This window comes from Polypterus senegalus, chromosome 10 (assembly GCF_016835505.1).
Source record: "Polypterus senegalus isolate Bchr_013 chromosome 10, ASM1683550v1, whole genome shotgun sequence".
NCBI classification, from domain to species: Eukaryota; Metazoa; Chordata; class Cladistia; order Polypteriformes; family Polypteridae; genus Polypterus; species Polypterus senegalus.
In genome coordinates, this window is record NC_053163.1 from 1,382,077 (window position 1) to 1,526,255 (window position 144,179).

General features: G+C 40.2%; 1 protein-coding gene across 3 annotated transcripts; it reads left to right on the plus strand.

The window, feature by feature from the left end:
- Positions 1 to 15,692: 15,692 nt before the first annotated feature.
- tmcc2 (transmembrane and coiled-coil domain family 2) lies at positions 15,693 to 92,778 on the plus strand. Of its 3 annotated transcripts, XM_039764792.1 has the most exons (6): positions 15,693 to 16,422; positions 23,270 to 23,815; positions 83,159 to 83,512; positions 84,046 to 84,632; positions 85,784 to 85,919; positions 89,737 to 92,778. In XM_039764792.1, exons 1-6 carry the CDS (start codon positions 16,255 to 16,257, stop codon positions 90,046 to 90,048), a joined length of 2,103 nt encoding a protein of 700 aa, XP_039620726.1. In that variant the 5' UTR covers positions 15,693 to 16,254; the 3' UTR covers positions 90,049 to 92,778. The 3 variants fall into 3 exon arrangements, with proteins under 3 accessions (XP_039620726.1, XP_039620727.1, XP_039620728.1); XM_039764793.1 differs by lacking the exons at positions 15,693 to 16,422; positions 23,270 to 23,815 and adding an exon at positions 64,477 to 64,843; XM_039764794.1 differs by lacking the exons at positions 15,693 to 16,422; positions 23,270 to 23,815 and adding an exon at positions 74,512 to 74,828.
- Positions 92,779 to 144,179: the final 51,401 nt, after the last annotated feature.

Genomic DNA, 144,179 nt, shown 5'->3' on the forward strand with positions numbered 1-144,179 from the left:
TAAACTGTGCCGACAACAATGAAAATGAGAGCACCATTCAGAATTTTCTGGGCCACAACGAAACAATATTTCTTACACTTTTTCTTTTTTATTTCAAATATATTTTAGTAAAACAGATTTTGCATGATGGACACATACTGTAGGGCTCAAGTAACTTGGTCATCTCTTGGCTCTCTTTGATTGCCATTATTGTCTGGCTGCTGGTTATTGTTCTGAATCTTAATGCAAAAGGAGTAGGTTCCATTAGGGAAGTAATTGGTTCCTAATTTTAAAAATTGCTGAAATCAAAACCTACAACCACTACGGCCCTCCTGAATTCTAGTTTGACAGGCCTGCATAGGCTTTTGCTACCATGCCACTGTGTTTCTGACACATTATTATGCTTGACAATAATACTATTGTCCTTCAGTCAGGAAATCAGACATATAAACAGAATAATTACTTAAAATGATAAAAAGCATCATAAATTATCTCACATAGATTACAATGTACTTCTCAATTGGCAGGACAAGATGCTTAAAACATCTTACTTATCAAAATGTCTGCAATCTTGACTTCACTGTTATCTTTTCATATTTTTTTTATTTTATAAAGTGCCTCTCATGGTTTTTTATTAAAGGACACAACATATGAGATTAAGCATCCATTTTGAACTAAAAGGAAAAGTGAGCCGCAGAGGGATACAATACATGTGTCATCCATCCATCCAGCCCACCGCAGATACATGTGACAAGCTAATATAAAAATTGTTTAGCACAAGCAGCACAACTGACTTTAAGCTTACTGACTCTGATCAGGATTATATGAAAGGCAGGACCTTTTAGCTTTTGCAGGAGTTCTGAGTGTCTCTGAAGCTGGAAGGTGAAAGTAAGAACTTCAATTTGGAATCAGATCTTTTTAACATGGATAATAGTGTATTGTCAGTGTTCAACCTGTAAGTGAAGTATTTCATATGACCACAACAGTTCAACCTGTAATTGAAGTATTTCATATGACCACAATAATAGGTCATTCAAACTTCTCTAATATCGGAGGAACAGAAGAGGAGTAAGCCACAACACAAACATAAAACTTCATGTCTCAGACATTGAAGAAGTAACAATTGGTAGGCAGCGTAGATAACAAAAAATTTAAAAATGCATCAGGCACATCAATGTTGGCATTATTGGTGTAATGCATGCCAGATAATCTCTGACACAAACTAAACACTGTACATGAATTATTCATTTTCTGCACAGTGGCTATGTCAGCTTGTCAGAACGTGCCACAGTGAGGTTCTTTTAATTATTCATAAGCTCCTAGTGTCACATTCAACCATTTGTGCAGTTTCAATATCCTGCTGGTGACAAAGAATCCTTGAGATAAATAACCTAATGCTGAGGTCATCTAGACCAGGGTGTGGTAGAGCTGCACTTGAATTACAGTACTTCCTGTGAATAATAAGCCACATCCATAACACTAAGAAAGAGCAAATTGTAATGCAATGACGCTCAACTGTTATTAACTGTTAGAAGAACTAAAATTAACTTGCATGTCTATGCTTAACTCTCTGGCTGTCAATTCTAGGGCCTAGATCTTGCAACTCACCTTTGCACTGGTGACTCAGCAGTTTAAACTGGCACTTAACTGTCTATGGTTCTACTGAAGCTTTGCAGTTTTAGCTCCTCTAATTTTTTGTCAGAAATGAAGTTAGGAATGTGTGCCCTTCTACATGTGACTCTCTTCTGTTTTTATTCTGTAACATCTAAACCTTAGCATCTTGTAGATGTGTACACTTTACTGAGCTTTGTCCTGTTGTGGGCTGGTATACATCTGCATTTGACTGACTTGCCTGTTTATTCTATTAGAACTAGAAATTTTCCACATATCAGCTTCCACAGATTATTCTGTTGGGGATAAAAATCAGCATCTTGTGCTGGGCCTGTTTATTCTATTAGAACAAAAATGTTTCCACATATCAGTTTCCACAGATTATTCTGCATCTTGTGCACATCTGAATTAAGATATCTGTACTGGCATTGTACTTGGGCAGAAGTTCCATGTACATCTGTGCTCAACTCATAGGGCCTGTAACTTAAACACATGAATAATTAACATTTTGCTCTAACCAATCTATCATTTTTTCAATTTAGCACACTGGAAACTACCTATTTGTCCTACCTGTAATATTGTGGATAAAATCTGAATATACTTCTGCCTTTCACTCCCTTCTGTGTATCATTCCAAAGCTGAAATTAGCATCTTGTGTACTTCTCCTAAAACCTGACTCTCTGCCCAGTTGGTTCTGTCAGTTTTGAATTAACAGGGTATGTTCACTGGGCTGTCTTCCCTGTTTGTTAGGGCTAAAAACAAACATGTAAATCTACATGCTGTTTATGTTGTCAGAGCTGAAAGCAGCATCTTTTTTTTCAAGCCTGTTCATTTTTTTATTGCATAGCACAAGCCCAAACTGCTGCATACTTAAAATATTATAAAAGCACAAAAATCACTAGCTTAAAACAGAAGTATTTAAATTGCAATATGCAATTTCTAAATAAAAAATAAATAAGGTTGCAAATCTCTGTATATTTGGGGAACATGTAGTGCTTAGAGTTTTGTCTTAAGGATAATAAAATTCCAGTCATGGTCTGTGTGGAATTTCAACATTCTCCTTAAATCTCTGGGGACTTTCATCTGCAGGTTGGCTGTTTTATGCCCCACGCTCTGAACTGACTGTTAAAAAACCTTCAGATATTTACACTTAGCTGACTTTCTCTACCCTTTCTTAAACAGAGCTGATGTGTGTGTTAGGTTTATTTGGTGGCTCAAAGTTGGCCATCCAGGAGTGCAGAGGTCAGCATATGATGTCCTAACATGAACTGGTGCCCTATCCAAGACTGGTTCATGATTTGAATCCGATGCTGCTCAGTTAGACTCTTGCCCTGGCAAGCCTTGGAATGGATTAAACAAGCTTCAGTAAAGTATATATCTAGATCAGCATTTTCTAAATATCTGTGATCGACAGTTTGCTCTGCCTGCTCTATATTGACTATATCTGCACTCATCTCTCTACCCTGCCTTATATGTCAGGACTGAATCATGATATCTGCATTCAACACTTTATCCCTGAAATATTAAGAGTTCAACTCTATACTCATTGTATCTCTAATGAACAGAGGAAATAACAAAGCAACTGCTCACACATATTTCAGGTAACAATTTTCTTTTCTTTAATATTTAGCACAGATGTGCAAGGAAAAATGAAACAAATCAACATTTCAACATTTCTTTCATAGTCCTTTACTGTCATTATAGCCATTAATAGAGAATACATATGTTTATCATTACAGACAATGTTATTAGAATAACTGTGATGGCCTAACCTGGGCATAAACAATTTCTAAAGTATATCTTGTCTACAATAATAAATCACCCCAGAGTCAGTTAGATGTCCCAGATAGTAGACTATCCTTTATTACCATTGTACTATTGTTATGTGAGCAAAACTGACCATTTATTTTTAGCATGATGCATTCCTCTGATTTACATCCAAACTTTAACACAGTGAAAAGGAAATTCTGATTTGGTTAAAGGTAAAAACAGTGGGCAGATTTCTATATACAGAGGTTAAGTAAAAGTCTCAATGAACAGTATATCAGTGAGAGTTTCTGTTTGCCCTCCCAAGAAAAGGGCACTTCCTTACATAACAAAGGAAGTGTTGTGACATTAAATGCTGGTCAGCAGGCTGTTTTTCTGATAAATTCAGTTTTGTCACTCTTCATCTCTGTTAATCTATTAGCTGAATCAGATTACTGATCTCCAGGGTATAACTAATTACAGATGACCACCTTGCCTTGTTGATGAGCCTGTCAAGAAAAGTAGATTGTGAGCTTGTTCATGTCTTTGCTCTCAGTTATCATTAAATGATAGACTTGAGCCATCACATTTTAAGTCTGTTAATGGGGTCTATGTAGGAAGGAAAAGATTAGGAGGAAGAAGACACAATTCCTTCAGGACATTGTGCAGATTTAACACCCAGGATCTAACTTGTAATGTAGATATACTTCCTGGTATGTTAGACAGCAACCCACAAAACTTTTAGCTGATGTTACTCCATCTAGCAGACCACAGAATATAACTAAGTACTGTGACGTTTTGGGCTGGCTCCATTGTCCCTGGCAGATCTTAACCCTGGAGGCGGTGATAATGAAGCTGAGGATGAGTTGGGATAAAGAGGACACACACACAGTCAGTAAGAGGTGGTGCAAAATGTTCAATGCTTTTATTCACAAACAAAAACAATAGAGTGTCCAAAGTACAGTGCTTCTTTTTATTAAATATATAATCCATAAAAATAGTGAAAGTCCGTGAGTTGAAATACTTCAATGTTGAAACTAGAATAAAACCAAAAAGACACTGGATCTGTTCTCTTGCCCTCCCTGAGTCCAGCGCATCTTTCACTCCCTGACTCCTCAACTCACCCAACAGGTCACCCAGCCGGTAGAGACATCTGCAGCTACAATTCCCACTTCTGGCTCCCATCGTGGCTGCCTCCCTTGACATTGGCTGGATCACTCAGGGGCAACTGTCCTTCTGTCTAACATCATGCTTTCTTAGTATCTTTGGGATCCCTAGAATGGACACCACAATCGCCCCCTACAGCCCTCTCACTTCGATCTTTTTTCATTCTTCTATTGTCTCCTTTCAATTTCACTGTACAAGTTCCTTTTAAAACTGCATCTGGGCACAGGTGTCAGAATCACCTGCCCCAAGGTGTGAATGAAGCACTTGACTGATTTGCCCACATTTACACATGAATGCACAATCAGCCAGGCACCCTAAACAACCCCGAAACGGAATTCCAAAGTGCACCTGCACCTGCATGGTGCCTGCATGCTCTGGGACATCATTTATTTATTTCAAATGTGCAGCCTAGCAAACCTCTCCCCCCACACCTCTCCGCCCCCCATAAGTTGCCAGTGGCATGGGAAGGCTCCATACTCAAACCAACTCAGTGCAACTGGTGGCCAAGGTTCATGGCATGGCCTATCTGCACTACACTAAAACCACTGATAAAATCAACAATAAACCAAACCCATGGCCTCTTGTAAAATCAGGACATTAAAAAAACAAGAACTTTTAAAACTATACAATAAACAAAAATATAGTCCAAAAAGTTAAAAGTTCAGATTCAAGTAAGTTCCTTCTTCAGGCTTGGGTGCACAGGTTCGTAAAACAGTTAGACACCAACATCCTTGCTGTGTTCTTTTCAGGTTGAGACATAAAACTGAGGTCCTGAATCAATGAGGTCAATGGCAATCTTTATAAAGAGTAAAGTATATCCCGATGTCTAAGCTAAATTGCCCATCACAGCCTCATTCATTCTGGCCCTCTAATCATCCTCTGTCTCTAATTGTCTATTTCTCTCACACCACTTCACCTCCCAACAGCTGTGTGGTAAAGTGTACTGGTGCAATAATGGCTGCCATTACATCATCCAGGAGGATAATACATATAAGTCGTGGTTGAAGTGGCTCCCCACTCACTATGAAAAGCGCTTTGAGAAGTGAGAAAAGCGCTATATAAATGTAAATTATTATTATTATTACTGGCCAAATCAATCAATCAATCAATCAACATTTATTTATATAGCACATTTTCATAGAAAAAAATGTAGCTCAAAGTGCTTTACAAAATGAATAGAAAAATAGAAGACACAATAAAAAAAATAAACATAAGTCAACATTAATTAACATAGAATAAGTAAGGTCCGATGGCCAGGGTGGACAGAAAAACAAAAAACTCCAAAGCTGGAGAAAAAATAAAATCTGTAGGGGTTCCAGACCACGAGACCGCCCAGTCCCCTCTGGGCAATCTACCTAACATAAATCAAACAGTCCTCTTTGTATTTAGGGTTTTCATGGAAGGACCTGATGATGATGGTCACGTAGACTTCTGGCTTTCAGTCCATCAATGTTGGTGCATCATGATGCTTTGAGTAGGTGGTGGTGGCACAGGCCGCCACCACAAAGAAACCGGAAAAAGAAACAGAAGAGAGAGTAGGGGTCAGTATGGATTTTGGAGCCACTGTGAATAGTTATTATGAAGAATTGAACATACAGAGTATCAGTATTAAGTTAAAGTGAAGTTATAAAAAGGCCATGTTAAAGTAATGTGTTTTCAGCAGTGTTTTAAAGTGCTCTACTGTATTAGCCTGGTGAATTCCTATTGGCAGGCTATTCCAGATTTTAGGTGCATAACAGCAGAAGGCCGCCTCACCACTTCTTTTAAGTTTAGCTTTTGGAATTATAAGGAGACACTCATTTGAAGATCTAAGGTTACGATTTGGAATATAACATGTCAGGCATTCCGATATATAAGATGGGGTGAGATTATTTAAGGCTTTATAAACCATAAGCAGTATTTTAAAGTCAATCCTGAATGACACAGGCAACCAGTGTAGTGACATCAAAACTGGAGAAATGTGTTCGGATTTTCTTTTCCTAGTTAGGATTCTAGCAGCTGCATTCTGCACTCGTTGCAAGTGATTTATGTCTTTTTGGGTAGTCCTGAGAGGAGTGCGTTACAGTAATCTAGTCTACTGAAAACAAAAGCGTGAATTAATTTCTCAGCATCTTTCAATGATATAAGAGGTCTAACTTTTGCTATGTTTCTTAAGTGAAAAATGCTGTCCTAGTGGTCTGATGAATATGCGATTTAAAATTCAGATTACAGTCAACAGTTACCCCTAAGTTTTTTACTTCCGTCTTAACTTTTAATCCTAATGCATCAAGTTTATTTCTGATAACCTCATTGAATCCATTATTGCCAATTACTAAAATTTCAGTTTTCTCTTTATTTAGTTTGAGAAAATTACTATTCATCCATTCAGAAATACCAGTAAGACATTGTGTTAGTGTATCAAAAGAGTCGGAGTCATCAGGTGCTATTGATAAGTACAGCTGTGTGTCATCAGCATAGCTGTGGTAGCTCACATTGTAACCTGAGATAATCTGACCTAACGGAAGCATGTAGATTGAGAAGAGCAGCGGACCCAGGATAGAGCCTTGTGGAACACCATATCGGATATCATGTGTCTTTGAGATTTGATTACCACAACTCACAAAGAATTTTCTCCTGCCAGGTAGGATTCAAACCAATTTAAGACACTGCCAGAGAGGCCCACCCATTGACTAAGGCGATTTCTAAGAATATTGTGATCAATGGTGTCAAATGCAGCACTCAGATCTAAGAGAATGAGAACAGATAAATGGCCTCTGTCTGCATTTACCACAAGTCATTTACTACTTTAACGAGTGCAGTTTCTGTGCTGTGATTTGTTCTGAAGCCTGACTGAAATTTATCAAGAATAGCATGTTTATTGAGGTGGTCATTTAACTGCAAAATGACTGCCTTCTCTAGAATTTTACTTAAGAAGGGCAGGTTAGAGATGGGTCTAAAATTTTCAAAGGCAGAGGGGTCAAGATTATTTTTCTTGAGCAGGGGTTTAACTACAGCAGTCTTAAGACAGTCTGGAAAGACCCCTATATCTAATGACGAATTAACTATGTCCAGAATATTGTCAATTAGCACGCCTGATATTTCTTTGAAAAACCTTGTTGGGTCAAGGACGCAGGTGGAGGGTTTCAGTTGAGAGATTATACTATGTAATTCAGGTAAATCTATCCTGGTGAAAGCATTTAATTTGTTTATAATGGAGTACCGGGGCTTTGGAGGTTCTGCAGTGTTGGGGAGATATACTATGTTATCTCTAATATCATTAATTTTTTGATTGAAAAATACAGCAATGTTCTCACAGGTTTCACTGGAAGTATTCTGGGGGCATTCCTTTGTGTTACCTGGGTTTAACAGACCTAGAATTGTCAATTGTAGAAAATAAGACTCTGGGATTACTAGCATTGTTATTTATAATATTAGAGAAATAGCAGCGCCTCTCAAGGTGGACTGTGTTATTGTATTCTGTTATTTTAGCCTTCAATATCTCATAATGGATAGTTAGTTTAGTTTTCCTCCATTTACGCTCAGCTCTATGACATGTTCTTTTTAAATCAGACACTCTTTGGGTCTTCCATGGAATAACAATACTAGAAGATTTTTTAACTGTCTTTTCAGGTGCAACTATGTCAACAGCAGTTCTTACTTTAGAATTAAAGTTTTCCACTTTAATATTTACATTATCCTCGCTATTATAGTTGGCATTATAAACGGACTGATTGCTTAGAATAGTTGTAAGCTTTAAAGCTGCTGATGAGTCAAAGAAGCATTTTTTAACAAAATGCTTCTCATGAGTGTTATCTATCTTTATTTCTATATTAAATAGTAGAAGGAAATGGTCTGATAGACCAATATCAATGACCTGCTTTAAGTCAGCTTTAAGTCCTTTAGCAATCACTAAGTCTAACGTATGACCTGCTTTATGTGTAGGGTGATTAACGAGCTGTCTCAAATCAAAAGAGTCCAGGAGGTTCATGAATTCCTTTACCTTTTGGTCACACTGATACATCCCACAGAATATAACTACTGTATATACTCGCGTTTATGTTCTCCCAGGACTTGATTTTACTGTATAATTTCTGGTATTTTATAATGTCGGTCATATAAGTTGAATTCAGAAAACTCACGCTATTGATCCAAGGGATTATGATATGCCCGATGAAGGGGCCTTAGCTACCACGAAAGCTTGCATTTGTAATCTATTTAGTTAGCCAACAAAAGGTGTAATTTCACCCTACTTTCTCCTGTATGAAATCAGCAGACAGAATGGGAGAGCATAGGGGGTTATGAGGTTGCCGGAAAGGGGTGTGTGGTGCTTCTGATATATCTGCAAAAGGACAAAGGTCCAAGTCTTTAGAGTCCTGGTGCTCTCTGTTTTGCTATACAGTATGGCTGCAAGACATGGACACTATCCAGTGACCTGAGAGGAAGACTGGACTCCTTTGGTACTGTGTCTCTTCAGAGACTCCTTGGGTACTTATGGTCTGACTTTGTATTGAATGAGTGGTTGTTCATGGAGCCCTGAATGTGGCACATTACCTGTATTGTGAGACAGAGTCAGTTACATTACTACAATCATATGGCGTGATCCCCGAAGGGTGATCCGGCTCGCAGGATCCTCATTATTGAGGACCCGAGCAGCAGGACCAGGCCAAGGGGATGCCCACATAACACCCGGCTGGAGCAAATAGATGGCCATTTCAGGAGGGTGGGACTGGACCTCGTGTCTGCCCGGGGGCTTGCCAACTGGGATCCTGAGCTATTTTGTTGTGTGGTAGTGTTGCAGTGTGCTGTACCAGTGCATGCTCCCCATCTTGACCTTATACAGTGTGACAGATAGGGGGCGCTGTCGTCCCCTTGAACCTTCTGATCAGACACCAGGTAAAAGTCCAATAAGCTGACTTTTTATTAATTAACAGTGCACAAAGCACCCTCCTCTCCACAATACTCATACAACAATACAGTTCTCACTAATAAACAATAATCCTCCACTTCCAGACGCGTTGCCACCCTTCCACCAAGCTCAGCTCAACGTCTGGGATTTCCCATGGTCCTTTTATAGTCCTTGACCTGGAGGTGCTTCTGACCCTTCAGTTCATGTGACTATCCAGCATTTCCGGGTCAGGTGAAAACTCCTTTTCTTCATCAGCCTGGAAGCACTTTATTTCTTTTAACCATGTGACTGGGATGTACTTCTGGGCTGTATGGAAAATAAACGTCTCTGTGCCTCCCTGCAGCGTTCCCTGGTGGCCCCAACGTTATCCAGCAGGGCTGTGTATTAAAACTCCAAAGTCCATGATGCCCTGCTGGAATTCGGGGCATCTCCACATTGCAGGGAGGGCTCCATCTGGTGGCTTGGGGGTCTTGGCCGGGATAAACTGCCGGCCATAGACCACAACAGGTATACACAAGTAACGCCTCCTTCCTGTAATGATTTATTTGGAAATTTGTCCTGTATCTTGTGTCTCTTTTCTTTGATACATTCTTTCCTTGCTCTTTCTTCGTTAACTATTTTCACCTCAACTTAACATTCAGCACAAGCAGGTGGGAGCACCAAAAACTGTTAATTCCTCAGGTAAATTGTTGCCATCTGAGGTGTTATAATATAGGAGAAGCAGCTGCAACCTCGATTCCCTGGTAAGGCTGGGTTAGGCTTGTTTAGGATTTTTAAGTCCAGCTATTTGTTATCAAACTTTACTTAGCGTTTAGGATTGAGGTTTTTAGTAATTGATACCTTTGTTCTTTGCTAGTTAGCTTCATTTTGAGGGGTCTTCTTGTATTTAATACCCATTGACTTTATTTCTTTTATTATTACTAGGGGGCTCCACCCCCTGCTCGCTTCGTTAGCCCACCCCCGTGTTTGGTTTACCGGATATACAGTACAATTTAAAGAGATTGTTATTTTCATGGAAATTGTTACATATGCATTATTTTTACTTTTACTTTAAAACCTTTTGTAAAAACAATACTTGTCCTTTATTTCCGGCCCCGAGCGTGGTCACATCTCTTTCTCGCAGGACGTATAATGATGCTCGCGTTGTGAAGGGGGGGGCGGCTGAATGCACGCTAAGGAGATGCTGTCGGATCAACTGCTGTCTTTCTGCTGCTGGCGAGCTGCCTGTTCTGCTTGTCACATGTCATTGTTTTAAGAGCTGGGAGCACATGATACGTGTCTGCCAAAAGCAATCCAACAACTGCTAGGTTAGATATTAATGGACTTGTTTTAAATGATGGCCCACTGCCTTGTCTCGTGTGACGTTGTAAAAACAATACTTGTCCTTTATTTCCGGCCCCGGGCATGGTTAAATCTGTTTCTCGCAGGACGTATAACGCTGCTCGCGTTGTGAAGGGAGGGCAGCTGCTGTTGTGCTGCCTGTCGATCATTTTAAAGCCTGTACAACTACTGTCCTTTTTGCCACTTCGTGTCTCTGCTGTTTTGAAGGGGGTTATGGTGGCTGAACACATGCAAGGAGAAGTGATCTGCTGTGAGCTGTGTGTTTTACTTGTCGCTTGTCATTGTTTTAAGAGCTGGGAGCTGGTTAAAGTGTCTCTCGTGGGACTTCAAATTGTCTTCTGAGAAGATCATGTCTTGTCTCCCTAGTCTGCCTCCCCAAGATTTTTTTTTTTATAACAGAGAGATTATTATTATTATTATTAATTCATTCATTATCTTTTTGCCCCTCTGGTTTTGTTTAATTGTAGTTTTAATTTATTAATAAAAATTAATTAAATGATTGTTTTTGGTATTGTTATTTAACAATTTCTTACTTACTACTCTGATCAGTCCTTTTGGCAAATAGTGTCCCAATGATAACTCTCTTTACAACCTCTTTTTAATAGTAATAAATAATAATACATTTTATTTATTGTAGACACCTTTCTAAACACTCAAGGACACCAAACAATAGATAAAACACACATTATAAACAAAACTAAAAATACAAAATTTTAAATCAGACAGTGTAAATGTGATCAAAGAGAAAAAACAGTCTTAAACAGCTGAGTTTTAAGTTTAGATTTGAATAATGAGAATGATTCAGTATTTCTAAGCTCAGATGGTAATGATTTCCAGAGCTGGGGAGCAGAGCAACTGAATCCTCTGCTCCCCATGGCGGAAAGACGGACCAAGGGGACAGTCAAATGGATGGAAGAAGAGGATCTAAGGGTGCGGGAGGGAATGGTAACATGGAGGAGGTCGGACAAATATGGAGGGGAAAGGCTGTGGATAGCCTTAAATGTTAACATGAGAATTTTGAAATCAATGCGGTACTTAACCAGGAGCCAATGAAGCTGCTGGACGACAGGAGTTATGTGGTGAGTAGAGGTGGTTCTAGTAATGATGTGGGCAGCTGAATTCTGGACCAGTTGAAGATTATAAAGAGATCTGTGAGAAAGTCCAAAGAAAAGGGAATTGCAATAATCCAGACAAGAAGTGACGAGGCTATGAACTAGTATAGCAGTTGTATGGGGAGTGAGGGAGGGGCAACTATGATTAATGTTACACAGGTGGAAATATGCAGGCTGGGAGATGTTATTGATGTGAGTCTGAAAAGACAGAGTACTATCAAGGATAACACCCAGACTCTTAACCAGTGGGGAGGGGGAAATAGAGGAATTATTAAAAACAAATGAAAAATGTTGATTTTTATTTTTCATGTTTGTTATCGCCAAACTTAAAGCCAGTGGAGCCCTCATATGGAACTCCATGCAAGACATCTGCAAGACCTTCTCTTTTATTTTCAGGCTGGCACCATGACCTCCCTTTTCTCTCCATCTCTTTAAAAGCTTTCATTCATATCTCTACATTCTTTTAAAACCCAAATTATCAATGGAGCTTGTGCATTACCCCTTGCACATGTTTATGCTATGCATTGGTGTCTGTTGACACTATTTTCCCTTAAAAACCTTTTGGGATTGTCAACCTGTCTCTGCTTTTTGGCCTGCCACATATAACTGCCTGTATCCCATTCTTTCTGGTAACATTTTACGTTTACCTCCTGAATTACTTCTCCTTCACCTCTCATTTCTTACTATTACTTTTAACCAGCAGAAATTAGTTTTGCCAAATTAATCCTTGCGTCTTTATTGAAATTCAGTGTTTTGCAGTAATGTTTTTCTCTACCAACTTTTTTTCTTTATCCTACCCATACTTTACACATTGTTCTGCACTGACAGTTCATCTGGCTCCAAAATGGAGAAGTGGTAGTCTACTGTGAGATTGAGAAGTAGCTGGCTGTGACTGGCCTCACATTTCCAATCTTAATTTCTACTGTGTCCCTTTTCCTGTATGTGTTCTGTTTTCTACCTTTCTGTATCTGCTACTGTATACTTCTATTCCTGCTCTGCAAAGGCATCAATGACTTTTGATGCTCTAGAAGCCTTTTTAGTTGGTGGTTAGTGTGAGAAGGGTGATATGGTGGGGTGTTGTTTTACTCCTTTTACTATTCATCTTCATTTAATTTTTGAGTTGTATCAGTTTTAAGGGGGTCCTTTTCTTATTTACGGTAATTACAATAAATAATTGATCAGAAAAAATTGTTATGAGAATCCAGTTTAAAAAGAAAATGCCCAAAAACTTTGTTTGTTTAATATGTTACTTACCCCGTGTAGTTTGTAGTGATGGTTGAGAAAAAACTTTAATCTCATGTTTTCATACAAAACAGTGAGGATAAAGATGATGATATAACAGAACCCAATGGTGACTGATGTTGTACAATGATAAACAAAGTGAAAAACATCCATGGAAATTAGAAAATAGAATAAAAAGAAAACAACACGTTACTTGTGTTACATAATCCACATGTTCATTACCCAGTTGAAGGCTGAAAATGTGCTAAATTCACGCATTTTCTTTCTGAAATGTAATTAAATAGTTACTTCTGAAAAAAAAAAACCAGTTCACATCATAAACAGGAAAGACATTTCCATAATACTGTGGTTTTGAACTGTGTGAAGCGCCTTTGTTACACACTGGCGTAGTGTAACAAAGGCGCTATATAGGCGCCTGACCTGACACAGATAGACACGGAGGCACGTATAAAAAGTAAAAAGACTTTATTTTTCTTCAGCTGTGTGACACGTCTTCCCCGTGCCACACAGCCCAAACACAGTCCCAAAGCACAAGCACAAATACACAACACTGCTCTTCCTTTACCACCACTCCTTCTCAAGCTTCGTCTCCTTCCTCCCAACTCTGGCTCCTCGAGTGGTGGTGGCTGGGCCCTTTTATAGCCCAAACGGAAGCGTTGCAGGTGATTAACCACCTGGTCCTAATTGTACTTCCGGGTGGGGCTGAAGACTCATCCAGCCGGGCTGTTGGAAGCAAACAGCCCCGCCTAGCGGCCACCCCGGGCCCCGACCAAGCTTTGGAGGATTCCATCTCCAATGGGGCCCTGCAGGTGGTTGGAGAATCACCGTCGGCCAGGGAGACTGCCACCAAGCATCCCGGAGGAGGTATTGGACTGCCCATGGCAGCTTCCCTGGAACATAAGCAGCAGGGGCGTCCCTGCCGGGCATGGGACCCAGCTGTCTTTCACAACTGAAACAGGAGTCTTGAATAATGAATGAGGAGGAGAGGCAGATCTTCATTATTAGGTGGATTTTTCTTTTAATATATTCATGTTCTTTGATGTAGTGAAAACATGCCTCAAACCAGGGTATCTCTCTTGTACTGGTACTTAATTTTTGTGGTCAGTAGAGATAAGAGAGTCATTGTACATTAAATAATGCCTAGTCACAAGAAAGTTGGTGGTATTTGGAATTTTGCATGAAATTATAAAGTATTACAGCCAGCCACTTTAACATTTAGCATTTTATTTTGACCAGTAATAATTATATTCTAGTCAGTCAATTTTAAAGCTTAGTCAAAACTCAAATTTGAGACGTACAATATATTTCTTATCGGTCCAAAGAAGAATTACAGATATCTATGATATACTCCACTTCAAACATATTTGAGGGAACATTCCCATTCAGTACTGAGAAATTAAAAATTCAAAAATATCTGCAAGCACGTAGTTTGCATGTTCTCTCCATGTCTCCATAGGTTTCCCCCGGGTGCTCAAGTTCCCTCCCACAGTCCAAAGTAGTTGGCGATACTAAATAGGCCCTAGTGTGTGGTTGGGGTGTGTGTGTATATGGATGTTCACCCTGCAATGGACTGGTGCTCTGTCTAGGGTTTGTTCTTGCTCCAGCACCTCTGACAGCCCTGTTCATGACAAAGCAGGTTAAGAAAATGACTGACTGACATTTTGGCTAGTCAAAACGCTAATTACCGATACCATCAACAACATTTTGAATAGTTAAAATGGCATTTTATACATTGTAGCTTTAATTCAAACATTAATATATTACATAATTTAATTAGATCTGAATTACAGATATGCCTAAGCATATAAAACATCAATAGAAATCAATATGGAAAAATCTGCAAATTCTAACTAGTCAAAATTGAATTTCAGATATCTGTAAATTTGAATTCATAAAAGTCTCTCTAATTCGAACTGTGACTAGTGACATTTAATTGCACAGAAGATATCTAAAACTAGAATTTGTGCATGAAAAGTGTTAACAAGGCATTGTCTTGAATAAGAAGGCATATTCATTAGTGTGCACACAGTCACAGTGGTGTCCTCTTTTCTTGGTCAAGAAATATGGCAAAATTACTTAATTTTGAGGAGTTTTAGAAGTCTTTAAAAACAAATATTTTATTATCACAAACCTAAATTTGAAAGTAAAACTGTACCTTATTCGAAGATTAAAAAATAATACATGAACTCATTCTGGTTTCGTACTTTGGACCCATGGGCTTGCGAGATTACATGTTTTTACAGTTGCTAACTTCAGCTGGACTACAAATAAAGGCGTACGAATTCCTGCATTGTCGTGCTTAAACGGCAAACACGAGATGCAAGACAAAGCTGCACAGACGCTACACAATTGTTGAACTTAATTGGCTAGTGTTAAAAAACTAACCAATAGACGTCCACGGCTGCACAAGTCACTCCCGGCACTTCGTGTATCTAGGAACGCATCCCGCTACTTTACAAGACGGATTGACTTAATGCGCATTTTCAGTGGCAGCCAAAAAAAACCGTTATTGGGATGGGCCTGCAGATCATTGGCCTCTAAACCCCGCCCCTTTGCCTATCATCCAATCCCAGATAGCTAGTCTGACTATGAAGGTGGAGCCGCCTTTCGTCCCTTTTTCCTAGGGTATGCGGTCTAAATTACACAACAACGCCGAGAGGCGAACAGAAAGAGGAATTAAAACCTTTTGTGCGGGCCGGAAAGAAGGGACCAGAGGACAAAAAATCCACTTTTTATAATATAAAGGAGACGAGGACTCGACTTGTCTGAGTCGACTTGTGATGCGCTCCTCTGTTTGGGCGAATGCGGATGTAGTAGTGAGGAGGGGGCAGACGGCTCGCCTAACCCTGCAGAGTAAGGGTTCCTTCCTTTCCCGGGCCGCACACACCTGCTTCCTGCTGTGCCTTTTCACCCATGAACATCTCCGGATTTCTGGACACTTCGGATTTGTGAAAGAACCTGCAAACATGTGCATAATGGATTTCTATTTCATTCTCAGAGCAGGTGTGCGCACGTGAGTGACGTTCCGACCTGGGCCACATTTGCCCGCTGAGCCCTCGGCTCGTTCTTATGATGAGTATGGCTTTCCTAAAGAGCTCCTTCTGTGCACCGGCAACCAAGCAAAGTGCCCTGCAGATGTGTATCTAGTTACGCCTCTGTCGTGCCTTCAACATGAAACGCTGCAAATCGGACGATTTCGCCCCTGATGAGGACGGAGGCAAGGCTGTCGGTGAGGACGCCCCAAGTGTGGTGGTTGTAGAGGTGAAGCCCGGAGATGTTGGCGAGACTGGCACAACAGCACCGATTCCACACGGCCGTAGCAAGCCGCCGGACTTAAAGGTACCGCGCCCCCGAAACATGGTTGTGGGAGGATCCGTGTGGTGGTGCAGGCAAAGACGCGCCATTTGTTCTACTTATTGTTATTCTTGGTCCTGTGAAACGCATACGCTGACAGTCGCAGTCTGTTTGTCGCAGCCTCTGTAACACACTTAGTTACTGGCGGAGTTATTCGCTATTGTCACACCCTCACTTATGAAAACACTCGATTAAAGCAGCAGAATTACTTACAGCCACACACTCTTATTCATAGTTACTGCCTAGTGAAACTCCCATGGCTGCAGTCACTTTATTACTGTGTCAGATGGAGGATCATCATAACTGCATTTTGTCAGCTACAGTGACACTGCCACTTAAGTGCACTTGCTTAGTGAGGCATATTCACTCATAAACTCATTGGTCTGTTTACATTGGCAAGTGCACTTGTAGCGGCAATGAGTTCATTAGAATGACACACTTCTTGATGAACAGCCACAGGTAGTAGTCTTAGGTTTTCACTTACAGTGCTCAAGTACGGTGCTGTTCACACTCATTCATGGCCACATTTGTATAGCTAAAGTAAACCATCCATCCATCCATTATCCAACCCGCTATATCCTAATTACAGGGTCACGGGGGTCTACTGGAGCCAATCCCAGCCAACACAGGGCGCAACGCAAGACAGGGTACTTTTATATTAAAACAATGGCTCTTGATGTATACCCAATCCTTTGAAGCCGAGATACTTAAATATGTGTTTTTTTAGTTGTAATCTTTGAGCTGTACCTTTACTTCAGTGTCCCACATGGGCAAAGTATACCTCTTAAGAATAATATGCTAAAAATGGAAGGGGGCAGAACAAATTCCACCAGGCACAAAGAATTAGCCCTCGACAGGATGCTGGACCATTACGGAGCCCACTCATGCACTCACCCACACAGGGCCAATTTAAAGTCATAAATTCTCTTTGGGGATATGAGTGGAAAGGTGAGATACCTGAGGAAAATCTCACCCAGATACAGTGAGAACATGCAAACTCCACACAGATAACAACCACGGCTCAGGATCCATGATGCAGCAACTACCTTAAAATATGTTGCCTTAAAATATGCTGTACTACACTATGTTACATTAAAGAGCATCCTAGGATGTGCACTTTATGAAGCTTTTAAAGCTGTGACGGAGGACCTTCCCAAACTGTATGTTCAATGTAACCAAGCACACACTTCATCCATTTTGACAAACAACACACTCATTAAAGTATGTGATCACTAGTTTACACAGAATACAATTTCTGATAAGAATGATTGTCAGTCTTATGTCATGTATTTTTGAGCCACTCAGCAATACTCTGAAATTACAGAAATGTAAGCTGGTGTTATGCAGTAGCTACACTGTAAATGCTGTGCACCCCAGGCTATGACTGAGGGGAAGCAAGAGATGGATATTTGTTTCTGTGTTTCTTCAGAGAGGGGAAAGCAAAAAGATTCTTAAAATGGATTGAGACACAAACAATCTGCATGACATATACCTAGTCCCACACAAACTGGCGAAGCTCAGTGGCAATTATAGTCTGAGTCACACATGCAGTAGTTTTCTGTTGCACAATCACACCTACTTGCATAGCTGTGCATTGTTGAACTTGGACACTACAATTACACACTGTATTTAAGGACAGAATTCACATTTTCTGTTCCAAGGTACCTTTTATGGTTAGCTGTGTTCATTGTGATTCCATCATAATCACAGGTATGACATCTAGAACTGTGTTTAAAATTCCAATTTTTATGAATTCCTATTTTATCTGAACTTTTCAGATCAGATAAGTGTTAATTCTCCTGATTAGCATCAAATATTTCTTTTGAAGATTGTGGCAGAAGTATAATTCAGGTTGGACTGCTCACATTTCATCTCACTTAGACTTTTGTGTAAGAGAACCTAACAGCAAATTGTCTAGGTTCATTTATTATGTGCCCTAATTCAGCACACTGCTCATGTTTAAGCAGTCTTGAGCAGGTTTTATAAGAAATCTAGTTTACCCAACAGTATTTGTGATGGACTGAAACATAGCTTGAACAAGTCAGCAATTTCACTTGCTCCCAGTTTTGTCACAGACACAAACTCAGAGTTACACATATATACATTACTTCCACAAGTGCATTTTACTAATTAAAAAGCAAAGCCTTCATCAATCCATATATCCACACTGGATAGTCAACTTGGTCTTCCTACATAAGTCAAATACAATACATATTCATAGTTAGGCTCATAACTGTCACAACAGAATGGTTACAAACAGTCATATTTTTGCAGTTCTGTCCCATGCATTTCAGTATTGTCACAATAAGAACGTTACTGTCACAGGTCATATGTATGCATTGTTTGTAAAACATTCAATTGTTTCATACCCATGCCCCCATCATACACAACAAATTAGTTTTCTTATCCACAACTCTCCATTGAAACCCACTGTTTAGTTTCATGCACGTTCGTAATCACTTCTCTAGTGTGGCATGGATAGAGTCGCAACCATGGTCACACACATTCTTACTCATGCATATACAGTTGTCTCATTTGTGAAAGTCTGTGATTATTTGAGTTTATATTCACGCTTACTTTTAATCACACACACTTGTTCATAGTAGTAGTGATGGTAGTAATGATGCTGAACTTAATCACATTCACAGGTTACTTCCATACTCACTTCAGCTTGAGAAAACAAGTGAGCTTCTCGATCACTCTTTCAAACATGTGCATACACACGGCAGTCATTTAGAAAAACATGTCATCGCTCACACAGCCGTTCTCATTCATGCTGTTCAGCTGCTGAAGAATTTGTTCATGCACTCTCTGAATGATGTTGGCATTTATAATTTCTTATGGGAATAAACCAGGTTTGTGGTTGGATTCACAATCTCTGGTCTTGTACCTTTAGTTGGAATAATGGTGACACTCTCACTAATTTTAGTTACACAAACATATTTTCATTGTTCTGTCACACATTTCCTTATTTACTGTATTGGTATACATACACATATTATCACATATTGACTCAAAATACTAATGACAATGAGATTCAGACAATCATAGCAATACTCATACTTGGGCACTTGCACAGATTCCTGTAACAGACATTTTATGTTTAGTTTCACATAAACAATTTTGTGCTGTACATACACACTCATAGCAATAGTGTCAGAATAACTGTGACACTTTCATATAGTCATTGCTATACTCACACAACCTCATGCTGACATTATTTAGATCTGTTCCAAGTCAAAAATCTGTGTTCCATTATTGTCTCGGCTTGGTCCCAAGGCCTGTGGGAATAATGCATTGCTTCCTGCTTTTTTGTCTTTTTCTCTGGTGGATACTTCAAAGGATGGGTATCATTCAAACGAGAAGAAACAGTAATGGTTGCACTGTAATTACGCATTTTTCCTAGGAGTGTGCACTTGCAGGCAAGTTGTCACATTTCAGAGTTTTCACAATAATTCATTGTGAGAGCTGGCCTACCAGTTCTATTTTTATGTCTGCAGAAGTTAAGGTGTTGCTGCCACGGCCATCTATTAACTCAGAACCTACTGTGGTGTGTCAGTCCTCAGTGAATAAATAGACATAAGCTGCATTTGCCATACTTTACTGCCATGCATTTTTGGGCCACTGGCTATCTGGGAAGTGTTTTTGTTCAGTTAATATTTCATCTTATTTTTTTTTTTTTTAAAAAAACGTACATAAAGTAGTCACTACTCTATTCTCACGGCCTTTGCCTTTTTTAAAGAAGTGACAGACACGCAGTCATTATTACTGGAAACAGAAGTTGAAGGGTGAAGCTGTCATCTTCACATCTGCAATTGTCTGGCCTTTTAACTTTAATTATAATGGCCTTAGGTTTCAGCTTTCTGAAATTAAATGAAGAATTATCTTTAATATTCTGCACATGTTGTGCATTGGGTTTGGTTTGTTATGCCAGAACTGATTTGGCAGAAAAGAATAGCGGCAAAGCAGGCCCTGTTCCCAGTCAAAATTGTTCTTTGGGAGAATATTAATACTTAATATTTTTAGCCAATTGGGCCATTTTTGTATCTTTGCCATTGGGGATGGAGAGATGATGTTTGCCTTATTGTGGTCCAAATTTTTAAACTTTTCTTCAATACTTTATGTTCTTGGCATATTTGCTTACAGCTCCACCAGTGTTTAGTGAAAATTTGTGAACACATATTATTCCCTTTTTTTGCAGCTCCATAAACGTAAACTTGAGTTTGAATTTTAAAAACTTAAAAAGAGGGAAAACAACCAACTTACAGAGAGAGAAAGAGAAATAGAGATGGTTTAATGAAACATGCCAAAGTGTCATGGCTTTCTGACCATTTGTTAAAATTTTTAATGAGCTTTGAGTTATTTGGAGCGTAACAAATCTGGCAACCCAACTGCCAGCCATTTCACCAAGTCATCAGTCAGCCTGCTTTATATGGTGTACCCAGTTGCAGATTTGTCCTTTTAGTAATGAGAATTCTTTCATGCAGATGATAGCACAGGTTGCTTGCTCTGGTGCACCAGAAGAGAATCTCTGGCCCATTTGCATTGTCAGCATTTTTGCTTCCACAGGCTGTCTTCAATTTAATGCACTGTGAGAGTTGGCTTCTTTTATATTGCCCAAGCAAATCACAAAGGTCAAACTGCTTTTAACAAAACCCAGTTTGAAACAGGGAGCTTCCAGTTTTCCTACATTTATGTTCTTTATCAGAGAGTCGTGTGTCCAGTGTGTGCAACAGAAATACAATTTTCCATCCATTTCACACAGATCTGCAGTAGTGCACATATTGTAGAGGCTAATGAAAAAATCGGTTTCATTATGTGATATTGAAAGTACATTGATAATAATGCAAATTATACGACTTTTATGTAGATTAATATGCTCTGTGAGTGTTAAAATACAAGAAAAAAATAAAAATCACTTAATTAAGAGTTCTTACAGTAATCCTGAGGATTTTTCCATTTAAGTTTCTTCAGATCTTTCTGCGTCAGGTCTGCTGATCTAGTGCCCACTGATTGCTGCCTACCTCTGTTGCTAAGGCAAACGTTGAAGGATGTCTCACAAAAGTGAGGATCAAGTAAAAGACATAGTGAAAATATTTCTCAAAGGAAGCATAAAAAAAGCTAATCCCACTTTGGCAAAAATATTGAAAAAATATACATTACCTCTAAAACATTTATATTGCTCATCCATCTATCAATTTCTAAACATGCTATGTCCAGCTCAGGGTTGCCGTGAGCTGGAGCCTTATCTAGTCTAAGGCAGGCTTTATATTCTTATTCAGTGTAGAAGATGGTATCATTTAGAATATGTAAACCGATGCATACATTTATCGTTACTGATAATTTTAGGAAACCAAGAAGTATAAAGGAATGCAACCATTGTAATCATTTTTTATTCCCATTTGTTCATGTTCCGATTGCCTTTTGTTAAATCCTAACAGTTGTAATTTATCTGACACAAGCAACAGGTGTTAACCGGAGATGAACATCTATCATACCTGCCAAACAGAATATTTAAAGCTGCAGATAGATATTTCTGAGGAGCAACTTTAATGTGTGGGTGTTGGCTACAATGCCAGTACATAAATACTCATTATTTGCATAGCATGGCACACATAAATCCATTAGATATGACAGTCACTTCTGTGTATATAATGGCAATACTCATTATTTGCATAGCATGGCACACATAAATCCATTAGATATGACAGTCGCTTCTGTGTATATAATGGCAATTTCTTTTTTCCGTTCGCCACCTTAAAGTTTTGAGCAAAGTACACTTAAGATGTACTAACATTACAGTTGGGTTGTCTGTCTGTGAATAGATTGCTCATTCAAAAGGCAATCAAATAAACAAATGGAATTATAGACTGTACCATGAATTTGCTGTCTTGAGCAGTTACAGAGAGGAAAAAATGTTAAATTAAATGGTCTGTTGTTAGTTGCAAGTAATGTCTAAAAAGATTTGTGATTAGTTGATGTGATTAACGTGTTGCAGTGCCTTTATATCAACACTACTCGACATGAATGTATTAGTGTCTACTAACTGGTTGTGGGAGAGGCTTTATTTACCAATTTTCTTGTATAGCCAGACAAGAAAACATCTCATTTTCAACATCATTTTAACCCATGTCTCAATTGCCTGTGCCTTATTCAGTTTTCTTTGTTTGCCTAAGTGAATCTTTTGTGGTAGAAGCACATGAGGATTGAATCTCTACAACCATTTTGAATTCTGGCTCCAGTTTAAGTGACAGTTTTGAGTATAAAAGTCGGTTGTAATTATTCATCAGGTAGCAAGATGTATTTACCAGACTGCAAAGTATGACAGAGTTTTTGTTACTGGATATCATTAAATATATCTCTACATTTATCTATGTATTTGTATTCCTAAAACTAGCTTGTGTTTGTCCTGCAGTGGGTGGATACGCCCTTTGCTTGCTGGAACTGGCTCCAGCTTTCTCACAAACCTGCCCTGGATAAGTGAGTTATGAAAATGGATGGATCAATTGTTTCATAAATTATAGCTCAGTCTTTAAAACAGAGTAAATGCCAGACCGCCACAAACCCAAGGATAATTTCATTATGGACATCACATTCATCTACTTGAGAGTCAGGTCAGTCATTTTAGTTTTGTAAGTTTAGAGATTCTCTCCATGTGCATTGGCAGCAAATTTGCCTCTTAAACAGCCAGTTGGGTTTTAAAGCTAGGCCAGGTCTTTGATAGTCATTTTAACTCAGTGTTCATAGGGTGCTACATTAGAATGTTAGTTTTGTTTATGCTGTTTTAAATAGACATTCTTTTTTTTCTATTTTTTTGTCCTTGCCTATGCAGAAAATTCAACAACTCTCTGAAGGCTCTATGTTTGGCCATGGGCTGAAGCACTTGTTCCACAGCCGCCGGCGTTCCAGGGAGCGTGATCACCAGAGTTCCCAGGACTCTCCCCAGTTCCAGCAGCTAGCCGGCACCCTTGGCACCCCAGTTGGTGCCACTGGCCACTCAGATCATGACTCTGCTGATGAGAAAGAGCGTTCCCCAGAGATGCAAAGGGTGTCGTATGCAGTCTCTCTGCATGACCTGCCGGCACGTCCCACTGCTTTTAATCGAGTGCTTCAGCAAATTCGGGCAAGGCCATCCATCAAGAGAGGAACAAGCCTCCATAGCAGCAGCCGGCGGACCAAGAGTGGAACCTCTGCTGACTCTCAGAAGGGCAGCAGTCCCCACTTAGGCCGTAAGGGTCCCCAGGATAGCTCACTGACAGCTCTGCTCCACCATCACCAGGGCAGACCAAGATCATCTTCTACTACAGACACTGCTCTTCTCGCAGGCGAACCCAGCTTGTACTGGAGCGTGGAGGATTCTGAGCGCACTGCAGAAAAGGTATGATTTCAAGGGACTCTTAGAGGGCACAGATTTTTATGGTACTACAATGTGTATTGCTAATTGAATGAAAGGATTTAAAAAATCCAAAATTAGTACATATTGGATTTGAGCAGAGAAAAATATTGGAGTAATGGGGATTTCTTTCCGTTTGTTTCTAGGAGTACCCTTGCTGTACATTTTAATATCAGTCAAAGACACCATTATTTTTTATCTTGATGGTATTTTTATTAAATTAATTTAGGGAAGAGCAAATATGGAGTGTAAGCTAAAGCACATATTCCCACTGCAAAAACAGTAAATCACTTGAACATATTGTATAGGTCCAGTTTACAGTATGGGAATACTTGTGTATGGGAAAGCATCTGATCTGCGTTTCCTCTTGCTCGTCCATTTCCTCTGACCTCTAGAATCTGGCCTTAGTGCCAGAGAGCCATTGTTTCCACTTAAGTATAGACTTATTGTGTTCGGTTACAGGGCAGGCTTTAACCCTCTGCCACCCTTGCTGGAATTTACAATTAAGACCAAACTGTGGCACTGTACCATTGAAAGCATATCCTTAATTAGCCATTTTAAATGCTATCTGGTTATTAGAGAAACCTCTGTAATTGTGTTAGCACTGCTGAAACATGTTGTTCTGTTTACTTGGGTTGCTAGGAATGCTGGCCTTAGAGGTGTAGTTTCAAAGGAATATCCATATCTGAAACTCACAAATTAAAAGAAAAGGTTAAAATGAGCAAATGAACACATACATTAAACAGAAGATAACTGGAAAAAGCATATTAAGATCAGCATCCTGGTATCATCTTTTATGTGTTGCAGACCACACCAGTATTTGGCATGTATATAATGAAGAAGCTATCTGAGAAAGTATACAACGTTTTGTTACTCAAAATAAGATTCTGATGTCTTTATCCTCTTAGGCAGTTGTGCATCTGGGCCTTCCCCTTCTTTTTCTGCCCTTTGTTAAGTCCAATTTGCCTTCTCTCACGACAGTTATAGACACCTTTGTTTGAAATCTTCATTTTCTTTGGAATCTGTCACATGGAGAACCTTCATACTGCAACAAACAGTAGATGGACATGTTTCTTGAGAAAGCTGTTCCATTTTGGCCATTTTTGAATCCAGGACTGAACATTAGAAATGCCAGTACCTTGCAAGCCAAGTGTACAGAATATCAGGTTTCTGCTTGACTTTTGCAATTACAAAGGTTTCTCTAATGACAAATTATCATTTATACATAACCAATTAAGGATAAGCTAAGGGAGTTGACCATTGGGACACTGAAGGAATGGCTTCTGAAAATGGGGCTTTGCAGTCATATGTAAGTAATAAAGTAAAAATCTGTCATTTCAGGCAGCACCAGCCATTCATGACATTAGTAATGTATTGGCTGTATTTTTACATCAATTTAATGGTATCTCATTCTCATATATATAAATGTCTACATGTGGAAGTGTGTCTGTCTGTCTGTCCGGCCTGAAAGTGAGAGGTGGAGTCGGGGTAAGGGCTCTGCCATTGATGAATCAGAAACTCGCTTAGCTGCTAATAACACAAGCGAGGGCAGCGCATCGGCAAAATGAAACCTTCAAAGAAAGAGACACTCCCTTAGCTGCTAATGCACAAGCAATGCGAACACGTCGGCAAAACGAAACCTCCTGGGGTAAAGATGCCCAGAATAGTTCCTTCCAATTACCTGGCATCTCTACATTTCATTTTTTTTCTGATGATTTCAATAGTTTCTAGGACCCAGCATGGGCTTACACAGCTATGTATATGAGAGAATCTCATAAGGCTATTTGATAAAAGAGGAGAGAAAATTAAAAAAAAAAAATCATCCAGAGGTTTTACCAAGTTGCCATTTAGTGGTTTGTGGATTGTAGTTTAGCCTTCCAGTAGCTACTCCATTGTGCAGTGGCCTCTAAGCTATTAAAACTTAAGCAAAATGCCTGGAAGACACGGTGCAAAAAAAATACAAGTCTATCCAGGAAAGTGGTCACATATCAGTAGCTGGTTTCTTTTCATTTAACTTTTTATGTAAGTATGATATACATTTTTTTGGAAACTCATGGGTTACAGTCAGACATCTTTGATGAATCTAAATAAAAATGAAAGAGGTTGCATGCTATTTAGCCCTTCTGCAGTGTATTTCTCACTTAAGTGAACTAAGGAACCATTTTATACCCTACACCCCCCTTAATTTAAAGATAAGCAACAGCTGCAGAAAATATTATTCTCTGAATTTTAAGTGAGAACCAACAACTTCACTCAGCGTTGATTAGTAAACCACAATGCAGAACAGAAAGTCTACTTCTAATTGAAAGGTTGTAAAGGTGATTTTTTTAAGTGGATGCTCCAGTGGGGGTGGATGTACGGAGTATAAATGTGTTGGGGTGTAAGGCATACCTATGTAATTTTTCTGACTTTTAGATATGTCCCAAAATGCTTTTGAGAGACATACATTTGGAGACTTAAGGACTGTTTTTTTGTGATATCAGATTTAGGTTCAGCCCATTCCGAGTACATAGTTGCCTTTCCCCTGTAGGAACTCATTTCACCACTTGCATCCTAAGTCTTTGAAGTAATTCTTTCTTTACACTACTGCCCTTCCTGGTTATAAGACTTAAGGCAAAAATAAACAATGGCCGGAAGAAAACATAAGAACTGTTTGAGGAAGAGGTTGTAACTTAAACAACCATGCCTGTGTTATATATCTGTGTTAGCTTGTTTGTTGGCCTCTTCCTGACAACTGCTATAATCCATAAAATGATGGTTGTTGCTGATAGTCAAGGGCATATTTACTGTAAACTGCAATGTTCTGCATTGGCTAGTGGAATCTTAGATTGACTCTATTAATAACTTCCCTATCTGGGAAATGGAGGAGAAGTACCCTGATCACTAGTGTCCATTTTGTTTAACTGATAGATATTTTCCCAGTTGACTCTGGATCTCACTTTGGAGATGATGTCTCATTTGCATACCTTGATGAGAAAATTAATTGCATTTACCACCCGGATGCAATCATAGCACTCCCCTCCACATGCCTTCTTTACCCCCAGCAGCTGTTTTTTTCTGAGGAATCATTTTCACGCTAGTGTGGTTTGTGAAACAGCCGGGTTATGTAGGCGTTTTCATCACAGGGATGTCTTTGTCCTCCCAGAAGCTTAGTCTGGAATTAGCACTGGTGCGGCCTACTAGTTCATACACTGAAAAGAAGAGACTCCTCCGCAGCTGTACACAAAAACCACTCTGATCTTGAGAGATTTTTGACCACTTCCAGGGACTCCTACTGGAAGTTTTTTTTTTGGATCAAAATCAGTGCTAGATATTTTTTTCACTCATTTTCCAGTATATTTCCAGTGTCACTATTCTGCCACCCCTGCTTCCAATGAATGGTATATGCACCACCTGAACTCTGTAGCCAGCCCACTTGTTTGGGGGAATCCAGAGGAATGCCCATCATTTAACACTGAATACTAGTCACAAAATCAATATTGATTTTTTTTTCTTCTTCATAATACGAGTATATAAAATGTATTCTCAAAATCTCATTACAACACACCATTTGCTTTGTTTGGTAATGTGCATCAACAGGTGGATGGAAATAAATAGAAGTAATTCTCACTGTAATATTACCAGCCCAAACTCACTTGTTACATAATCGTTTTCACCTGCTGAAATTAGAAAACCCAAACAAAGGTAAAGAGTTGGGGCACTGAATGGTGTCCCTATTTATTATGAAGTCTGGCAAGAAAAACTTTCATGGAAAGGAAATCTTTACAGATGAGAGTCTCCGACCAGACTGGGAAGAGATGGTGGTGGTACCGGTTATGAAGTTAATGAGGCAGAAGGGGCTGGTTCAGGCTTCCAAACCCCAGAAGTTACATCATGTCTTATCTACCTGTGATTTCCTGGATATGCAGAGGGAAGGAGAAGAGAGGTATTAGGAGGCACCACCAACCCATGGCTCGTGGTGGAATGGCAGTTGAAGTCGTCTTCCAGGCATACATGTGTGACACTGCATATTTTAATACAAGGTTGAAGTGGACTGCAGCCTGTCCCTTTAGCACCTGGTGAACATTGTGAGGCAACCCTTTACAGGGTGCTAGTCCATCATATGGCACAGTCATGCACATATCCACCCACACACATACAATTTTGATTCAGTCAGTCATTTTCCAACCCACTATAACCTAACACTGGGTCACGGGTGTCTGCTGGTGCCAATCCCAGCCAACACAGTGAGCAGGGTGCCAGCCCACCGCAGGACACACACACCAAGCACACACTAGAGACAATTAGGATTGCCAATGCACATAACCTGCATGTCTTTGGAATGTGGGAGGAAACCCATGCAGACACGGGGAGAACATGCAAACTCCACGCAGGGAGGATCCGGGAAGCAAACCCAGGTCTCCTTAGTGCGAGGCAGCAGCGCTACCACTGCTCCACTGTGCCGCCCAATTTTGATTTACCGAACAACATATAATACAAAGCTTTAGGATGTAAAAAGAAACATGAGTACATAAAGATAATTAACTTAGACACAGGTAAACCGTTCATCCTTCATGCAAGTAATTGTCAGGCTGCCTTGTAACCACAGGTCCCTGGAGCTGTTAGGCAACAGTGTTAACCACTGTACCTTTTAAACATTTGCATTTGTTTACCTTGCATACTTATCCAAAGTAATATACAAATCAAAACTAAATTATACAAAATTATACAATTGTATCTTTTCTACAGTATGAATACTGTCTTTTGAAGTGATGCACACAGGGTCATGCATTTAGTTAGTATTAGACATTGAACCAGGTGGCGTGGAGTCCAGTGCTTTAAGTGCAAGGTTACACTGTCGGACTTAAACATCCCAATGCCAAGCCCTTCTCTAATGTTTAGTCTGTCTTTTAAGCTAAAGTAAACTGCCTTTCTAAAAGGATAGATTTGGGGGTGGGGAGGAGTGACCTCTTGACTGTGTCTAAAGTGACTTAAGACTGGGAGCCATTCCATCTCTTCAACTGAGAAACATTTACTCAATGGAGCCTTTCAGCAAGCAAAATGTTTTTTCTTGGCTTATGTCCTGGAAGCCTAAGGAGAAGGCGAGGTGGGGGTGATGTTAGAGTTGGGTTGTAAGGGCATAAACAGAGCTGTGGCATGAAGTCTTTAGAACAGTAGCATTCCTGTTGGAAATCTTTTTGGGAGTTTGTGAGTGAGTATTGGGTGACAGTGCTGTTGTGAAGATCAACTAAACATCACTGGACGAGTGGCATTGACTCTTAAGATAACACCACTTCCTTCCAGGCAACGGTGCCTCCTTGGTTTAGGATGGATAGCCCATTTGTCCACAAATTCCAAGCAACAGCTGCAATTCAGAATGAATCTATATTTTTGATATTTTTTATGTGAAGAAGCAGTTGGTCCTAACACTGTGAGAGAGCACTAGCAGTAACGTGATACCAGGGCCTTTTGTTAGGGCAGTGATGTAATGGAAACGCAAATGAACTCACTCCTTAGTTGAATGAGTTCAAAAGCTGGGAGAGCCACCCCTCTTACACAGCACTGCATTTTTGTATCCATTCAATGTGACCAGAGGCAGAAAGCTAGGTCTTGGTCCTTGACATGAGCATTTATGGTGTGATGACTTCAAGGAAGTGGTTAACTTCAACCTGCAATGTACAGACAGTTAATGCCTTTCACTTGGTGGGGAACATTTTTTGGTATGAATTCTAATTTTAGCAGGCAAACAACTTACTGCATAGCTGTTTTTTCTCCCAAATTACAAGATCAGTTGATTGCTGCAATTAGTTTGAACCTGTAGTTGCAGTTCACTATAGGAAATGTTTTCATTTGCACATTTATCAAAAACAACTTAGAATTATTAGCATAGGACCATAGATGTGACAGCTTAGAATGGCTTGGTGTTTATTATCATGTATGGAGTTTAGGACCTGGTGGTCACAGGAGTATGATATGTTGGTTTCTTTGTACATATTTTATATACTGCATTGTCAAAATTCTGTACAATAGGTGACATTTTTGGCATTTATCAATACAGCTAAATAACCATACACCCCTCCCCTCTTCAACTTATCTTTAGGGTTATGGTCCTCGTGAACCATCTGATCAGGTGGGTGAAAATGTAGGTGTGTTTTGCTTCCTGGATAATCTAATTAGTTTGTTCTTTCACTACTCACAATTGCTGTAGTATCCAAATTTTGACAAGAAACTTAATGTTGTATCCAGCTGAAACCATTGTTTGCTCCCCAGTTAATTTTGTACCTGGGTAGATAGTTAATAACTAGGTAAACCGTTTTACTTGCATGAGTATTTTAAGAAAGGGTAGTGTGACCTCAGATTGACTGATTATTTGGCCTCAGAACAGACCAATCTAAATACATTTCAAATGTTGTTTTGCAGACTAATTAAAGAATTTCTTTACTAGTTGAAGTGCACAGAGCCTGGGTATATATATAGAATGTGTTAAGGCAAAGGTTTATGTGTTGCTTTTTTTTTTAAATGGTAACCCTGTTGTTATTGTTAGCTGTCCCATTAGTCATCAACACTGCCTCTCTAACAATGTCTCTGTTCTTGTGAGTGAAGAATGTTAGTTTTGGATGCTATTGGATTCCAAAATTGTAGTAACTCCTTGCCGGGTTATAACCTTAAGCGCTGTCAGGTCTGACTGGTCCTCTTAGTTCAAGGTGGACAGTTTGTATTGCTTAACTTGAAGAAAAGCTGACAACAGCAAACTTGTTATTCTTCTTTGTGTTGTGCTGCACTTCCACTCACGATCAGGCCTTACCCAATAGCCCTGGCCCCTCCCCACCCTGCAAAAGTGCACAATACTTCTTTTATATTACAGTAGACAGAAGCCGCACACGGCATTGCCCGGGTAAGTAATATTATGCTTCGGTCATTTTGTCTGCTTGTCTAGCTACAGTCTATTCAGATGTTTCACTTGCTCTGAATTAGCAGATGGCAAGGGTGTGAAAGCTGTAATGCACAGTGGCAAAAAAAAAAACACAATGGAACCCCCAGGTCAAACTTTTGGGTTCAGAATTAGTCTATCTTGTCTGTATGGTCCTAGAGGGCAACTACTGTACTTGTATGCAACATTTGGTCCAGATCGGTCACAAGGTTTATGATTGTATAGGTGACATACAGAAACACATTCTGTTTTATTTATATATACTAGGGGGCTTACCCCCTGCTCGCTTTGCTCGCCAATCCCCCTGGCCTACGCAATGTTCTAGCCACTTCGCGTCTCTGCCGCTCGCGTTGTGAAGAGGGGGGCTGAACGCACCCCAAGGAGACGCGGTCGTTCCTCCAAAACCCCGTCTTATATGGTGATACAATGGGAAGCAAATGCAGTTTTTTTTTTTACCTCCTCTTTGCTCAAACACCTGCTGGCTTGGTGCTGCTGCCGTGCTGTGTGATCTGCATCTCATTTGAACATTTAAAAGCCTGTATCGTAGCTGTCCTACTGCTTTTGTTTTGTTTCCGGCCCTCGGGTGTGGTTAAATCTCTTGGCACAAAGTCTTGTCTCACGGGGGACGTGAATTCTTGATATTTTTTAGTTTATAATTTAAAACGGAATAAGAATCAGAAAATCTAACAACATCACATTTAAAGTTTGATAAATTCTAAAAAGAATGATACCAAACATATATATGTAGGTTTTAAAATAAGCCCAATTTAAAGCATGACAAAAAACATGCACTTTTAGTCTGATTATATATATATATATATATATATATATATATATATATATATATATATATATATATATATATATATATATATATATATATATATATATATAGAGAGAGAGAGAGAGAGAGAGAGAGAGAGAGAGAGAGAGAGAGAGAGAGAGAGAGAGAGAGAGAGAGAGAGAGAGAGAGAGAGAGAGAGAGAGAGAGAGAGAGAGACTAGATATTTAAACAAATGGTAGGGTTATGTTAAGATTTCCTGTCCTTGGAAGTTGCTGTATAAAATATTTATAGTTTGTCTTACAGTATTGTGTAAATTGTGCCATTATCACTCAGTGCTTAGTACCCTGTTTCAATACCCCACCACAACGCCTTTCTTGTAAAGTTTAGCTGTTTTACCAGTGCTAGTGGTGACATCCTCCCACATTTCAAAAACATGTAATGGTGCTTGATAAATGTAAACTCATATGATTTTAAAGAGTATGGATGATTATTTTGGGGGGAAAGACATTTTGCTTTAATTAAGGTTAATTCCTGCTTTGCTCCACATGCTTTCAGGGCAGGCTGCAGCACATAAAACGGTGTTTATTTATCAGTGTCCTTAATTACAGGTTGAACAGAATTTGAAAAACTAAATTCATTGTACAATATTATAACTAAAGTATCATTATATGTTAGTATATAAAATTATATTTGATTAATGATGCTGATTCCTTAAAGAAAGACATAATATCAGTACTCTCATTGACTAGCTGTGTAGATAGACAGATACTTTATTGATTCAAAGGAGAAATCATAGTATTATAGCAGCCTAACCGCCACAAGTGAACAGAATACACCCAAGTATAAACAGTCAAAAGTAAATTTAATTTAAATGTAATATATTAAAATATCAGAAAAACGTTAGTCCAGTCATGATTGGTAATATGCACAATGAAGGATGTTAAATATAAACCGGTGGTTTCAGTTCTCAAGTTCAGACCTGGGAGCCCACTGCAGTTGCAGGCATTAGTTAAAAACAATTTCATAATCAGTGAGTCATTGTTACCTCTTAGAAATTATGAAATATTTGCGTTTTTATGCTATGTTCTGTAATGCTTAACTATGTTGTTATTTTTTTGTTAATTTACTTTTTTGTAATAAATAAATTAATTAATTGTATTCAGCTACTGACAAGTAATGTTAAGGAGAGCAAATACAATTCAATTGCAAATTACACAGAATGCTAAAGGACAGCCATTTCACTGTCACCAACTTGTGAGCTTAGTAGTACATAATGGCTTAAATAGCAAATCATTAAATATGAGCAAAATATTAAAAAGTGTAAAAAGATAATTCTTACCTATTTAACACACATACACATTTGCTTCTGTCTATCAAAATTTAGTATGTCCAGTTTGTGATTTCTTGAGTGATAAAAATAAACATAGAAACTGGGAAATAACCACTTGCTTAATTGAGAAAGGAGTCCAAATAAAAGAAGAAATTGTTTGACGTGAAACCTGAAGCCCAGTACTGAACTTGAAAACCTTCTCTATAAACGGTACGTTTTTAAAACCAAGCCTGATTACCATTGACTTGTATTGTAGAATCAGTAAAATTATGAAACTGAATGATTGGTGTTGCTCACTATAAAAAAAAATCTATAAAGAGTGATGACTGATTAATATTATTTACTTTAGAAAGTCGTTAGATTAATTTATGATTGATTTATAGTGTTTTTAACAGCAAGCTACGTAGAGTATTTAGACTTAACACTTGGCAATGGTCATCATGAAAGGCACTCAATAACTGATTTATAATTTCCGCTTTGAAACACACCGTGTAACAATTGATTAATAATACAGTCAACAAGATGTTGTGTGTGATAGTGAGGAAATGGACACAATAAAAATAATCTCATGGCGCTTAGGATGAAAGACACCCCATTGCATGTTTCTTCAACATTTGAACCCTCAAGGCAAGACATACAGAAGGTGAATACTGGAAGTGCTTAGTATGAAAAATTCGCTGTAAAAATGTTTTTAAATCATTGTGTGCATTTCACCCTGTGTAGGTGTTGTCCTTGCCTTGTTCCTGATGAATTCATGGATAGGTTCCCTCTGCCCCGTGACCCCCTGCCATGGATTAGCAGGTTGTGAAAACGATGGATTATACACATTATTCTATATGATTGCTTCAACATCCTTGCTGTAAATTATATTGTTCTGAATGATGGATATGTAATATTTTCTTTGACTGACCCAGTACAATAAAGTTTGAATGAGTAATATTGCTCAATGCAAAAAGTTTGTCATGAAAAAAATAATAGATGCCTTCCATAAAGGGCAGTTTATGAATAATGCTTAATACTGTAAATCATGAAAATAGCATAATGTCTGATTCGTAGTGCTCATCATGATTTTGCATAGTGTAATACGGATTCTGAATGAATGACATAGCTGTATATGAAAGTCACTAAAGATTGCCAGTTGATCAGTTGCGCTTATTGTGTCATGCTGCTGAAGAAGTGATTGTAGTGTTTTTTCATTTTTAGCATCACCAGTTTAAGAGCCCATTTCTGGGTACATCCTGAGCTTTCTTTAGGGTATTTTTTTTTTTTTGGTCAACCAACATTCTTCTGGGCCTCATTCTCACTGACTCCATGTTGGTACACCACTTGACCCAGTCATCCACTGCCTTTTTGCTCCACATGACCAAACCACCTCAGTCTGCTTCAGATAGATAGATAGATAGATAGATAGATAGATAGATAGATAGATAGATACTTTATTAATCCCCAAGGGGAAATTCACATTCTCTTGACCACATCACATGTTGCATCTAGTATACACCAGCTCCTTCTCTGAACTTTTATTTTACTCTCATTTCGTGATCCTCCAGACATCCACCTGATCATTCTCTTCTCTGGTCTTTCCAACTTTACTTCATGTTACGTCTTCATTACATTTACATTCACTTATATGGCTGACGCTTTATCCAGGGCAACTTACAACATTTGTGATACAATTGATTCCATTTCTTTTGGCTGTCCAATTGGATCACAGGAATTTCAAAGGGACTTGCTTAGGGTCACACAGTGTCAGTAGTGGTATATGAACCCACAACCTCAGGGTTTGAAGTCCTAAGCCTTAACACCTCATACAGTTTTCTATAGTCACCTATGTAGAACTAAGATGACTACTTTCCTACATCATAATGTCTTTCACAGTAAATGTTAGTAGTATTAGAACACTTGTGCTCACTTATATTTAATAATGATGGCCTGGGTGAATGTACTTGTCTACAGATAAAGCTTGCTGAACCTTGCTCATAACTATGAGAGTCGCTCTGTGTGGTTATTTATAGTGCAGGTGTGTGTGGCTTTGTGGCAGAGCTAATAGTATTTATGTCTTCCTGTACTCATAAGAGTTTCCTCCTGCATTTCTAAAAACAAGGCTGTACCTTATAAATTGCCCAGAAATGTTAGCAAATGTGGCTTTTGAGGAACTGGAGTTCTACCCAAGTGTGGCCTTTTGTATGTGCAAAGAAAGTTTTGTGTGTGCCACTGTGCCTGTGCCTGTAATTGATAGGACAGACGCTCATCATTGGATATAGCAATCTGGAGTAAGCTGGCAGTCTTTGCTGTATAAATACACCCCTCATGTTTTTCTTATTTGCACTTATAATGCTTGTGAAGTGTCAGAGGTTTGACAAGTAGAAAGAGACACAGGTGGATTAGACGTGGATGCATTTGTTTGATGGTAATGAGGATTAACAGCTCCCTGTCTGTTTGAATTATTGAGGTTTAAAAATGGAGTGCAGTGGCCTGATGGCATTTTGGATGCACTTGCATTAAAGGTCGGTGCACAGTCATCATGTGGGCACAGAGGAAAAGCAAGCTAGTATATGAAGTTGCTTACACAGACTGTTTCTGCAGCTGCTCTTTTAGTTCTTTTTCCTATGCTGAAGACCACACGTGAAATGTATAGCTCATTCAGTTTATGCTTTAATATCTAGTGACATGCTATTCTTTTCTTTAAACTCAAATTTTCACACATTACTGCTAGACTTTCTAAATCTGGTGGCAGCTGATTCTTGGGCATGTTAACTTTCTGCTGCAAGGTTGAATGATCTCTCGTTCTCCCCACCCCAGCCCCTTTCTGCACTACTGCTGGCCTGCCATGTGCTCAGTAGCCTAGACACAAGTGGATTATAGCCGTGAGCCTGTCCTCAGACGCTTCTGTGATCCTGTTGCGGACAGTGTATTCTTTGTCGAGGTCATTGCCCGTCGTTTCCAGTGTCCTCTTGTTCTGGGGGATTTATGTTTTTATCAGCCACTTGTTTTTTTTTTTTTTTTGTCATTTACTTTTTTGTTGGATCTCAAAAACTGGACTTTAAGAGAAAATGACCCTCTCTGGATCTTGAACCTGGGGACTGGCTGAGCCCTTCAGGGCTTTTTTCTTACTGACTGAACTTGAACAGATGTCAGAATGGTGCAGGCGCAGGTAGGTCACCTGAAAGGAAGAAATGGTAGAGCTGCCTGGAATATATATTTGGGTTGTATATGGTGCATCTGTCACCTTGGGCGTTAGATGCCATATGACTCTAAATAAATCTGTCATTCGTTGCACAGAATCTGGCCGCCTGGAGGCCATACAGAGTCTCGCACATAAAACAATAATAGTGTATCTCTTTGAGATGGTATAAGGCGTGTGACTGTCTGTGGGGTTGAAGTAGATTATTTATTATCAATGGTGTTCAGTTTTTGGAATTCAGAAATTAACAAAACTCCCCGATCTTTTTCAAACATTATAACCTTTACCTTATAGCATATAGCAGCAAGGGCACTTCGGTAGTATTTTGCTGAGTTTTGCCATTGTCTTTTTGTGACTGAAGCGTAAAGAATATATGTCTGCCACACTTTCACACTAAAACACTTTACAGTGTGATTAATGGTTAGTAAACTTCAGATTATTTGTGTCCCCTGATAGTTATAATGCAATATCTATCTATCTATCTATCTATCTATCTATCTATCTATCTATCTATCTATCTATCTATCTATCTATCTATCTATCTACTAAATGGTGCCTTTCTCATATCTATCTATCTATCTATCTATCTATCTATCTATCTATCTATCTATCTTAAATGTTGAACCCAAATTGTTTTTTTCTCTTGCCATAATATTTTTAGACACAAGGTGGCACCAAAAGTACAGATCCAATAATTTCTTCTCCCAGCTGAGCAAAATTGTTGTTCCTTTGGTGTCCATGTGGGGGGTGTCAGCGTTTTACTACTGGAATAGATTTGAGCCAGACTGGAAGTGAGCACATTTTCTATACAGAACCAGTTTCTATTATGTTTAACTAGTCATGTTGCTGTGGATTGATTCACACGCAACAGCAAAAAACCAGGAGTGAGGAATTTTGATTCTCTTTGGTTAACCATATTTGATGCCACATCTCTTATTTCGTAATGAGCTCCCTGGTATCTGGCTGCTAAGCGACGGCACATTTAAGCACACAAGGCTTCTCCATCGTTTTTCCATTTCCAAATATGACTTCCAGCCACAGTTATGTCATTAGAGAGGTCTACAGAAAAAGCCAAATCTCCCACCACCAGCATTGTCCTCACTTTCTTTGAAGCTCTTTTTTTGTTTATACTAATGTATGATTATTAATAGTAATATAACGCAATATCCAAGATGAGCCAAACATTTAAAGATTATATTATATATTAACAAAACATTATTTTGTTTTTCCTTTTTTTTCTTTTTATTTCAACTTAGTACTGTTATTAAAGCTCACTCCTGTTTTGTACTCTGATATGTGCTCAGATACCACTGCCACTGCGGGTTTGAGATTATGTTCCTAATCTTCTTCTTTGTAATAATTGCTTTGTAAAGTAATGAATTTATTGGATGTCGCTATGCAGCAGCCAGTCAATGAACATATGTATAAGGCTATTAACGGCATACACAATCACTAGACCGTGCACAGTCCAAAAAATCTGAAAACTGACTGGAAATTGTATTAGCCGTCTGTGAATGAACTTGGGTGTGTGATGACTGTGCCCTCCAGTAGAGCTCTGTGCTTCACTGTTTCCTGGCCTTTTGTTTGTTGCCACAACATTCACTATATGAATACAGTAGATGACCTGATAACTTACATAATAATGACCAGTATTGCTATTATCTTAGTTTTATGTAATAGAACAACAACATTTTCCTTAGCTTCATGCTTTTCATACTGGGATTATTTAAATTTTGTTTTCACTGTGCCCTTACATTCCACATGATCGTATGACCATGTCAGAACCTCTTTTGTCCAATCATGCATTCAGAGGGTATTTGACTGAACAAAAAAGAAATAGATAAAAGCTGAACTGTGCTGAAAAATAACCAAAGAATCGAGACACATATGCAAAGTAGCGATGAGCACAAATACAAGAGTTCTGGCAGACAAGGACACACAGTGCTTTAGAGGTGGCTGTTGTGCACATGGTGTGGGCATTGGGGGTGCAGGTGGTGATTAATTCAAGCTCAGCACACACACAAAGAGGATGCTGCCCTCATTTATCCTTTGTTTGTCTTATGAATCATGACTTTATGCAATATGTGCAGGTTTTAAGAAAACTAAGAGCATATTGATTTTTGATTTTTCAGTCCTTCTTTATGGACCGATACAAATACCTATTTTTGGATTTTTTTGGCATTTTTCAGCATTGAAACTAAACCTGTCAAAACTGCTTTTCTCACTTTATTTAAATTGGCACACATTTTTTCAAACTGTTTTACAAATCACAAGGCCATAAGAGCAAATGCAAAGGCAGTGATTAAAGTATTATTATAACCACATTTTAGCTAGCTGTATATCATAGGAGTGAGTAATGTATTGGTTGATCTGGAATACAAGGATATGATTCTTCTTGCAGTGTGAATTTTGAAAAAAAATGTTTCACTGGTATACAAAAAATTGGTGATGTCAACTTTTGTCAAAAGGAGGAGTTGGTGGTAATCAACTGTAAACTGTGACAAAACCAACCGTTACGTTGGACTCTCGTTGCTAGAAGGAAAGTTAGATTCATTGGTTTGATTGAGATTCCCTGCACTCATGTGAGTAGCAAGGCACACACAATGGCAAAAATGGCAGTGACATCTGGCAAGAAATCAAAGTGAATGCGAAAAGCAAAATACTCTGGACGATGTCTTGCCTATTATCTCTGAACTGGACTATGACTTGTCAGACTCAGATTTTGATACAAGTGTTCGAAAATGAATGTGAGGTTCCAGCTTCAGCGGATCAGTCCCCAGCTAGTAGTGGTACTGACAATGTTTGCCAGGGAGGACTGCCACTTAACAATCAGATTGTAAAGCACTGTGACCATGACCACCGCTGCTGCTGTCACAGCCACGCAAACACAGCCTGGCAGAAAGCCTGTCGCTCATTCTTGGCAAACTGGCAGCCACAGCATGCAGCAACAGACATTTTATGTTGATTTCTGTGTGAAACCATCGTTTTTTTGGGAAAAATATTCAGCAATCAAAGAGTTAAACATAAAACACATTATATCACAAAATGTGTAAATCTATACATGCAGAAAGAAAACAGGAAATTACCTTTAAGACACTATTACACTGGAATAAAAACTAATGTCTTGTGTATGGGCTTGTATATCGACTATAGGTAGTACCTACTCCATTAAGAATATTAGCCAGAGTGATGTGTGGAAAAACGTGATTGGCAAGTCCTTCTGGCCTAATGCACATCTGCATTTATTTAAGCAGGTTTGACAACGTATGGGTGTTTGAAGCTGTCAGCTGTCAACAGAGAGTAAGGTCAGACAGAAATCCATGTATTGTCCTGTTTTTGCTTGGCATGAGTAAGCCGAACGTCTGTTGGTTCAAGTGTGTATCATCTAATGATTTCGTATTTTGCTTTTTTTATTGACAGTTTTGTTCTCTACTAAGATAATTGGAATTCAGGCTTTATTTTTTCTTTAACAACTATAAACGACCTTCAAAATTACTGTATGCAGATTAGAAATAAAAGATTCTGGATCTTAAAGCATTGCTGGGATCCAACTCACACATGAATAAGAAAATAAGATTCCGGTGACGACACCAGAGCATGCTATCTTTTGCTGCCAAATGCATGATGATGTGTCCAAAAAAAACTGGCACATGTTCAGCATTTTTTCAGTTTTAAACTGAATGAATGCAGTGAGGTGGCTAATCTCAGTACTGCCATTTGTTAGCTGAGCAGTAAAAAGTATTAAGAAAAAGCAATAAATTCATTTACTAGTACATTTAAAGACTGCACATCCTGTACAGTATGTTACACTGAACATCAGCATGAACTCTTCACATGGAGGCTCATCAGAGGATCTGTCAGACATAAAGTTTTTATTTGCAAAGCAAGCAAAATACATAGAAGATAGTGTCACATGGAAGGCCTGCACCAATGCTATTACCCATTTTTGACTCAATTTTTTGACTCCCTTATCACACAGTAGAAAAGGCAACTGTTAAAGATGGGATCCATGCATTTAACTTCCAGTACAATGCCTGGTTGAAAAATACATCAGTAAATCAACAGTCCATGAATTATACAATAGAGTTAAGGGAGAAATGCAGCTTTCACTGCAGAGTGCAGAATTTTAATCACTTACTACAGATCTGCCTGTTTCAGTTTGTCTAATTCAGATGTGAAATTCAGTATTTTACATGCTTAAAAAAACAACTTTTTTTATTGATTAAGCCTGTCAGGGAGAGAGAGAGAGGGAATCTAAAATGTGTTGCTTTTTGTTAAGGTGTTTTAGTAAATTACTATGTGTGCTTGAATTCTTTATTATTATTTGCGTATGTTTATATATTTTTTTGCACCTTTATTTAAGTTGTCACTCTGATGTGCTACAGTCCTTCGCCCTACTCCTCTGGGCAATAAATCATGATTAAAAAAATTAAAGAAGTAAAGTAAATCATATGTTTTGAATAATTTTAGCCTATGTGACATGCTGTCCCAAACTATTAAAATGTGTAGAGCTTTTTCCCTAATGATGTGGGATCACATTATATGGAAAATCAACCGTCCTGCACAATGAAGTGTTGTCTCAGCAAACCTTCTACATGGAAAGCATTAATATCAGACTGATTTTTGAACATATATTGTAATAACAATATATCATAAATGAGAATTAAAAGTAATAGAAAATATATTCTTAATGTCAAAACCATATATGATGGCAAGGCCTTGTAATTCAGTGTAATCGATATTATAGATGTTTTCTCCTAAATGTAAATGTTTTAAAATATTTCACTATTGAAGCAACCCTATTTTTTATATATTTGGCCATACTGCCTACTCCTAGTATATCATTCATTAAGAATGTTAAAGTTTAAGGAAAAACATCCATCTATCCACTACTTCAGTAACCCAGTTTTTCAGTATTGAGTGGGGAAAAACAGTCATGGATTTGACAGCTGGCCTTCCCAGTGTACCTTACACACACACACACACACACACACACTGTAACAGTGACTTATTTTAAAGAACAAAGAACTGGCAACTCAGCTCAGCATAGCTCATCAGACCTATTCACCCAGTTTTTACTAAATACAATCAAATTATGATGTGAAGGTTCTTGCATTACTCCTGTATAAACATTATATAGTTCTTTGTGTGAAGAGCAATTTTCATACATTTGTGTAAAATTTACCTGTAACCAACTTAGTTCTTTGCCTTAGTATTTTATTTGGAGGTGCCATATTATAGTAACAACTAGCATCCACTATAATAATTGCCTTTGAACCCAACCTCCACATCTTTGTAGGTAAGTAATAACATCAGGAGGACAGGAAAATTCCACACAGACAGTGAGCTGGAATCAAATCCAGATCCCTTATAATTTGGGTAGCTACCGCTTTAAAACCAAAAAGCTTAAAACAGCTTAAAAAAAACAATTTGAATCTAAGAATAGGTGGCACGGGTTGTCAGAAGTGGGTGCATAAATGATGTGGTGTGAAGGGAAATCTGCAGGCAGCAAGTGTAACATTTTTTTAAGAAAGTGTGTGAAAGGGGTGTTGAATGCTAATGTAGTAAGTGTAAATTTAGGTATCGGCCGTGGAATTGTTTTGGAGAAAGTAAGAAAAATGTGCAGCTTAAGTGAGGCATAACAGTGATAGTGAGGAAACATGGAAGACAATTCCAGAAGTTGTCAAGTATTCTGACTTTTAAAGTAATAGGGGTGTAAAAAAATATCGATACACTTCAGTATTGCAATATTATGTTTTTTGATAGTGCATCGATTCTCAAAAACATAGTATCGATTTTTAATTACTACTTTACATTCAAAGATTCAAGGCACACAGTTAATTTTGTATTTAAATCCCCGATTGTAAGATAGCAGCTAACGTAACAACATAAATTGAGACAGGAAATGGCATAAGGGTTGACGTATGTAGGCTTTCAATGCTCAGGCGAGTGCAACTGGCACACAATGTGAATTGTGCAATGACAAACTGAGCTGACTAGTAACACAACAACCGATGGCTGAATCCAGAGGAGATAGACCATCTCCTGCAGCGTACAAAGCAGAATTGTGGGCTCATTTTGGCTTTCACAATAAAGAAGGCGCCAAGGAGATTGACAAGAACCATGCCGTCTGCAAATTGTGCCATGCCAAAATCAAATATTCAGGGAACACAACGAATCTGAGAGCACACTTAGCAAGACACCATTCTGATGTACAGATAAAGGAGCAGCAAATGGCAAGCGTTACAAAAGTGGGTCCCTCTCAACTCACTTTGGAACAAGTTCACACATCGAAGTTCGTAAACAGACCTCAAATCAAGCAAACAAAAGAACTCAGTCAATACTCTATTTCATTTGCAAGATATGCACCCTCTGAGTGTTATAGAGAATGAAGCCCCCCAAAATATAGTGAATACAATGGAGCCTCGTTATATCATACCCTCCTGACAACACATCACTGACATTGCTGTGCCCAAGTTGTACGAGGAGGTAAAAATTAAGGTACTGGAATCTCTCAGCTCCGCCGCAAGAGATTGTTACCACAGAGAAGTGTTCTAAAAGCTGAGCATGTTGACTAGCTCTTCCTCTACAAAAACCTTGACATTAAAAAAATACGCACTGACATACATACAAACTGTAATAACATGTGCAATCCAAGTTTAACATCTGAAAATGTTAACTATCAATATATTTGTATTTTCTTACATTTGTTTAATATTTTCTTTAGGAATCCTGCAAGCACGTTTAATTTTCACTGATATAGGCAGATGTAGTTCCTTTTTTGAGATTGCAGAAAATATAGTGTTATGATGTTGGATGTTACAGGGACAATGCATTTTCTTTTATTAACCACTTGAGATTGAAAAATTAAAAAATGACCTACATAGAATAGAATGTGAACCTTTAAAGCAGAATTGAATATATACTGTATACTGTCTGAATTTATATGTAATACTGTTTGATTTTTTTTTAGTTACTCAATTTGTTTAACTAAAGAATCCTGCAAGCGCTTTTATTTTTTACTGATATACTGTAAACAAATGTTAATTTCTTTGTTCAGATTACAGTGCTATGATGTTATGCATTTTCTTATAAACTACTTGAAACATAGTGTAGCATACTGTGAACCTTTAAAGCAGGATCAAAAAGTACGGTGATTTTTTAGTGATATAGGAGCATATTAATTCCTTTCCTCAGATTGCACAAAAGGTATTGCTATGATATCTGAAAGTTATAGAGACTATGATAAATGCAGTTGCAGATACCACTGTTCTGATTGCATAAAAAAGTATTTTTTAACTCAGATTTTATGCATATAGTGGTGTGTTCTTTATACTATGATAGTTTTCCTAAAATTAGATTTAAAAAAAAAATAATATATCACCTTGCTTATAGTATTGCAATATATTGAATCGTAACCCCTGTATTATGATATGCATTGTATCGCAAAATTCTTGCCAATACACAGCCCTATAAAGTAACCTCTCTAGCATTGGAGGGAAAAGTTCATGAAAGCTGCATGAAGAGTAGTGTTTTACAGACAATAGATATAACTGATGTAAGGTGAGAGTGATCAGGTGGATATGTGGAGTGTCGTGGAGTGAATGGAAGACGAATGTGAAGTTAAGGCTAGGTGTGGAGATGATATGGGTTCTGCTGAGGAGTAACTGACTTACTCGTAAGTTGTTCTGGGCATGTGGAACTCAAAACAAGGATGACTGAACGAATGCAGTACGTATGCCAAGATGGAGGTAGAGGAAATAAGGTAGTGGAAAAAATGTGGAGAAAGATTATATGAATGGATCTCGCCACAAAGGATGACCCAGACCTCATTGAGTGAAGGATTTGAGAGATATGCTGGTATTCTCAGCAAACCTGGAATATAGCAGCTAAACTGCTAAAGATGATGATGAATAAAGGTAATTGCACAAATAGTTATTGAAACATTTTTCTTAGAATACTGAAATATACAAGTAATTATATAGCGAGTCGTGGAAACAATTACAAAAAATCCATGACAGTAGGTCAGACATAAGAAGCTACATAAACCGTGTAAAGATTATTCTTTAGTTCTTTTCAAATACTAGAGTTGGAACTTAAATTTCTTTTTGTGCTGGGAATACCATCCCACCACTGTGTTTCTAGGAGTTAGTAAATATGCTGTTGCTTAATAGTGGCGTAATGAAATACCCCTTGAATGTTAACTGACAAGACTTGAGTGGTATAAATATTTTGACAGCCCTCTGAAGTTACGCTGGGGCTGATGTACTTGTTGGCCAACAGACATTTGTTTTTTGACTTTATTTCATATTACATCTGATGGGCTGTGAAATAGATATTAAGAAGAGAGTGGTTTACAAATGTTATTTAACTATAGACATTGGCAAAAGCTGCATTTTGAATGAGCTGAAGCAGTCTAATTGCACAATCTGGCAGTCCATCTATGTGGTAGTTATGGTAGTCCGGCTGAGAATGTGACATTTACTTGAGCAGTAAACCTACCAGAAATACAAGATATTGTAACACTTCTCAGGCAAGGCATCTGCAATTTAAAATCACAGACATCTCCACTATTTAAATGGCACTAACTAGTTAAAAGATTCTGGTGTGCCCATTAGTATTTTTGTAAATATCCCTTTCTGAGTATGTATTTTTTCTGTGTTTTGAGATGAGAAAATGATTTATTTTTAGTTTCCAGCTTGTCCAGCCTTGATGAAGGGGTAGAGTTCCGAAACCCATCAGCCTGGTAAATAACAATATGAATATTCTTTGTTAGAAATTCAAATCCTGGATACTATGCTTTGTGGACCCTCTGGACTTTTACCTATAGTTAAGGGTAGTTTACCTGACCTGTTACATTTTTATAAATATATTTAAGAAGTTGGAAGTCTTGTGCTCAAGTATAAAGTTAGAAGCCTTTGTGCTCTAGTTATAATGTTAAAAAATGTTTCTTATTTATAGTTGTTTAGTTCTTGTTGTTTCTTATGTAGTATCCTTTAATGGAATGACATTTTGCAATAAAGTTTACCCATTCAAAAAAACCAATATGGCTACACGCTTCTCAAAATGTCAATAAAGAAAGCTGACTCTTTTTGTACCGTGCTCTACAACTACAAAGACAAGAGAAAGGCATAACTCGACATGGGTAGTTGGGAAGGGAAGGTGCGGACAGTACTTTCTGTTTGTTTTACAGAGAGTGGGCATGTTTATTTCGGATACATCCAGTTAAGTTTTGTCATTGGCCGTTGAAATGATAGCCTTTTGATATCAAAAAGGTAAAAATGAACGTGACTGTGGTTGCTGAGCAGTAAATTTCAGGTAATTTGATGGTGACAAATCAGACTTAGAATTTTGCCAGAATTGCACAGTGCATTCCCAGTTTAAAGCATGGAAGGGTAAACAGAGGGTTTATGAAACAGGCGAACCTTAAAGTTGCTCGTTGTAATTAGCCAACCAGTAGTCTGACTGACATTTTTTGTCCTAAGCTTTGCTGTTGTTGCCAGTGTTGTCTCCAGTGGCTTGGTGTCCTCCCTTGAGGCTTATTCTGTATTAAGCCAATTATGTAACTAACTTTTTTTATTCCATATATTAATTTAACATTTTGTATTTAGTTATGATTCACTTGAGCCTAAACTTTCCACTATTTCTTGACACAGATTCCTGCTTTGCCCTTTCATCCCCTTTTGCTCAAGTTCATGTTTCAAATTTCAAGCATGTGTAACCATGTCTTCACTCGTTACTCTTTTGCCTTTCCCATAGTTTAGAGCCTCTTTAAATAATGTTGTAGGTGACTTTCACTGTCCCATGCATCCAGTTTTAAACCTCAAGCTCAACTAAGTTGAAACTCAGCAATTACAGAAAAAAAATTCTAATCACGGCATGGCTCAGGTACCACAATATCACAATTCCCAGTGTAATGTGTTGTTATTAACTTTAACGCTATTCACATAATCATTGTCATCGAAAGTGAGGTATATTAGTTATAAATTTACTTTTATTATGACAGTCAACTCTGAAATCTTGGCATCTTCTGATCTGTTTCCCATTAAGGGCTTAAATTTCTAGTGTGACAGAGAGGGGGATTTTCCTTACTGTAATAATGAATAGTTAGATTTTATTGGCTTGGGGGGTGTGTAAAGAATGATATGACTATCATGGACATGTGCATGCACTAAATTTATTCACTGATGTTTTCTTTCTAGTAGCTGAAAATAATACTAAATCTTCAAACATAGTCATTGTCACATGAATCACTGAACATCAAGATAATTATGGGGTTTCTCAGTTACACAGACTCTTGTAACAATTCAATATTTCTACCAGAAAAATCACTTTGTCATGTTTTTGGCATTTGCTCTTGTGAGATTTATGTTTACAGCAGTATATGAAGGAGTGTGATGCCCAGGAGCCTGCAGCCTTGGCATCTTCTTGACATTAATAGTCATGACCAGGATGAACTAACACGATAAGGACATACAACAACAAGATTGGTGCAACGAAAGTTCTTAGTACAGTTTATTCATGTAAATAAGTCATTGTCCAAATAAATGAGTGCATTTCATTTCTTCTTAAAATGAGTACCCAATAAAGAATACAGAAAAAATATGTGCTCATAATGTGAGTTAAAATCAGTCATCAATAAATAAGTTAACCCATACAAGGGTTAAAATCGAACAAGGGGTTATAATTGGGTTCCCGGAGCCTCAATGCCTTCTTTCCTCCTGTCTTTGCCCTGCTCACCCATCAGGTCTCTGCAGCATGGCTGAGAAGCCACAATGTGCGATCACTGCTGGGATGCATCATCCTGCCACCATCCCAGGCATCCACAGTATGATCCCTTAAAGCCCTTTTCCTGCTTCTGCTCACTTGATTCTCAGCAGGAACACCATTTCTCTCACTTGCCACAGGGCTTCTTCACGATAGCCATGCCTTTTGTCCGATGCACCTGCTTACATTTCTGATCTTACTTCCCTTTTCTGCAACTCACTTGTCTTCCTTAATTTTCCTTCTAATTGCTCTGCCTCTCTTTCTCAAACCTTTTTCTTTCTCTCTCCTGCAAACTCAGTATGTCCTTGTCACTCTTCTCTCCTACACACCCTTTGGGTCTTCTCAGCTGAACTGAGATACTGGCAATCATGATCATCCTTTAAAACAGCTCTTATCCCAGTCACTTCAGTTGGTCTCCCACTGGGACACATAAGGCCCAGTCCCAGCGTCCCAACACCATCAGGCATCTGTAGGCCTTTGGCTGCTCCTGCTCCCTGGATGCTTAGCAGGAGTGATCTGCCCCTGGAGTGCCATGCCTCTCTCTCCCCACAGAGCCTCTTCTAGATTGCCTTCCCTCCTTTCTACTGGCTCAGTCTCTCTATTCTTTCCTTTCTTGTCACCATTCCCTTCCTATACTGCTCAGACTCCTTTTATGTCGTGTGTACATAAAGGTGCACTAAATGACCCACGGAGATCCAGTGAGGGACAGCTGCCTCTGATTGCCCCTGTTCAGTTACATTTTCCAAATCTTTTCCTCTATTTTAGATTTTTCTACCTTTGTGAATTCAAACTTGTTTTCAAGCCACCTCAAATAAATGATGAGACTTTGTGATTGCTTATGCCTCTGTATTAATACAGAATTGGAACTGGAGAGAATATAAATGCAGAAATTACCAATACTTGGAGACAGCATGCCATTAGACATGTTGTATGTGTTTTACTAACATTGTAGCTGTTACACTAATAAACATTACTTTGGTTGCAAAACCCCACCATAGAAATGAACCTCACATTTTCAGGAATTCATTTTGCCTTTTCAGTAGCCCTGCTAATTACTTGTTTCTGAACTTATGTGCTTCTGTTAATACAGAGAATTGTGTTGTACTTCAGAACATTCTAGAATGTTTGGCCAGTGTGGACATTTTGAAACAGTAATAATCCTTTTATTTTGGAAATATGTGTAGACAGGTTTGTGCAAGGTTGGCAACCCATCCTGTACTGCATCATGTCCCAGTGCTGCTGGTATAGGTATAAACTCTCAGTAACTGTGAACTGGATACAGCAGTTATAAGTTGGATGGTTGGATGGACAACTGTAGATATTTGCGTAACATTCCAAGGATAAGGAAACTCCTTTTATGCAGGACCGGGAGTACTCCCAGTGTTCAAAGTAGGGACAGTAATTCCCTGCAACTCCCATTTGGTGGTACCTATGGGACTACAATTCCCAGAACGCCCTCTGGGTGTGTGTTTGAGAACACCAGCCATGGAATGCTCCCACCCAGGACACTGGTGGAGCATACAGTCTTTGAAGGCTGTCTCCCCATGTTAGTCCATGCCACATTGGCCTCCTGGCAAGGGTCTTCTGTCCAGCCCCACCAGGATGCCAGTCCATCCATTTGTGACTTGTCCTTCCAATTTGGCATGGCATGTCCACCTAATGGCTGAGATGGGGAGCGCCTCCTGGCCAATCAAGAAAACCAGGTCCATCCCAGGAGAGATGATAATCTATCCCAGATGTCCATCACAGACTGTATTAAAAAGCCAACAATCCGTCCAGTCACTGATCTGACAGCTGATTGGTCACATCATCAGACTCTCAAAGCATGTATGAATTGTATAGTTTTATTCCTCAACAGCTTCTAGAATGACATTAAAGTGGCAGTTTTAAAAACACAGCTTGATTTTTCTGTTTTATTCAATTAAACTATGCAGGATTTTTAAAAGGTAAGCCTGACACTTGCAATTCTGTGCAGAAATTCAAGACCTGCTTAACTTTCATTTTATTTTGTTTCACTAATAATTAATTAATAATTTCCTAACAGTATATCAGTTTATTCTATTGACTATTTGCTGAAATTATATTTTTTAACATTTTTTCTTGCTTATACAGACATGGTCAACCCCTGAAATTAGCAGAGGTGACAGATCAAAACATTTTTTTATTGCCACAAGGTTTGTGTTCTGTCACTAGGAGGAGAGGATTTATGCATTTTCTTCCTGACTGTTTCTGAGATTCTTTTTGAGATTTTCAGAATTTGTTGAAGTTGAGGCATCCTGGCAAGGTATATTTTCAGCTGGTGAGAATCGTTTCATGACAATCTTTTCTTCTGTCAGCCTTAACCTGTTAGGAACAGAAGTCCATTACATCCACCCTGGATGTTACAGCCACATATAGATGTTAAGACTAGAAAGCCTTCTGGGAATCCATTTTGGTGGAATGATTTATAAGTTAAAGAACCGTTCTCACAGCATCTTTTAATTAACTCAATGATTTCAGTTTTCGGTGCTTTAACTACCTAGGTTTAATCAACAGTGAAGTGTGTCCCCTGTCAGTAAGAGGCACTCTCCTGTAGGGTTAGCACAAAAACTAAATTGTTAGGTTCTCGCATACAGATTATAGCCCACACGCCTATCCTTACAGCTTTGTAGCTAAATGAATGTAATTGTTCTGTTATTTTCTAGCAAATAGAGATGTTTTAGCACTGGTGGCCTTGGGGACCACTGAATTTTGTCTGCAGTTGGATATGTTTGAATGACAGAAGAGAAATAAATAATATATCTAAGTCTGGCAGGATTACTTTTACAATTTGAAATAAGATAGAAGGAGAATCTAATAGGAAATTACAAGTATTTAAGCACCAATTTTCAAAGTCTCACTCATCCATTTATTTTCTGGCTGAACATTGGAGATAGCAGAGTTTTGAGACACCACAGTTCACATTGACATTTGTTTTAAACATTTCTCTACATATTTGATTTTGAGGTTTAATTTTCCTGTAGGGTTTATTCCTCATAAATGGCTTGTCATAGTAGTTTTAGTATCGTCAAATGTACAAAGTACAGTGAAATCCTAATTTACATATCTGACCAACATGTTGCTGTTCTCCATTACCACGATAAATAAGAATTTATGAAAATACATAGTAATTTCATTTTGTATATTAGAAAACAAATACCTCACCCCTGTTTCCACACCTTATTGTCAGTTATGCTCCCAATTTATGAATCAATGCTGAAAAAACCCTGTGGAAAACTCCAGTATACCAAATGAAGAAATATTATATTGCTCAGGGTCATACAATATGTTGAAAGCGTTACTACCAGCCTGATTTTTTTTTAAAAACCATCCCAAGGAGCATTAACAAATTTAGAGATACAATATATTAAAATAGTTTTTTGTATGTATGTATATATCTTAATTATTGAACCCCAGGAAAAGTGATACACCTGCAACCAAATAAATACTTCATTAAAGACAAGGTGTACCAGCTGAAAAGACACATTCATCTTTTTAATTTGCCTGATTTCTGTGGTCTCAGGCACAGAAAGTCATAGTCTATTATAACAGTAGTGAATTTAATAATGACTGCCTCAGAAAGAAAGAAAGAAAGAAATCCGTAGGTGTCTTTCTGAAGGGGATCCAGCCACAGGGAGAAGTATAGCAGGGTCCGGGACAAAGAGAGAACCGAACAACAGGTGAGTAAACTGGCTTTAAAGACTCATATCAATGCGCAAAAAGTGCTTTACATGGTCCGGCGGCAACTGATCCTACATTATGTGATCCAAGGCTTTGTTTGTTTTACATTAGAATGCCTGTATAGAAGAGTGTTTGACAATCTGAGGGTATGTTTCTTTAATTTCTCAATGGAACGATGTATAAAAGAACGATGTATAAAAATGTGTCTTTCCCAAGGCAGATACTGTACCAGGGGACAAGGCACAGTGTCAATGATCATTCTTAATATATACTGTATTTAATATATACACACACACACACACACAAATATATATATATACACATACACACACCCCACAATGACTAAAAAGGAAACTTCTGACTTGGCAGTTACAGTCACAGTGAGGCGTTATAAAGGCTTATTTCCATTGATATACAGGAGCCTCAGTGGTGTTTCTTGACACACCTCTGCTGAACAAATCATTGACTAAAAGTACTCCATGTTAGTGTGTCATAGAGAGGATGTGCAGCATTGTTCATATTGACACTTTTTTTTTTTTCTTTCTTCATTCTCTCCTTTGCTACTGTTTCAGGGAGTTGAGTGTGTCCCATAACTGAGCCTATTCTTTCAATTAGCTTGTTGATTCTTTGCACTTGTCCTGAAGTGATATTACCGGCCCAGCACACCACCATAGAAAATTAAATTGCATTGACCATCAAACTTGTAAAATATGTGACACGTGTCACTACCCACATTAAAAGAATGCAGTCTCCTAAAAACGAAAAGTCTACTCTACCCGTTCTTATATAGTTCCTTATATAGAGATATGGACCCTCTAAGCATAGTAAAGTACACCACCTCAACATCTTCTTCCTGAATAGTTACCAGGTGTAGAGGTTGATTGGTACAGTAAAAGTCTATAACCAGTTACTTGCTTTTGCTGATGTTAAGTTGCAGACAATTCTTTTTGCACCAAAAAACAAAGTTCTCATCCTCCTTATCAATACATCCTATAAGTGTAGAATCATCAGAGAATTCCTGAAAATGAAATGATCTGGTGTTATATTTATGTATGTATATGTATATCTATATGTATATCTGTTGTCTTAGGTATACAGAGTGAATAGAAAACCAGACAGGACTGTTCCTAGTGTTGCTCACATCCAGAGCAGAGGCACAGTCCTTGCTTTCACAAACTGCAGTCTTCCATTATCCAGGACACCGTAGGCTCATCCTTCTGCATAGCTCTGTTCTCGTCACTTAACAGTGATGGCTGGATGATACTAAAGGCACTGAAGAATTCAGAAAACGTAATTCTCACTGTGTTGCCAGCATGAAAGATGTCTGGAATGGACTGGACATAATTACTAAACTCAGAAAATCCAGGGCTTGTGCTAGAAGGGAATGTGGACAAGACTGACACCCTGAACCAATTTTTAATAGATTTTTCCCTCCCATTGCCACCTTCTTCCAATGACCAGTCCCCGTAAAACCTACTGTACCTACTAAATAACCAAATCCTACTACTTCAACTGGAATGGCTAGTGATGAGTCCACCTCTGATCATCAATAAGAACTTGGTCCATAACTGATGACCAAGTAATGAAACAATGGTGGGGGTTACACACAGGGAGTGGTGTGGGACCAGATGGAGTTGGACCTTAAGCTCTTGTAGCTTTGCTGACTAACTTTGTGGTGTCCTCTTTTGTCTGTTCAGTCTATTTATAAGGCTGCAAAAATGCCACTGCAGTGGAAAACATCCTACATTGTTCCTGTTCCAAAAGCTGTATTGGGCCTGTTCACCTAGTGACTACAAATCAGTGGCACTGACTGTACGTCTCACATCATAAAGACCTTTCAGGGCCCTTTCAACTATAACAATACAAACCTAACTTGTGGTAAACTAAATTTGCATCTGAAATCAAGGTACAAGGTACTGAAAAGGTTAAATGGTAATCTTTGTAAATTCGGTCTCATGCCATCATTAGCCAGCCTACATTCTGTTGGTGTAACTAGCATGCCATCTTTCTCTGGATTTAGACTGCAATTAGAGAAGATGGTCCCGTGTTGCTTCACTGAGAGGCATGTTATTTCATACACAGGCTAGAATCTCAGCTTGCTCACCAGAATGCTTTGCTTCTCAAGGACCTCAGTAAACTGAGCCTTGCTGCATAATCAGTAATGCATATATTTGTAGTTGTAATTTTTTTTTTCAAATTATGACTTTAGGATGCAAGAGCCATTCAAAAATAATGCAACTTTTCAATATTAGTATATCATGAAAATTCTGGGGCGGCACAGTGGGTAGCACTGCTGCCTCGCAGTTAGGAGACCTAGGTTCGCTTCCCGGATCCTCCCTGCGTGGAGTTTGCATGTTCTCCCCGTGTCTGCGTGGGTTTCCTCCTGGTGCACCGGTTTCCTACCACCGTCCAAAGACATGCAGGTTAGGTGCATTGCCGATCCTAAATTGTCCCTAGTGTGTGCTTGGTGTATGGGTGTGTGCGTGTGCCCTGCAGTGGGCTGGTGCCTTGCCCGGGGTTTGTTTCCTGCCTTGCGCCCTGTGTTGGCTGGGATTGGCTCCAGCAGACCCCCATGACCCTGTAGTTAGGATATAGCGGGTTGGATGATGGATGGATGAAAACTCTGTCACCTTTCTTTTCAAATTTATTATTACAGAGTTGGCAATAGGATGCTAAAGCATTATCTTGCTTTGCACAAATTGATTTGAAAACTAACTGAAAAAAAATACAAGCAGGAGGCCTTGTCATAGTAAAATTTGCTCTTTCAGATAGTCAATTACAAAAACATCAACCTCGTTCTCAAAAAAAATACATTGATTGTCAACACGACATGTTACATTGTAATTAAGACAAAAATCCTTACCAAATATGTATGGTGTTAAGAATTCAGGAATACTGTCTTTAAATGAACATTTTAAGTGAAAGCTGATTATATCAACATCTTCACCAGGTACCTTTCTCTTCGAAAGGTGTGCAGTTTCTTGATCATAAGCAGAGTTTTTGTTCACACATAATGTTTTACCTTGTTCAGAATTTCTGCATCTCAAATGGCAGTGCTGCTATAGCAGGCAAGAAGACAGCATGACAACAATCATATTTATATTAGAATTTGGGATAGATAGACAAGGTGCAGCTGCAAGCTGGCCTGGTATTTCTAGAGACAGCACAATGAAAGGGTGAAATGAAGTAAGGAAAATACTTTGTTTTGTTCTGCTCTGTTTATGTTATATATCTCTCATTTATATAAAAAAAATCCTTCGACGCAACAAGACTATTTGTAGATGATGCTTTTGACATTTTTTCAAGTCACGCCCTCCTCTCAAACAGACCTTAACTCTCATTCGTATGAATGCTTTTGTCAGACACACTTCCTGCACTCTCAGCTTTTACATTTTAACGTTTTCCTGACTTTAAGTTCTCAATTAAAGAAGACGTATTATGTCCAAATCTTGTTTTATAATTTCATCACGAAGGGTTATCAACATAAAAAATGAGTACACGCGCAATCCTAGCACCGAGAAACGAGGAAGTCAAACAAATTAACGGCAAAAATGTCAATCGGTTGCACATCAAATTGGTTAAATAAGTCCAAAAATGTCGAACGGACACACGGCAAATTGGTTAAATGCGTATCAATAGATTATGCTGAAACAGTTGTTGGTGATCGTGCATAAGATGAAAACAACAACTTTGTCATATCCCAAAGAATATCTACAACTGTTAACAATGTTTGGTCTAACAACGCACCAATTACTTTAGAAAGAAGGGTGTATCCAAGAAAGGTAATGTAGTACATCTTCCACAGATAACATCAGACAACAAAGGAGATCTTGATATGCAATTCGTATTAAAATATTAACAGTTTCCATTTAGAATAGCTTTTGCAAAGACAATTAACAAATCTCAGAGCCAAACATTCGAAAAAGTCATTTTATTAAACAGAGAGAAAGAAACAAAATTCAGTCACAGGCAGTTTTATGTTGTGTTGATGCAGATGCATATGTAACAATTCCTATGAAAATAAAAATTTGTTTAAATTGTACATCCCCATACGTGACTGGCAGAACCGCAAAGAGGCTAGCACTTAGTGCAGGCCAGGGTGGTGGCAAGTGAAGCGAGTAGGGGGCAAAGCCCCCTAGTTTTTTCATAAATAAATTATATGAGGAATACTGTTAAAAGTAGAATGTATGAAAACTTTATATAGAGAAGTACGGCTATTGTATCTTATGTTATGATGGTCCATAATATGCATTGGCATCTGAAAGTTTTCAGACCCCTTCACTTTCTGCACACATTATTATGTTGCACATTTAACTTTAAATGGGTAAATTTGCCATTATTACCCATCACTCTACACTTGGCAACCCATAATGAAAAGTGAAAACATGTTTCCAGAAATGTTTACAAATGATATTAAAAAACTAAAACTGAAATCTCTTATTCATATTAATATTCAGACCCTTTGCTGTGGCACTGCTGATTGTGGTCAGGAGCATCCTGCTTGTTTTAATTATCCTTGAGATTTATCGAGAACTAGATTGGTGTCGGCCTGTGGCAAACTAAATTCATAGCACATTGTTTTGAAAGTTACACACTTCTGTATATAAAGTTTCACAATTCACACTGCATGTCAACAAAAACCAAGCCATGAAATTCAAGGAACTCCTTGATCAAATTGTCGTTCAGGGCAAGGATATACAGTGGGATGCAAAAGTTTGGGCAACCTTGTTAATAGTCATTATTTTCCTGTATAAATCGTTGGTTGTTACGATAAAAAATGTCAGTTAAATATATCATATAGGAGACACACACAGTGATATTTGAGAAGTGAAATGAAGTTTATTGGATTTACAGAAAGTGTGCAATAATTGTTCAAACAAAATCAGGCAGGTGCATAAATTTGGGCACCACAAAAAAGAAATGAAATCAATATTTAGTAGATCCACCTTTTGCAGAAATTACAGCCTCTAAACGCTTCCTGTAGGTTCCAATGAGAGTCTGGATTGTGGTTGAAGGTATTTTGGACCATTCCTCTTTACAAAACATCTCTAGTTCATTCAGGTATGATGGCTTCCGAGCATGGACAGCTCTCTTTAACTCACACCACAGATTTTCAATTATATTCAGGTCTGGGGACTGAGATGGCCATTCCAGAACATTGTACTTGTTCCTCTGCATGAATGCCTTAGTGGATTTTGAGCAGTGTTTCGGGTCGTTGTCTTGTTGAAAGATCCAGCCCCGGCACAGCTTCAGCTTTGTCACTGATTCCTGGACATTGGTCTCCAGAATCTGCTGATACTGAGTGGAATCCATGCGTCCCTCAACTTTGACAAGATTCCCATGCTCCTGCACTGGCCACACAGCCCCACAGCATGATGGAACCACCACCATATTTTACTGTAGGTAGCAGGTGTTTTTCTTGGAATGCTGTGTTCTATTTCCTCCATGCATAACACCCCTTGTTATGCCCAAATAACTCAATTTTAGTTTCATCAGTCCACAGCACCTTATTCCAAAATGAAGCTGGCTTGTCCAAATGTGCTTGAGCATACCTCAAGCGGCTCTGTTTGTGCTGTGGGCGGAGAAAAGGCTTCCTCTGCATCACTCTCGCATACAGCATCTTCTTGTGTAAAGTGCGCCGAATGGTTGAACAGATGCACAGTGACTCCATCTGCTGCAAGATGATGTTGTAGGTCTTTGGTGCTGGTCTGTGGGTTGACTCTGACTGTTCTCACCATTCGTCGCTTCTGTCTATCCGAAATCTTTCTTGGTCTGCCACTTGAGCCTTAACTTGAACTGAGCCTGTGGTCTTCCATTTCCTCAATATGTTCCTAACTGTGGAAACAGACAGCTTAAATCTCTGGGACAGCTTTCTGTATCCTTCCCCTAATCCATGATGGTGAACAATCTTTGTCTTCAGGTCATTTGAGAGTTGTTTTGCTAAGAGTAGTTGCTACTCTTCAGAGAAAATTAAAGGAGGAGGGAAACTTACAATTGACCCCCTTAAATACTCTTTCTCATTATAGGATTCACCTGTGTATGCAGGTCAGGGGTCACTCAGCTTACCAAGCCAATTTGAGTTCCAATAATTAGTTCTAAAAGTTTTGGAATCAATAAAATGACAATGGTGCCCAAATTTATGCACCTGCCTGATTTTGTTTGAACAATTATTGCACACTTTCTGTAAATCCAATAAACTTCATTTCACTTCTCAAATAACACTGTGTGTGTCTCCTATATGATATATTTAACTGACATTTTTTATCGTAATAACCAATGATTTATACAGGAAAATAATGACTATTAACAAGGTTGCCCAAACTTTTGCATCCCACTGTAAATCCCTTTTGTTTTATCTTGGTAGAGTAATATATGTATTGCTCTACTTTCCCCTATTGTATTATTAAATATGTAGCCTTAGAATACCTAATCTCACAGACTTACCACTGTTTATAAGATATTATTTTATATAACTTATCCCCACCTTCCCTTCTATATCTATAACCTCAGGCAATTAGATGTAGTAAAAAGACAAGCAGGAGTTAAGTTACACATAAAATAATGTATTACTGATAATATTCATAAATAATAACAAAATGCAAAGTACATTTGAATATTGGCAACCATACAACCTGATAAAATGGTGATGTGTAATTCAGGTGGCACACAGACTTGCAGTTACTTAAAATGTCTCTAGTTAAGGCATCGTTGGTTCTCAGCTTTCAGCCACATGTCTGTTCAATATGGCTGCTGAGCTGTGCTTTTCAATGTGTTGTCTTCATCATTTCAGGTTAGCAAGAGAGATGCTTCTTCCATCATATGTTGGTTAGAGAGAGAGATGCTTCTTCATCATATGTGGGTCAGTCAGAGAGAGAATGTGGTTGAGCAAGTACATTTATAGATGTTCTCTCCAATTCCTAGAACCAATAGGACATCATGGTACTTAAAGGCCTCTGAGACAAGCCAATTCCAAACAGCCATATCTCAGACCAATGAGAGAAATAGTACATTTAACACCTCAACCCCCCCAAGACCATATGTTAAGCTAACCTGGCTTTGTGTGGGAGATCAAACTGGTTTAAGACACATCCCCCCAAATCCTGTCATAAAATTACAAAGAGACAGTCGTAAAAAGGGGGATGGGGGAAGGCAAACATGAATACCTCTCACCACTTGGTTTGCCTAAATTATAAATAAAGACATACAAAACATGTATCAAGTTATATGTAAAATCTCACATCACAACACCTTTCTAAAGCTTTGATTGTTCACAGGCCTAAATAATTGTGAAATGGCAGAAGTTTGGAACCGTCTGAGTAGCCAAAAAGATGGGCCTTAGTCAGGAACTTGATCAAGAACCCAAAAGTCACTGTAACAAAGATTCTGGAGTCCTCAGCTAAGATGGGAGAACTTGCCAGAAGGATGAATATCTCAGCAGTACTCTATCAGTCATGTGTTTATGGTACAGTTGCCAGACAGAAGCCACTCTTGAGTAAAATGCATATGACAGCCTGCTTGGAGTTTGCCAATTGGAATTTAAAACAACAACAACAACATTTATTTATATAGCACATTTTCATACAAAAAGTAGCTCAAAGTGCTTTACATAATAAAGAATAGAAAAATAAAAGACACAGTAAGAAAATAAAATAAGTCAATATTAAGTAACATAGAATAAGAGTAAGGTCCAATGGCCAGGGGGGACAGAAAAAACAAAAAAACTCCAGACGGCTGGAGAAAAAATAAAATCTGTAGGATTCCAGACCATTAGACTGCCCAGTCTAATGGAAATCTAAAAACATGAGGGAAAAGATTCTGTGGTCTGATGAGTCAATAATTGAACTTTTTGAGCAGAACTCCTAGCACTATATCTGGCTAAGACCAGGCACTGCATATCAACTGTCTAATGCAATCCCTACTGTGAAGTATCGTAGTGGCAGCATCATGCTATGGGATGTTCCTCAGTAGCAGGTATAGGGAGACTGTTCAGAATTAAGGGAAGGATGAATGCAGCCAACTGCAGAGAGGTCCTTAAAGAAAAACTGCACCAGAGTGCACATAACCACAGACTGGGGTGATATTTCACATTTCAGCACGACAATGACCTGAAGCACACAGCCAAAACAACACTGGTGTGGCTTCAGGACAAGCCTCTGGGTGTCCTTGAGTGGCTCAGCCAAAGCCCAGACTTTTAAACCCCATAGAACATCATAAGAGAAACCTGAGGAAGGCCATTTACAGATACTTTTCATCCAATTTAATGAAGCTTGAGAGGATCTGCCAAATAGAATATGACAAACTACCCAAATCCAAGTGTGCAAAGCTTGTAGGACTTACCCAGGAAGACTCAAAGCTGCAATTTATGCCAACGTATCTTCTACAAATTACTGAAGCTAAATACTTACATGAATGAGAATTTTCAGTTTTTAATATTTATCATATTTACAAACCCTTCTTATAAAATGTTTCACTTTATCATTAGGGATTATTGAGTGTTGATTATAGTGCAAAAATGGCAAATGTATCCATTTAAAAGTAAATCTGCAACACAATAAAGTGCAGGAATTAGAGAGGTCTGAATACTTTCTGAATCCACTGTACAGTATATGCATACAGTATATGAATTGCTGGGTGGATGACTGAGATTACTGGACACCCATCCACTAATTTCAATGACGGGAAACGCTGGTATTCTTTTGTAGGTGTTTTTCTATATTTCTTTTGTGGTAATTAGTATAATTTTTTTATTTCAACATTATTTTAATTGCATCGTTGTTAAAATGGGAGGATGTTGCCATCTCGGATTTGGAAGAAAAATATAGTACTTTTAGCTTGCAAATGTTATTCTTTTTTCTTTGTTGGCAACTTCTGTTTATTCTTTGATTTTGCAAAGTGAAATTGGGTTTACCCTTCCATCCAGACTTCTCCCAGATTTGGCTTCTCTGTGAATTTTCAGAAATATAATTTGTAACTACACACCTTTGTTCTGTTTACCTGCATTTCCAGTTGGAGTTTTTAGAAGGACTGCAAAGTTGCTACTGATTTGGTGCTCGATCCAAAAAGCAAATGAAGATTACCTCTTACTTTTTTTCCCTGAAAATAAAAAGGAAAGGAAATGCTCAGGCTGTGGTTGCATTGATTTTAATGCCGTGTGATGGCCAAATACCACATTTCTTGCTGAGCAGATTATTATTTTTTAACTTATATAATGAAATGAGGTGAGGTCAGTGCTGTGTTACAACTCTTGTGAATTTGGATAACAAATTTATCCCTCAATTGTCCTACTGGGACCATTCACTGGGAAGGGGATTTATGTCATATTTTTCACTAGGAAGCTCATATTTCTCTTCACTAATGAACACAATGTTAAACCTTATTCATTGTGCTTACAGCTTTCTTGAACACTGGGAAAGCAAGCTGCCTTACTATCTGAGCTCTACAGGCAAAGGTTTAAGATTTTTTTGATGTAATTTTTCTCCACAGTTTAAGCGGACATATATGATCTGGTGTGCCTTACTATCATTTTTACCATTACATTGTTCACTCTTGGGCCGTCTGCATTGCCTGTAGCTGGCATAATCCTCCTTGAACCTGGGACATGGATAGTCTTGAAACCGAGATGGATTAGGTTGAATGACGACACAGCACAGCAAGAGGCTGGTGCAAAATTGTGCATAGTGCTTTTATTAAAACAATCCAAACAGTGTCCAATGAAAATTAAAGTGCAGTGCAAAATCATCATAAATAAATAATCCATCCATAAAAACCAGTGCAGGTGAATATGCTAAAAATCAAATAAATAGCAAGAAGTATTTCATTAAAACCAAGGCTAAAAGCAAAAGACAGAATCGCTGTCCTGGCCACTATCAGTCAGTGTCCTTTGGGATGCGCATAGCCCGGCTTCATCTTCACTACTGTCTTGGGGTCAAGTAGTTCCCTATGAGCCCCTTCTTGACTCTAGTCCAAGCCAACATCCCTTGGCATCCTCTGAGACACAGTGAACCTGGCTCCACTTTCCCTGTCAGCTTGGCGTTCACTGGATCTCTTATAGCCCCAATTCCTCCTATTATCCACTGTGCCGCAAGAGCAGTCCAATCTACCCCTTGAGTGCCCCTCGCGCTACTGTAACGCAAAGTTTCCCCAGACTGCTTTGCTGCCTTCTCACACTCACTAGCTTCCACTCAATTCTGTTCTCTCTTTCTTTCTCTTTTCCCAATTTCCTTTTTCCATTCTCCTATGGGTGCGGTGTCTTAATTGCAACCAACCGAGTGCCTCTGTGAAGCAGCTGACCTAATCAAATAATCACCTTGCTGTCCACACCGAAACACCCTGCGGATGCCCAAAACTGCACCAGTGCACACCCGTGCGGAGCCTGAGCGCACTGTTTTTATTATAAAACTACACACTGCCACAGACCCCAGATGTGTTTTATCACAACCTTTTTTATTATACAAACATGCTGTTTCTTTTTAGGCAATTACTTAAATAATGGGTAGAACAGGATGAGGCATTAATGCACCTTTATTTTAGAAACACGTGCTGACTTTGATCCAGACCTGAATGGCTTGATTATGAAAAGTAAACTTCTTTATTTAAATGCACAACTCTGTGTTTTCAATAGAAAATATTTATTAGTGAGGGCAATTGGTTTGACAGAATGATGGGCATCACAAACAAATAATTGAAGCAATTTTACAACAAAAAGGAATGCATAAAAATATATTAAAAAACAATTACAAGCATACCCACATAAAAGCCATGCCCAAAATAAGACTCACATTTTTAATTAATTCATGTTATAAGTTAAAACATTGAAAGTTTGTGAGAGTTACAGGAAAGCATGGGCTTTGAGGGCAAGAAGGACAATGTTAAGGGGTCCTAAAGGCAGTATCATATTTACATCTTGAAACAACTCTCATTAAGTTTTACATGGAAGGTATGTCACATTTAAGGACTGCATTTACTAAAATCCCCCCACTGGAGCTGTCACCACAAGACAATTCACAGTGTATGACTAATTACGAGGTTGCTTCCAGTTTTCAGATTGAATCCATGATACACATTGAGTTGCATATTAATACAAGCGTCAGAGAGATTTTGGCAGCTATTCAGTATGAACAGTGCTGAAATATGAACAGAACAAAGTTGCCAGGCACCTTAAAGAAATTTGGTCACAGTTAATTCAGTTCACTTGGATGCAGCATGGCCATCACCATCAACTGGGCCAGTGGATTACTGGGTGGCCTGCCCACTGATTTCAATAGAAGAGGACACTGGTACCCTTGTACTGTAGGTTCTGGTCCAGATTGTTTTTGTAATGTTCAGTATACCATTTTTATATTCTTATTACAATATTTAAATTACACCTTTATCAAATTAAAAGCATACTTCCAGCTGAAACTTGTAAGCAAAGTGAAGTATTTTCTTCTTGGAAATGTTCATCACTTTGTCTTACTTGGTAACTTTTATTTATACTTTGCCATGGATGCCTCTTTTAGTTTCACTAAGCAAAATGAAGTTACAGCAGTTTTCCTTAGATTATAGTGTATTTTTTTCTAAGCTTCTTAGATGTAAATCTTTCCTTCCTATAGTAAATGCAAGCATGTCATTACATATCACAGAATTTGTATGTTTACTGCTGGTGTTAAACACCTTTATTATAAAGGAACATTGGAGTTTGACTGACTGACTGTGTGCTTGCATCATGATGAGTGCCTTAATAAGGAGAGCATATTCAGTCAAGAATTTATAGCACAAGAAAAAAAGTCCTATCTGGTCAGTAAATTATATGTACACCCCTGTACTGATAATCATTTGTAACAACAGTCTAAACATGGAGAAGATTGTGGTGGTCTGACTTGTCAGTGCTTGGCCTTTTCAAAATATTCGTTCCATTTACCGTAATTTCTCAGGGATTGTTTTCTTCCTGTGTTTATTTTTTGAGAGTACTTCTGGTTTTGTATCAAATCATTCAAAATAGAGAAAGGTTAAATAGATTATTAAAAAGGAAAAAATTTGGATATTTTACTTTTAATATACATAACATATAGGACTTTACTGTTTTTACGTGTGTGTTCATTGAATATCCATGTTATAAACACAAGATGTGGGTATGCTGTCCTAGAATCACAAATCTAAAAGCACTCATATGACAATGATGTCAGAATTAGAGACGTGTCATATTATTGCAGATAAGTTCATAATCACAATTTACAGTAGATATAAATATTACAACTCAATAAATATTTGTCTGAAATTTGCCATATATAACTAAAAATACCCTGAACTTAGGCATCTAATGCCTTAAAACATACAATGAATGGATAATAAAAAAACAAATAATTTACCATATTTCGTAGTGGTGCATAGTACTGGTAGAAATTTGTCAGGAAGGAGAAGTTTTCATATATCATTTTTATCGCAGTTTAGCACATTACGTGTCGCAAAAAGGACACGTGTTACAGTGGCAAGGTGGGGAGTGGGCATTCTGTCACTTTCTGACACAATGCCTCATACGCAACATGTTTCATATACCCATCTCCATCTGCACACACCATCATTCTTTCCTACAGGAGTAAAGTATGGGTGGTGGGTCTCGGCTTCGTTTTAGCATTTCACTAAACAAAACATTACTTTTAATTAGTAATCTAGCTAGTGGATAAATCAGTATTGTTGAGACCTTTGAAACCTCATAAATTGTCAAGGGCCCAAAGTAATAATGCATTTAGTAAGCATAGCCCTTCAGATGGCTTTATTTATTCTTTAACCTGATTAATTTCTAGCACACTCAAGATTGCAACATGCAGGACCCCTTAACATTTTTGCTGCCCTATCACATATTTTCAATAATTCACTTATCACGATAAAATACAAAGAGATGAGTTCAAGATTCATGGTATCTTATGTTGTGTGGTTTCTTCTCAACCTTAAAATATATCATCTAGTTTCTTAAATAACTCCACACTCTCAGGTCCTCATAATCCAAATCAGTGTTACAGGGGTTGAAGCTCATTCAGCAAGCATTTGGCACACAGAGCAGGAACTGGCCGTGGATGAGACTCCAGTACATTGCAGGATCTATTCACTCTTACTCACCAAAATTAGCTTAACAGACCTGTTTTGGAGAGGTCAAATTATTGAACCTGGAGAGAAGACGGTGCAGACAAAGGGAGAATACTCAAACTGCACAGTGTGTGAGAATTTGAACCCACAGCAGCACTCTGCTACTGTGGCACCTTTTTTTGTAGTTTATATTTACATTTATTTATTATTTACTTAGCTGATATTTTATCCACACTAGTTATGAATTACAAGTGTGTATATTCCTTTATTTCTGTAATGGACAATCTTAAGAAATTTACTCTTGATCTCAGAGTGAATTAGTGGACAGAAATGTTAGATTTAAAAGTGAAAGAGGCTATATTGCCCTATGTTCTGTAGTCTATTGGCATCTTAAGGGTTTGCCTTTCGCCAAATGACCCCATTTTTCACCCTCTCATGGCAGATTTATCTTTGAAAAGAATATTTTAACTGTTGGTAGCTTCCTAGTTGTACTTTTAGAAGTCTTTCATAGCTTGTGGAGTTTGGAAACAGAAAGTAAAGACTCGGTCCTGTGCAAGACTGATGAGCACAAGAGCAGCTACAGATGGGTTAAATGGGAGCTGAACTTTTCTATTTTTAATATGGCAACAGGTGCTCGCACTGAGGGAATGAGCATGTTGCAGTATGGGGAATCGGGACTTTTCCAGAGCAGCTCCATATCCCCCACCTCCTTATTCTGTTGCCTTTCACATCAGCGTTCAGCACCACATGTTTTTAGGGAAGCAAGCTGGAAGAGAAGTAAATAAATCCTTTTCCAGGATAGGAGTAAGGTCCTTGTTATATAAAAGCCATTAAAGGACCTCCTGTCGAGCCAATTCTTCAGTCTGCTGCTTCTCCCTACACCAGCAAAAACACCCACCCCCATCCAAGGATCTGAGCAGAAGAAAAAGAAAAGAAGAAAGGAAAAGAGGCAGAACCGCCAGCAGCCAGAGCCATGTGGGGATAATGAGTTTCCAGAGCTGTGCCTGCCTCTGAATACTGATCGAGCCCAGGAGTGGCCACTGAGACACAGCCTTTAGTTCTTTTCGCCTTTCTTTACCTTTGTAGCTTTGTGACAGTAAACCTTCCTGCATCTGTCATAATCAAAGGACAGAGGGGCACACACTCCTCATTTCCGGCCTTCCCTTATGCGCACGGAAGGGCACTTGTTTACTGGTGGCGTGGAACACGAAGCCCCATGTCCTAGCTCAGCATCCGAGAGGCATGCTTTCCTCTTGAATTCGATCCTGGGAGTCTTTGTGAGTATCCTTTTATATTAATGACACAGCTTTCTCAAGGTGATTAAGTCCAGCAGGGGAATGGCTTGATTTTCGAAGGGAAACATTTTAAGCAGAATAAAGAAGGACACGGAATCCCAACAAAAGGATATCTCAACAGTTGTGTGAGGCCTAGCAGCAGTCAATCCAGTTGCAGCATTCCAACTGCCTCCAGATTGAGGGGCAAAATATTTGAGGTCACCACTTGTAGGTAATCTTTGATGTCTGGGCCAATGCTAATTTTATTGGTTATAACATTATAGTAAGATAAGCAATATTGTCTAGTGTTGTTTGCAATGCAAATCTCTTAAATTTAAGAAATAAATATTGGGTATAAACATCAGGCCTTTAATCCAATTATCATAGCCTTTTTAAAGGAATTGTGTTTAAAGAATATGTATATAAGCTATTAGAAGCATGTTTAACCATTCAGCTTGTAATGTTAGTAAAAGAAAAATTGGAGACCAGGCTATATTTCTGCACTGCTCTATCCTGTACTGTATAACATACGTAACTTGGGAGTCTGTGTACACTTTTGCATGCCTTTTGATGAGCTTAGCTTGTGGAGCCTAGCGAATTGGGGGCAGCAGTTATTGGCGTAATTAGATATGCAACATAAACAGTGCTTCAGTGAAAACATTTGATGAAGTTGGAGATCATCAGCTATTGCATTTTGTAACAAATTTTGATTGGTAGCCACCATGATGTCGTTAGGGTGCACATCAAGATCTCACATGCCTGTCTGTTCATATATAGTAGCTGAACTTCTGTGCAAGTGGAACACATACATAAGTAGTATGAGGATCTGGGGTTCCAGTCTGTGTCATGATCTGGCTTATGAATTATATTTTATCCAACTGTTCTTTGACCACTAAAAATTATTTAAGTATGCTTTTCTGGGTTTCTGAGGCCAAGGAATTTGTTATGTTCATTTTTTGCTTCCTTTGTTTTTAACATGCTAAAAAGAATTCTATTAATGTTCTCCTGTGGCCCTCTGATTTTGATTTACATCTCATGTTTCTTTGCTTTAGTTGCACGTACCCTCTTAGGCTTATTACTTACCACTCGGCTCTTTAGCTACAAGTTTGGCTACAGGTTCTGAGCTTATTTATTTAGTTATTTTCTACCTGGTTAGGACCCCTGCAAAAATTCTGAATTCTCCCTGCCACCTTCTGATTCCATTCTCTCTAAAAACTGCTGTTTCCTTGTTCAAGTAGTACAGTCTGTTTCTTAATAGTTGTAGTATCAGTGATGGGTCCAGCGGTGTGCCTTTGTGTCTCTCTATTATTATTTTTTATTATTTGGATGACACCTTTATTTAAGGCATCTTACATCATCTGAGATACAATTTTTTACATTTTTTATTTGTTTTTCAAGTTGAAGAATAGGCAGGTGAAGTGACTCGCTCATGGTCACACAGTGTCAGCACTGGGATTTGAACCCACAACCTCAAGATCTGAAGTCCATATTCCAAAGCCTTAACCTCTATAACATCAAAAAGCTGGTATGCTCATCTACCACACATTTATCAGGACCTGGAGTGCCCACGTGGTGCCCGTCTCCTTCTCTGTAACATAAGGAGTTCATGTGTTTGTTATTCCAACATAATAATATCAAGGTTTGGAGTCACCATGCTTTTTCACTAGCATCCTTTAGTGGGTGCTAATGGTATGACTTTGTACCACTGAGTAACGACAGATCATAGTTCAGTGATCAATAGTTCCAATCATTGTTGTGGAACTATGATTTAAATCACTATGAAGACAAATAAATATGCTGTGTTTGCTGTATTTGCCCAAACAGGTTTAACTTGCATTTAGATAAACTGTGACCAGATGGGGGCACTGTAGAGCAGGTTTCAGACTCACACAGTGAATTCCAGATAAAGGTTATGAAGGGTTGGTTATTAAACAACACAAGATGTGTAAGTGAGGGTGAATAGAAAGAATGTACCCAATACAATTCTGAAGAAAATGAAAAAGACTGCCCTTGCTGGGCCTTCTCTACATTTGCCTAGTCTTGCTACCAGATTGATCAACTAAAATGGTCTATCATACATCCCTGTATTCCTCAGTCTATTAGCCCCCTTTCTAGATTATCTCTTACCTTTTCTTCTTGTCTGCCTGAGGAGGTGAAGCCCCTTTTGAGCCCAGACCCAGGGGTATTTCCAGGAAGCACTTCCTGATCACATTTTCATGTAATGCCATGTTTACATACTCAGAATTTTTGAAGTTCCCAGTTCATTGAATTCATATCATTCATTTCCTGTTTGCATTTTAGGACAAAAGCAAGGCCGCAATTGATTTGCTACTTGGTCCACACAAAAGCGCAATTAAAGATAACCAATCATTTTTTAAATAAAAATAAAGAGCAAACTAAATTATTAAAAGTTTATCATATTGTTCTAAATACAGTTAAATCTTAACAACATAATTTATGGGCTGACTAGGTTAATTTTATTTTATTGACTGACATGATAGTGCAGTGTACCAAATACCAATAAAAAGGTCATCATTAACCTCACACTCAGGGAATTTGGGTAGACTGCCTGGGATTCCCAACTTGGAAGGTCCTTCAAGTAAAATTTCTTGGAAACCATTTTTCCAACCTGGTCGGTAGCCTGTGAGTGCAGCATAACAGAACTCCTACAATGACTACAACTCCCAAGAGCCTCTGCATGAGTCTGGGTCTTAACAGGCGATTACTGCTGCTGCCAGGCACTTAAAGCACTTCTATTGCAAATTTCTGACTAAGGATCTAATATCTTGCACATTAATATCTAATATCTTAGTGTCCTGTACTGGTAAAAACTTCATAGTTCTCTCAGTTCTTATATGTTTCCCAATGTATAAAAGTATTTTAGGTTATACTAAAATTCTATAAACACTATTGACGATGATCTTTATAGATGTGAGACAAGGCCCCTTTCAAGTGGAAACAACCAAAGACAAGGTCAATTATAAGACAGATCTGAAGAACTTTACAAGAACTGTATACGGAACAGTAGTGCATAAACATTAGCAGGAACAGTCTATATTAAATGGCAAGGGACCTTGTATGTGGCTGTAATATGTGTCACTGTATTGTGTGCCTTTAATTTTCTCTCTCAGTAATACTGGTTTGTATTTCCGTAAAATGCCTGTAATTTTCTCTGACAGTACTACAGTGGAACCTCGGTTCACGACCATAATTCGTTCCAAAACTCTGGTTGTAACCCGATTTGGTCGTGAACCGAAGTAATTTCCCCCATAGGATTGTATGTAAATACAATTAATCCGTTCTAGACCGTATGCACTGTATGTAAATATATATTTTTTTAAGTTTAAGTACAAATATAGTTTATTATACCATAGAATGCACTGCGTAATAGTAAACTAAATGTAAAAACATTGAATAACACTGAGAAAACCTTGAACAACAGAGAAAACTAACACTGCAAGCGTTCGCGCTATAGCCTTACGACCCACTCGCTAAAAACACTTTTTTAGGCACAGGGGAAAAAAATTAACATTTGAAAAATCCGTAATTTAATAAACAACCAAGAAAAGTAACATTGCAACAATGCATGCGCACGCCTGTGTGTGTGTGTGTGTCTCTCACGCGCGCCTGTGTGTGTCTATCTCGTGCACGCGCCTGCGTGTGTGTCTGTCTCTCTTAAACTCGCGCCTCTGTGTGTGTGTGTCTTGCCTGTGTGTCTGTCTGTCTGTCTGTCTCTCTCTCGCGCGCGCCTGTGTGTGCGTGTGTCTGTCTTGCGTGCGCCTGCGTGTGTGTCTCTGTCTCGCGCGCACCTGTGTGTGTGTGTATGTCTGTCTCGCGTCCGCCTTTGTGTGTGTGTGTGTGTGTGTGTGTCTGTCGCACGCACGCCTGTGTGTGTCTCTCTCTCTGCACACACAGGGAATGCACAGGAAGAGACTGAACACGTGCCGTGTGGTCCCGCGCATGCACATTTCACCAGAAGACTCACACACACGGACACCTGGACGCACACAGGGCTTTTATTAAACAGGATAATCAAGAACTTGATATAGAATTCTTTTCACAGAAAGTAAGAAAGAAGAAGGTACAATTACTGCAGAAACACCATTTATTGAAATAAATTTTCTTAAACATACTTGAAAAGGGTTATAAATCTCAACAAGTAATTGGAAACTTTTGTAAAATTAAATTTGTTTGAACAGTAAAGTGATGAGTTCTTATTATTGGGGTAAGACAAAGAAATAGTCATTAAACATGCAGAGGTCTGATTCACATAAGTCTATTCTTTTATCTATAGTACTAGGGTGTTGTACTGTGTTAGCCATTATGGATGTAGTGAGAAGTCAAGCGAAGTAAAACCAAAACATGAGTTAAAAATTATACTGTAGCCAAGCTGAAGCATTTAATTCTCTGTTTTTCCTACTGTACCTTTCGTCAAAGCTAACTCAGATCTCTTTTTGCTGTTACCTAAACTAAATCTTTTTATTTATTTTATTTATTTACTAGGGGGCTTTACCCCCTGCTCGCTTGCCATTTTTTTTCTTTGAATTGTTACTATTTCGTTAGTTTCACTTTTATTTCAGAACTTCTGTATTCTAATTCATATTCTATATCTTGCTCTGCATGTGTTTCGTGCCTACATTTTTTTGAGTCTTTTGAATTCCAGTTTTCATTTTCTTTAACCTGTTCTGCATGTGTTTGGCTCCCTTGTTCTTTAACCTCTTTATGATTTTTTTCTTTGTTTTCTATTCTGTCTTTTATTTCTGACCTCGCTTTGTCCTGCTTTTTTTTTTCAATGACACCTGGTCCGTGGTGATTATTTTCCCTTTTTTGAGTAATAATTTCCGTTTGTTTGTGCTGCTGCGATCTTTTCTTTCTTTTTTTTATACTTTCAAATTTTAATTTTAACTTTCTCCACATGTGTATCATGCCAGCTTTTTTTTGGAGCCTTTTGAATTCCACTGCTTTCATAATCTCTAACCTGCTCTGCATGTGTATAGTGCCAACGTTTGTGAACGTGTTTACGAAGTTCTACTTTGTCTTTTACTCTCTGTCTTTTAATTCTAATTGGACGTGCTTTTTTTCAATTCCACTTGTTCCGGGCTGATAATTACTTTTCTTATTTTCTGAATTTACACCTAGATTCTTCTTTTTCTTTTTTTCACTTCAACGCTTTTGAGTCTCTTTTCTCCACGCTGCTTTCTTCTTCACTTAGTTGTCTACGTTTCATTTATAACGTATTGTCCTTATACGCTTTATATGCGCTGAGAGCCCCGGATCTGTGTGTCTCAAAGCCCACTTTACACGACTGAGTGTTTTGCTGCCTTTGGGCTTATTTGATATTGATTTTAAGTAGGGCTTGTCTTGCAACAATCTCATGTTCCACATCATCGCGAGACGGTTCTGGGTCAATCTCTTGGCACAAATTGTCCTCATGTTTAAGGTCCCCGTGAGATGCTCCGTGGCCAATCTCTTTCATCTCACAGTTTCTTTTAAGTGTCTTCCATGATCTTCATGTGAAGATCATGTCTCAACGCCCTAGTGTTTCTCTCCAGGATTTTTTTTTTATAATAGAGAGGTGTATTTTTAGATATCTTTGCGCTTGGCTCTTGCAGTTTGTTTTCTTTTTGATCCAAAACTTTTGATGTGTATTTGTGCCTGTTGTTATCTTTTATAGCAGCAATTAGATGATATCAGGCATTGCCTTGCTGTTGACCTGTGTGGTTGATAATGGGTGCTGTTGGTGTTGACAACATGGTGAAGCTCATAAAATATAACACATCGAAATGACAACACTACTTGACAAAACTTCAAACAAAATGACTCCACGATGATATCACAAAAATAAAAAAAAAATTCTTAGCAACTGAAATTACAATTTTAATAATTCTAAAAATGAAATTAATTTGGAAATTCCTAAGTGAGATCCTGACAGTAAAAAAAAATGATAGCAGTAAAATTCAGAATTTAAACAAAAAATAATCTGTATTTGCCATAATGGAATTCTAAATATATTCTGCCGGTTCTCCATCACAATTATATAACATCTGAGTGCAATGTTTTGAAATTTTTCATGCTGTCCAGCCTTTGGATCTCATCTCAAAACCAAGTCTCCTAGAGATTTCTGAAGAGTCAAGAACTCCATAACAGACAAGACACTTCCTTTCTGTCTTTACTAGAGACTCATATTTTGCTGATGTTAATGTATATCCTTCCAGTGTTTTAAAGCAGTTGTTTTTATTTTCACTAAGATACTAAGTGATGCTTTTCTCCAGTGTTCACGCATTTCGTCTTTCCATCGCATACTTTGTAGTTTGTGTGTTCTATGGAAATATTACTGAATGTTTTAAGATAAAAAGCAATTTTTTATACAGCTTGTTCTCCCTATATAGAATACCTGTCACCCTTGCAATAACATCAGGGAGAGGCTCTACTATTCCCTTCTAGTCTTGTATTGCAGTCTTTATTAAAACTAAATCCTTAATTAACCACCTATAATGTATGTTCATAACAGAGCTCTGATACTTCTTTCATTCATAGTAATACCAATAATCTGGTGCTTTTCATATGCCCGTGTTTCCGCCTCTGTAATATTAGATGGTGTTACCAGTATGGGACAGGTTTGTCCCACTATGAAGCCTGTTCCTGGGGTATCTTTTTTGCGTTTCTTCCTCTTAGGATGTATCCACACTTCTTTCCTGATTTGTTTCTACTCATTACATTTTCTCTGCCTCTTTGCTTGCCTTATACTTGTGCTTTACTCCCATTGTCAGTCCCAACCAAAAAATGTTTTTTAGATTTTTGTAATCGTCATTGCAATCACAGTTGCCATTGCCAGTGCAAATGAATGTCTAGAATGAAGGCCATTTCCTCTTCCTATTTCAGCCGAAGCATGCATGCCCAGTTATGCAAATGATTATCTCATGTGCATTTGTTATTAATTTTAGTGTGAGCGGAGACACTTTCGTAAATGATGTGCAAACTCTATAGTGTGGATGGAGATTGTTTTCATTGAAAAACACAATTTTTCAATGATAATTTGTGCAAACATGGACTTAGTAAGGTGCCAGTATGCTTCTCAGGAGTATCAGTTTTAGGGGCAAATAGGTTGCATGTGTGCTCTTTGGTAACATCAATTCTACTTGGTATAATTTGATTAATTCTTGCATGATGCTATTCACTTAGTGCAGCCCAAGGGCAATTGCATACAGTATATTGTAAATTTTAGATAAAGTATACAACTTTAACTTTGAGGTAAGGTAGTTATTTTAGATAAAGAAGACAGACATTTCAAATTAAGAAAGATCCCAGGTAAGGTAGTAACAGTCACTGATCATGATGACATTTTGCATTTTGCTTAATACATGCAAGTAAGAATTTCATCATGCTTTGATGAAAAGTCTTTTTAACATTGTGGTCTTTATTGGCCACCATCAAGCCAAATGTACAGCTAAAAAGGAGTTTACTAGCAAAGAAAATACAAAACAATAAAACTGTATACCTCACTAGGCCAGACTAGTGTATTCAAGTGGAGGGCCCTAACTAGCACATGGAGTGACTGATAAAGCTTCCCACACATACAAGATTCAAGTCCCTTATCTCCCTCTAAACATAACACACCATCTCTGACAAACGTGCCTGCCTGTCTTCTTCCTGGCAGGCTGGGCCTCGTCTCTAGCTTTGCTCTGTACTCTAGTTTGAGTGGACTAATGGAAACAAGGACATCTTTACAGCCCCAAACCAAAGCCACTTATGTATTACAATTGCCATACAGAAGCTCCGAGGCTATGTGCATAGATTTTCCTCTGACAGGCCCCTGGTGTTCCTGCACCTCTCGTTCCTCCCCTCCCACCAAGATATCTGTTAATAATATGTAGAATCTACATGCTGCCCTCTTCTAACTGCCATCCTCTGCCATTCTTCAGGACCTTGTAATGTACCAGGCCTGTGTAAAAGCTCCCCTGTGCTGATAACCATGCAGACATACCTGTTCTGCCTGTATAGCAGGAGTATCAGACTTAGATCTTGGAGGGCCAGGCTGGCTTCTGGTCCCTTTTTTGATTAGTAACCAATTACTGCTGCTAATGGAACTTCCTTCTTTTGCCTTTGTTTCAGTTGTCTTGCCTTCTAAGATTCAGTGCATTTAAGTGTTTCTTTTTTTCCCTTCACCTACATCCACTTCAGCCCTGCAGGATCTCAGTTTGACACACCTGCTGTACAACATAAGAAGTGATATGTGGGCATTTGAAAAACTGTCCATAATAGTAGCAGTGTGGACAGTATCGAGGTTGTGTCTCATGTAGTCAGAACCTTTTGTAGATAATCATGCTCAAAGAGCCATGTTAGAAGTCTGATAACTGCTGACACAGCAACAGTGTTTAAAGATGGGCTGATGTGTCTGGGGAATACAGATGGTTTTATGTCTGTACACGGGTATTTCTTTAATAAAATATTTGCATTATTTGCATGTTCACGTTCCTGCAGTGATGTTAAGTGTCATTTGAGCAGCATCTAACACATGCCTTCAAGCTTAATCATACTTATAGTAACTGGATTCTCTGGCTGCAGACCAGCCTCTCCTGTATTCTGGTGGGGTTTCCTTTCTGACGTCAGAATCTTCAATAGTGCTGACATGTCAGAATTAAAAAAACCTTCACGTCCTGTGATTTTTTTACTGTTCTGCTGGCCTCATGGATTTCTATTCTAAACCTTATTACTTTCTCGCTTTTTTTGTGTATGTTTATTCAAAACATATTATTCATTGTTTCCCTTGGTCAAAATTATGAGAAGAAAGATCCTAATATGGCATCAGAATCATATTTTTTTGATTGGATATGACAGACCACTGAGTTTGTCCAGTGAGACATGACAGAATGCCCAGTTACTCTTGAGCCTGAAAGGGCAGTCGTTCTCCTTCGGCTACCTAAGGTGTGTCACCAGTCATCATTTGAAAATTTGTTCTGCTCTACCCAGGTCTAGTCATTTTCACGCCACCCTGAGTGGAGTGCCAGCCCCTACCCCCACTTTGTCGCAGAACCTATTCTTGATGATGCTAGGATGATAGAGGGCACCTCTCAGTATTTTGTAACACATGCCTAAATAGCACAAGACCCAAGGGACACAGCAAGCACAGCTGCGATATGGAAAATCAGTGACAAGTGAGCAGCTAGAGACACACAAAACACATTCTCTGGGGACAACCTTCTGTACTCTTATGAACCTCCGTCAATGCCTCGAGTCTGCACTCCCACTTACCTTCTGTTTGTACTGATCAGTTTCAAAGAATGGCCACCGTTACCCCAAGAGCAGGAAGAGCATCCACTTACAAGATTGAAATTGGAAATACTGTAATTCCAAACAAAATTTAAAAAATCTTCAAACGTCTTCACTCCTCGAGTGTCTGACAGAAAAAAACATAGGCAGTATAACCGGGTCATGATTTGTTCGAGACCATGAAATGTGAACCCTCAGGCTGCTGCTTATTTCAATAGCAAGAGCGGAACCTTTGGGACCCTGGCACATGAGAAACTTCTGCGTTCATTTCAGTGAAGTGCTGAGACGTCCTTCTGCGCATCACAGCCCCCCCCATCCAAGGATTTGGAGAGACACAAGGGGTGGGGAGAGGGAGAGAGAGAGAGAGAGAGAGAGAGAGACAGAGTGTGTGACAGCCCTGCTGCAGTTGGAGAAGCAGCTGCAAGCCGAGCAGACTTGGACCGTTCAGACAGTCTGAATTTTCACATCTCCTTTAACACGCAAAGATAAAAATTTCATGAATAGAAAAAGAGGAGCATTTCTGTAGTTTCACTGGTGTGTCGGCACACATGGAAGAAACTGAGAGCGTGAGAGAAGGTTCAGCTTTTTTCTCTGGGAATTCTGCCACTGTTAGGCTCTTTCTGACCAGTACAATACAATTTATTTTTTATTTTTTAAAATATGGGACTGGCGCTAAGGTAGCAAACTGAACCACGGAGCCCTGGGATGAAGCAGCATGGTAATGTAGCTGGGTTGTGGGGTTGGGAGACATTGACCAGGAGAGGTGATGAGGCTTAGCTTTCTGAGCTGGCATTAGTAAAAATGTTTAGGTTTGCCTGGTGTCAGAATGGGGGCGTTGTTCTAATTTTTCTTTCTGAGGAATGTACTATAAAATAAATAAAGATGGTGGTATGAATTAAAATAATTACAGTGGTGCTCTCCTGAGCTTTGATGTGATTGTCATGCAAACCAGTTTGGTTATTCAGGTTCTTCATAATCCTTTCTTGGAGTGAAATTGGGCAGGTGGGTTCTGTGCTAGACAAATGTGACAAATGCCTGGTCTTTCCTGTATCCTTTGAACTCTTTGTACTGTTTCTGTTTATTACCTTCTTGGGTGCTTGCTAAGGTTTGGAGCTTCTTCTTATTATTATTGTTTTGTGAATTAGGCTGACCCCTTTACCCAAGGTAACTTACAAGATGAGTATATTTTATAACAGTTTGAGCTCAGCCTGGTTAATTGACTTGTTTAGGGTCATACAATAAAGCATTGAAGAGGCAACCTTGTAGTTTTAAACGGCAGTGCCTAAGCAAGTGCTGCCTGCTTCATCTTATTTTGAACTGTCCCTTCATCAGCTTTGGATAGTGCTGCCCGTGTTATAGATTGTGTGCATTATTTCTCTGAAGTGACAGACTGACTCAGCGTAAAATCTTCATCATCTCTATGAAGTGCAGCATGGATTTTCCTTGAGGAATACATTTAAGTCTCATTCAGGCCAAGAATAGCTCAACTGCTTATTTCAGTGCAGGGGTTAGGCTGCTGGCTTGTTGTCCACAGAAATTCAAACCCCCTTTGTCCACTTGCTCTTTGTGTATCAAGGATGCTTCAGATGAGCCTATGAGAAACCAGAAGCGTTCACTCCAGGGTCATGGTTTTCTTGATTTCAGTTTCCTCACCACTTGGTGCTGCAAAGAAGGCTGTGAAGTAAATAGTCTCATTTCAGCAACTGTCTCTCTGTGTCACCCTCGGCAAGCAATTGTAACTGTCTGGCATCAGTGGTCATCTCCTGGTGGTTCAGTAGACACTGTGAAAGACAAAAAAGTTTCAAAACTGGTTAACATTGCTGATTCCTTTCTAATATCTGACTCTTTCCTTTTTCTGCATTAAAAGAGACTGAGGGGTTGTTTCTATGCCCAGATCAACTGTTATCTCCCTCTGTCTCCATTTTGCTTTAAAGATGACCAGGAGTGCAATTCCAAGTTCAGTCATGTCATGGCCTCTGGTCATGTCGGCTCCCTTTCAGGGCAGATTTAGAAGTATCTGCCTTACTTTACTGTAAGTGTTGACTTTGACTTCCCTGGCCACTTTAAAATTGACAGTAATATCCTTAGGCAGGAATACATGATTCTAGCCATTGCTTTGGGGGGTTCCAGGTGTGATTCAACTGCTTTGGCATTGTTTTTCAATGGCCCACAGGTCCATGTTCTCTTCCAGCTGCCAGCAGCCATGGTCTTTAGCCTGTGTTATAGTACTTCAGATGAGAAGTTGGTGCACAAGAATGCATGGATTTATCTGGGTCACAGAGCTGCTGAATCAAGTGTCCTGAAGTGTGCAAGCAAGGCGGTACGTGACAGAGAGCGTGAGGCAGACAGCGACACAAACGAGAGAGACAGTGGCACTGTAATTAGCAGTTTAAAGATTTATTTTTTTTAGAATCTCAGCTCTGTGCAAAAGGCGAGATCAAGTCCTCCAGCTTTCGTTACGGTGAGAAGTGATATGCAATGGGAAGGGGGAATGTGGAGCAGAGAAGGCAGTAGGCATTAACTCTTCACAGCTGACACATCTTACCCTTCACTAGAGCCAAGGAGGACAGCATTGATGGCACACTATGGAAAATAAGAAAAAAATCACAGGGTGTGTTCATCACCCCATCTTGTAATAAACCACTTATCAATTCATTTATCCATTTTCTGAGCTGCTTAATCATATTCAGGGTTACAGGGGGTAGAATCTATCCCAGCAGTTTAATGCTCAAGGCAAGAACCAATCTTGCTTTTAAGATATTCTTAAATTAGATATATTACCCCTTCACCGTCGCAGTGGTTAGTACTGCTGCCTCATACACATGAAACATGAGTTTGGTTCCCGGGTTTACAACTGTTTGATTCAAATGTGCACTTGCTTTCCCTTCCACGTGGATTTTGTCCATGTACTGTGGTTTTTTCCCACATTCTAGCTACATGTGTGTTAGGTTAATTGTTAATTCTAAATGGGTGTTAGCTCTCCAGGGCCCAGTGAATCTTCATCTATCTGTCCATTTTCAAATCCGCTTATCAACTTAAGGTTTGTTGAAAGTGGTGTGTGTCCTGGCATGATTGCACTCAAGGTTGGTACTCTCCAAAAATATGGCCACACTTATGTACACAATAAGGATGGAAGTTTTATGTGGCTACAAAGAACACAGAGACTATTAGTCAAGTTAAGTCTTAGTTTTTAACACGGCTATATGAGCTCTTAGTTCACTTTACCATCAGAGTTAAAGTATGAAGTTGGAGTGTTTTATAACGAACAGAACTATGGAAAATGACATTGGCATTGTCATCAAAAGTGCCTAAAAAGTATTCACCTCCTTTGGAGTTTTCATTCATTGAATCACAGTAAATTTAATTTGGCTTTTGTGGCACAGATCAATGGAAAAATACTCTGTAATGTCAAAGTGAAAACAGATCTCTGTAAAGTGGTCTAAATTAATAAAAATGTTTATTAATTTATTTAAATAATTTTTTGTGGATGTCCTGCTGTAGACAGATTTACACCTGTGCCATTCTCTTTCCATTCTTAATGACTGGTCTAACTGGACACCAAGAAATATTGGTGTGTATTTGGGTATTTTCTTGTCTGCATCCCCTGACTTGTGCTTTTCAATTACCTTTTCATGGAGTTGGTCAGCATGTACTTTTGTCTGTATTGTATAGGTTAGGCCACCATACTGGCATACCACAAGCTGGACTTCACACATACTGGAGCATTTATACTACAATCAATTGAAACCCCTTGACTGCAGATTGGTGATTTCCGTCAAACTAATTCTGTAACTTCTAAAACCACTTGGCAGCACCAGTGATGATTTAGGGGTGACATATTAAAGAGGATGAATACTTAGGCGATCAATTATTCTGTGTTGTATATTTGTAATTGGTTTAGAACACTTTGCAAACATCTCCTTTAACTTTGACATGAAAGGGTCTTTATTGTTGAACTGTGTCAAAAAGCAAAATTAAATCCACTTTGAAATCAATGTTCAATAACAATAAAATGCCAAAATTGACTAGGAGGTGAATAATTTCTATAGGCACTGTACAGTAGCTCTTAATGTTTGTCTTTGGTTTTTCTTGTTAAATATTAGGATAGACTAGGGGGCTTTGCCCCCTGCTCGCTTCGCTCACCCACCCCCTTCCCCGGGGCACGCTTTGCACCAGCCACTTTGCATCTCTTCCTCTCGCGTTGTGAAGAGGGGGGCTGAACACACACTAAGGAGATGCGGTCGCTCCTCCAAAACCCCCTCTTAAATGGTGATACAGTGGGAAACAAATGCATTTTTTTTTACCTCCTCTATGCTCGATCAGCTGGCTTGCTGCTGCTGCTCCTGCTGCTACTTGTGCTGTGCAGCGTGATCTGCATGTCACGCAGCGCTTTGAACATTTAAAAGCTTGTACAGCAGCTGTCCTTTTGTCTAACCACCTTGTCTCGTGGGACGTTAAAGTGTCTCCGAGAAAATGACGTCTCGTCTCCTTCCAAGTCTTCCTAGAGAGACATGTCTGCAAGGGTTTTATATATATATATATATATATATATCCACACACACACAGTATCTCACAAAAATTATATCTTTTCATGGAACAGCACTGAAGATATGACACTTTGATACACAAGCTGTACACTGACTACTTTACATTGTAACAGTGTAAATTTGCTGTCCCCTCAAAATAACTCAACACACAGCCATTAATGTCTAAACCGCTGACAACAAAAGTGAGTACACCCCTAGGTGAAAAATGTCCAAATTTTGCCCAAAGTGTCAATATTTTGTGTGGCCACCATTATTTTCCAGCACTGCCTTAACTCTCTTGGGCATGGAGTAACTAGAGCTTCACAGGTTGCCACTGGAATCTTCTTCCACTCCTTCCGTTTGAGGATGCCCCACATATGCTCAATAGGGTTTACAGTAGGTCTGGAGACATGCTTGGCCAGTCCAGCACCTTTACCCTCAGTTTCTTTAGCAAGGCAGTGGTCGTCTTGGAGGTGTGTTTGGGGTCGATATCATGTTGGAGTACTACCCTGCAGCCCAGTTTCGGAAGGGAGGGGATCATGCTGTGCTTCAGTATGTAACAGTACATGTTGGCATTCATGGTTCTCTCAATGAACTGTAGCTCCCCAGTGCCGGCAGCACTCATGCAGCCCCAAACCATGACACTCCCGCCACCAGGCTTGACTGTAGGCAAGACACACTTGTCTTTGTACTCCTCACCTGGTTGCCGCCACACACACTTGACACCATCTTAACCAAATAAGTTTATCTTGATCTCATAAGACCATAGGACATGGTTCCAGTAATCCATGTCCTTAGTCTGCTTGTCTTCAGCAAACTGTTTGTGGGCTTTCCTGTACATCATCTTTAGAAGAGGCTTCCTTCTGGGACAATAGCCATGCAGACCGATTTGATGCAGTGTGCAGCGTATGTATGGTCTGAGCACTGACAGGCTGACCCCATTCTCCCTAACCCCCAGAACCTCTACAGCAATGCTAGCAGCACTCATATGTCTATTTTCAAAAGACAACCTCTGGGTATGACACTGAGCACATGCACTCAACTTCTATGGTCAACCATGGCGAGGCCAGTTCTGAGTGGAACCAGTCATGTTAAACCACTGTATGGTCATGGCCACAGTGCTGCAGCTCAGTTTCAAGGTGTTGGCAATCTTCTTATAGCCTAGGCCATCTTTATGTAGAGCAACAATTCTTTTTTTCACGTCATCAGAGAGTTCTTTGCCCTGAGGTGCCATGCTGAACTTCCAGTGACCAGTATGAGAGAGCGTGAGAGCGATAACACCAAATTTAACACACCTTCTCCCCATTCACACCTGAGACCTTGTAACACTAACGAGTCACATGACACCAGGGAGGGAAAACGGCTAATTGGGCACAATTTGGACATCTTTCATTTAGGGGTGTACTCACTTTTGGTGCCAGCGGTCTAGACATTAATGGCTGTGTGTTGAGTTATTTTGAGGGGACAGCAAATTTACACTGTTATACAAGCTATACACTGACTACTTTACATTGTATCAAAGTGTCATATCTTCAGTGTTGTCCCATGAAAAGATATAATAAAATATTTACAAAAATATGGGGGGGTGTACTCACTTTCATGAGCTACTGTGTGGTCGGGACGCCCAGGAGGACCAGAGGAGGGCTTGTGCCTCCTCCAGAACGCAAGGAGGCGATCGCCCTGGTTGTATTGGGGGCCACGGGTAGGGGGCTTGGAAGCCCAACCCTGTAGGGGCCCGTGGCCACCGCCAGGCGGCGCCCTGGTGCCTGAGGAACCCTGGAGCCTAGCACTTCCGCCACACCAGGAAGTGCTGGGGGGAAGATGACCGGGGACACCCGGACGGCTTCCGGCGCGCGGCACTTCCGCCACACAGGGGTGTGGCCAGGACTGATTGCCGGAAAGCAGCTGGAGCCCATCTGGGTTCCCATTTAAGGGGCCGCCTCTCTCCAGTCAGCAGTGGATGTCGGGTGGTAGAGGACAGAGCTCGGGAGAGGACGAGAGGCGGTCGAAAGAGAGGCACAGAGACTGGAAGAGTGTGGCCTGGACATTGGGGGAATCGGTGCTGGAGGCACTGGGGTTGTGAGTGCACGGATTTGTAAATAAGTATTGTGTAAATAAACAGTGTGTGGTGGAGCCAATGATGTCCGTCTGCCTGTGTCCGGGTCGCAGTTCACAATATATATATATATATATATATATATATATATATATATATATATATATATATATATATATATACACTAGAAAAATGCCCGCGATTCACAACGGTGAACCACTCGGTAAGTGACAGTTCTTTGATCGATGGTGATCACCTCGATAGACATGTTAATGGGGGTACGGTTGGAACGATAAAGAAAATGGGTACCTGAAAAAGTAAGTCTAAAATACCTATACAATAACTATAATCGTAATAAACGAACAATAAAACAGCAGAGAAGCCGTGGATTAAATAAATAGGCTACAGTTATCAGAAGGGAGACGTGAATACCGTGGGGAAGTAAGGAAGGGAATGAAGAGACCGGAACGACGGACAGCCTTATATAGGCAGGCAGTCAACAACGTGGGAGGTGTGGGGATGGGGGACCCAACGCCTCACACGGCGACCGAGCTGCAGGCTAAGGAGGTATATATGTATGTAAGTAGGACTGAGTTAGCGTTGGGAACCCACGTACCAAATTTCTTGAAGATGGGCCGATAGGTAACAAAGACCGTTGGAAAGTTCAATATGGCGGCAGACATTGGTGTCATACCACCGAAACAAGTACGTACATCGGTTTCGGTTAGCGCAGGGAAGCCGCCTAACAAATTTTGTGAAGATTGGGCCATAAATAAGAAAGTTTAACATGGTGGACGTTGTCGACCGTTATGACTGTTACGCGTAGAATTTCGAAATGAAACCTGCTTAACTTTTGTAAGTAAGCTGTAAGGAATGAGCCTGCCAAATTTCAGCCTTTTACCTACACGGGAAGTTGGAGAATTAGTGATGAGTCAGTGAGTCAGTGAGGACAACAAAGACTGTTGGAAAGTTCAATATGGTGGCTGACAGTGGCGTCATACCACCAAAATAAGTACGTACATCAGTTTCAGTTAGTGCAGGGAAACTGCCTACCAAATTTCATGAAAATTGGGTCATAAATAAGAAAGTTTAACATGTGGGACAGTGTCAACCATTATGACCTTAACGCGTAGAATTTCTAAATATAACCTGCTTAACTTTTGTCAGTAACCTGTAAGGAATGAGCCTGCCAAATTTCAGCCTTCTACCTACACGGGAAGTTGGAGAATTAGTGACGAGTGAGTTAGTCAGTCAGTCAGTCAGTCAGTGAGGGCTTTGCTTTGACCATAGTAATATTTTAAAACTTTTTTGTTTATTGTGATACTGGACAGCGGTGAAGTGTTGCTAGAATTTCACTTTACTCTTGACACCTGACATTACTACTATTATTACTACTTCTATCACTACCACTATTACTACAATATGGAAAAAAATGTAATATTCCTTGTATGAAGGTAGACAATTAATCAGAGATGAAAGATACAGAGCATTATTACTAAGTCCTTTATGTTCAGCCTTCTACTTTGTAGTCCTGCTTCTCATCTGAAGCATAAACATATTAAAACAACACCTTACTGAATGTTGAATTTGAAAAATGTCTATTCAGTTTATATTCTATGCTGACCCTTTAGAGTTGCATCATTAATCCTATCTGCATAGAACTCCCAAAGCGGCTGATTATATAACTAGGTTTACCATTCTCCAAGAGCTAGCTTGTCAAGAGACTTCCATCAAGAAGCTACCGGGAGTTGTACTGCAGTATTATCATACAACAGGGGAAAAGTACTCTTTTGTGGAGAGGACTGACATGTATAAGGCAAATTGTAGTTAATAATATCTGGCAGACCTAAGGTATTATACATCCGAAAGGAAAGTACCAGAGGGTAATATAAAAACATAAACATATGTAGTTGTCCGAAAGTACTGTACACAAATGGCACAGAGGGTCTGAAGAAAGCTTTCTAATGACTGGTATCTGTGGTATAAGTTGTACAGTATCTAAAGTTGTGTGATTTTGATTATGAGTGTGTTTGAGCATAACTGAACATTCTGAATTATAGTATTCAGATGATAGAGGTCACAATAGCAAATATGGAAAATGCTCAGATCCATACAGTGGGATTTACTAAATAACAAGTACATTAAAGAGACCACTCCTCTGCCCCAGGGCAAAGGAGAACTAAAATATAAAATAAGGAATTGACAGGAAACAAAGACTTAGGCAGGGCATTCTTAGAGTAGGCAGCAGTTGAAGAAGAAGTTAAAAAAGGAGACAAGTCATTTTATTTAAGCATTTTATTTGCTGTAATGAGAACAGCCTCACACATGTTCAAATCAGGCTCACAATTTTTAATGTAACCAGGTGGTTAACTTGTTTTTAGTAAGTTCTTAGATCAATCTATCTCTCTGTATATGCATACATATGTATATCTAATCTAAAACCTTCGTTTTGGTTATGCTTTGCAGTTGGAAAAGGGAGAGTTGACCACACTGGGTCTTCCTGCCAACACTGGTCATGGCGGCTCGGATGGGAATATCAGTCTGGATGTGCCAGAAGCTCCAGACCCCCATCGCACTAAAGCCGCAATTGAGCACCTGCAGCAGAAAATTCTGAAGATCACTGAACAGATTCGAGTGGAGCAGGAGGCCCGAGATGAGAATGTAGCAGAGTACCTCAAGCTCGCTCACAACGCTGATAAGCAGCAGGCATCACGCATTAAACAGGTCTTTGAGAAGAAGAACCAGAAGTCGGCACAAACCATCTCACAGCTTCACAAGAAACTTGAGCATTACCACAAGAAGCTGAAGGAAATTGAGCAGGTAGACCAAATATTTGTGTTTCATAGTACTGTTTGCACCCATAGAGAAAGATTAACTCTATACAGTACATAGCTAAACTTTGAAGAAATAAAACCAATTAATCCAATTTGGATCGTGGGAGATTATGGTGGCAACATTTGGCACAATGCATAAAAATGGTGAAGTACAGTACATACAGTATATTCAATGAGAATTATATACATTTGTTTTAACACAATTATCTGTTTATTTTGGCCATTGTAATTTGCCCCGAAAATCTGTTGATTTTATTTAAAAATAATCATTTTGAATTTTTTTTCTGCTTCTTAGTTGTCTTTCAAGACTAGTAGAAGTCGTCAGCTGGAAAGGCAGTGAAGTTCAAACCCTTATTTATGACTAGGTCTTTGGTATGACTAAATTGAGCTGCAATATCATGTGCCATTCTCAGGGTTGTCAGATTCATTGATCTCGGAATCCCGGAGACAAGTAAGGAAGAAGCCATAATGTTTATCTTCATTTGTATGCTGATCAAATGTGTGTTTTTTTTTTTTTAGAACGGACCTACTCGGCAACCCAAAGATGTTCTGCGGGACATGCAGCAAGGTCTGAAAGATGTGGGTGCAAATGTCCGAGCTGGCATCAGTGGTTTTGGTGGAGGTGTGGTAGAAGGAGTTAAAGGTGGTGTGTCAGCACTTTCTCACACTGCTGTTGTATCTAAACCCCGCGAGTTTGCCAGCCTCATCCGAAACAAGTTTGGCAGTGCAGACAACATTGCTCATTTGAAGGATACTCTGGATGATCCACTGCCAGAGGAATCACAACGGGCACTTAGCGGAAGTGCCACTCTGGTCTCCAGCCCTAAGTACAATGGCAGTGATGATGAGTGCTCCAGTGCCACCTCAGGCTCAGCTGGAGGCAGTAATTCAGGAGCAGGTGTAACAGGTCTGGGCCCAAACATAGGTAGTCCCAAGTCCAACACCCTGGACAGTCACCATCACCTCAGTCTGGACACCCTGCTGGATGAGCTTCGTGAGATTAAGGAAAGCCAGTCTCACCTGGAGGATTCCATTGATGACCTAAAGACGCAGCTCCAGAGAGACTATACATACATGACCCAGTGTCTCCAAGAGGAGAGATACAGGTGACTAGGGGATAACGGGATTAAGATGAGGCTAACTTTTGTTTTTGTGTTTGTTAGGATTTTCACCGTGTTTCCTCATACATTTTCAGAGTTGTTTACAGGTTCACCATACTTATCTTCTTGAATTCACTAGGGTTTCCTTTTGTAATAATGAGTTGGTCTGCTGAGTTTCTTCAGCCGTTTTTGTGAATGTTGCTAATTAGTGTAATGTTTGCAATGGCTGCTAGCAATATATGACACTACAGAATTTTCTCAAGGAGACACCCACTGCCTTAACCCAATTCCCCCTTAATCCCAAAATGGTGGCGTTGGTGGCAGGGATTGAATTTGGGGCCCTAGATTATAAAGCCACCTTTTCTGCCTCTATATTTAAGGAGTAATCTGTCAGTCTATCAGGTTTTTGAGTACACAGGGGGCCCTTGCTGCAGACTGTCTCTCTCTCTCTCTCTTTCTTTCTTTCTCTCTCCCTCTGTCATGTTCTGCTGCACTTTCCCCTTCCATTTCACTCACCTCTTCCACTTTTAGCTGCCCATTCTCTCTGAGATGGCAGCAGAAGGCCTGGTTTACTGCTTTGCCACCAGAAGTTCCCCTTTTTTTCTCAACTGTATTAGGTTGTTCACTCAGAGGTCCTGAGTTTGTGGCCAACCTGTACATCTAAGGATATACAACAGCAAGTGATGAGACCACCAAGAGATTTCTCACCATTGTCATTTGGTATGTCTTACAATTATGGGAAGGGGGCAGCAAGGCAGAGAGCCTATACTGTGCAATATATTATCTTTTCAGTTGCAGTTGACTCCAAGTAGTTTAGAGTCATTGACTTTGTTCTCAACATCCACACGATGTTGATGACAGTGTGGTCTAACTCCAGCTTCTTGAACAGCTCCTTGGTTGTACTGACATTAAGAAATAAGACTTTGTCTGCACACCCTGTGTAACAAGGCAGATCTCATCTCTGTAGGCCATCTCATCACCATTGGTAAATCTGGTGGTGTTATCAGAAAATATAATGATGGAATTTGAGCTGTACCTGGCAATATGGAGTATAGAAGTGTATCCGTTTATACTATGTTAATTTTATACTGATTTAGAAGATTATAAGTTTTCTTTTCCCCACTGATTGAAATGAGGGGCTATCTTTATTTCTACAGGTATGAGCGTCTGGAGGAGCAGCTGAATGATCTAACAGAGCTCCATCAAAATGAAATGACCAACCTAAAGCAGGAGCTCGCAAGTATGGAAGAGAAGGTGGCTTACCAGTCCTATGAGAGGGCTCGTGACATTCAGGTATGTTTTCTATGCTTTTTGTATTACAGGACTTCAAGCAGCTAGAATTTATCCATAGAGCATACATTAAAAAGCCAAGGACCCCTTAGAGTGCACTCACACACACTGATACTCAATTCCCTCACATCAGGCCAGGCTCACATGTACTAGAGAGCACTTAGACAAAACACTTTTAGACACAGCGAGAGACAGTGGCTGGGTGGGATATCAATTCTAGGTCACTGGATGATTGGAGGTAGCAGTGTGTTATCATGCTGTCTTTTTTAACAAAATGAACTTTGTTTTTATACGGACCATTCTGGTTAGAATTTTAAAAAATCTCAACATTTTTAGATTGCAGAATCTGTAAGAATGAGTTGCCATTGAACCTGCTGTGTACTCTTGCTCTGTTTTTTAAACATTGTGCATGACCTACAGACGAGACTGAAAACGTTGGTACCCTTTCACTTGAAAAATTAAGTTGAAACTGACAAAATTGTTTGGTATCCACAGTCCTTTATTTCATATTTAATACAACAGAAAGAGAAATGTTGCTTTTGATTTATGACTGAATATATTATTTTAAATAAACAAATGAGATAAAACTGGCATGGACAAAAATATTGGCATCCTTAACCTATTATTTTGTGGTACAGCCTTTGAGGACAATAACTACCATCAAGTATTTTCTGTACCTCTGAGTGAAATATATATACACTTCTCGACTGTCTGTTTGGCCCACTCTTCTTTAGGTCTCTCATGTTTGATGGGCATCTTCTTCCAACTGTGAATTTCAGCTAGTTCCACTGATGTTCAAATCAGGTTGCTTCAGAATGGTCTAATGTTTTCTTCTCCTCCATTCTTGGGTGTTTTTTAAGGTATGTTTCAGGTCATTTCCTCAGATGGTGGACCTGTGACCTGCAACTGAGATACATCTTTCTGAGACTAGGCTGGATGTTTCACCCTAGAATGCTCTGTTAGTCTTTTATTGTGCCCTGCTTTTATTCAAAGAGGCAAACCTCAAAACATCATTGAGCCCCTTTCATCTTTCATAGTAGGGATGGTGTTATTTTGTTTGAATGCCTTTTGTTTTACTGTGAACACAGAGTTGGTGTGATTTACCAGAACTCTCTCATTTCGTTTTGTCTGTCCAAAGGACATTCTCTCAGAAGGACTATGGCTTGTCAGCATGGATTGAGGAAAACTCCAGAGCTTGTTTGTGTTTCTCTTATAGATGTAGGGCCTTTCTAGGTCTTCTACCATGGAGTCTGTTTTCATTCGGACATTAACAGAGGGTTTGGTTTGAAACTGTTGCAACTTGAGCTTGAAGAACAGCTTGGGCCTGTTTTGAAGGTTTCATTGGTCATTCTTTTCAATCTTGAGTCAAATTCCTTGTATGTCCATGTCCAGCAGTGTTTGCTACAGTTGCATCGGCCATAAACGTCTTGATAATATTGACAATAGTGGTCACAGAAACATAAGGTTCTTTGGATGTGGTCTTGTCGCCTTTACATTAACCATAATTGGCATTTGCCAACTGCCTTGCCTCCTTAGACAACTCTCTAGTTTTCCTTCTCTTTCCCATGTTTAATGTAAAACACAACAATTGTGTAAATTCATTTCTCCATTTAAACTGGCTGAGTGAGTGTATACAGGATTGAAAACACCTGCAATAAACATTTATAGACATTAGTCTGCTTGAAGCATCACTACAAGATTGTTATTCCTTATAACCTCTAAAGGATTCCAATAATTTGTCCCAGCCATTTTGGAATGTCTTTGTAGAATAAGAAAACATTAAGTTCTTTCACAGTTTTTTTTTTTTTTGTTATGTTCCACTGTAAACCAACAAAAGTAATTTCAAAACCTTTCAAGATGAATAGTTTCTTACTTGAATAAAATGCACAGGTACCAATATTTTTGGCTATGTCTTTAAGATGCATTGCTCTATTTGGTGAGTGAATATTCATTAACCTCTTTAACATAAACTTTTTTCTCACAAAACATGTAAAAAGTGTTGCATTTTTTGCCTTAAAAATTACTTTTTTATTAAATCTCACCTTTCTCCTGTAAAATGTGCAAAACACTAAAAGGACAAAGTCAGAAGTACAGAAAGTATAATAATGATATTAATAATAATTCTAATGATGAATCTCTGTATTATAAAAGAAAATCTTGAGACGAGACTATTGCCAAGAGATTTTTTCAAGTCCTGCCCTCCTCTCAACCGTTTTCAACCACGCCTACGGTCCTCTCACCTCTCATTCATGTGAATGCTTTTGTCAGACACAGTTCCTGCGCTCTCAGCTCTTATAAATTTTTTAATTTTCCTCACTTTAAGTTTCCAATAAAAGAAGACTTATTATGTCCAAATCCCAAAGGGTTATCAACAGAAGAAATGAGTACAAGGGCAATCTTAGCACTGAGAAACAATGAAGTCAAAAGAATGAATGCGAAAATTGTCGATCGGTTACAAGGCAAATTAGTTAAATGCGTATCAATAGACCATACTGAAACAGTTGGTGGTGATGGTGCAGAAGATGAAAACATCAACTTACAATATCCCATAGAATATCTACAACCATTAACACCGTCCGGTCTTCCACCAGCTGAATTACTGTTGAAAGAAGGATGTATTGTAATGTTATTGCGTGTAAAATTTTAACTGGCGACAAGAAAGTTAATGTCGTACATCTTCTGCAGATAACATTAGACACCAAAGGAGATCTTGATATGCCATTCGTATTAAAACGTTTACGGTTTCCCATTAGAATAGCTTTCGCTATGACAATTAACTGCTCACAGGGACAAACATTCGAAAAAGTCGGTTTATTTATTAGGGAGAAAGAAATGATATTCACTCACGGGCAGTTATCCGTTGTCTCGATGTAAATCCAAACACGGAAAAATTCAATGCAATTTTGACGAAAAGTTAATTAAAAAAAAAAGTCAAACAGAATGAAAACGTATAACACAACGAATAGCTCTAACGCAACATGAAACATAATTTTCTTTCAATTTATTACGTTTTATTATTTTTTATCATGGTTAATTACTCACTGTAGTGTAAAATACTTAGTTCTATTATGCATATGTAACAATTCCCATGAAAATAACAATCTGTTTAAATTGCACATCCGTTTCCCAATACGCAAGCCAAGCAGCAGATCCGTGAAGTGGCTAGCGTGTAGCGCCTGCCTGGGGGTTGGCAAGCAGGGAGCAGAGCCCCTAATAATAATAATAATAATATGAACAGCACACTGTACATGTGTGAGTGACGCAAGTGATTCATAAGAATCACTTTTGGTTTCACTGTCCATTTCAATTTCACTACCTGAAGACACATTCACCTCGTCGTCACTGCTGATGAGAGGCATTTCTTACGAGATGCCATTATGAGGCTGGGAGAAAACGCGTCTACATTGTTCCCCAAGTGATGCTCGGGTCTGACGCTTATACAAGACACACCTATACCGTTTCCCGAGTAATGTTCGGCACTAAAGCTGTTGGCGTTTTTGCAGCCCAAGTAAATCTTGGGTCTTACGTAAGGCATGTCTATACCCGGGACTAGCATATTTAACACTTTTTTACAGCGTGAGTGATGCTCAGGTCTAACGCTAAGGAGGTTAAAGGATCTTATATTATTGCTGCAGATATAAAAGGACTTACAAGGACATTATAAATGTAAAAATCAGATTAATACAGCCACACTTCAGGGAGAGGGCAGTCAGCAGGTGGCAATATTGTTCAATTATAGGAAAAAAAGACATTACATTACATGTAATTATTTTAGATAGCGAGGATGGCCTTTAATCTTCTGCCGATTTTGTCTTTCCAGGAAGCTGTGGAGTCATGTTTAACTCGCATCACCAAGCTTGAGCTTCAGCAACAGCAACAGCAGGTTGTCCAGTTGGAAGGAGTTGAGAATGCCAATGCTCGAGCACTGCTGGGCAAATTCATCAATGTCATTCTGGCTCTGATGGCTGTCCTTCTGGTCTTTGTATCAACGCTGGCCAATTTCATCACACCACTCATGAAGACTCGGCTCAGGGTGTTTAGCAGTATCTTCCTAGCTCTCTTCCTTGTCTTCCTGTGGAAGCACTGGGACAGCATAGCTTATGTGCTTGAAAACTGGCTCCTGCCTAGCTGAATGTCACCTGTGAATGGTGGTGGGCTGATCATTGTCCAGTTGACCACTGGCTCATTCTCATGTTTTGCATACAAAGGCAACAGAAGACGTTCCACAGTTCTTCAGGATGGACGGCGACAGCCTGATTCTTTTTTCTTAAGTCACTAATCATCAGGCCATTGAGTCATTTTGTTTCTTTGTTTTTTTTTTTGTCGCCTCCATAATCTAACCCATGCTTCCTGAAATTTTGCCAGGTTAGCAGAGGGTGGGAATATCTTCATCAGATGTGTGGAAGTGCAATAGGACATAGTTGGGAAGAAGAATCTGGAAGTTAGTAGACAATTTGAGTGCTGAACAGAGCAAAAAAACAGAAAAGTTGCAGAAGATTTAATAGGAATAAGTGATAATAAGTAGGCTACGGACTGCATATGTGGTGAGAGAAAAGAAGAACAGCATAAGATTACACGTCAGCCAACTGTGGGCTAGCTGTGATAGCTCCTCAAGGAAAAGAACTTTAATATTTTAATAATTCTGTCATTTTGAATATCTTTACATTTCATTTTGCTGTATAAGGCTCTCCTTACTCATGCATAGCATGACATCTTGGGGTGTCTAGTGTAGCCCTGGTTCGAAGAAGATGGCTAATAACTTTTGGGGATGGGGGTATAGAAAGTTCTTAGATGCTTCATTTTGTATGGCTGCTTTTTGAAACTTTGGATTTTGGAACTTTGAGGTTTTTGACTGGCAAGAGGCCTGGAAAGAAGATGTCAGTTGTAGGTTACTGGAAAGAGGCAGACATTATTATTATTATTTTTTTAATTTCGCCTCTTCTGATAACTGCTGAGTGTATGTGTGACACTGTTTTTTTTTCCCTTTTTAATTCTATTTATTGATTAATTTATTGATTACTATCTGAATCGGTTTATAAGAATGGTTAGAGAGCGTTGTGCATCATTACGGGTTTGGGCCGAGGTGAATGCCATAACAATGACTGATGATCTTGCTATCAGCCTCAGAGCAGCAATTCCATTTCTTTTAAAATGATGTTTTTTGTGTGTGAATGGAGAAGTGCAAAGCAGTGGGGGGGCAGGCATCTTCTGGCAGAAATTCCTGGGGCAGAACTTTTTACTTACTGTATGAGTTAATGCATGGGTTAGCTTTACTCTAGAAATGTAACCCTGCCCACTCCCTCATTGGTCTTCTTTAGCCAGCAGCCATAATGCTGCCAACAGGCTTGATGCTCCCGCCTGCAGCTGCTGACAAACTTACCACATGCATATTTCACAAACACCAACTCCATGTTAAGACAGATAGCAGGCTGGATAGAATAAGTTAGGCGAAATCATTATTTCAAAGACAGATCTGTAATTGTTAGCATGGAATCCATGATGAAGTAAGTGAGCCGAATTGCTGTTAGTTATTCTCTTCTTAAAATTTCTAAGCTCAAGTGTATGGTGTGGTTCCTAACTTTGGTGGTCAACACTGCATTCATTCCAGAAAAGGAGGTTAGATTACCGGCCCAAAAGAGCCGAAGTCTGCCATTCTGGACTTAGACCACTAGAGGGACACATTGACACATTAGCAGTCTACTTGTCCAGTGCTGTTGCTCTGCTCAGTTTGTAGCATGAAAAGATTAAACTGGCCTCAGATGGTCGCAAGTAGGAATAATTAAATACCATTGTATTTGTTTTATAGTCTCTCGAGTTCCTCCTGAAGCTCAGTTGATTAAGAGCCTGAATCCAAGAAGTATGCCAGATTTCTGGATCCCCTCTGCAGGCTCTCAGAAACAAGGGGCTCAGTCACATGGCTATGCCAGGGTATGATTGTATATGTTACATCGTTCTATTTTTAAAAGAGGGAAACAGTCCTATGTCAGTGCCATGTTGAAATATGTCACAGCCTTATTAGCATGCTGCGGGATAAGTGATGTCTGTCTGTTATGCAGATGTACCGTATCACTGGTATGCCAGGTTGCAGCTCTTGTGCCACCAGATGGTTTGGCTCTGTGGGGTTGTGTCTGTCTCTCTTTGGCATACTAAGCAGGCTTTTTCTGTCTCATTTGACTGGTAGAGCTCTGTCAAGGACGGGTACTGGACCATGGCACCACCTATTTGGAGAGATCCTTCTGGCAATCATATCAAAGTATGGTATTGTCTCAGTGGCATGCCAAGTCCGCCTTATTCCGTCTGGCTTAACAGGTTCCACTCTTTCCAGCTGGCATATCAGACCTTGGCTCTTCCTAGTTGTCAAGACAGCATAGGGCTCAGTGTAGCTGTTTGTGACCAATGTGCCAACTTTGTTATGCTGACATGACAAAAAGGTTCCCTTCAGGTCTCTTTGGACAAAGTATGGCTCTGTCATGCTAAGAGTCAGTTTCTGTTGGGGAGAAAATAGCAGGCTAGCCTGACAAGGTATCTCCTCAGTTCTCTGTGAAACTGAATTGTGTTCAGTAGGTTCAATCAGAGAATTTGTGTGGCTGCAGTCATTTATTTTTTCTTTTTACAAAATGGTTTTTACTGCATTTTAAGAGTGTTTCTATTGTTATTGTTGTGTTTCTCGTTCCAGTCCAGCACAGTGTATTTGAAGAGGGGAAGGTCTTCTCTACCTCAGTAAAAGGCAGCACCCTGTATTTTCGTAGAGAACATCGCCCCCTGCTGGATGTATTTTTCATGATATGTTTCTGACCTCTGTTTCAGCTGATGGCAATCTTGTCTCTGGTGTGACTGTTGGTGTTCCATTTAAAAAAAAAAAGGCACTTTACTTTTTTAATCTATATAAACACATTTTGTCAAGAAATAAAAATGAATGTACAGTTCCAGCGTGTTCCTCTGAGCTCTAATTATTTAAGCCATCCCACTCACGCTCACACATGTGTCTTTCAGTTTACTCTCTGCCAGAATATTAGCAAATATTAATCAGCTCAAAAATGGCATCTGTACTTTTAGCAGTTTCACCATCTGCTCCAGTAGGTGGCCTTAACCTTAACTCCACAAGTGCAGCACATAGCCTGAGAAAATGGCTTCCTCTGTGCAGGCTCCTTTGTTTATCCTTGGATGTTGCGTGCAGGCAAAGATTGGTAATGCCAGCTGATCAAAACGGTTTTATTTTTTCATTCTTATTCGTTACAAGTAGTCTAGGCAGTCCTTTTTGTTTTTTCTTTTGTTCATTTATGTCACTGTCATTTCTGCTGGGGGAGTTTCTTTTACTTTGTTTTTGCCACTTCTTGCCAGTGTTATGTGAACAGGTGGTAGGGGAAAAAAAACAAGGAAATACTACACTTGGGCAGTTGAGATGGAAAAAACGTCAACGTCGCTACGTGCTCAGGGTCAGGTATAAAAATGGCGGGCAGGCTTTGCTGCATGTTGTTTATGGTAACAACTGAGACTTATTTCGAAAGAGGATAGATTGTTAGGTTATGTTTGGTGGAGCTGGAGTGAGAGTAGCAGCTCAGCTTCAATCAAGCAAATACGTTTATATAAAACTAAGCCTGTGCTGTAAAAAGTTCGGGGTCCTAGAAACTATTGAAATCGTCAGGAAGAAAATTGAAATGTAGAGATGTTAGGTACAGTAATTGAAAGGAATAACTCTGGGCATCTCTCTCCTAGGAGGTTTTGTTTTGCCGATGTGCTCACCTCGTTTTTGTATTAGCGGCTAAACGACTTTGTCTTTCTTTGGAGGTTTTGTTTTGGCGGTGTGCCTACCTCACTTGTGTATCAGCCGCGGGAAGAAAAGTAACAGGGATACAGTTTTGTCGATGTGCTTGTCTCGTTTGCGTAAGAGTTTCTCTGCAGTTTTACTTTGGCAACAGAGTCGCTTTCTTCTTCCAACTCGTTAACTTCGCACTTCCGGGCCGGACAGACACAAACACACCTCCACGTGTAGACGTTTAGTTTTCTGTTTCCTCAGAGGCGGAGCTCTTACCCTGACTCCACCTCTCACTTCCGGGCCGGACAGATGCACACACTTACACGCATAGACATTTATATACAAGAAGTGCCCAGAACTTTGAATTTAATTTGGCTTTTTTTGGTCAGTGATCAACAGAAAAAAGGCTGTTTAATGTCAAAGTGAAAACAGATCTGTATAAAATGGTCTAAATTCACATACATATATAAAACACTAATTGATCAGATAAGTGTTCACCTTCTTTAGTACGACACACCTAAACCATCAGTGGTGCAGCCAGCTGGTTTTAGAAGTTCCAGAATTAGTTTAATGGAGATCACCTGTCTGGAATTTCAACTCTGTTTAGTTTAGGTGGAAGGGCCAACTTGCGGTGAGTCAGTATGGTGGCCCAAGGAAGACAAAAGAACACTTGAAGCAACTCAGTGAAAAGGACAATCCACGGGATGAAAACAAGAAAGGATCGAATATTCCTTGGAGTTCAGTTAAATCAATGATTAAGAAATGGAAAGAGTATATAGCAGGGCAGAAAATCTGCCGAGAACAGGTCATCCACAAAAACCAAGTGATCATGCAAGTGAAGAAGGTAAGTGTGGGAGGACACCGAGAGACTTGTGAGAACTCTGAAAGCGTTACAAGCTAGACAGGGTGAGGTTGAAAAGTTTATTCAAGGAACAACTGTTGGCCCAGTGGTAAATAGATAGCCACTATTCAAAGTAAAAGCACATGACATCTCAGCTAGAGCTTGCAGGTGAGCTCAGGGGAGACTATGAAGTCATCTAGAAGAAGGTTCTATGGTCAGATGAGACCAACGTTGAAATTTTAGATATCAGGCATAACACCATGTTTGAATGCTGCACATTATCAAAAGCACATCATTCCCACGATGAAGCATCATCAGGCAGTGGGGAGTCGTCTCTGCAGCAGGCCCTGAAAGGGTTGTCAGGTCAGGTCAGGTTGGGGAGCATGCATTGGACATGTGGCCCAGTCCCACCCTCCAGAAATGACTCACTGTCTGCCACAGCCAGGTGTTACGTGGGCGTCCCCTTGGCCTGGTCCAGCCGCTAGGATCCTCACTACGAGCAGGATCACCCTCGGGGAATCACACCACATGGCTGTAGTGCCGTAACTGACTCTCCCTCATAATTCAGGTGATGTGCCTCGTTCGGGACTCCATGAACAACCGCTCTCTCGACACAAAGTCAAACCAGTGGTACCCAAGGATTCTCCGAAGAGACACAAGGAGTCCAGTCTTCGTCTCACGTCACTGGATAACGTCCATGTCTCTCAACCATATAGCATGGGTTGTACACTGCAAAAATTGAAATCTAAGCAAGTGAAAAGTTTTCATAGCACGACATTAAATCTAGTTTCCCTTATCGTAAGAATTACTGACTTACCCAAAAATTTGAATTTACAATTATTTAGCTTACTTCAAGAAATATTCTCAGGTAAATTTTGCTTACTCCATTGACAGATATTTTTGCTAAATAAAAGCAAAACAACTCCCATTTAAAGTTTTCTTGTCCAGCTTTTACACATGCATTTTTTGCAGTGTAAGGGTAAAATGAATGCAGCAAAACCCAGGGAAATTCCTAGAGAAAAACCTGGTACAGTCTACAAGACATCTGTCTCATAGAACGTTAGAACAATCTGGATGAGAACAGGCCATTGAGCCCAACAAAGCTCGCCAGTCCCATCCACTTATTTCTTCCAAAAAACATCAAGTCGAGTTTTGAAAGTCCTTTTAAGTTTTACTGTCTACCAACTCTACTTGGTAACTTATTCCAGGTGTCTATAGGAGAAGATCTGTTAGCATAAGGATAACAACCCCAAGCATACAACCAAAGCTAAGCAGTAATGGCCTTAAAAAAAAAAAATTAAAATGTAGAGATATCAGGTAATTGAAAGGAACTACTCCGGACGTCTCTCTCCTAGGAGGTTTCATTTTGCTGACGTGCTCGCAACACTTGTGTATTAGCGGTGGGAGGAAAAGTAAAAGGGATACCGTTTTGCCGATGTTAGCAGCTAAGCGACTGTCTTTCTTCTGAGGTTTTTGTTTTGCTGATGCGCTCGCCCCGCTTGTGTTATTAGCAGCTAAGCGAGTTTTCTGTTTCCTTGATGGAGGAGCCCTTACCCCGACTCCACCTCTCATTTCTGGGCCAGACAGACACACACACTTCCACACATAGACATTTATGTATAAGATATATAGATATAGATATTTTTGCTACCATATTTATACCCCCTGTTTTTTATTGTTATGATTGACTGCTCAGCAACCTTATGACTTGTGGGTAAAAACTGTCCCAGAATCTGCTTGTGTGAGTGCCAATGGCCTCTACCAGTGGCCAGACGGAAGGAATGAGAAAGCGGCTGTGCAGGGTGGCTGAGGTCTTCAATGGCCTCATTTACATTTCTAAGGCAGTGAGTGTTGTTTGTATCCAGAAGGCAATCAGCGTTGTGCCTGTTGTATTCTGGGCCTCCTTCACACCCTCCGCAGTGCTCTCCCATCCGAGCAGATGCCGTACCCAAGGTGTTACGCTGCTAGCGACGATGGAATCCATTCAGCACCTGTAATAGTTTATGTGAAGAGAGAGAGAAGTGCGAGTCGCCCTCAGTGAGCCTTTTTGACAAGAGCTGAAATGTGTTTTGCCCACTTCAGTTCATCAGGGATAGTCACGCCCAAGAAATTTAAAGCTGCTCATTCTTTCCAAAGCCCCCTATCCGTCAGCGTGGCCTACTTTCTGAAGGCAATGTCCAACTTCATGGTGTTGCTGCCGATTATTGTCGTGGCACCACTGAGTCAGCAGGTAGGCCTCTTCACTGAAAGCCATCTCATCACTGATGTTGATCAGGTCTATGATGGTGGTGTCATCAGTAGTTTTAGAGAGTGGTGCAGAGTCCTAATTTGGGGAATTTTGCAGTGAATTTTGACGGTAAAACAGTGCTAAATGGAGACCTGTAATCTATAAACAGGACAGAGACATTGCAGTTTGCCTTACCCAGATGTGCCAGAGTTAGGGGCCAAAATTCAGAGTAAGCATGCAGAGAGCTTTAAGATGTACATTTAACATAGTAAGTATTCCAGAATGGTGGCACAAACAGCATTTATACACTGGCCAGCCACATTAAAACCACTGACAGGTGAAGTGAATAACATTACTTATCACGTTACAATGGTACCTGACAAGGGGTGGGATATATTAGGCAGCAGTGAACAATCAGTCCTTGAAGGTGACGTGTTGAAAGTGAGACCAGAGGTACCCAAGGGTTCTTCGAAGAGATAAAGTACCAAAGGAGTCCAGTCTTCGTCTCAGGTCACTGAATAGCGTCCATGTCTCACAACCATATAGCAAAACAGGAAGCACCAGGACTCTAAAGACTTGGACCTTCGTCGTTTTGCATAGATATCGGGAGCGCCACACACATCCCTTTCCAGTAACCTCAAGACCCCCCATGCTCTCCCAATCTGTCTACTGACTTCATGGGAAAAGTCACCTGAGACATGAATGTCACTGCTGAGGTAAGTAAACCTCTCAACAAGGTCGACACTCTCACTCTACAGACAGACACACTGCTGATGGCTGTGCCCAAGAGCTCATTAAAGGCCTGGATCTTTGGTTTTTTATCAGGACACTCACAGTCCCAGACACTCAGACTCCTCACTAAGTCTCTCAAGCACCCCGATCAGAGCCTCCATTGACTCTGTGAAGATCACAGCATCGTCAGCAAAGTCAAGACCCGTGAATCTCTCTTCACCAACAGCCGCTGGACCCCACAACCCTTGCCCAACACCCAGTCCATACAAGCATTGAACAGAGTAGGAGCAAAAACACACCCCTGATGAGCCCCAGAATCAACTGGGAAGAAACGCAGAGGTTCTGCCTCCACTCTCCACAGCACTCGCAGTACCAGTGTACAGGTCGGCCATGATATCCAGCAACTTCAGGGGGATCCCGCAAAGTCTCAGGATGTCCCAACTGAGTCAAACGCTTTACGAAAATCGACAAAGGCTGTAAAGAAACTCTGACAATATTTGTGTTTCACATGAGAACCCTTTTAATACATTGACAGTGACAACATACAGTACGCATGACAGAACTACAACATGCAGGGAAGACCTTCAAAATACTTTGTACATGTGACAATATTGTGACTACCTCTAGTACTTTGCCCATTAACGCCAAGTATTGTATTTATCCAACCCGAATGTTAAAGCATGGCAGAGACACACAGTTACACTTGATGATGAAGATTAAAAGGAGTTTTACCAACATCAAATATGTGGGGTTCAGAGGTCTGTCAGCTATGAAGTATGTCTCAAGTGCCTCTCGTATCCTGCTATGCCAGTACGGATTGGCTTCAGTTCTTCATAAAGGATGATGAGATAACTAGTGATGTTTCATAGAAGTGAGCAAGTCTAAATCAACGGACCACAGATTTAAATTGAGGTCTTGAGCTGGACACTTCTTAAAAAACAAATATATGAAAGGTGCTGTTAAATTTGCGAGTTATTAATAAAAAAGGTTTGGGGGCATCAAAACAATATTCTTGTTTATTAGGCTTTAGGCCTATTTCCTACTTGTTTTAAGCTGGATTGACTGGAAGGGGAGGAGTCAGAGGCGGGGTCACTGGTGCTCTTCCTGGCTGAGGGTGAAGAGGAAGACAGATAAGTCACTGTCACTTCAAATTACCCCTCCTTGATACCCTTGGAAGTCTTCCCCATAAGACAGGGGAGTCCAGCTCTGGCCCTGGTGGGCCGCATTGGCTGCAGGTTTTCATTCTGACCCTTTTCTTATTTAGTGGGCAGATTTCACTGCTAATTAACTCTTTTTGGTACTTGTGTACTAAACAGATGGCACAGACGGCTAGTACCCTTTTCTATTATCGTGACACAAATCGGATTTTCGTTTTTAACATTAGGCACCCCAAGAGGACATTAACATTAGGGACCTATAGGCAACTATACTCCACCTACACTTACTTTAAGGTTGGTATTTGTGGTTGGGGTAGATCAGTCTAATAATTTAAACTCCAAAAATTAACCAACCGGGGCGCCTCCCCCAACCGAGCCCAACACTAGAATGGGTAGGAACTGCCATCCGTGCTGTCCGTTTAGTACACAAGTACCCTCTTTTTTTTTTCCTTCATTTTAATAGCCCTGTTTTTAAAGATTCAGTCCTCTGAATTGATTTGATTCTACATTACATGGCAGCCAAAAAGAAATGTGATGTGAAACAAGACAACAGATGACCAGCTAAACTGGAATGTCAAACTCCAACCAGTTTCACTCCGACTTATTTCTTAATGAGAAGCACTAGGGTGTTGTACCATGTTAGCCATTATGAAAGTAGAGAAACGCCAAGCAAAATGACACCTTTTATTGGCAGACTAAAAAGATTACAATATGCAAGCTTTCGAGGCAACTCACACCCTTCTTTAGGCAAGATGTAATGCCTGAAGAAGGGGCCTGAGTTGCCTCAAAAGTTTGCATATTGTAATCTTTTTAGTTAGCCAATAAAAGGTGTCACTTTGCTTGGCGTTTCTCTACATTAATGAGAAGCCAATTCTTCCTGTTAATTAAAGCCAGATAATGATAATTATATTTGAATACTAACCCTCACCTATTCTGTTTCTTTTCTCGGTACCCAAATGTGGCAATTGGTGCCACGGCCCACCTGCCAAGTTGTTTGCCTGCCTATGGTAAAGTCATCCCTGATGGAGGATCACAGGAATCATGAGAAAGAGGGGTCCTTTCATCTGAGCAGCGTTTCAGCCGTGACATGGCCAAATGGAAAGGCAGCCAGATGGATGAGGTCTCCAGGACTCTAAAAATATCCAACCCTAATTATGTCATATCATCTACTGTTAAACTGTACTTCTAAAATTTTTATTATTATGCTGTCTTAAGGAATTGTTCTGTTCTGTGTATTGTATTGTATTGACACTACCTTTGACACCCACTGCACGCCCAACCTACCTGGAAAGGGGTCTCTCTTTGAACTGCCTTTCCCGAGGTTTCTTCCATTTTTCCCTACAAGGTTTTATTGGGAGTTTTTCCTTGTCTTCTCAGAGAGTCAAGGCTGGGGGGCTGTCAAAAGGCAGGGCCTGTTAAAGCCCATTGCGGCACTTCCTGTGTGATTTTGGGCTATACAAAAATAAACTGTATTGTATTGTATTGTATTGTATTGTATTGTAAAGCTGTAATTGAATATCATGACTTGTTGCTACTCTCATTCTGCCACGGCAGACTGTTGATTTTCTGTTTTTTCTAAGACCACCGTCAAGCTGTTTTGGTGACCTGAGCAGACCATCATGAACGATGCCTTCACCTTTCTTTGTTTTCAGGTGAGCTGGTGATGTGGCACCTTGTTTTGTGTCTCATTATTGTTTCACTGCTCATTAAGGAAAAAGAGACAACTAAGGGGTGTGAGCCACGTCAATTAAAACTAAGGCAAAACAAGTTAAATCAGCAGCAAAAACGGTTCCCTAATTAAGAAGAAAACCTGCAGTCACTGCAGCCCACTAGGACCGGAGTTGGACACCCCTGCCATAAGAGATGGACTAAAGATGACTATCTACAGTGCCTATTAAAAGTATTCACCCCCAGGAAGTTTTCACTTTTTATTCTTATGCAATATTGAATCACAGTGGATTTGGCAGAAAAACACCTTTTAACGTCAAAGTGCAAACAGATTTCTGCAAAGTGGTCTGAATTAATTACAAATGAACTAGAAATACGGTGTTTATTGATAAAAAAAAATAAGAACTTAACAAAAACAGTGCTGAGTGTAACAGAAAAATAACTAACAAAACCCCATTTGAACCAGTGATCTGCTTGACTGGCTCATCCACTTGCCCAAAGCTGTCCTCCCTGTCCCTGGATCCACCGCCTGTTTGTTGTTCAAGACTGTGGATTCTCAAGTGTCCATTTTTTTTTCTCGACTTGCATTTCAGTCCCCTCTAATCTCTGAGGACCCCTGGCTCCATTAGCCCACTGAGCTGTCTTATGTTCAAAGCACCAAAGCTGTCGGATCTCAGCTATGAAAGCAGACATTTTCTGAAGCCTGGGCCTTTATTTAACAAGCATTTCAGAATTATTCCTAGGTAACCTTATTAGGCTGAGAAGTTGTCCTACTCCAGAATATGACACTGAGAAGTAGTTATAAAGCATCTCAACCCACTGCCGGCAAAGTGTAAGAGATTCATATTTGAGAATGAATGACGTCATGATTTTACAGCACCCACTAGCCCAACCCCAAACCCCCAGGGGCCACAACAAGGCATTGATGATTGTGTTTTGTAGTTTCCATGTTGATTTTTCTGCCTCACTCCGCACTGTCCGTGCAACACGGCCGCAGAGAGCTTAAACAACTCGGCACATCCGCATAAAAAACGACAAGGGTGAGCTTTTTGAAGGCTTTTACTGGACGTACCGCATTTTGAACTGAAATATATACAAAAGAAACATACAAGTTTAATATACAGGTGTGCAACCAAAGACAATAAAGAATAATTTACAAAGCAATACATCGCAGACCGTATACATTAAACAATAAAGCTTTAAAAGACACTTACAAGGCGAGAGATTTCCACGGCTGGATCGAGACAAAGAGAAACGCGTAGACAGAGGTTCAAATTGCTGCGTACCACAACTAACCAGACCCAGGGGTTTATACGAGGTGCGATCCAAACGTTCCCGGAATGCATTTATTCTGCAGCCAGAAGGGTTTGGTTATATCAATCGCCGCTAGATAGCAGTTCAAGTTGTCCTTGAGAGCTGTTATCACGCGTTATAACGTGAGCGCAGTTGTTTTTCAAGTCGCAGTTCTCGTTTAAACTTCGGTTGTGTCTGTGAAGGGTTGTTCGTGAAAATGAGTGATCGACAAGTTCACAGCAACACCAAGTCAATGCTCATTTGCTTCTTTCTTTGATGTGAAGTGGGTCTTCCAAAAGGAATTTGTGCCACAAGGACAGACGGTGAATGGAGCATTCTACAGGGATGTTCTAAGGCGTTTGCGAAATCGAATTCGCCGAACACGTCCTCAGATGTGGGCTGACAAGTTTGCATCACGACAATGCACCAGCTCACACACCTCTGACTGTGCGCGAATTTTTGGCTTCTACAAAGTTTACTGCCATTCCCCACCCTCCGTAATCCCCTGATTTAGCGCTGTCTGATTTTTTTTTATTTCCTAAGATGAAGATGAGGCCCAAGGGACGCAGATTTGAGACAGTGGAGGAGATCCAAGTGGTAACAACCGACGTCTTGAACACACTGACAAAAAACGATGCTCCGAAAGGCTGAAATCTCGCTGGGATTGGTGTATCAACCCAGTGGGTGACTATTTTGAAGGAACTGTCCACCATTAATTGTTATTTGGTGTGTATGCTTCTAAATAAATGCATTCCGGGAATTTCTGGATCGCACCTCTTATACCTTAAAGATACGCTTTGGACAGGTGCGAGACAAGAGATAAAGTGGTGCCCACGTGAGACACATGGGGTGTATGATATTCAAACGTTTATTATGGGACCTGCATGCTTTATGTGAGTCTCATAGACATTTATGACACCACTGTGAGTGTGAGACATTTGACTGACAAGACAAAAGGGGGAGCACAGCTCAACAAATAACAACTAATAGTATGTGGGGCAGAACAATGATGCTTTTCTGACACTTAAACTAAGGGATAACCACAAAGATTATAATAATGATAATAATAATATTCAAAGGGATGTATTTATGTTCAAATAAAAGGGTTTTACCCCTTTCCTGAAGTACTCCAGAGTCATGCGATGAACCTGGCACCTTACAATCACATCAAGATTGAGCACCCAGTTTGAAAGATTAAGGCACACATATCAAATGAGAGTTAAGTCCAATAACAGGCCCTTTTTATTTAATGATGAATGATCCATAGTTGTAGGAGAATCGTCTTCCCGCTGTTATGGCCACGAGGAACACCTCATAAAGTAACAAGTTATATGCCTTTCCCTGTGCTATTGTGAAGTCATGTCTACTCTTCCAGTGTTCTTGATTGTCTTCCATACTGATTACCTCTATCTTCTTGAGGCTCTTTTTATCTCTGCCTGCCTTCTTGGACCTCTTTGGCCTTGTTAAGTGGATGTTCCTGGGGTTTGTGGAATACAGAGCTCAGTGTACAATTGTGACATTTCTCTATCAATCACCTAACCAACCCCACCTATCTTCAAGGTTGTATACTGTTTGCACCCATGACCATCTGTGTGTTAATACTGTGACTTCACATATGTGTGCTCATCCACATTTATAGCAATGATCTCGATGTGCATGCCATCAATCACACCAACAAGTCCAGGAAATCTAGCGATTTGCATGAATGGGCGAGAGGAAGGGGCACCTGTGAGACGGATCGAGAGATGCGTCTGAAAAAGAACAGTGGAGCATCCTCCAAGACATCAGCACTTCATCTTCGGAGAAGAGGCCAGGATTGGCCATTACCATAAAGACAGACCCAGTGGGGGCTACAAGATTTTTTTCTTTCCTGTTTTTTCTTTGTTTATCGCCCCTTGTGTAGTTTATCTTAATTCTAAACATCTACGTGTGGAAGTGTGTGTGCCTGTCTCTCCGGCCCGGAAGTGAGAGGTGGAGTCGGGCTAAGGGCACACAAGCGAGGCCAGCACATTGGCAAAGCGAAACCTCCGAAAGCAGGGGCGGTCCTAGCCTGTTTGGTGCCCTGGGCGAACAACCCCTCTGGCGCCCCCCCACCAGCGTTCTAATAAACACTGAACAAAATCAGTGCAATAAAACAAACTATTGGAAATGTAATGTCTAACAGAGACAAAATCAAATTTTACATGTATACAGCACCAAAATATTTCGTTATAGTGTAAAGAATTTTCACTTTAGTACCATCTCCAGTCATCAGTTCACCAGGTCACTAACAACTACATAAACCTTTTCTCTCAGAGCTGCAGTCAGTTTATTATTTCGGGTTAACTTTCCCCGCCTTCCACTCTCCACTACGCGAGTCATTTGCATTATTAAGTTGGCACGCAAACATACTGTATATATCCATACAAAAAACTCAAATCATTTTATCAACATGTTCAAAATCTCATTGACGATATTTTACCGTTTTAAAGTCTGTAATGTGCACTCCAATTATGGCGAATTTACTAAAGAATAGAGAGAGCACACGCAGTGAGCTGGCTGGTGTCAGCTTCACACAGGAGAATCCCCCGCCGCCCTGCCCCTCTCAATCAATCAATCAACATTTATTTATATAGCACATATTCATGCAAAAAAATGTAGCTCAAAGTGCTTTACAAAATGAATAGAGAAATAGAAGACACAATAAAAGACAAACATAAGTCAACATTAATTAACATAGAATAAGAGTAAGGTCCGATGGCCAGGGTGGACAGAAAAAACAATAAAACTCCAGACGGCTGGAGAAAAAAATAAAATCTGTAGGGGTTCCAGACCAAGAGACCGCCCAGTCCCCTCTGGGCAATCTACCCAACATAAATCAAACAGTCCTCTTTGTATTTAGGGTTTTCATGGAAGGACCTGATGATGATGGTCACGTAGACTTCTGGCTTTCAGTCCATCAATGTTGGTGCGTCATGATGGTTTAAGTAGGTGGTGGTGGCGCAGGCCGCCACCACAAAGAAACCGGAAACAGAAACAGAAGAGAGAGTTGGGGTCAGTACGGATTTTAGAGCCACCATGAATAGTTATTATGAAGAATTAAACATACAGAGTATCAGGATTAAGTTAAAGTGAAGTTATAAAAAGGCCATGTTAAAGTCATGTGTTTTCAGCAGTGTTTTAAAGTGCTCCACTGTATCAGCCTGGCAAATTCCTATTGGCAGGCTATTCCAGATTTTAGGTGCATAGCAGCAGAAGGTCACCCGCCTCACCACTTCTTTTAAGTTTTGATCTTGGAATTCTAAGGAGACACTCATTTGAGGATCTGAGGTTACGATTTGGAATATAGGGTGTCAGACATTCCGATATATAAGATGGGGCGAGATTATTTAAGGCTTTATAAACCATAAGCAGTATTTTAAAGTCAATCCTGAATGACACAGGCAACCAGTGTAGTGACAAGCAGCAAGCAGCAGGCGCACCTCGCAAATGGAGGGCGCCCTTACTTTCTGCAAATGGGCAATAGAAAACCGATCGGTGCCCATGCAATCCCAAAAATGTGTTGGCATGATGTTGGGCAGCATGGGTGCTCGCAAAAAAAAAAATGTTATTTTTTCAGATTCCCAAGGTGCCTCCCCCACCATGATGCCGCCCTGGGCAATGGCCCATGTCACCTATATCAAAAACCGCCACTGACTTAGCAGCTAATACACAAGCGAGGCAAGCACATCGGCAAAAGGAAACCTCCGACGAAAGACAGTCGCTTAGCTGCTAATGCACAAACGATACGAGCACATCGGCAACACAAAACCTCCTAGGAGAGAGATGCCCAGAGTACTTCCTTCCAATTACCTGACATCTCTACATTTCAGTTTTTTTTCTGACAATTTCAATACTTTCTAGGACCCTGGGGTTTTTACAGCATGGGCTTACACAGCAAGTATTCAATAAAATGCTATTTGTGTACACCTTTGGCTTCTTTGGGATTATTCTAAATATGGATGGTTGAGACCCTTATTGGATACGAGAAGCAAGAGATTTAGTTCCATGCTAACTGTTAGAATGAAATGAAAAAAAATAATAATTCTGTCTGAACATGCGCAGCATTAACATATGTGGTCAGACGCCCAGAAGGAGGAGAGGAGGGCTTGTGCCTCCTCCAGACCGCGAGGGGGTGTCCGTCCTGGTTATGTTGGAAGCCCAGCCCTGTAGGGACCCATGGTCACCGCCAGGCGGCGCCCCGATGCCGGTTTACCCCGTGTGGTCTTTGGCCGGGGATGGAGCCCGGCCAGGACGCCTTGGAAGACCGGAGGAGGGCGTGTGCCTCCTCCAGACCGAGAGAGGGCATCCGTCCTGGTTATGGGTAGGGGGCTTAGAAAGCCCAGCCCTGTAGGGACCCTTGGCCACCGCCAGGCGGCGCCCCAGTGCCTATTGATCCCGGGAGCCCGGCACTTCTGCCACACCAGGAAGTGCCGGGGGGAAGACGACAGGGGTGTGGCCAGGACTAAGTGTCAGGAAGCACCTGGAGCCCATCCGGGTTCCCATAAAAGGGGCCGCCTCCCTCCAGTCATTGGTGGATGTCGGGAGGTGGCAGGACTGAACTGTTGAGAGAGGACGGGAGGCGGCCAGGAAGGCACAAAGACTGTGGGCCCTGGACTTTGGGGAATCGGTGCAAGAGGCACTGGGGTTGTGAGTGCACGTGACTTTGAATATTTGTATATAGTGTAAATAAACAGTGTGTGAGTGCAAAATATGTTGTCCGTCTGTCTTTGTCCGGGCCAGCTTTCACACATAACACATTATTATTTTACATATACATTATATGGTACCTTATTATTAAATAAGAATACTTCCTCAAACCTTCCTAAACCAAATTAGAGGGAAGAGATATGCTGGGAACACTGGATGAGACAACAGTTGATCGTAGTCCCCCTCACGTACTGCCACACTCCGCCAAGACCAATTTGGAAACAGTAATTGACCTAACAGCAAGGCCTTTGGGGACGTGGGAGGTTAACCCCCAGACAAAAAGAGAAATTGCAACATCTGCACTATCAGGGTAGGAGCTGAACTCAGGATTCCAGATCTCATCCTTTTTTTTCATCTTGCAATTGGTCGAGTAGCCATGCTAAATGCCCATGAAACACAATATTCTTGTGTTATTTTATTCTTATTAGTTTTTAACATTGGAATATTTTCATTACTAAAGATCAGTATTAAGAGCTCCATATTCTCAAAGCATAGAATTATTTAACTTAAAATAATATATCAAGCGCATCTCTCTTGTTTAAAATTGTCCAAAACATTTTCAGGGCAAGATCCAACCTGCGAACGCTGCAATCGAGCTCCAGCCTCACTGGGCCACATGTTTTGGGCCTGCACCAAATGAACATCATTCTGGACCAAAATTTTGAAATGCCTTTCAGACATCCTTGGTGTCACAATCCCTCTTAATCCATTAACAGCTGTGTGTGGTGGGCTCCCAGATGGGCTTAAAGTGGAGAAGGACAAACAAACTGTGATTGCCTTTACTACACTATTAGCATGTTGACTTATCTTGCTCAATTGGAAGAATCCTAACTCACCTCTTTTAAGTCAGTGGGTAACTGATGTTATATACTATTTGAAACAGGAAAAAATCAAATTCGCACTTAGAGGATCTGTAAAAAACGTTTTCAAAACCTGGCAGGATCTAATTGATAACATTATAGAATTAGCATTTAAATTGAGGAAGCAGGTTCTCTCCCCTCTTTTACTCCATTTACGTTTATTCATTTATTATATTATCTGTTCATTTGTCTTTACTACCATAAAGCCTATCTCTCTTTCTCAGGGGTGGGGGGTTGATTTGATTCTAACCTTTTTCTTTATTTTTTTTTTTTCTTCTTTTTTGTAAAACTCAAGTTATGTGTATGGAGTGTTATCTGATTTTAATAAAGACAATACAATTCAAAAAACAAAGAAAGAATAGTATTAAGTCTCACTGTGGTGGGCTGGCACCCTGCCCGGGGTTTGTTTCCTGCCTTGTGCCCTGTGTTGGCTGGAATTGGCTCCAGCAGACCCCCGTCAACCTGTAGTTAGGATATAGCGGGTTGGATAATGGATGGAAAGATGGATGAAGTCTCAGTTGTTTCTGTATTTTGTCCAGCAGGTGGCAGCACCCATATTTTTGTCACTACAGTAGACTGTCATGTTTTATTCAGCCTATGAAAGTCATGGCAGCTCATCCACCTGATGAGGCGAGTCGGTGAGCCAGCTTTAGGAATTGCTCTGCCATTCTTGAAGGATGCAGGCAGATGACACCACGGGGGGCTTTAGTAGATTTGCTGCTGCCTGTCATGTTCTATCAGGCAAGCCTGTCATTTTGACTTTATGTGTAGCTGACAGAATAAATTGGATTCTCCTGCTGTTTTTTCTTCATTATGGAAACCATTAAATACTGTAGTAATAACTCCCATTCAAATATCTCCTTTTCAGTTTCTTCATGGGCAGCACGGTGGCACAGTGATAGCGCTGTTGCCTCGCAGTTAGGACACCTGAGTTCACTTCCCGGGTCCTCCCTGCGTGGATTTTGCATGTTCTCTGTGTGTCTGCGTGGGTTTCCTCCCACAGTCCAAAGACATGCAGGTCAGGTGCATTGGTGATCCTAAAATTGTCTCTAGTGTGTGCTTGATGTGTAGGTGTGTGTGTTTGTTCCTGCCTTGCGCCCTGTGTTGGCTGGGATTGGCTCCAGCAGACCCCGTGACCCTGTGTTAGGATATAGCGGGTTGGAAAAGCACTGACTGACAGTTTCTTAATGGCATTTTCATAATAAAACAAAGCAGATGATCATACCTGAGAGGATGGGAGTTGCTTTTACTATTTCATAAATATGTAGTTTAATTCAAATCACAGATTCATTAACAATTTAAAGGCACTTGTTTTTTGCAATCCCAGTCCCTCAATGCCTCTGTATGGAATTTGCAGGTTTTCTCTGTGTCTTAGTGGGCTTGGGCATCTTGTAGCTTTAAATTGTCCTTCACGAGTAAGTGTGGGTGCCCTGTGATGGTCCAGGACTGGTCCCTACTGGACAGAGAGAGTTTAAAAATGATTGATTAATGTGTTCGTATTTACAGTGGCAGTTTAAATAAGCACAATGGCTGCATCTGCAGGTCTCAGTAGGCTGAAAGGAGATACGACGGCAGTGGTTGTCACGCGATCCAAACAGGGTTATTACAAGGTCTCATGTGACTTTTCTTTTGTAATGTTACTATATATATTTATTAAAAAAATGTTGAAGCGTATGACTTCAGACTTGTAACCCAAGTGTTTGTGAATCCTTACTTTATATTGGGGGCGGCACAGTGGCGCAGTGGTAGGCACTCCGGTTTCCTCCCACAATCCAAAGACATGCAGGTTAGGTGGATTGGCGACTCTAAATTGACCCTAGTGTGTGCTTGGTGTGTGGGTGTGTTTGTGTGTGTCCTGCGGTGGGTTGGCACGCTGCCCAGGATTGGTTCCTGCCTTGTGCCCTGTGTTGGCTGGGATTGGCTCCAGCAGACCCCCGTGACCCTGTATTCGGATTCAGCGGGTTAGATAATGGATGGATGGATACTTTATATTGAGTCTTTCATAATGAGCATTGCCACGGTCAGACTTCTTGCAGGTCTTTCCTGGTTTGTCCCCTTAAAGCCCCTTTTCTTTTTCATTCGCGTATATGAGGGTTGATGTTGAGCTGACAAAGCTGTTCTGTGGCACTGAAATGAAATGTTTTGTCTTGTGCAATGACTCTGCGGTCGTGGGCTTGATGTGTTCACACCTTGGCTTGGCGCATCCATGCTAGTCAAAAGGGGACAAGTCTGTAGAATGATTGGGGGTCTCTTTGAATCCACAGGTATGATGGCAGCCTGTACAGTCTGAGCGGGACATTGTCATGAAGCTGGAGATAAGTTTCTTGGGGATGACGGCATATAGTGGGTAAGTTATCTCAGGGATGATGGTTAAAGAAGTTAAAGAGTACTTGATTGGCCACTTTAGCAGCAGGAATATTGCTTTGGAGAACAAAGAACAAATATTTGTATACATCTTGAGTAATTTTGAGGTCCCTGTAGCACATATGGGCCCTGGGCTACAGCCCGTGCATAAATCCATGATGGCAATTTCCGAGGCCTACCAGACCTTTGGTCATCTTCATGAGACATCCAGACACAATGGAATTGTGCAGTTCATGTCTTGACTGCGGTATATGAAGGGTCTTGTGAGGTGGTAATAAATCAGCAAAGGCATATTGTTCTCTAGATTTAGAAATTCAAATACTGAAAAGCACTTGACCTTGCAGTTTTTGGTATCCATGTTGACATCGTTTTGAAACAAGAAACAAACGCCATAAATCACAAACACTAGAACCTTGTAATTTGCATGCTTTAGTGCAGTACACAAGAGCTAATCCTGTAAGAACCCTATCTTTGCACACTTACAAATTCAGCAAAATAGTATCCCCCTTTTCAGTTCCAAGCTTAAAACTTTTTCATCATCCCTCACTGATTCTTTCTTTTTGCCCTGATGCTGCCAGTATGGGCCCGAGACTCCAGGGACCCTAGCCTGGATTAAGGAGTTCAATAATGGATGAATGGATTGAATAGACTTTTATTTTTTTAGAGTTTCTTTGCAGTCGTTCAGGCCTAAAGTCATTCACCGTCTAACTGAAGAACAAAAGACAAATGAAACGTCTTGGTAAATGGCACTTGAAGTCCAATCTGCTGCTTAAATGCCTTTACTGTTACTGCACCAGGGAGAGGCTGTTACCAGGAGAAACATCTCATCACTTCTGGTCACATGTGTGCCACTGACCAATGATGTCATCAACAAACAGATTGTCAGAAGTCACTGAGGTGTGACGAAGTAAACAAAAACATGTGATGAACGCATAAAAAGAGCAGGAAAACACAACGTAGGCGTTGCTAAGGAATGAGAATAACAAGCCATCAAGTCGTGAGAGCCGTAAAGCATTCACAATGTATCAGGTCATCCAGATGGTGAATGAAGTGGTAGGGGGCTTAGGGTCCAGAACAAAGGCAACAGTGTCCTGCTGTCTTAAGAAATAAGGAGACACTTGGATCAATCACTTGAGGAAGTGAGGCAACTGACTGAATGGCCTCCTTTCGATTCTAACGTTTATGTTCTTACAAAGCTTCTCCCTGCTGTGCCCTGTACTGAAAGACACTAAATGGCACAAATGCTTAGTTTCATTAAGGAAGGTCCTCTGCGGTGGACTGGCACCCAATCCAGGGTTCATTTAGTATATTGTGCCCAATGCTGCCTAGATATGCATGGACTCTCTTTGATCCTGAAGTGTGTAAGTGGGAGTAGTGTGGGTGTTAAAAACAGCAATGTGAGCTGTTCAGCATTGCTGCTTCAGCTAGGCCTTGTACATGTACATGTGTGTGTGTGTGTGTGTGAACACTTTCATTTCAAAATGTACGCCCAGATGCTGTATAATCCATCCCTATCTGGCAAGGACTGATAAGCTATGAGGACATTTCACAGCCTGCACTGAGCAAATCTATGCCTGTGTGTCCCTGTATGCACCAGACAAGCCACAGGAATGAACCAATAGACAGTTAGGATGATAACCACTCAGCCAATCGTGGTATTAAAAAACAAAAAAACCTGGAGCATATCAAACATATTGTAAACAACCCTTATTAGTCAAAGGGAGCTGTATGTAATTTTAGTGAGAGGCTCCATAGCTCACTACTGTCACACCAGCATCCTGAATCGTGCTCGGGACAGGAGTCTCCACATCTCTGAGATGGTGGAGGATGACTTTAAAAGCTGGGATGATGCTGCCGGACTGCAGTTCACCAAGGTCCGCACTCAGCTCTGTATCTGCAGAAGTGAAAGTCTCTATCAGTAAACCTTTGGTTTAATATCTTTAATAAAATAATCTGGAGTGGGCGCTGTATAAGCTTAAATTGATAGTCCTTCTTATGCCAGAGTTGCAGGACATTACCTCACATTTGGATTATAAAAAGGAAGGATGCATTGGACTGGATAATACAATACATCCATCCATCCATCCATTATCTAACCTGCTATATCCTAACTGCAGGTTCACGGGGGTTTGCTGCAGCCAATCCCAGCCAACACAGGGGGCAAGGCAGGAAACAAACCCTGGACAGGGTGCCAGTCCACCGCAATAATACAATACAATACAATACAATTTATTTTCGTATAGCCCAAAATCACACAAGGAGTGCCGTAGTGGGCTTTAACAGGCTTTGCCTTTTGACGGCCCCCCAGCCTTGACTCTCTAAGAAGACAAAGAAAAACTCCCCAAAAAAAACCTTGCAGTGGGGAAAAATATGGAAGGAATCTTGGCAAAGGCAGTTCAAAGAGAGACCCCTTATCAGGTAGGTTGGGCATTTAGTGGGTGTCAAAAAAGGGGTAAATAAAATACAATACACAGACCAGAACACAAGTAATCTGCAATACAATATAATATAATAATGCAATAGAAATATTACAAGTACAGAGCAGAATTTAACAGTAGATGATATCACATAATAGGATTTGGATTTGTTCAGAGTCCTGGAGACCCTTTCTATCTATCTTTTGTGGTCTATGGCCGGCTTGTCATCCCGGCCAATACCACCAGGCCGACAGATGGAGCTCTCCCTGCAGCATGGAGATGCCCCGGATACCAGCAGGGAATTATGGATTATGGAGTTTTCTATACAAACCTCCTGGATACCCCAGGGGCCAACTGAGGACGCTGCAGGGAGGCCCAGAGAGTCACATGTGCCCTATAACCCGGAAGTGCGTAGTGGAAGTAACGTGCTTCCGGGGTGAAGAAGAAGACTTTTTATCTGACCCGGAAGTGATAAGGAATCACTTGGACTGGGGATTGGGAACACTTCCGGGTCAGGGAATATAAAAGGACTCTGGGAACTCCAGACGACGAGCTGAGCTGGGTGTAAGGGTGGCAACGCGTCTGGGAATGGAGGATTATTGTTTATTGTGGATTAATGTGTTATTTATGAGTATTGCGGAGAGGAGGGTGCTTTCTGCACTGTTTGTGAATAAAAAGTCAACTATTTGGACTTTTATCTGGTGTCTGGCATCATGGACAAGGGTTCAAGGGAGTGATAGTGCCCCCTATCTATCTATCTATCTATCTATCTATCTATCTATCTATCTATCTATCTATCTATCTATCTATCTATCTATCTATCACAAAAAGAGAATATTTGTCTCTTTATTTCACAGGCAAAGTCATACGGTGTCCTTCAATCTATTTAATCCCATCTTACTCAACAGCAATACTAGCACAAGCCAAGCCAAGACTGAGCATCTGTCCATTACAGAGTCCCTCATACGATATCAATTTAGAGTTGCCAGTTAAGCCAACACTCATGTCGTGTTCAGTTAAAGTACCCACTTCCCTCAATCCCACACCCTTACATTTACTTACTGAGTGCACCTTCTTTAGTTGTGATTGCTGCAGATAAATTCTTCCTTTAAATATCAAGTGATCATTTGTGTCATGGGGAAGGAATTGTAGGCTGTAGGATTTTCCAGTGTCAGCAGATTATTTCCAGCCATGCCACATTTCTCACATAATAAGACATACAATGCCAAGGAAAAGAATTCACCCCCTTGGACATGTTTATATTTTTTGGTTAAACAACCTTCAATCACGTGTGTTTAATTTGGCTTTTTTGACACTGATCAACAGAAAAAGATTCTTTAATGTAAATGTGAAAAGAGATCTATGTAAAGTGGGCTAAATTAATTACAAATAAAAAACCACAAATAATCGATTGCATAATGTGACCCATAAGTCATAAGATTCATAAGTCCCACAATTAGTTCAAGGAGATCACCTGTCTGGCGTTTCGGTTAATTGTAGTCTAAATGACCCTGTATGTGGAAGGTCCAACTTGTGGTGTGTTAGTATGGTGGTCTAACCTACTCAATGAAGACAAAGGAACACTCCAAGAACCTACATGAAAAGCTGATTGAAAAGTCAGGGGAAGGAGACAAGAAAATGTCCAAGTTACAGAAAATGACTTGGAGTCCAGTTAAATCAGCCATTAAGGAATAGAAAAAGTATGGTGGAGCTGTAAATCTTCCCTGAGCAGGCCATCCCCAAAAACTGAGTGATTATGCAAGAAGAGAAGTTACAAGTTACACCCCCTGAGATTGTAGAGACAACTTTTGCCCAGGTGCTTTATGGGACAGTAGCAAAGAGAAAGCCAATATTAAAAATGCCCAGTTAGACTTTGCCAGAAAACACATGGGATATATTAAAGTCAGGTGGAAGAAGGATGTGTGGTCTGATGAGACCAAAATTGAGCTTTTCGTTGCCTTATTTTAACTTTGCACATTATCAAAACACACCATCTCCACAGTGAAGTATGGTGGTGACAGCATCAAGTTGTGGAGATGCTTGTCTGGCACAGACCCTCAAACGACTGTGAGGGTAAAATGAATGCAGCAAAATATAAGGAAATACTGGAGGAAAACCTGATGGAGTCTCCCAGAAACCTGCACCTTGAGAGAAGGTTGATTTTCCAGCAAGATAGCAACCCCAAACTGAAAGCCAAAGTTGCACAGAAATGGCTTCAAAGCAACATGTCCTGGAATGTCCAAGTCATAGTCCAGATCTCAGTCCAAATGAGAATTTCTGACTGGTTTTGGCAAATGGCTGTTCATTCATGATCAACTTGCAACATTACAGAGCCTAAAGGTTTTCCAAAGAAGAAAGGAGAAAAATGGCAGGATGTGCCAAGAGATCAAGAGACCTGTGCACACAGACTTCAGGCTGTCATGGATGCCAAAGGTGAGTCTTTCAAAGAGTCCTTTTTTCTGTTGATCAGAGTCCAAAAACCAAATTAAATCTATGATGATTTAATGTATAATTATTAAATGCTGAAAACCTCCTAGGTAACATTCAGAAAACTGCTGTGAAGAAATAAGACAGAGAAACACAAAAATAAAGAGTTGGGGGAATTCCCCATATAATGTGGGTGGATTGAGGGATCGTAGAAGACCGAGTCAACAGTCAAAATTTGATAAATACACATTTGACAACAAGCAATCTCTTCACGGGTCTTTGATGGAATGATGGGAGGAAATGAGACACTGAGAGGAAGCGGAAATGATCTGGTAAGAAGTGACGTCATTAGTGAGGGATGGAAATTACATCATCATCAGGAGCTGGGAAGTCAAGTCATCAGGGGAGACGGAAGTGAAATCTTCAGGAGGAGACGGAAGTGACGTCTTCAGAAAAGGAACTGGAAGTGGAGTCATCACAGGGAGCCAGAAGTGGTGCTACTGCGAGGGACTGAGGTGAGAATGTTTTATTAATCTTCCTTTGGTCTGTTGGGAGAAGAGAAAATGTGTTAGCACTCTGTTACAATCCCCTATCTCTTGTTCTTTCACGCTCATTTGGACCCTTTGGCTGCCCCTTAAACACGTGTGTGTGACACTGTTTAATTCACTTCAGGGTCTTAGGGGCTGATCCTCTTCCCCAACAGCATCAGGCTAAAGAAGCGGTCAGCCCTGGACCGGGCACAAGACCACCACTTAGCCCACTCACACACACTGAGCCAAATTCACATTGCTGATTGATATGCATTGTTTTTCAGGATGTGAGAGGAAAACTCTTAGAGACACATGGAAAATATCCCACCTCTACATAGACTACGTCCAGCAGTAGTAATAGTGGTGGTACCGTCATGTGCACAGGGTAAGGTGGAATTCTTACTGTCAACTCTGACCCTGCAACACTCCTACGCTCTCTGTGGTCATGATAAAACACTATTTATTATTTGTTTAATATCCTGAGATATCCTGTCCACTTTTCTATACCACTTGTTTGGTTATGCTTCCGCTTCCCGAAACCTCGTGAAAAGGCTCAGGATTCAAACCCAAACAACTGGATGTGTGAGGCAGCAGTGCTAACCACAGAACCATCACTCACGTTTTCAGTGAACTTTAGATGGCCATGCTAGAACATCACATTTCATCTACGTTCAGTGTTTACCTGTCTGACCCCACTGTGCCTCATCTGCTGGTCAGTTGTGCTTCTGACATTCTCCTGTATAATTCCTTGAGATAAAACCAAACTGAATGGTGATGGCAAATCATGAGGTCCTGAGGTAGTAGAGGACCCTATGGTGGTAAATTGGTAAGTCCTGAGATAGTAGAGCACCCTAAACCACACCACTGTCGCCATCATTTTTAGCCACCCTTGACAATCTCACATATGATGGGATGAATTTCTGACTTATTTATTCAGGAATTGAGGGTCATCAAGTGATCTTTGGCAAATTTCACACAAGTCTCAATGTTTTTCTCAGTGAACAATGATGCTCACATGAATCCATCTTTAAGTGCTTTAGTGTGCCCTGTAATGGACTGGCACCCCACCCAGTGTTAGTTTCTTATCTGAGTCTGATGCAGCTTGGTAAGCTTCAGTCCCCAACAAAGAGATGAAAGAAAAACTCACAAAAGTCTTTGAATTAATGAGAACCCTCCTTGGGATTGTTGTGAAACAGTAACATCACCAAGTAAAGAGCCATGGTGAGCTGACGTCCTCTTGTTTATCATCTTCCTACCCTGCCCTGTCCCACCTACCTTATTCTCTTTGTTCTTCACTTTAATAAAGCTTTGGGGTCTATTCCAGATGTGTTCATTTCTTATGGACAGCTTCCATTCTTGAGTAGCTATGTAGATTCCCATCGTTGTCTGATCTAGGACATCAACAGGTGCCATAGACAATTTATCAAGCATGAGGTCAAACTGCTGACGAAGAAATCTCCCCACCACAAGTCCTCTTCTCACAAAAGTAAAGCAAGCACCTTAAAAAGGTCGCACATTCAGTTGCCTTCACGTTGAGGGCAGAGTGCCACTGACTTGTGTAACTCACCCCGTTCTTATCTCCTGCAATTTGCTCTTGTTTGTGGCACTGCCAATGGCACTCGCTAATTGCCACTTATGTAATCAACATCTCCATCAGCCCAGAGTGCCCTGCAGGAACGTCCTGATTTTTTATTAAACTGTTCGTTCATTTTGTTTCTCTCTTGTAGTTTGGGTAATGAAGAAGTCAAAACAGTTAAAGCCACTTGTTCAATGTCCTCACTAATTAGACGCCGTTTTTTTGATGAGCTGGCACTGGAAGTATGCCACTGCCCCTCCTGGGACCCATACGGGGGTTCTCTTTACATAACAGTCACTTGCCATTGCAGCAGGATGGGAAGAAGTGGCCTTTCAGTACCCAATAGGAGGGTGCATCAATGTATTCAAAAGCAAATAACTATTTTATTAATGATGGGACGCCCTTTTAATACTTCACAGCCTGATCTGCGTCAGCTCTCAGTGAAGACCTGCTCATGTTTTGCTTTTCACATTTGAGTCTATGTAATGTACTGCATTTCAGCTTTACCTGCAGCTAAAGAAGACCATCTAGATGTCAACAAAGTGCCTGCAGGGCATCTCAATATCTAACCTGAAACGGGAAAAATACAGAATAAAGATCTTGAAGTCGAGAGAATCATCTGTCCTTTTTCATTTTCATCTATTACTGAAGCCATTAGGAAGAGGACAGCAAGCAGAAGTTTGCTCCAGCAATCTTAAAATGCCAGTCTCTCATAAGGCAACATTAAAGTGTTACTTTCACAGTTTATGGATAATTTTGTCCTTTGCACCCAACATACTGCTACCCAGCAATTGTAGTATTCTCTTTTGAGTCTGACTGCTTTCAACGTTATATAAAATCAAAGTATCTCAAGTTTTTGACCTTTGTTCTCATGGTCATGGAAGCCCCTGCTTCTTTTGTTGTGCTTGCTCCATGCATTGACCTTAGTTTGCTTGTTGCAGATGTCTTTATGTCCTCTGGTCATCAGCCTTATGCTCTTTATCTTCCATTTAAATACACTGTGAGTACCATAGTGGATGGATTGGCATCCCGACTGGAATGGAGGGTGAGTCCTTGCCCAGCCGGGATGCCATAATGAAGGAGAATGCATGCACAGGCATTCAAGGTGGGTTGATTGATAGTACATTTCCTATTTGGGAGATCATAGCAGAAGGACAAAGGGGGTCATATATTTCCCTGATATAATGGGTGGCAGCATTCCCCTGGTGGAACTCCCATTTGAACACCCAAAGGGCACGGTGGGAGTTTTAGTGCGAATAGTTAGCCCTGTTGTGGTACTTTAGTGCTGCCATGGGGAGCTGCAGGGGACTGATATCCTCACTCTGCTTCCCTTGGAAATACTTCCAATGTGCAGTGTTGTGGCACCAGACATACTCACAGATCCAGCAAAAATGAAGCCACTTTGTCTTCATCAAAGATTCAGAGCCAGGTGACAGAGTGCAACACTAACCTGGAGGAGTGGAAGGAGAATGGCTGTTTTTTTATTTATGATTGTGGCATTTGGACTGTGTTCATCAAGATATTGAGATTAATAAAATAACTTTTTCTTGGACTTGAAAGTGTGTCTGGCCCAAATGTGTCTGGGATTTGGGGCTCAGTGCTCAACCCCATGGTCACAACACTCACAGAACAAATTATCAGAAAGACTTGTACACTTGCTTACCCATGCAGATATCTAGGCAGGTAATCATGTGGCAGCAGGACAATGCATTAAATCCTGACAAATCTCTTCACAGCAGCTTGACATAACTAAATATAAAACTACAGCATGGCCGCTACAGAGAGAAGGTGTTTAAATACTATTGTTTCTTGGAATAGAATTTTTCTTCAGGCACTTTCTGTGTGGAGACTGCATGTTCTCCTTCTGTCTGATTTGGTACCCCTCTGATTACTGCGGCGTTTCCCAAATCCCAGAGATGTGTATGTTAGGGAAACGGCTATCTCTAAATGAACGCACTGTGTGTCAGTGTGCCTGGTGAATTGCTGGCAGCCGATCCAGAGTTGGTTCCTGCTGAGATAGACAATTCTGAATTTGAATGAGTTGTTTAAATGTTACAATTTTTTACTGACACTGTAACTCCAATTTACTTACAGACAGTTCCATAGGTATTTGAACAGTGACCCAATTTTCATAATTTTGGTTGTGTACGCCACCACAAATGATTTGAAATAAAGCAATCAAGAGGTGATTGAAGTGTAGACTTTCAGCTTTAATTCAAGGGGTTTACCAAAAATATTGCATGAAATGTTTAGAAAAGGCAGACAGTTCTTTACACGGTCCCTTTATTTTCAGGAGTTCAAAAGTATTTGGACAAACTAACATAATTAAAAATAGTTCTGTTTCATAGGACTAGGTGTTTATATCCCTAATTGCATACATGAGACCTTCAGCTTAGATACTGTGGAAATGTCAAATGAGTGATGGCACTTTTCTGGGTTATCAAGTTGATGCCCCCCTTCCTCAACGTTTCGCTGATAGGCCCACGACGTCTCCAGAGGGTTCAGCTGTGAATCTCAGCATCCCGGACTCACCCCCAAGACGCCATCTACCCAGTTGAGGCCCAGCTGGAGTTCTTCCACTTGAGCCAGAGCAACTGACTGTCCTTTTCAGCAGCTCTGGCCTGTCCTCGCACTCCCAACTCCCAGAGTAGCCTTGATGTTGAGGTTGTGATAAACCCTCTTCAGCCTACCTCGACTAGCTGGACCTTATCTTTACAGTCACTTTGTTGCACAATGGTTGTGAGATTGGCGTATCTCAGCTTCTTGCGCTCGTAGGCCTCCTCCACTGTATCCTGCCATGGTACAGTAAACTCAATGATGTAGACGAGCTGGAGTGATTCTGACCATAGCACAAGGTCAGGTCTGAGGTTGGTAGATGCAATCTCAGCTGGGAAGGAGAGTTTTTGACCTAGGTCCAACAACAATTTCCAATCTTGTGTACCACCCAGCTGCCAGGAGTCTGGTCCTAGAGTGGCATGTCCGTCTTAACCCTCTCCTTCCCAGACAAATGTTATTGCTGGCCAACGGAATAAAGGGATAGGGAGGGTGTTAACACTTGTCCATTGCTTCTCCAGCACTCCTGCCAAGCACTGTAGCACCTGGTTGTGCCACAGGCTGTAGAGGCCTTGAGAGAGGCTGGTCTGGCAACCCACCAAGGTGTGTTTTAATCTTGCTGGTGACGGGCAGAGCGAGCATGTGGGATCTTCTCCATTAACACTGGATTAGATTTTTTGAAGCCAGCAGGACATCATAGGCAGCCTTGATGGTGAAGCTCGTTCTAAATGCCTCCATCTCCCACAGATTTTTCCAGGAGAGCTTCCTCTTCTCTACTCCCTCCCATCTCAGCCATTGCCCTTGCTTAGCCTTTACAGTTAATGACTGCCTGAAGTCCGAACCCACAGCCATCCCCAAGTGCTGGGTTTCTGCTGTATATATGCTATGCTGGGTCTTTACTTCAGTTGCCTTCAGTTGCTGCTTGTTTGTTGGGATTTCTGCCATCAGTTTTGTCTTCAGTAAGCGAAACACATGTGCATTTGGGTTGAGGTCAGTTTTCTGACTTGGCCTTTGAAGAAGTTTCCACTACTTTGCATTGAAGAACATTTGGTTTGCTTTCGCAGTATGTTTCAGCTCATTGTCCATCTGTACTGTGAAGCGTCATCCTATTAGTTCTGCAGCATTTGGCTGAATCTGAGGAGACAGTACAGCCCTGTGCACATCAGAATTCATCCTGTTACTTCTGTCAACAGTCGTATCATCAATAAACACCAGTGACCGACTTCCATTGGCACTCAGACATGCCCATGCCAGAACATTGCCCCCAACCCATGTTTCACAGATGATGTGGTATTCATCAGATCATGAATCGTTTCTTCTCTTCTCCATACTCTCTTTCCAACATTCTGGTTTATATTGATCTTAGCTTCCTTTGCCCAAAGAAAATTGTTCCAGAACTGGACAAGGCTTTTAAAGAACATTTTCTGGCAAAGTCTAATGTGTCCTACCTGTGCTTAAGGCTTACCAGTGGTTTGCACCTTGTGGTAAACCCTCTGTTTTTAACTTTCATGAAGTCGTCTCTTGATTGTAGACTTTGGTGATGATAGGCCGTCCTCTCAGCGAGTGCTCTTGGTTTGGCTAAATGGTGTCAAGGGGTTCTTCTTCACCAAGGACAGAATTCTGCAATCATCCACCACACTGGTCTTCTGGGGTTGCTGAAGTCACCAGTGTGTTCATTCTTCTCTTGTTATGTTATCTTATGTTAGGTAGATTGCCCAGAGGGGACTGGGTGGTCTCTTGGTCTGGAACCCCTACAGATTTTACTTTTTTCTCCAGCTTTTGGAGTTTTTTTTGTTTTTTCTGTCCACCCTGGCCATCGGACCTTACTCTTATTCTATGTTAATTAATGTTGACTTATGTTTATTTTTTATTGTGTCTTCTATTTTTCTATTCATTTTGTAAAGCACTTTGAACTACATTTTTTTGTATGAATATGTGCTATATAAATAAATGTTGATTGATTGATTGATTGATTGATTCTTCTGAAGGATGTACCAAATGGTTGATTTGACCACTCCTGGTGTTTCTGCCATTTCTCTAAAGGGTCTCAGCCTAATGATGGGCTGTTTTTACTTGCATGGACAGTTCTTTGGACCTCATATTACAAATGCAAATTTCAGACTTGGAATCAACTTCAGACCTGTTACCTGCTGAATAGTTAATGAAATAATGAGGGAACTGCTCCCACCTGTCTATGGAAAAGATTATCAGCTAAATGTCCAAATACTTTTGAGCCTCTGGAGATGGGGTTATGTAGTAAAATGGCTCATATGATATTTTTGGTAAACCCCTTAAATGAAATCTGAAAGTCTACACTTCACTCACATAAGGGTTGCTTTATTTCAAACTCATTGTGGTGATGAACAGAAACAAGAATATGAAAATCGTGTCACTGTCCAAATACTTGAAGATCTGACTGCATGGTGTATTTCTACATTTCAACAATGAGTACAGCCGGAGGTGAGCTGATCGGCTCAAACACTGAGTCAGTGGATGGGATTGAATTGGCAGCTTTGTCAGCTACAATCCGGGTTTCAGCCAGGCGTCCTTTCATGGCTGTGGTTCAAATTCTTGTTTAATGTCTCTTTTGTTCATTTTTAAGTCTTTTATGTATATTAATATTGTTGACCATTTAGTTTCTACGTGTTTATGTCTCTTGTGTTAAATACTGTACCATGTGTTTAGTGGATGGTTGTCCACCCACCCATCACCACAAGATACTACCTTCAGCCCTATGAAGGCAGGGGTAACCCACAATCCCCTGCAGTTCATACAAATGCATTGGGGGGTTGTTGATTGTTTCTTTGTGATTTTGCTGTGCTTTTATGATTTCTGGATTTTTGACATTTTTACTCTTTATTTTTTACTTTGCCAACAGATTACTTTTTTGAGAATTTGTTTGCTACTGGATTGTCTTTATTGCCACGGGCAATTCCATCTTCCTTTGTGCTTCACAGAGCTTTCTTTTGCACCTTCAGGAATGTTTTGGAAATAAGCCTTTTTATTTTATAAAGATCCTGTTTATTACTTGTTGCTATTTGGGTTTTGACAGTTTCCCCTTCTAGTGGGAATTTTGACCAGTTATTGGGACTCTTGTGCTTTGTGGGGTCCTAAACATCAGAAAAGTTGAACATACTACCCACTAAAGCAGTGTTTCAAAAAGCGTTTTGGATCGACGACCACTTTGTCAAAGTCAAAGATATGGAGGACCACCTATGGCCAATGGCATATTCTTTTCCATAAATTCCATGTTATAAGGTACAAAGTAGAAGAGTTAGCATACTGAATCAAACACTGAGTTAGTACATGACTGTTTTTTGGAAAACACCCCCTTAATTTAGGCGCCTGTAGTTATGTCTTGGAAAGGTACCTAAGAAAGACAACAAAACCCAGCAAAAGCAGAGCTCTGCCAAACTTGCACGGCTCCTCGATCACTTTTAATGTCACAAGCTAATTATTATACTACTGCTTCTGGTCTCTGCTTCTCACTGTTATGCTAGGTCACTAATAAAAAGGTGATGCTGGCAGAAAAGGCATAGTTGAAAGCAGAATAAAGGTCAGAACTGAGCACTCAGGCATACTTACTACGTATACAAAAACGAGAGTCAGTCAAAAATTGAGGTCAAAAATGCTGCCAGGTGTTGAAAACATGAATGGACTTCTGTGAATGACAAGATTCTTTGAATGGAAACAAATAGCAAAAGGGTTTGAATCCGCAAACTCAGATAGTAATGTGATCTCAAGGCTTTAAAATCTGTGTGTCATTAGTCAAAGTTCACATCCCTTAACAACATTGAAGCTACTCTAGTGATGGTAACTGAAGAAGATGGCGATTGTGAACAAAAAAAAAAAAAAGGGTGACTGAACTGGCCTAAAATATTTTGCAGAAACGAAAGTAAGCAACAAATCATAAAAACTCACGGAAGAATCAAATTGTAGGACACACAAAACTCCCAATTTGAGTGGTAGATCCTGCAAAATGAATTAAATATCCTCAGTCATAACACTCACTTGACATCTTCTCTCAAGTCAAGGTGCCATTTCGAATGCCTTGACTACCACATGCCCGATGCTGCCCACCTGGTGCTATAGTTCAGTTCAGGTTTATTCCTTAGATTCTGTGTATTTTCTGTTTTATTGTTGTTTTTGTTATTTTTGAATCGTACATGTTTTTATGTAATTTCTGTTATTCTTTTATTATTTAGCATTTATGTACTGTGCTTAGTATTTATGGGCGGAGTGGTGTCTCTGAGGCTAGGGATCTGCACTGGTAATCAGAAGGATGCTGGTTTGAATCCCGTAAACACCAAAAGTGACTCTACTTTGTTGGGCCCTTGAGTAAGACCCTTAACCTGCAATTACTCAGTCCTGGGTATGTCGTTAATCTGCAATCAGCCCTGCAGGCCTGTAGGCCCTCCAAACTGCACTGAAAACCTGGGGGTTGGTGGCAGAACTGGCACTCCAGCCACAAGAGAAAACCTCACATTGGTTCCATTCCATCTGAACTAGTGTGGCGCTGACGTGTCACCCGTTGCATGACTGCACTGTGTTTTATACGTTTATGCACGTTCCTTGTGTTCTGTGGGTGAAACCCCAAGGGGTGGGGCCACCATGATGTCACACCTGAGGGACCGCTCTCCACTTTTATATTCTGGTGTTTGGAGTTTATTGCTTTCTTTCGATCTTTTGTTCTTGTGAACTTTTTCCTTCTATTATTGAGTTTGGAAAACATTTTGCTTTGGACTGCTTTTCAGGCAGATGCTTTATGCCTTCCTTTGTTTTCTCCTTTTTTGAAGTTTTGTTCCCTTTTTTAAATAAATCCCTCATTTATAAAGATCCTTCTCTGACTTGTCACAACAAGCCAAAGGTTTAAAGCTACCCTTTTCCTTATAGGATATTTTTATATATTTTGGGACGTTTACATTCTTTTTGAAACCTTCAAAGCCAGTCAATATATGCAGAAATAGAAGAAGTGTGGAACAACCAAAGTAGAGCTGAAAACAGGCCAGTATCCCACCTAGCTTTGACAGAAAAGGCTTGCTTCCTTGCAACCAGACTGGCTACTGAAAAGGCTGGCATCAGTCTACACCTGGCAGAGTGACACTTTGGACTCAAAATGTTTAGCTATACTTAAATATTCCAAATAATTCAAAGTCTCTCTCAAGGGAAAGAGAAAAAAAAAATTGGCTTTAAGAACAATAATCGTTCAAGAATTCTGTGCATAAAAAATGTATTAACAAGGACAAGTCTCAAAAAATGAAACAGAAAGAGCTGCCAACAAGGCGGTCCAAAGAAACCAAGTCCAATCCTAAATTCATAAATCATAATCCAGCAATAAGATAAAAAAAATCACAAAACACAGAAACAGCTCTACTCGCTTAACTCTCCTCCAAAGCGCATCCAATAAACTGCCAGGAACTCGCCCTCTGAGCTTGTCTTTAATGGCAGGGGGCAGTTCTTTGCAGGGAAGTATTGGTGGCCCCGCCGTTTAGGGGTCCACCCACGAAATACAAGGAACAAAGGAGAACAAAAATATGCACACAGAAACTAAATCATTTGTCACATTAAGTACTCACCCCCCTCACGTGAGTATTAAGTCGATGCACCTTTGGCAGCCATGACAGCCCTCAGTCTGTGTGCACAGGTCTCCATCGGATTTGCACATCTGCCCAACTGACATTTGTCCCAAGTCCTCTTTGTAAAACTGTTCAGGCTTTTCAGTTGCACTGATATCATGAATGAACAGCCTTTGTCAAGTCAAGCCACAAATTCTCAATTGGATTATGATCTGGACTCAGATTCGGCCACTCCAGAACATTAACATTACCGTTTTAAAACCATTTCTCTTTAGCTTTGGCTTTATGCTTGTGGTTGTTGTCTGACTTGAAATCAAATCTTCTACCATGGTGCAGGTTTGTTGCAAACTCCATCAGGTTTTCTTCCAGGATTTCCCCATGTTTTGCTGTAGCATCACCACAGCCTGACGCTGCCATCACCAAGCTTCACTTTGGGGATGGTGTTTTTTTGATAAAGTGCAGCATTCAAACATGGCGTTATGTCTGATATGTAAAATTTCAGTGTTAGTCTCATCAGAATAATAGAACCTTCTTCTTAGTCTCCCCTGAGCTTACTTGCAAGCTGTAGCCGAGGTGTCAGGTGCTTTTACTTTTAATAGTGGCTTTCTCTTTGCCGCTTGGCCAACAATTGTTGCTTGCATAGTCATGTGCAGTGTTGGGCTTACACCAAATATGGCGTTGGTCTCGTTACAACTTTTTATCTGCTGATTTCAGAGGCTTCTGTATGCCTGTCTGTCAAATTCCCTGTGTTTTTAACCATGTCTTTCTCTTTGCCACACTCCTATTAAGCTGTGACTGGTGACGCTTTCAGGTAACAACTGTTGTCTGCATAGTCTCTCCAGTCTCAGTCTCAGAGTTCTTCTAGGTCTCCTGGTGGCCTCTCACAATGATCTTCTTCTTGTACAATCACACAGCCGGCTCTAGCAGATTTACTGTCATGCTCTTTCCATTTCTTCATGACTGATTTAACTGGACTCCAAGGGATATCCGGTGACATGGACATTTTCTTGCCTCTATTCCTTGACTTATGCTTTTCAATCGAATTTTCATGGAGTTGCTTGGAGAGTTCTTTTGCCTTCATTGTGCTGGTTAATCCACCATATTGACACACCACAAGTTGACACTTCAGGTAACGTTTATCCATACGGGTGGTCTCCAGTGAACTGATTCTGTGACTTCTAAAATCAGTAATCTACACCACCGATGACTTGTCATATTAAATACTTATGGAATCAACTATTTTTGGTTTAATATTTGTTGTTAATTTAGACCTCTTTGCAGAGACCTGTCATCACTTTGACATTAAAGAGTCTTTTACTGTCAAAAAATGTAAGTTAAATCCACTCTGATTCAATGATGTACAACAACAAAAGGGGAACACACTGCAAGGAGTGAATACTTTTTATAAGCTCTGTAACGTATGACTTGAGGAGGATCTGTCTCTTTAAGTGAGACGTGAAGATCAGAAATTCAACCAAGAAGGCTCAGGAGCTTTCAGGAACATTCCGGTCTCATGAAATGTCCTCAGGGCCTGCCAGCAGGTGTTTAAAAGCCCCCTTTGGCTGGGAGTGTAGTTTGCTTGGAGTTGGATCTTAAAGGCTAGGAGTAGGTTGGTAGTGAAGAAGATATGCCAGTCCGGTACGAGAAGAAGGAGTGAGGTAAAAGAAGTCTTTTAATCCATCCATCCATTATCCAACCCACTATATCCTAACACAGAGTCACGGGGGTCTTCTGGAGCCAGTCCCAGCCAACACAGGGCGGAAGGCAGGAAACAAACCCCGGGCAGGGCACCAGTCCACCGCAGGGCACACACACACCAAGCACACACTAGGGACAATATAGAATCGCCAATGCACCTAACCTGCAGTCTTTGGGAGGAAACCCATGCAGACACGGGGAGAACATGCAAACTCCATGCAGGGAGGACCCAGGAAGCGAACCTGGGTCTCCTAACTGCAAGGCAGCAGCACTACCCACTGCACCACTGTGCCAGGGTCTCTGATTTGAGTTGCGAGAGAGAGGTTGGGAGCAGGCACTCATACAGCATGTCGCCACACCCACCACATGACAAACCATCTCAGGATCACAAATTAGGGCCCAAATACTGCCTTGCAATGGGTGATACCTTAGCACCACACTAGTTCGCATGGAGTGTCAATCCTGTCAGCAGCCACCAAGGTTTTTCTGCAGGTTGGAGGACCTGCTTGCAGGGCCGGATGAAAGTTAACATCTGTGAAAGATGCCCCGGACACAGACAGACACTGAGACAACCAGATGTCCAAACCACACAAGTTTTATTCCTCAACACTACAGTGCACAATTAGCCACAATGCTCACAGTCCTTTCGTTTCTTCTGCCGCCTCTACTCCACTCCTTGCAAGCTCCATCCTCTTCCACCCGACTCCAGCTCCTGAATAGAGTGAGGCGGCCTTTTTTATGGCACACCCGGATGTGCTCCAAGTGCTCCTTGATGATCTTGCGGCAGCACTTCCTGGTGTGGCGGAAGTGCTGCAGTCCATGGCTTGGAAACCATCTAGCTGCCCCCTGGTGGTGGCCACGGACCCCCACAGGGATGAGCTTCCCAGCTCTGATGGAATCCAGGGGGGCTGCCCTCTTACATCCAGAGAAATATATTTCCCTTCTCCCGGTCCTTCCTTGTTCCAGGCGTCCAGGTGGGGCAAGGTCCCTGGTCATCTGCCACATATCTTAACCCAGGACAGAGCAATTGTAGGTTAAGGGCCTTGCTCAAAGGCCCAACAGAGTGGAATCACTTCTAGCGTTTACAGGATTTGAACCGACAACCTTCTGATTGCCGACTCAGATCCCTAGCCTCAGAGCCAATTTGAATTGAATCAGCTTTATTTTATGTTTAACATAACCTCTGCATTACCTTACCCTTTGCATATTTTTTTCATTAACGATCATCCAGGTTTCTGTACCTGGGCCTCAGTTTTGTCTTTCTGGGTTCCATGGCTGCTCATGAGCACCCCTACACGCCACACTTTCACAGGAGCTGACATTTCTAATAAAAAGGCTCACACCTGTAAGAAGCAGCACCTGGCATGGATGCCACAGCGTTTTTTGACCCACAATGGAGAGATGTCTTGCATCCACAGACATGTGAGGGCACAGACTGCAGAACGCCACAGAGAAGGCGCTAAATCAGCAGGCAGCACTGTTCTCGTTTTGTGCAATTGCAAGGTTGGGGAATTTGAACGGTTAGAGACAGAATCCAGAGAATGGCAAACTTTCCAGTTTCTCATCATTTTCAGTATAATTAAGTATTATAATTCATGTACATCACATTCCTCCTTTGAACAATTAGCCTGGGGCTGTGCATTTATGGATAATAAAGCTGAAAAGTGCATTCAAAAGGCTCCCTTTGTGCATTTAAAAAGAAAGATCAAGACTGTATTAGTCTTCTGGTTAGAAAGGAATGTTGAAATTCTTTCCAGGTAAATACTCTACCTGCTCGTCTAGTTACAAGTCAACAGCCATAATGCAACGTTAAGAGAATGCTTTCTTTTTTTGTAAAACTTTAACCATTCATGATATCAAATAGTAAAAGTAAGTGATCTGGTAAAAGACCGTGTCCTAAGGCCCAGTGTCATGCCACAGCGGTGGGAGTTGCAGCCTCACATGTTCAAATCCCAGACCATCATTGTCTGTGTGGAGTGTACGCGTCCTCCCCGTGTCTGTGGGGGCTTTTCTCCAGGAAATCGGCAAATCCTCATTTGAATGTGAGCCGATAGATGAAGACTCTATCCAAGATTGGTTCCTGCCTTGCAGTCACCGGTGGGAACAGAGAATACAAGCATATTCTCAGACATGATCTGACCACTTTCTAGACATTAGCACATCCATTTTAACACAGTCATTTAACCTCTTTCTAGATCTACTTGTTCTGTCCAATAAATATAACCCCTTCAGCATATCCTAGGTATTCTTCCAGTAATCGGTAGTAGATGGTATATCCTATATAATGTGCCAGTGAGTATTCACAGCCATTTTATAAAATTCCTTTAGAGGGGTTCAGTTTGCTTGCAATTTTCATGTAGCAGGAGCCAACCCTGAACAAAGTGCCAGTTCATGACAGGGTGTACCTACTGTATGTTTATGCCTACATGGGTCCATTGGTGCCAGTAATCTACTTAACAGTGGAAGAAACACATACTCCAAAAAAAAAACTCAGTGATCATAGATTCTTGTAGACTCCACATAGAAGTATAAAGACCAGCTTTCTATGTATCTCAGGTCAGCCTCAACTAAGATGTTCTCCATTAGAAACATGTTAACAAGAACAGAGCTTACCAAACCAGCAAAGCTTTCCAGTCCTATCCACCTAATTTCTCTGAAATAACATCAAGTCAAGTTTTGAAGGTCCCCTCTACTACACTACTTGGTGATTTCTTCCATGTGTCCATGTGTCTGTATCCCCATGTTTATATTGAACTCATTTGAAGCCTCGTTCCACTGTGCTAATTTATTTTCTAATTTGAAAACTTCACTCATGTCACCTCTTAATCTCCATTTGCTTAAACTGTGAAGGTTCATCACCTTTAACATGTCTTCATAACTTATACCCTGAAGTCCTGGAATCAGGCTAATCGTTCCTTTCTGGACTTTTTCAGGCTCTACAATGTCTTTTTTGTAGCCTGGGTATCCAAACTGCATGAATACCATTATTTGTCTCATGTATTAAATGTTGCTCATTTCTAATTATAATAATGTACTCATACATTACACTGTATCCATTTATTCTATAGAGCAATTTGGTAGGAGTACACGGGTGCATTATGTGTATTCTCACCACTTTTAATTAAAGTGGACAAAATCTGACCAATCAGATGTTTTATGTCAAACCTGTTAGGATCAAGTGCACTCAAAAATGCAAAAGGATATGTGGCCTCCAAAAGACCCTCAGAACCAGGCCAGGGCCTTCCTTAGCCTGCCCAGAAATAGGTCTAACCCCAGGCAGTCGGACCCAATTGTGTATTGTTATGCTTCAACCTGTCCAGGCCCCAGAATTGAAGAAAAGTCTTTTGAAGTTCAAAAATACCTTAAATATCCAAATCTCTATCAAAATGCCTCTCAAAGGAAAGAAACACCATAAAACCATTTGGCTTGAGGAACAAGTTCATAAAGAATCTTTATAACAAAAGGTATGATTAGAAATCCCAGAAGTATAAAAAATGTCAAAAAGAAAAGCAAAGTGGTTTGCCTAAAAAGGCAACCCACATTAAAACAAGTCCTAATCCATAATATCAGGACAAATTCCAGAAAGCAGAACCAAAGAAATCATAAACCAAAAAATCGATACAATTGACTGCACACTCAAAAAGACAATGAACCACTGTAAGGCTCATTTCTCAGCCTTACAATATGCAGACTGAGGGCGGTCCTTCAGCAGTGATGTCACGGTGGCCACACCTCATGGGCGGGGTGTTCCACCCATGAAACACAAGCGACACAGTTAAACAAGCAATAGTTAGTAAATAATACAACAAATACTTGAATATAACAAACACATGAACAGTAATAAATAAAGAAAACATAGACAAGGAAAATAAACATTAGCCATGGAAAAATTCTGACTGAAAGGCCACCACCACCAAACATTTTTAACTACTGCTTTTGTATATAATAGCACAGCACTTGTGCCAGTGTCAGTATCGATGCCAGCCATTTTTAAAATAAAACTTAAAGTTGTTTGGTTATTGGTTTGCTTTCTCTTTCTTTTTGGATGACTTAGTTAGTTTCATTTGCCTAAGATTTTATCTTCACTGCACTCCATTTCATCAGCAGCTGAAACCTATGGGTGGGCATTGCAATACCAGCATTAGGGATTAAAACTCCAAATATGAAATAAATGTAATAACATTTGAAAATACTTATTATTTTTTCGCTCACTATGTTGTCTGTACTAATAGTAAAGAAAAAAATGTAATCTCATGTCTTTAAGGAGAACAAAGATAACAAAGTCCCTGAATGACAATTCCTGACCTCTGTAGGGACCCATGCATGTCATATACGCAGTGGTATCCTCACAATTTCCAAAACGCATGTATTTTTGATAAAATATTGTTAAATAAACCACTTCTTGTGAGTGGATGGGAAGTGTGATCAAATGACAACAACAAAATACCATTCCCACCCCAATCTTTGGTCTGGAAATCGGCCGAGTCAAAGCTCATTCATTGGTTGCTATGACCATTCATGTAATATTAAAATTACAGAATGTGATCTGAGAGATATGAAGAATCAGAGATTAAATGTAAAAGACAAGTGAGTGAAAACATTATCAGGTGGAATGTATGCCTCATATTTCTCTGTATCAGAGGCTTCTTAACAAGCAGAAGGTTGCTGCAACAGTGCAGTTTCACAAACTGCCTTAAGGAACCCAGACATATGGTGTTGTGGCTTAATTACCGATGAATGAGGACGAGAGGCAGGTCTTGAATGCATTCCTCTGCTTATTTAACAGTGTCTTATCAAAAATACACCTGTTTGGGACATTATGAGCTGTTAAACATGTGAGTCCATGAAGTGTCTAATGGATAATGTTTCAGGTTGTTACAGGGGGAAGACCATGAGTGATGCACTAAAATGAATATGGTTTCCATTCCCATGAAGAAGAGCAGCTCTTCCAATTGGTGTTGTCAGAAGAGTCTAGAGCTAAACACATGCAAAACTGCAGATTCCTGTGGATTTTACAAGTGGCCCCTCATTATTTCCTCCTTTCACCGTGCCTAATAATAATGTGTCATACAGTATCTGGGATCCATACTCTCATAACACTTGAACAGGAAGGCCACCATAGATTCCATCATTAAAGGGCCCAGCAGTGGATGTACTTCTTGTGACAGGTGAAGGAGTTTAATCAACCACAGGAACTGCTGATTCAGTTTTACACAGCAATTATCGAGTCTGTTCTCACCACAGTGTGGTTTGCATCAGCAACTAAATATGACGAGACTAAGCTACAACAAACAGTCAGGCCTGCCAAAAAGACTATTGACATTTCTCTTCCCACCTTAGAGGGCCTGTACTATTCCACAGTCATAAAATGGACACAGAAAATCATCACCAACCCCTCACATCCAGACCAGAACTTCTTTGAACTTCTCCTATCTGCCAGGCATTACAGATTAAAGTACTCCAGAACAAGCAGACATAAGAATACTTTCTTCCCACAGTCCATGAAGCTCATAAAAAGTTAACTCATCTGTCCCTGCTCAGTCTTGGCTCCGCACCCCCTTCCCACCCCAATATTCTTACATACAGCTAGTGCTTAACTCAGTGTTCATTCAGCATTTCTTTCACTGCTTTGCACAACAAGGGCATATGCTTTCACTCTTCGTTTTGTGTTTTCTTCAATTGTGTACTCTTGTCATGCATCAACAAATCAAAATGTCTTGTACATGTGCATCCTGGGCCAATAAATGTCTTCTGATTCTGATTCTCTCTAGAGTGAAAGAGAAGCAGCCAGAAGATGAGTGATTGTTGGACCTACTTCAGAAAAGCATGGAGTGTCACTTCTAAAATAGTCTTGCTGAAGCCAGACGTATAAGATATACATCTGGAGATGACCATGAATGAAATTAGCTTAAAACTGGGTGGGAACAATTAGACGGCTCACTAAGTGTCAAATTTTTAAACCAATCCAATGCATCATGAAGGTGGCACTCAAAGTAGGGTCGGTTATTTTGAACTGCAAAGGTCAGAGGTGCTCTCGTTAACCTGTTCGGACAGAGAGAAAACTTCAGTTTACGATGAACTGTCTACAGTGGAAAAGACCCCTGAAAAAACCCAATTAGACATACTAATGTGCGCTGCATGTGCAAATAGCATATTGCGCGTTTTAAAAATGAACATAAGTAACAAGTAAGTAGCAAGCTGGTTAAGTTTGCAGATGATACCAAGACAGGTGGATTAGCAGATAGTTTGGAATTCGTCATATCATTACAGAAGGACTTGGATAGCATACAGACTTGGGCAGATTTGTGGCAGATGAAATTTAATGTCAGTAAATGTAAAGTATTACACATGGAAAGTAAAAATGTTAGGTTTGAATACACAATGGGTGGTCAGAAAATCGAGAGTCCACCTCATGAGAAGGATTTAGGAGTCATAGTGGACTCAACACTATCAACTCCCAGACAGTGTTCAGAAACCATTAAGAAGGCTTACAGAATGTCAGGTTATATAGCACCTTGATGTGTGGAGTACAAGTCACAAGAGGTTCTGCTCAACCTTTATAACACACTGGTGAGGCCTCATCTGGAGTTCTGTGTGCAGTTTTGGTCTCCAGGCTACAAAAAAGGACACAGCAGCACTAGAAAAGGTCCAGAGAAGAGCGACTAGGCTGATCACAGGGCTACAGAGGATGAGTTATGAGGAAATATTAAAAGAGCTGAGCCTTCACAGTTTAAGCAAAAGAAGATTAAGAGGAGACCTGATTGAAGTGTTTAAAATTATGAAGGGAATTAGTCCAGTGGATCGAGACTGTTATTTTAAAATGAGTTCATCAAGAACATGAGGACACAGTTGGAAACTTGTTAAGGGTTAATTTCACACAAACATTAGGAAGATCTTTTTTACACAGAGAACAATAGACACTTGGAGTAAGCTACAAAGTAGTGTGGCAGATAGTAAGACTTGATGTTTTTTTGGAAGAAATAAGTGGATAGGACTGACAAGCTTTGTTGAGCTGAATGGCCTGTTCTCGTCTACAATTTGCTAATATTCTAATAACCTGATGCAAGGAAAAAATACCTTTCTGTAGCATTATATTATATATTGGCATTCAACAGCATTATTGGCCAAGTGGTAGACATGAACAATATGTTGTCGCAGGCGCTCTGTGTGCCCTCTGTTGTTCAGCGTTACAATGAAGGTGTAGGAGTTGAAAGAATTGCCAACTAAATTCATGAAAATATGAAATGTAGAATATGCATTTGAAGTAAACGATGTGCCACACACTACTTCAGAAGGACTGCCGTTTAGAGAGCTGATAACAAACAGCCAGAGGGGATGCAGATTTCAGGACTCAAAACACCTGAATCAACAAATCTGCCAAGCAGATGCACAGATAAGACTGCACAACATCCACCTTCTGACTGCACATCTAAATGAATGATTGAAGAAATGTAACATCCATTTGCCATTGTTTATTTGTTCTATGACAGTGTAATATTGTCCAAGTAGTCCTTCAGAGGGTGTAGTAACACAGTCTGTTCCAACTATGATTCAAGAAAGAAAGACTGAGAGGGTTTTTAAGTAATCAACAGAAGTTGGGACACCTGTGCAAATCGTTTGCGTCAACTTGCAAGACTTAATTTACTTGAATTGTTGCAGAACTGTAGGTAGTAACCTATTAGTTGTTCCCTGAAGAAGGCCCATTTGTAATATTTTAATATTACCCCAGTGGTTCTCAACCTGTGGGGCTGGCCCCCCTAGGGAGGCGCGAAGTAGCAAAAAGGGGGGCGCGAAGATGTGAAAAAAAGAAAATAAGAATCAAAAATATGAAAAAAAACATCTGTTGAAACCAAAGCAAATTAACTTAAACTACATTCTGATACTAGAACAATATATATAGAGTTAGATAAATGTCGATAAAAGTTAAGTAGGCATAATAAAACATGCATTTACATTTTAAAAAAATGTTAGGGGAGGGGGCGCGATTAAAACTCGGGTCGCAAATACTTCAAGGTTGAGAAACGCTGTATTATCTTTTTTTCAGTTTTTGCTAACTTAAACTTTGAATATAAAACTCTGGCAGTTCACTGCTTATGTTTTCAACATTTTAGGTCATTTATTGTATTTCAACTGATTAAATTTGAAGAAAAACCTGAAAAGCTGAGGTGTTCTAAAACATTTGACCGGTAGTGTAAGGGTTAACTTAACTCTAAACTGGCCTCATGTGAGTGAGGAGACCAGCAATAGTCTGGCATTCCTTCCAGGGTTGGTTTCCTTCTAGCGCTTGGTGCCGATGGGACAGGTTTAAAGTGCAGCAGCCCTCAGACTGTTGTGATTTTGGATTAATGTGTTCAGAAAGGTGACAAAAGATGCAATGAAAATAAGGGTCAGATTTGGACAAAAAGTGATTACTTTTATTTTTATTGTATATGTGACAGACACCTTTGTGACCTTGTATTACTAATGTAGGTGCATTCAGAAAGTTGAAAAGAGATACAATAGATGTATGGCTCAGATTTGAACAGAATGTAATTGTTTCTGTTATTAAAGTATGTGACAGACGCCTTTACCCAAGGCAATTTTTACGATGACACATTACAATTGCTCACTTGCATTTCTTTCACAGGCAGGTTAATAAACTTGCTCAGGTCACATTCAGACATAAGCTGCCTTATGGTTTAAAGTCAATAAGAAAGACACTTCTGGGGACTGCCCTGTACTTACAGCATGGCACTATTCCATACCACTGCCATTTTTAAGAGCTCTTGGCACCTAATTGTTTTTTTCAAAGCTGGGCAGGGTCTGAGAGAACAGCAAAGTCAGCGGACGGCTTTCATACCGCTAATCCGAAGTGCTTTTAACTGGTTCTTGATTCACATGCGTGGAATAAACACATTCCGGCATGCCTTGCTGAAGAATAGCCTGGAATTCCTCTGTGGGGAAAGAATGTAAAGCTTAAGAACAAAGTGCCAAATGGAGCTCCGGGTGTACAATGGCCTGATTACAGTCGTCAGGGGTGGGGAGGGTTAAAGGCAGTCCCCGGAGAAGGACATTTGATTTGCCTTGTTTTGTTTGCTCATTCGGACAATACATCAAAACACAATAGCGTAGGCATGGCAGCGTTCAGGCCGCAGCACGAGAACAAGTGCTCCAATTAAGCACGAAGTGAACCTCTGCACTCACAGCTCCCCCATCAAGAGGTGATTTGAGCTGGAATAAGGACTCGGCACGTTTCCCGCAGCCGCAGGTGGGCTAATATGTCCGGCTTCTTGCAGGGCTTCCATTCAGTGTCTACATTATGGCTCACTGTCCGGTCAAGCATGGCCTCCTCCGCCTACTCCAGTCCCTTAGCAGTCCCCATCAATTTAAGGTCTAATAAAATAGAAATGACTGTCATGGACTTTCTCCAGCAGGTCCATAAATTTAAGTGTATGAGCAAATTACATTTTTTGGTTCAGTGGTTAGCTCTACAGAAGTACACAGTGCCTTCAGAAAGTACTTAGACCCCTTCACGTCTTTCACATTTTGTTATCTTGCAGCCTTATGCTAAAATCTTTTAAATTCATTTTTTCTCTGTTCAAACAATACCTCAGAATAACAAAGTGAAAACAGAATTTTAAGAATTTTTAGAAATTTATTACAAATGTAATATCCCATTGACACAAGTGTTCAGACCATTTACTTAGCACTTAGCTGAAGCCCCTTTGGTAGTGATTACAGCCTGGAGTCTTCTTGGGTTTGACTCAACAAGCTTCACACACCTTCTCTGCAGATCCTTTAGGCTTTGTCAAGTTGGATGGAGACCATTACTGGACAAGCATTTTCAAGTCTCTCCAGAGATGTTTGATTGAGTTCAAGTCTGGGACCTGGCTAGGAACTCAAGGGCATTTTCAGAGTTGTCCCTATGCCTATCCTCTGTTGCCTCTGCTTTGTGCTTAGGGTCATTGTCCTGTTGGAAGGTGAACCTTCAGCCCAGTCTCAGGTATAGAGCACTTTGAAAACAGATGTTCATTAAAGGTATCTCTTTACTCTGTTCTGTTCAGTTTTCCCTCAACCCTGAATAGTCTCCCAGTCCCCAAACCCCACAGCATGATGCTGCCACCATTATGCTTCACCGTCGGAATAGTAGTGTACAGGTGATGAGTAGTGTCTAGTTTCCTGCAGACATGATGCTTAGAATTGAGGCCAAACAGACCAATCCTGGTTTCACCACCCCAGAAAAATCTTGTTTCTGGCAGTCTGTGAGTCCATTAAGTGCCTTTTTCAAACCATGTGTGGACTTTCATGTGTCATCTGGCCACTCATAAACTCATGAAGTTCAGATTAGTGACGTGTTTCAGTGATGGTTGTCCTGCTGGAAGTTTCTCCCATCTCCACACAGGATCTCTGGTGCTCAGTCAAGGTGACCATCAGATTCTTGGTCACCCTTCGTGCCAAGGCCCTTATCTTCCCTGATTGCTCAGTTTGGATGGGTGACCAGCTCTAGGAAGAGTCATGGTTGTTCCAAACTTCCAAACCTATTGAGGCCCCTGTGCTCTTGGGAACCTTCATCTATGGAGAATTCTTCTTCTTTTTGTGCATCATCACAATCCTCTGTCTAAGCACTGCTAATAATACTTTTCACCTCATGGCTTGGTTTTTGCTCAGATTCACATTGTGAACTGTGGGAACTTCTTTAGACAGGTGTATGCTGTTCCTAATCAGTCAATTAAACTGAGCATTGATGGATTCCAAACAAGGTGAAGAAACATTATGATCAGTAGAATAAGATACACCTGAGACAAAACTTCATGGTCCAAACCATGTTTATGCTTTGTCAATTTGTGGTATTGAGTAGTGCTTAATGTAGGAAAAATTCATTTAAATTATTTTAGCACAAGACCAAACATTACAAAATGTAAAAAAAGGGAAGGTATCTGAATACTTACTGAATTCACTTTATATCTGTCAATCAATATATAATAACATGTCCAGGAAACAGACTGTTACAGGCAGGTGAAAAGCTGGGGTGCCAGCAAAATAGCCTATTTAATTATAACAAAAATACTACCGTGCAGTAGCGAAAACAAAACAGAAATACAGCTCTTGACAGCCTATGCTTGAATTACATTTCCTTAGCTATGGATTTGAGACTCTTTCCTCTTCTCTGACGTGTCAAAGTCTGACGCCACATTCGACCAGTTTTTATATCGTTGCTTATGGAAGGGTGGAGTCTTCGCAGAGCCTTGGGGGCGGAGCTTGGCACCATCCTTTGATGGTACAAGGGAAAGAGAAGATACTGCTAGCGTCAGCTCCTGCTCTCGTGCCAGGGTAGAACTGCTTACCATAACAGCTCACACGCACTACAATACTACTAAATACATTTTGCGTGTTATATGATATGATTATAATAAATTATAATAATAAATAAATGATATATGAAGATATAACATGCAAAATTGACTGACTCATTCACTCATAAACATGAACAGTTACTTCATGTTTAGTTAGAAAGCTGAAATTTGGTAAGATGGTACATCCAGGGGTGGCATGGTGGCGCAGTGGTAGCGCTGCTGCCTCGCAGTTAGGAGACCTGGGTTCGCTTCCCGGGTCCTCCCTGCGTGGAGTTTGCATGTTCTCGCCGTGTCTGCGTGGGTTTCCTCCAGGCACTCCGGTTTCCTCCCACAATCCAAAGACATGCAGGTTAGGTGGATTGGCGATTCTAAATTGGCCCTAGTGTGTGCTTGGTGTGTGGGTGTGTTTGTGAGTGTCCTGCGGTGGGTTGGCACCCTGCCCAGGATTGGTTCCTGCCTTGTGCCCTGTGTTGGTTGGGATTGGCTCCAGCAGACCCCCGTGACCCTGTATTCGGATTCAGCGGGTTAGAAAATGGATGGATGGATGGTACATCCAGGCCAGCAGTGCATCAATGAGGTATCTGCTAAAAAACCTCCACAGTACAAAAATTAAGTACCCCAAAATCTCAGAAATGCATTGTTGGATGTGACTTGAAATTTGGTGATGCTATACTAAAAAGAAAATTAGCCAAAATGTGTTTTTGTATTTGTCAGAACATTTTTAATTTGTTGATATTTATTAATATTATGTTAATTTACATGCTCTGCGCCATGCTGACAGTGTGCTTTATGCAAATGAAGCTGCAGAAATGATTAATGGGACATGTAAACATTAACACTAACTATTAGGGTGGAGAGACAACTAAAGATGGCACGATATCCAAGGCAGGAAAAAAGAGACATGGTCATGTTATAAAATGGGAAGGGAAAGTTTGGCGAGGCTCAAGGAAGATGCATACTCAATGGCTAGCAATCACTGTTTTTTGATGCTGAGTACTGACAGTCTTAGATGCATGCCAGCTCTCATTTTGGTTATCTGTTTTACTCCATCAACAGTCCAGCGTGAAATGTCAAGCAACGTGAAGCACTCTTACATGAACGATGTGTTAGTGGACCTAAGTGAAGTGTGAATTTACCCCCATTTGGGAACCCCTGATATACTGTATATATATATATATATATATATATATATATATAATTTACATTCTGTTTAAACACTGCATTTAATGTTTAAGGTATTCTTGTTTATCGTTGTACCATAGAATGGTGACATATTGAATGTTGGTTGGACATTCAAGTAAGGATTTCACTGAATTCTATACAAGTGACAAGACTATGACTTTTACTACTTCTGCTAAATGGAATTGTGAATTTAATGGACCTAAGAACAGCATATTTGGTGCAATTCGTATGAATTAAATATCTTTTAATTTTTTCAACTGCCCTATTGTAGTGGTAGTGGCAGCAGAGATCTATTATGTGAGCACTGGACACAAGGAAGGGACTGTGCCTGGGCCAGACTCTCTCAAGCACACAGCCACATTTACAAATAAATGGCTAAGACTCACTAGTTAATTATTTTTTGATCCCTGAGTGAAGAATAGAGTGATACAAACAGTTGGCACATCCTGGCACTCAATACATTTCTACTGATAATTTTTTGTAGACTGGCACAAAACACTGCACTACATTAATGTTGTATGACTGTCATCTTGATGGCTATGAAATAATTCTGCTTTTAGAATCAAGCATAGCATGTTAGAATGCCATGTTAGTTTTGTGTTGCTCATATTAGGCTGGGTATCGTCTGGCACCAGCTATTGTAAAGGTTTGTGGTAAAAAAGCAGAGGTCTTGGAGGAACAAACATTACATAACCACGGCAATGCTGTCTATGCCACTAAACAGCAGGCACATCTAACAGTTTACATATCACAGGAACAGCTGGCATGGCACCACTGCCTTGGAAGATCTTTTATCAATTTTATAACCTGCTTCTCCAGTTTGGTGTATATTCAAGTAGTGTTGGCTATAAGGCAAGAGCCAGGTATGGACGAGGTGCCTGTCCACCACAGGGCCCGCTCACATACACACTGGCACTCACACACTGCTAAAGTGGAGTCACCAGGTCACATAATCTGAACATCTTTGAAATTTTTGAGGAAAACTTTACTATCCAAGGAAAACACACACAGCCACAGGAAGAACTTGCATACTCCATACTGATAATGACCACAATGAAAGTATTACCCAATATAAGTGGCGGTTGGGGAAAACACTAAAGTGAAAAATATATGTAAATCAAGCAAAGACAAACAAGGCAGAAGAGATGCAAATGTAAAGACTCAAGACAGCAACAAGACAAGAGCAGCATTTATCCAACTAAGGAACATTTGGAACTTCAGAGAGCTCAGCCAAGTCACCAAGCTTCATCTGTTCAACATAAACATCATGTCTGAGCTGTTATATGGAGCAGAGACATGGGAACCACCAAAAGCCACTCTGAAGAGAACCCAGATCTTCATCAATTAATGTCCACACCACATCTAGCAGATTCACTGTCCAGAGACCTTCAGCAATGCTGAGCTATGGCAGGGAACCCAGCAGTCACTCCATACAGGAGGAGATCCTGAGGAGGAGGTGGGGTGGCTTTGTCACACCCTGAGAAAGCTAGGCACAAACTTCACAAGGCTGTTGGAACCTGCAAGGGAAGCGTGAGGATGGAAATATCAAAGAGATGGAATTGCGATGGGGCCAACTGGTGGCAGCAGCCCAGGATAGGGAGTGAAGAACCTAAGTAAGTAAATAAGTGTGGCATAACTTAACAGGCATATCTAAAAAGAAAGGTAAGGTTTTCCTAAAAAGCAATAAAAATGTAAATTCTGAAAGATGCCTGCACTTGATCATCATGGTCCTCATAAAAACATTATAGATGAGAACCTGAGCTGAGATGGCCAATGTGGAATGAGTGAAAAGCACTGAAAACTGGAGAAGTGCGAACTCAGAAACAGAGAATCACTAACTGCAGGCGTTAAATACATATGAGCTTCTGCCAGGTCCATGTAGGCCGCAGTGCAGCTGCTGTTTGGCACGCACGCTCCAGCTAACATCTCTGCCACTTACACTTCCTGACACGCACACTTGGCAGCTTTTGTCCTTGCTTCTTAAGAGTCGCAGGCCTTTGGTTCAAAAGGCTTCCAAACAAACTCTGACAGCCATGCGTGCCACTCTTGTTTGCATAGCCCATGTGCAAGCAACAGAGAAATACAAGCAGACGTGCGTCATTCTACTTCTCACGCCCTAGTGACTGACTGAGACCAGGAGGGCATTTATGTCACTAGCCAAAGAATATTTTAGTTTAAATTGTACACCCTTCACCACAACCACCACCAGAAATGCCCCTGCATATGCAGCAGAGCAGCAGCTCTCTTTGAAATTCTCCTTCAGGTCTGAACAACATGCCATGTGCTAGGAGCCAACAACGGTTTTGTCTCGTCTTCAGACGCCAGGTGCTTCTGCCCTAGGGGTGCGCTGGCTTGTCTTTAGACATTCTCTGGAATCTGAGCTGTGTGGGCGGCCTGGCATTCCCAGGCAGGGTCAGGAATTGAACTGTTTCCTTTATAGTCCCAAAGAAAATGCAAAAAATTCTCTATGTGGACCTCCTACAGAGCAGAGTCATTTAATCTGCCACCAAATATTTTGCACCTGACCAGTTTTATTTTGTGTGTCACCTCTTTATAGACTGTACTGCTGCTTTCTAACATGGCACCTTCGGCTGTCTCAAAAAAAGGAAAGGAAAATATACATTACATTGGCAGAGAGTGGTTTAATGGTTGAAACGCCGGGTGCAATCCATAATTCAATTTTTTCAATTCAGTTGAATGTATTATTTGGTAGCATTCTTGGTTCAGAGGGCTGCAACAAGAGTTCAGGTATAATACAAATACAGAAAAGCAAGCAAAAATTTAAACTGATGATGATGAAAGAGAAGAAGAAGAAGAAACAACCATCATCCACAAAGTGTTTCCTCACTAGTATAGGGTCTGCTTTTCAGATTTGAGAATATCATTTTAAAGAATCAAACATATCATCTGGGCCTACTGTCACAATTTTCATGTCTCCCTTTATTGGGTTTTACTCGTTATTTTGGTCTTCCACAAGGCCACTGACTGTCAGTTTTAAAGTAGGTAACTATGAGGTGCTGCTTATAGAACAGGGCCATAACTACTACAGGTATCTTTCCCACATTTTCCCATTCATCAGTTGTCTAATTGTGTCATTGTAAATATGGTCGAGATAAGATATTCCTATTGTCCAATGCATGTAACTGACCTGTGGCTCGTTTAGTGCTTGGCCAGCATACTGTTCTGTGACTGGGCGTCTTATTGTTCAAAGTAGTTTAGATATGAGGTGAGTTAGCATGCACCTGTTATTTGAGTAACCTCACTCCACCACAGTCAGGCTGCATTTATTCTAGCTCACACTTTGCTGTTACTGTCATCGCTTTGGAGGTGGGAACTTAGATACTGAAAGGTGTTGGTCTCTATTAGGTCATCACCACTAACTTGGATGGTACCAAATTCTGGGCATGTTCGCAGTTTTTCAGTCTTCTTAATTCTGAAGTAAAGACCAAATTGACTAAGAAGATCACTCCATACTTGAACTTGATTTTGCAATGCTTCTGAGGTGGTGGTTGGGACTCTAGCATAATCTCATCAGCATAGTGTAAGGTCCATGGTACATCTCATTGTAGGTCTTGTGTGATGGTATTCATGACCAAGATGAAGAGCAGTGGTCACAGTGCTGAGCCTTGGTGTGCCCTGACTCTCACAGGAAAATGCTAGTGGCACATCTCATCTAGCTATTGGAATTTATATATAGTATCTGGACCCACTTGACAAGTGAGCTGAGGATCACCATGGTCAGTAAGTGTATACCAGATCATCTTGTGAAAAACACGATCAAGGGCTTTCTAAAGGTCAAGAATAGTTAGGTGCAATGGCTTCTGTTTCTCTTGGTGTTTCTCCATAAATAGTTGGAGTGAAAGAATTCATCAGTTATTCTCCATCATTTGACAAAATCACATTGGTTAATTGAAAGGAATCCAAGCAATACACAGCAAATCCATTAATATTATCATTAAGATATGCCACTTGACAATGGAAGAGCTAAAAACAAAATTTCTGCAGCATCCCTGGGGAAACTAAACTTCTGGGGGTCCACAGTCAGTTATAACACAAAGACCTGGAGACCTCACACAACCGTCTGCCCTCCTCTTCTGGGTGTTCTACAGTATTCTATAGAATTATTTTTGTCAGTCTTATAAGAAGACAAACTTTCATTCTTGAATTCCTCCTTGGTTCCCATTATCACTTGTGTCTTTGCCATGGGCAGCAGAAGAGATTGGCATTATAGTAGAGGCCAATGAATGCGCTCTGGTGTTGGGTGGTGTTGTAAGTATTGTCTGAATTTTTGCTTCTGTTTATGGTTTTTTGTTGTACCCCACATGTTGTTAGCTGATGTTGTTATTTGTTGGATTGTGTACCCCCACTGTCTTGTCATTCATTAACATACCTGTTACAGTGATGCTATGAACATAAATGAAGCTTTTGCAACACACTTAGGTCACATAGTGAACATTTAGAAACAGTGCCATGTGCCATCATGTAAGCACCCCTTTTACAGTATCTCTTATTTCAGTCATATCTCAAATGTATCCTTAAAGTATATAAACCCCAGGGTCTAGTTAGTTGTGGTACATAACAATCTGGATCTTTGTCTACATGCATCATGATCCAACCCTGGCAATCACTCGCCTTGTAAGCGGGACTATTTTATGTCTATGTTACAGCTTTGTTTCTTTATGTATACTGTCTGCTATGTTTTCATCTTCTTCTGTCAGCTGCTCCCATTTAGGAGTTGCCAGGAGTTGTATCCCTGTGTTTTCTCCCTCATTTTCTGCCACACCTACTGCCTTCATGTCTTCCTTCACCAAATCCATAAACCTCCTCTTTGGCCTTCTTCTTTTCCTCTTACCTGGTGGTTCCATCCTCAACATTCTTTTCCCAATGTACCCCTCATCTCTCCTCTGCACATGCCCAAATCATCTCAATATAGCCTTTTTCACTTGGTCACCAAACTGTCATGCCTGTTTTGTTCCTCTAATATATACATTACTAATCCTGTCAACCCTTATTACTCCGAGTGAAAATCGTAGCATCTTCAACTGGGCCACTTCCAGCTATGCCTCCTGTCTTTTTGTCAGTGCCTCCTTCTCCATATAACAAAGCTGATCTCATTACCATTTTATAGACCTGCCCTTTCCCTCTTGACTGTACTCTTCTATCACAAATCACTCCTGATACTCTTCTCCACCCAGTCCACCCTGCCTGCACTCTCTTCTTCTGCCCTCTCCTTTTCTTTGCACTGTTGAACCCAGTTTTGTCCCAACTTTGTCTACCACCACCACCTCTGCTCCTTGTAGTCGCACCCTTCCACCACTTTCCAAATCATATTATGGGATATCATC

What these genes read in the sequence shown, in the direction of transcription:
- tmcc2 (XM_039764792.1), top strand. Translation starts at nt 16,255, where the DNA reads ATGAAACGCTGCAAATCGGACGATTTCGCCCCTGATGAGGACGGAGGC. An exon ending in CTGAGCGCACTGCAGAAAAG is followed by an intron (nt 23,816 to 83,158) that starts GTATGATTTCAA and finishes TATGCTTTGCAG; the next exon opens with TTGGAAAAGGGAGAGTTGAC. An exon ending in AGCTGAAGGAAATTGAGCAG is followed by an intron (nt 83,513 to 84,045) that starts GTAGACCAAATA and finishes TTTTTTTTTTAG; the next exon opens with AACGGACCTACTCGGCAACC.